This window comes from Spodoptera frugiperda, chromosome 2 (genome assembly GCF_023101765.2).
Source record: "Spodoptera frugiperda isolate SF20-4 chromosome 2, AGI-APGP_CSIRO_Sfru_2.0, whole genome shotgun sequence".
Lineage (NCBI taxonomy): Eukaryota > Metazoa > Arthropoda > Insecta > Lepidoptera > Noctuidae > Spodoptera > Spodoptera frugiperda.
Genome location: NC_064213.1, coordinates 5,889,850 through 6,034,028, shown reverse-complemented (window position 1 = coordinate 6,034,028; position 144,179 = coordinate 5,889,850). Strand labels below are relative to the sequence as shown.

At 35.0% G+C, this 144,179-nt stretch overlaps 1 protein-coding gene across 1 annotated transcript; it reads right to left on the bottom strand.

Annotated features, from left to right (window-relative positions):
• Positions 1 to 43,678: 43,678 nt before the first annotated feature.
• On the bottom strand, positions 43,679 to 118,172 carry LOC118269252 (uncharacterized). Its single transcript, XM_035584264.2, has 13 exons — positions 117,656 to 118,172; positions 79,740 to 80,121; positions 64,380 to 64,516; positions 60,057 to 60,257; positions 58,388 to 58,624; positions 57,716 to 57,822; positions 55,917 to 56,136; positions 54,596 to 54,745; positions 52,712 to 52,858; positions 50,230 to 50,391; positions 46,193 to 46,407; positions 45,194 to 46,114; positions 43,679 to 45,103 (listed from the first exon to the last, which is right to left on the bottom strand). Exons 2-13 carry the CDS (start codon positions 80,047 to 80,049, stop codon positions 44,557 to 44,559), a joined length of 3,354 nt encoding a protein of 1,117 aa, XP_035440157.1. The 5' UTR covers positions 80,050 to 80,121; positions 117,656 to 118,172; the 3' UTR covers positions 43,679 to 44,556.
• Positions 118,173 to 144,179: the final 26,007 nt, after the last annotated feature.

Here is a 144,179-nt window from a genome sequence, read left to right as displayed (position 1 = left end):
GATTTATTCTTTGGATGGTGCTCCAAAATGGTGGTAAGAAAGATACCAGAATATAACTGATGTTATATTTTTATTATAACTATCCTGACATATTAAATTAACTAAAAATCAAAGACGCGGCGTCTACGCTGCTCATGATGAAGAGTCCTTCTGAGACTCGAAACTAGTGCAGTTTTTCTCCATTAATGTGAGTGATGTGAGTAAACCATGATTTTTAGTTAATAACTGTCATTTTTTGATACATGATAGATACATAACTTATTTAAATACAATAAGTATATCCGACGTTATAGTCTTAACCTTAACCTTAAACGAACTGATAAATTCCTGTAGATAACCCTGCATAAGTAGTGACCACGTGAACATTGTGATTTTACAAATATTATAAATATGCAAATATTAATCCAATACTGATACAATAAATGAATAGTGAATAGATTTTGAGCCATGTTGCCAATTACGGCTCCTGTTACAACTATTTATATAGTTACGTATAGTAACTCCATCACATTTTGACGAATATAAAGGGATTCCTGATGAAGCTATTTAACACGCACGTCGCCGCAGGCAAGCCGCTAGTTAAAATAAAATAAATACACTTTGGCTCATACATTATACCGAAACGCTCAAAATTAATTTGTGTAAAATATTGGGACGCAACAATTTATTTGCCATGACATGTAGTGTAAACTAGCTTAATTTATAAAACCAAAATTAAAATTGTATCGTCTCTTAGACGTGATTTATTTTAAATTAAGCAGTTTTTATAATTTTTGCGTATAAAATATTCAAAACAGATATTTATTTAATTCCAAACAGTTTATAATTGATTAAATTCAATTTGGTTGTTAGACAAGGCGCTTCGGATTGTCGATGTAGTCATTCGTATGCTTGGCTCGTAGCGCCTCGTAGTACCTCGTAGCTCCTCGTAGCGGCTCGTAGCCGACACGCGTCACGGGCGCGCTCGAACGTCAGTTCTGTCGCCTCGGGCATTCGTAGTACCCCTTTGTGTAAATGTCGAATTTATTTACTTGAAAATTGTTAATCGATAAGTTGAATGTGTTTTACTGTAATTGAAAGTTGGAATAATTGAAAACGGACGTGAGGGTACTGTGTATGAACACAGTATCATTACATCACGATCTTCAAATTGATAGTCCAATATGATCTCAAAATTGGGTGATACGAGGTCATCACTTAGTTCTATATTGTCTTGAAAGGATACAAGTACACAGAATAAAGATATAAATTCTTCCAATTCTCATAAAATTTTGTGACGTACATTCATTTTAGTCAGGCACAAATCCAATAAAAAAAATTTTATTCTACAAATATCTATTATCCAGTCAGCATTATGATTATATAGCTTTGATCTAGTAGATAACCTACTGCCACAATACTACTACTGCTCCAATACATCAAATACATAAACAATACATATTTACAAGAAAACCAATTTCGAAGTTTCTGTACTCAAATCTAAAGTCTAAATTCCCCAATCAGCAATCAGCCGGGATAATCTAAATTGAGCAAACAAAATCGTCCGACCGGTTGTTTCACTAGTAATAATTCTACGTCTGATCCCAGCAAGAGTTTGGCAACGGGGCAACATTTATTTGACTGTCAGGAGTCATAACTTACTGTCTTCTTGTAATCAAATCTATTACTGTACAAATAAAAGTAGGTATTGTAATTTGTTAGGATTTTATTTTGATTTAAAGTTTACCTTTAAGATTTTGTATATTGGTTTACTATGTTGTATCTTTAAACGGTTTTATTTAACTTGACCTGTACCATTAGTACGAGTTTGCTTTACGTTGAACGAAAATCGAAACGAGAGCGCGTTCGGTACTCTGATTGGTCGGCGCGCATGAACCAACCAATCAAAACGCCGAACACGCTTTTATTTTGATCTCGTGAAACGTAAAATACATTCGTACTAAGCCCTCCGTTTGTTTAGTTGGGTCAAATTTAGTAATTGGAATTTCTCCCCCTCCTCCCGACGACAGATCAATCTGATTTACGATACAAACTCTTAATCTTGATGACCATACAATATTATAATCTATGTTTTCCACAATTACTTCCATTATTGATATCAAACAAATGAGTTTAAGACAGATTTTACTTATGTATTACTTGTACCTTTACCTTACATGCCTTATAGATATGATCTCCAAATAAGTTCCTAGCTGGATAAACATTTTATTATTGGATATTTTGATGACTGATATTCCGAATAGTAACAGAAAAAAATAATTTTGCGCCCGGTACCCTTAATACAAGATTGCTTAATGTTGAACCAAAACGAAAAGAGAGTGCGATCGGCGCTCTGATTGGTTGATTAATTTTAATGTAAAGCAAACTCGTATTAAGGGTACAGTGCATTACAATAGACTCATTTTTTCAGTATGGATAAGAAGTATAGATATGTAGAGAGTCTTTGCGTGACTGTAATTTATCCAATCAATACACATCAGTATCATGCTACTCGCAATTACAATTACAACTTTAAATCCATTTACAAAGAACCTACATTCGAACGCAATCGTTACATTGATCCCTTAAAATTAACGGGAAAAACATATCTCATGGAGTTCGGCGCAAAATCGAAATCTGAATACATTATGTTTGCAGTCCAATTAAAAATTAATGGTTGCAGCGCTCACAGATACATATGTCATGATCGTCCGATCATTTCATTTTCAATTAATACCACGTTTGAGTACGAAACGACAATCGTAAAGAGCAATTCCTGATGAACGGATACGAATAATTTTGTTGTAAAAAATTGTATAATTGGAATACACATGAAAATCAACTTTATTAGTAACGTGTTTTAGTTAATTTTCAAATGGCATGTAAATAAAATATTCTGATAATTAAAATTTAAAATGAACAATACCTTGTTAGTTGCAATCAAATTAGTTCCTATTACGAAACATACATTGAACATTATTGAATTGACAAACGAAATAGGACTTTAAAACAAGCTAGTTATGTTTTTGTTTACATTAATTTAGTACAATTTGTGCCATTAACATATTCTTCCATTTACATTAAAAGGCTTTCTAACTTTTGTTTTATTTTTAAATAATGAAATTAATTCTTAGTCTGAATATTTTATGAAAATGTTTCTTAGTATTACTCCTTTTTAACTCTTTTTGATAATAATTAGGTCACATAGCGTGTAAACAGCTTTGACTAAGTAGCTAAAGTCTTAATTTATTTTTTATAACTATTCTAAATTCAATTCCTTTTACTGTTTTATTGTTAAATACGAGGCTTAATGGCTTTTAATGTAACTTCTATCAAAACACGTGCGACACATGATTATGGGCCCCCTCGTGACTTGAAACAAGTCGAGAACCCTCGAACACTTTTGTAAATAAACCGTACCTATAACTTAATTATTCTACATGTGAGTTAAATTCCGTTACATATTTTATTTAAACGAAATATGTAGTATGTGTATGTATAAAAAAATCTACCTAATTACAGTCAAGAAATCACACAGTAACTAAAAGACCTTCAACCTTTCTACATTAAACTCGAACTTTCCATTTGCTTTGAAATTACGTTTCCTAATAAAATAATAGGACTTACCCACTAAAGATGTAAACCGATATAATTAAACGAGTCGTAATACGATTTCTCGGCATGCTCTATAGCGTGTTGGTTCCAATATTAACCAAAATTGTATTATAACAGTTAATAATGAGACACAGACACGATCCAAGTAATTTTATTTGAACTAAATAGGTAGTTACTAAATATAGTAATATTAAGTATCGTTACTGTACTTGAGCTTTAATAACGATGTACGTACAAACTATACCATGTTAATGATTTTTTTTTTATATTGTTATATGATATTATATTTTATTCTTGTATTCTATCAAAACTGTATTGAATTCATATCTTCATCATCAAAAAACTTCCAGAACTGTGGGTTACGGGCTCCAGCTCAAAAAGCAGGAGTAGTAAACGAGGTAAATTTTAGTCAGTAAGAATCTGACATTTCCTCTCAGACCTTATCTTGCCCGAGATAGAAGGCATTGGATGATTTTCCCCCTCAAAAAAATAAATAAAAGTAAATCATCAAAAATATTAGTAAGTCGTCAAAACGAATACCTTAATTCCATCCATTGGACACGGCACTAAATAATCCGAAGTTACTTTATTTAAATCATTAGATAACATTAGACGTCGAACAGATCATTACGCCAAATTGATGTTTACCCAAATGTTGGACGTTACATTTTCTAAGATCAAAAAGAAAAAAATGTTTCCTTCATTTTTCACGGTGGCAAAAATAATTTGATTTCAGTGGGGGAATGCCGACAGTTGATTTTAAATTTAACTTCTCTGAACTTGGCAAAGTGGAATGGATTTTTTATGTACCTCCTAACATTTTAGTATTTATTTTCATGAGAAATTTTCTCTCCACTTATTAAGTTGGAAAATCTTGATAGGCGGATTTTAAGTACGTTAAATACTTTTCTATACTTTTTACTCGATATTATTGTAATGGTATTATTAAAGGAAGATGGAAATCGTTTTATATCGCTAAGTCTTTTTAGGTTAAATAATATCAAAGAGACTTCTTGGAAATAATTGGCTCGAACTGTAGTTATGAAACATTTATTTTAAGTATAGGTTTGAAAAGGTATTGAAGTTTATTGTACGCTATCAATATAACTCAAAGAAATTCTGATATATTTCCTTAGCTTTGTCTTCGTCTTTCATTTACTAATTAATTTCCTTATTTATCATTATCATTTTCCTTCCACGCAGTATCAAACAAAGATCAACAAACATTCAACCTTATATTACGCTTCTGTTTTTCCTCTCAAAGAAAAACAAAAGTATAGGTACGTATCACAATTCTGTGATTAAACAAGTATGTATAATTCATTACAAAACTCATTAGTTCATTATTACTATACTTATTGTTACATCACTATTTAGTAAGTTGGATGTGCCCTATACTAAAAAATAATTTCCATCGGCACTGTCATTCTAGGTGTGTGCGAAGTGCAGACGTTCTCTCCATATTAAACAAATTAATAATTGTAAATCATTATTACAAAATATCAGTGTCAAGAAATAAAGTTGTTTTAATAATGACAACAATACACTTATAACCCGTAATCTAACACCTCAAGGTCATTTGACAAATCTGTTGTAATTGAACCAAAAAAACCAACCTAACACAATGAACCCAAATTCAAATTAGCAGATAGTCCAATCTGCTTTAATTGTCGACTAGTTAATGCATTCAAATCCAACTCGAACGTTTTAGAGGACATATTATGTCATTGGCAATCCCTGTGCTCAGTCATACGGAATATCGCCGGGTCGCGGCTTCATTCGCTGATCGGCATCATACAATACTGAGGCCCGTAATGGACGTGGTTCTGTAAAGAGATTATAGATATGTTGGTTCATATTGTTGATTGTAAGTTATTACGTATAACTAGATGGTTGGATTGGGATTGTGATATTAGTAGTAGATGCTAGTTTTCTTTTAATATATTATGTTTTGTTTTGTATAATGTGTTTCATTATTTTTGAGGAGGGAATTTCAACCAATAACTTTTCCCGTTTTCGGTAAGGCGAGAGAGAGTGTCCGACTCTTACTGACTTAAAGCCATCCTATTCCTACTCTTTCTCTGCGAGCCGGAGCCCCGGCCCGTTAGCTCTTCCGTAGCTACTTATCTAGTTGCCGAGCGTCAGCTCTACTGGCCCCATCTGTAATGATCTGATGGGTCTTTGAAGAGCGCGTGGAAGGCAGCACCCCTTTCGCTCAGGTTTTATTTGGGCGGCGAGCTAGCTGGCCGAAGATAGTATTTTAGACCTCATACTGTTTAAAAAACTTAATTCATAGGTATTTCGAAATTACTCTTGCAACCACTCTTGCAACAAAATTTGGTTTTCGTTACTAAATTCACTTAATTACTTATTATAATCATCCGTGTACAAAGAGATCTTGTTAATTAAATAAAACGTTGCGAGTCTCGACTTTGCATCAAATTTTACTTCGTCATATCAATTATGCGTGGAGAGAAACGTATGTAAGCAGCGTTTCTGGGAATTTATTAAAATAAAATTAATTTATGTTGGATCCTTATTTTACTGATACTTGATTGTGTTACAGTATTGGCTGTTATTCATTTAACTGCCATGTCATGATAATCTGTGTCTAGCATTATGAATATTGGTTTCTGGTCGTCGACCCCAAATTGGGCTGCTTTACCTAACTTTTTGGCCTAGGGTCTAGTCACTGTGTAACGGCTAAAGCCCATAATGATTCTATATCTATTTCGGGCGTGGTACGAACATTATATAGTCACCCTAAAAGACTTTTGTACTAAACAACAACAGAGTTTAGTTGATGACTGGTATAAACTTGGGATCTTTGTCCATCCTCCCTAATGTTACATCCAGATGACCTTTAAAGACACCCACGGACAGAATGTCGGTTTTTATTTACTGCAAATTACCCAAAGTACTTACGAAAACCGTTTGGTATTTCCCACACTTTAATGCGTCCACTTAAGCTGTTTGTGAAGTGTAAATAAAATAAAAATCCGGTAATGTTTCCCTGTTTATTGGTGTTTTCAAAATAAAGAGGTGTCGGTCCTGCATTGAGCGTTCGTTTTGTTATGTGAAACCTTTTATAGGTCGATTAATTGGTCTCTAGAAGATTTTGTTACAACCATTTCGTTTTATTTACGTTTCTGCGGAGTTGTGTTTTGTTTTTCGATATGGGTGGATTGTCTAGCGGTATTGGTATTTGTAAACATTGTTAGTAATGTTGTACTTTATTTTGAAGAGGGCATCTTCGTGAATTAAGTTACGTTACGTATTTTCACTCATTTTCATTACAATGAAAATAATAATCGACAGATATATTTTTTAGTATGTTAATTTATGTAACATAACTAAATGAGTAAATAATAACTCAACTAACGAAAATAAATTTTACTATAAAAAATATCACTAGAATCTGTCCTCACTTACTAAGCGAACCATAATAATCTAGTTACGAATTTATAACAACAATAATAAAATAACACTCAAGAAAGAAAAAGTTTCTTAAAAAATGGCATAGCCACGATTGGACTAGCATTCTCGAAGCGTATCGATGTCGATTGTCGAATTAGAGAAAAATGACAATCGAACACCATTCCTTCGAGGATTACGAACTCACGAACCCTCATTTCACAACGTCTCGAAGGAGTCACTCTGAAAGTGGTGAAAAAAAAGAATGGACCACTTTTTAACCCGACCGCTTAGGTAACTTACCATCCCTTGGGAACTTGAGATACAGAATGACACCGAACAAGTTTTTAGCTCGCTCAAACTTAAAAATCTCTAAGGAACATAGTGTATAAGATGTATATCATAAAGTTTGCTTGTTAAGGAGTATGTAAGATGGTGCAGTATGAGATGAAAAGGCTAAACAAAGTAACACCAAGTATCTATTTTTTTCACGTTGATACTGACTGGGAATCATGAATAATACGAAATTTTTACATAATTCTTTAATTACATACTCATCCAAAGAAAACTTACTAGTACACAAAACGTTCAGTTGTTGATTCTGAAACGTTTTCAATTACAATACATACAATAATTGGAACTAATGTCACTCCAAGCCATGTTCAGTTTACGTAGCAATGTAAAAAACGCCGTAAAAAGAACAATACCTAAATTGATTTTCTACTAAGCTGAGCCTTCGAACGTCCGAACATAATTGACATGAATCGACTCACAGAAATCTATTAACAAGGGAATTTCTGATCGCACAGTACGCCTGGGGCGCGTCATTATGCTTAGTGAAGCTTCGCCCCTAGATGGGCCCCTGTCATAGAATAAATGCAATCAACGGGATAGAACAGGCACGTCCATTGCCCACCGGTGTGCCTGTCTGCCCCACACGACGTCTATTACAAGTCATCGAGAGACGTCTACGAGAAGTCGTTGTTTGGTAATTACATAACGAGCTTTAAACAAAGTGTAACATGTCTTTTTTTGCTATGTTATATAGACCTTGAGGTAAAACAATGATTATATTTATGTCCACAATTTTATCCCCAAATATAATTCGAAAAACTGAACCCAGAAATCAACCTTCTATAACCTTCTGCAATAACAACTGCTAGTGGACTAATGTAAGAGGAAAAATTTCATTGATAAATTTCACTACGATAACGTAGTATTAGCTACGTCGTAGTAATTGTGTTTCTAACTTCCTAACTATCAAAACCTTGTAACTTTTTAGTTTACTTTTAGACTATTAATATACTCACCACATCGGTGGTAGAAAATAATGAAAATCAACCTAAGACTAAACTTACAGACATAATACCCGTACTTACATAAAACTATATGTATATTGTATCTATATACATACTCAGCTCCAACTTTCATATCTTTATACCAACACTATCGATGTAAGCATTTTGTCGTGTCGACGTTTATTTTTGTCCACAATACAATTGTTTGTCATGTTTCCGGAGGGGATATTTATGGCGTTGCACAACCATGACTACTAGGACACAGCGTGAAGCGATTCTTTTGTTAATAAAGCAAAACATCCTGATTGCTATCAGAATGAAATAATGACTGCTGAGTGCAGACTTGGTATTGATCTCTTGGTTGATAAAATAATAAATGGGTTTTCAATTTCAAAAAGTCTCGACGCTTAAATTAAGACTATTTATGTACGTATAAATAAATAACCTCTTCAAAATTACACGGTTGGTGCGGTGGTTGGGCAACTAGCTGCCGCGTAACGGGTAGCGTGTTCGATTCCCGCACGGAGTAACTTTGTGTGATCTACAAATTGTAGTTTCGGGTCTGGGTGTCATGTGTATGTGAACTTGTATGTTTGTAAACGCACCCACGACACAGGAGAAAATACTAATGTGGGACAAAGCTTTTAAAAAAAAAAAATCTCTGGTATTGCTGGTGTTTACAGCCAGAGTTCTTGACTTACTTACAAGTTCTTGACTACAAATTATAATTATTTCACCGTGACGTTTTTTACCAGCTTTACTGTGAAATGTAATATATTGTGTATTTTCTCAGAGAAAAGATGTATGACGTAGTATTTCATCGAATGAATAAATACGCAATTTTTATCAAAAACCAAACAAATCGTAGGTACACTACTACGGTACGCAGCTATTTGTTACTGGGCCCGGAATCCATCACGTTAATCTCGAAGCCTCTTTGTAGTGGAAATGGTAGCCAAAGTTTTTTCCAACCAGTAAAAATTTCACAACCAAATGGCTTTTAACGCAGGAAGTTTTTATTTTTCACAAACAAAAATAAATTAAATATTTTATGTTCTAATGTTTTTCCAATATTTATTTTTAGGATGCCCCAAGCCTAATCTAGTTTTCGATAAAAATCTTTGGATCAGAATAAAAAAAATACTAACTAAATTTCTTTAGATAAATAAAACTCGCTGCCAATGCTTAGTCAAAATTAAATAAGAAAACGAATAAAACTATTTTGTTCACACAAATTCAGTTAGAGAAAGATCTAGCAAAAGTTTCGAATCATTATGGAACAATTTAAAACTTGTTCGTCATTAATTTTATTTCGAAAGAAAATGTTAGACAATTTTCTTGGCACACAATACACTATTTTATTGTTAAGAAAAAAATGCGTTTACCAATCATTTCAGTTTTTCCAAATGCAATTTGTGCTAAAATATTGAACGATATATTTTAGCTAAATAGAAAAAAAGTCGAAGTAACCTTCAAGTAACGATTACTTAGTTAAACTGACGTCAGCATTTGTTAACTGTAACTTAAATTTTCGTTTACTTAAAGTGAAGTAATCACCATTAAACTTGTAGTTTTATTGGAAATTTTGAGTGACAATGTCTCACATTTTCTGATCGATTCTGAGTTCTAGTCAATGTACCACACACAAGAAATCTATTGGAAATGTTACCTGCATTCCTGCAAGTTTCTGTTTGTTCAAACATGATGGAGAAGACAAACGGTATTTCGGGGAAAAACAAACAGTGATTTAGTTGCAGAGTTGCAGTGCTATATCCGATAGCAATTCAGATGTTGCAGTCACAAGATACTTGTAGTGGTATACTTCACGCTACTACAAGCGTTGTGTCAGTTCACACACAAACCAATCCTGTGAAACCAGACCTTTACTGTCAGTAGAACCAATACGGGCTGCTTATAAATTTCGCCACTCCCAATGGAACGGTGAAAATCGAGTTTCAAGTGTTCCTAGTAACGTCAGCATATTGGTCGGGCCACCGCTTTTGTATTATGAAGTCCTATTTTGCAGTGACATTTTTCGTTCTACACTACCCGATTGGATTTTTGAAACGTGTAAATTTGATAAAACACAGAACGTGGGGAATGAGTGAGTTATGGTTGGTTCAGATTGGGGAACGCAGCTCCGTAGCGTCGGAAACGTAAAAGAGTTCTGTATATCATTTACGCCGTAAACTGGATTGGAAGCGTGTAGCTGTATCGCTTTATGTTTTCCTTGTTTTTTATATCCTCGTATATACCTGACTCGATTTCGATTTTAGCATTCTCTGAAATCAAAAGTGTGTGTTTACAGTGTCCATTTAGATATGTCAATCACAACAAAAGATAAAATAAATAAATAAAGGGGATGGTTTACACCTCTGCCCGATCTCTTTCAGATGTGTAGTTCTCATTCGGTAGAGGTGAATGATTACAATATGTATTTATTCTATTCTAAAATATATATTTCACTATCAAAAAACCCACATATCGCCAACAAAACCCACTACAAACGATGACAGTCCCACATTTTACACATTTAATCTTTAAAATATCGCTGTACAAGATAATCTATCAAGCTGTGTGACAACCAGTACGATATTGCAGCGAAATATAAAATTGCTGGGACGGTCCCGTAGGTAATGGCGGGACGCGTCATCAGAGGTAAATGCAACGAGGAAATTCCGCGGCGGGCACACGTGCGCTAGTCTTGAGCGGCCTTATGCTGCTGTGGATGCGATTGTACTTAATAAGCTTACAGTAAAACCGTTGAGTGTGTCACTGTCCTTAATGTTTGTTTGTTTAATTTTGGTTTATACTTTTGTGTCTATGATATTTTTGTTGGTTTTTGTGTGGGGTAATTATTTTTCAGTAGCACTATTAATCCTCTCACATTGTTTTAAGACCTGTTCCTGACATGATGACAATTTGGTCGTCGATTTTCTCTGAATAAATGATAGATATATACTTTATCTTTTATCACATGAAAGATGTTGATTTTAAGTTTTTAAAAGTGTGTGTAGATTTTGTATACCTTATTTTTTTATATAATAAAACTTTCGGTTCAAAATAAAACAAAATACAACAAAACATCGTCTCCACGGCGCTCCTATTCTCAACAATGCAACGGTCGCAGGTAATATATTTGGAATTTTCCAGTGCTATGAAAACGTTACGTGATCTCCAGTGAGGTTTTCGTCTGTAAAACGGGCCAAAACATTCCTATTACCTCGATGGCCTCCTATTCCGTCCTATGAAATTTAAGCTGTCCTCATATACAATTGTTTACTCCGCAAATTGTAACTTCACGTCTACAAAGGAAACTTGTGGTTCATAGACACGGTTGACGAGTGCCTACGTGTATACATGACATGTAAATTTCGTCAATGTGTGCGTTCTTTAATTAAAACACCTGTAGTTCGTAAAGGGCGTTCGTCTGCTCGCGTTCGTGTGTGTGCGTTTTGCATTTTTGGTTGAGTAGCACTTTGCAAAGTAGACGCTCCTTAGTACAAAGTTTTGTGAATGTGTTTTACTTGACGTAGCTGAGTATAATTATCATGTTTTGTTCTCGACGAAGCTATTATAATGTAAGGGGCTAAGTTGTCTTTTCATAAATGTTAATTAGGACGGTTTCTCCGTAAGCCGTCTGCTAAAACTAAAATTGCCTTATTGTTTTGAATCATGTCTATTGTGTATTTCGTACAATTTTATTGTGTTGTTCGAAGCAACGAAATGAACATTATTGTGTGGTCTTATTGACATGGTAGGTCGTACATAGTTGGCTTGCCAGCAAATAAAATTGTACCAATCCTAACAATGTAACCACTCGAATACAATGTCGAGTTATTTAAGCGTAAAAATTCTTCTTTTATACTTGTCCAAGAAAATAATAGTTTAAAACAATAAAATAATAAAAAAAACCAATGATATTAAACTATTGAATAAAAAACTTACATGGTCTTCTTAAACTTCGTATTCTTATTCTTAAAAAAATGCTGCATATAATAAACTAAAATATTTTATATTATTTATTGACTGCACGGTCGGCGCGGGGACTAGCTGCCGTGCAACGTGTAGCGGGTTCGAATCCCGCACGGAGCAACTGTTTGTGTGATCCACAAATTGTTGTTTCTGGTCATGTGCATATGAACTTGTATGTTTGTAAATGCACTTACGACGCAGGAGGAAATCAGGGCAATGATTAAAAAAAAAAGTAAACATCATAAAAAGTACTCCTGAAAATGTTTATAATTTTTTTCTTGTTTTATCAAATTAAAAAAAGTAGCTAGAGCTACTATATTGTTGCAATATTAAAATTATCATCATCTTCATCAAAGTGAAACAGACATGACAATAAATTAATTCAGATCTCGCACAATGAATAAGACTAAGACGAACAAAGTTTAAGTAAATAACAAAGAAGTAATAATGCAAGCGACTATTCATTTTACAAAACCGTCTCAAGAACTTATTGGTCTCAATTTTGAGTTTACTTCGAAGAGGCCAGTTAAACAGGCAACGCGCCGGAGCAGTTTTGTATATTGACATCAAAGAGGGTTTGCTTCAACCGTTTGTTATGCAAATAGGACGGTAGTTAAGGTTGAAGGGTTAGCCACTTAGTTTGAAGATATTCTTGCAAGCAATCCTCAAACGAGCGCGGATTTTCTCTTTGTATTGTAAGAAATATTATTTGGAAGTGAAATATTTGAATTTGATGTGAAACAACTGGATGTCCAAAGGAAAATTGTAATGTGATTATGTTAGGATATAATAATGGACTGCACAGTTGGCGCGGTGGCTGGGCTGGCTTGGCTGTCGTGCAACGTGTCGCGAGTACGATTCCTGCACAGAATAACTCTTTGTGTGATCCACCGATTGTTGTTCCAGGTCTGGACGTTATATGTATGTGAAATTGTATGTTTTTAATTGATCCTACGACACAGGACAAAATCCTAGAGAAGGGCGACGTTTTTTTTAAATCGAAATCTTTGGTCATAAAACTATAACGGCGCTACGTCATTACCTATGTAGACACATTTACACTCTCTCTACACAATGCTGTGAACCAAATTGTATTTGACTATTAAAATATAAAGCAACTGTTCACTGTTCCCAATTTAATAGACTATTGATTTGCTGTCTAAATCTATGCAGCCTAACTGACAAGTCTTTCAGAATAAATTTGAATTGAATTTACTAATAAATTTTGTGTATGTTATTTTTTACTACAGCATGACTGATACATTTAAAAGATTTTTAGCTGACTTAAAAATAAAAGGAGGTTCTTAGTTTTACCTGAATGTAAGTATGTTTGTGCGCGATTATCTCGCGTTTGGCTGAACAGATTTTGATGCGGTTCATCGGTCATCATCATCACACTCAACGTACTGATGTGTGATCGGTTGAGTGTGAACGTTCAAGTGTTTTCTGTGTATTTGTCTGTTTTATATATAAACCGACTCTTTCAATTAATAGAAGTCACAGCATGCACGTTATTTTTTTTAACAAAGTTAATGACATAAAATTGAAGTACTTAGTTGTGTATAGATAGAAAACAACTTACAATGGTTGATAAGACTAAAAAGGCAACAACATTACTAAACATTAAGACTAAAAAAATATCGAAATACCTCTACTTACTCACACCTTTCTAGTCTAGTATAAAGCTGGCTTATTGTCTCCATGAGTTATTTATTGTTGTGTTGTCAAACCAAGTAACGTTTTGAATTAAATAAATGTACAACTCATATCTAACGCTTACAAGCAATCCAACTTTATGAATTCACACGATATTCACAGTTAAACACCTCATATGATGTCTTTGAATATGACTTTCATCTTTTCGAAATTTGATCTGTCTAAAGTTGTAAGAGATTCACCAATCTTAAAGAGAATTTTGAAGTTGTATTCAACTAAAATGAACTCAGAGTTACTCAACTGCCTCCAGCTTAGGAAAGTTTGGCAAATTATTTTATGATTCGGTCACTAAATTAGACCTTTTGGTTATAATTGGGTGATCATAATAATTTTATAACAATTATGCTATTACTGAGATGGCTACTAACCTTTTCGGTACTAATTAAAAGTAACGTTATTATAATTTTCTACTAAACGGTACCACATACTAGAGTTTTCTTTTGTGTCGTGAGTGCGTTTACAAACATACAATTTCACCTACACATGACACCCAGATCCGAAACAGTAAAATAACTCTTTGTGTGAATCACACAAAGAGTTATTCCGTGCGGGAATCTAACCCGCTACACGACAGCCAGTTGCCTAGTCATCGCGTCATCTTTACAGTCAATTATATTATTATTTCGATTCCAATCATTTGCAATACGCATAAATATCAACAGTAATCGTAAAACTGACAAACAGTCGTTATTACTACAAAAATATCATAACAAAGAAATAAATCTTATTAAAGAATCACGCTTCCATAACTTATTTACTTAGACTACGTAATTATCTTAATAAGCTAAGAATAATTGTAGGTAAAATATAATAAGAAACAACAAAATTTTGTTTTGTTAAGGTAAAAACGTCACGTAGGTTCATAAATAAGTTCCAAATATTATAAAGAAGGTTTCGAAATAATTAGTTGTAGGAGACAGAGGGCTTTGAATGTCAGTGGATGTCAATTGAATTTAGCAAGAACCAAATTATTATTATCAGGCCAAAACCAAATTTTCAAGTCCTTTTGTGTTGTACGCACAATAAAGTATTGAAGGCGACTTCGTCGAAATAATGAATGCTTTCGCAAAATGGATGATTTGCTTTTATATTTTACGTACAAAAAGATGCTCTGAAAAGGTTGTTCAGACGTATTGTTTGTCCCGATAGTTTGTTCACATGAGTTGTTGTTATGTAAGCCATGGCGAAATATTGGACAAATGATCAAATAAATTCATTACCTTGTTGACTTTATTTTTCTTTTGATTTTTCCGCTGATATAATGTGAACAAAGCTTTTGTTTCGAGAATTGAAGATACAATAAAAAAGTACAATGTATGGAACAATAATTATGTAAAAATAAAGTAAGTACTCTTTAAAGAATATGAATATGCATGTCTTTATTCATAAAACTGAATGCAAAATTAATATAAATGTTAAAATTTTAAAGGGACATTTCTTTATGTACTCGAATTGTAAATCAATGAACGAAAAACAGTGAGTGGTAAAATTGTATTAACAAAAAATAAATGTCATTGACCTTAAATATTAATTTCATTTACCTAAATACATTGATTAACTTACGTAAAGTGGAAAAGAGCTGTATTAGTTTCGAGTCATAGAGACATTCTTCATCATGAGCAGCGTGTGCAGACGCGGCGACGTCACGCCGTCTACTGTATGTACTTATAGTGTCTATTCATCTTCAAACAAAAAAAAAATAAACAAAATATGTTTTTTTATTATGTCAACAAAAAAATTCAAAGAAAACGTCTCGAACTATATTTTCCCAAGCACAACGCTGAAAGATGTAACAAAAGAAAATTGACAAAATTAAAAATAATTGTTTATCGCCGGAGACTTTGTTGCTGTTTACTTTGTCTCGTCACGATATTCAAATATGGACACAAAACAAGAAGGACGAAAACTTTGGACAAATTCTCGTATCGACACTTCGTTATCATTCGCAAAGAAACTCTCAACTCAAACGGACACTCGAGAATTTGGATAATAGATTTATAATTTACATTCCGAAACAAAGTTCAGACATCCGAGTTTGCCTGTGTTTGAAAATTAGAGGACAGTTAGTAAATGTACAAGTTTATTTTGTTCCTGACTTTTGCCATTGATCTGTGAGATAAAAGAGAAGTTTTCGATGAAATAAGACTGGTTACTAAGACGATTAATCTTAGAAAGCTGCTAGAACTTGAAATATTCAATGTTCGTGACCTAAATCCTTCAAGTCATAAAATATTATTCGTTATATTACCCTTAAGTACTCAAATCGTAAATCAAATAAGCAAAGCCGTACAGTAAGTAACTAACAAAAAATCAATTACACTAACTGATGTCCCAACATTTTCTTTTCACGCTAGAATTTTGCGTACAGCGAGAAAACAGTATGCAGTCGAGTCGAGAGTAAAATGGTCTCCACCAACATCCATTGTAACTGAAATTTCGGCCTCATAAATCTCCAGTTGGGTGTACCAAAGTTCCCGTATGCAGTGGACACAAATCTTGTGTTGGGAGTCAACTCTACAAAAAGTACTAATAAAAATCTTGAGTAAACTTCACGTTGGACACTTTTTTGCTTTATTACTTTCCTAACCAAATACTTTTGAAGTTTGTTTTAAGGGAAGATTACATTACGGTATGTCCAGCAAATAATTTATTGCGTAAAAATTTATTGCAAAACTATTATACTAACTAAGAATTACTTCTACAACCTATTATGTCCTACATGGTCTTACGTACATAATATATCAGATGAATAATAGAAATTTGAAAACATAAAAATCATGATTAGACAATACAGACAGAACTCTTGGCGTAATTGTTCGAAACTTCAAACCAAAATCCACCTCAAAATTACGAACACCAATTCACGAGCTTGCCGTCGACCACCCACATATGTTCAACTGTTCATACCTCGTCGCTTCGTGGTTAAAAAGCAGCTTTGAAAACGTAATTTCCCGATGAAACAACTTTGCAAGTGCGGCCTTATATTTGCTGCCAATGGCTATAGAATGTCTTTCTAAACGCTACTCCACTCCGGTCTAATGAGGCCGTTCCATCCATTAAGCTATTTAGTAATTAGGTGTGAGCACGACGGCGCAGTTGCGACTGGACCACAATGAGTGAAACAACTCGTTTATTCACTTTGCATGAGGTTCCCTTGACGCGTTTTAAACGTTTATTGGGTTAAGAGCATAGTTTTTAAATCCTGCTAACTATTCGTCTTGAGGGAGATAATTTGGAAAACTTTACCGCCGGAGTTTTATAAACTTAAGGTTAACGATTCAAAGTCCAAAGTGGTGTGAATTGTGGCTACATTTTTCCAAAACTCATCTGTACGTAAAATATTTATTTAAAAAAATAATAATACATTAATATTAAAACTGAGACATAATATTTGAAATCACGTCCACAAGTCAGATCGAATCATATTTTTCATCGAACTCTTACCAACATTGAAAACGAATTATCAGACTTAAAAAAAAGAGATGCGACTGACAAATAAATATCAGAATTCTAGTCACAATGTTTAAGAAAGAAATTTAATAATACGTTGGCAAAAGCTGTTGGGAATATAAAGAAAAAAAAACATTGAAAATGTGCATGGGCAGTCGACTACAGATGACATCAAATCTCCATCACAAGGGTTTCGCTTGATCTGAATTCGATGTGCGTACGAAACCAGTCGTCTACAGTACTCGACGTATATTTTATGCGCATAATACAATTAGACGCATGTGTGTCTATAAATGCCGGTTACTGAAGAAAATGTGGTCGGTTTCTGAGTTGAAAAATGAAAGTAAACATTTTTGGAGATTATAAATTATATTATAATATTTTTTATATGAAAAATCTTATGTGCTATGCTATGCATTGGTATTTTACGTGGAGAAAAGATTTAAGATCTTTAATGATGAAGTTGGCATGTACTTAGGCAAGAAAATCTTAACGTTTTGCTAGTACACAATTTTGTCTGAGAATAAACTCGCCCTTATTATATTCCTACATTAGAACTAACAAGCGCGATAACAATCTTGTTATGAATAAATGATAGGTATATCTCATTTTTGTTATAACCAAGTATTTTTCCAGGGCAAATTAACGTTTGTAGTGAAAATTTTCCTTTACCACATTTTCGTGTTACATATCTTCACAGAGTATTCAGTAAAGTTCAACAAAAGCCTATTAATATAACACAAAATTAACAAGAAATTTTCCTCACTCACTGATACTCATTCACGTGTCAATCACACTAATATGTGGTGGATATGTCCGTCAATCACACTGAAACTACTGAACGGATTTTGATGAAATTTGGTGTACAGACAGGGTATGGGCTAACTTAGGTGATAGAATTCTTTTTCCACGGGAACGTGAGCGAAACCACTGGGAGAAGCTGGAATTAAATAATATAATATTATTTTCTGCAATCACTACCAATTTTAACTTCAAACCAACCAAAGCATTGACCTTCACGAAACAACAACAACAAAACAAAACTGTCTATACAACCTCAATACTAAATACCTAATTCAAGCCAAAGCTTCAATTTAAACAACATCACTCAAAAACAAATAATAAACTGTCAAACAAAAGAACAATCAGGATTTCAAAACCAATTTCGAATTGGGATTTGTATCAGAGCTAGAGTCACAAAAGGTATTATTTAGACTAAATGTTGCTAGTGTCCTTGCTAAGATTCCATGAATTATAGGGATCACGACGAACAGTAGATTGTTTAAAAACATTAAACACATGTTTCTTATTTCTGAGAGTTAGACGGCAAATTTCAATTTGCTTTGTTATGTATGATATGAATTCTGTTGCCTATGTATTGTAATTATCAATTTCTAATACAGTATAGGCATTTGTGTCTGGCGCTACTAAAGGTAAAAAAACAAAACTGATAAGCGTAAATGTAAAGGTTTTAATAATATGGGTATAATTCGGGTTATAATATGTAACGTTATATAATTAGTAATGACGAATTAGAAAAAAAACGCGATTAATATCTATCTGATGGAATATTTCTTTTTTATTTTTTTCAACTAACATGACTCATAGTTTTATGCCCTGTCCTCACCCCTTTTGTTTTGTAAATAGACCAAACGTTCTCTGTGAGTGAACTCAATAGCAGTTCGGAGTTTACAGACATTATTGCTTTCTAACAGTGCTTCGTTCATTATCTTCCACCGAGTTCGAAACTTAATAGAAATTTGCTACAATTATACTACATTTTGAACTGGGTAAATTTGATTGTCGTGGTAGGTATGAATAGGTAACTAGATATACACTATTACACGTGCCTTTCTGTACTAACGACCTTGAAATATGAGACTTTGATATAACAACAGACACATGTCTTAATAACCAATTATAAAATCACTAGTTTTGACATCCAGTATCAATACTTTTTTACTTAAGTATTAGGACATTATCGAAACCTTTCCTTGACACTATATGATTCCTTTTGTATCACGAATGGGCCGGCTCAACCAATGTAGTTATCAACTTAACCTAACAGAAAACCGTCGTGAAACAACGCTTGCATTGTGTTTCGTTGTGTGCATGAGATTAACGGAGGCCTAATTACCCCCTTCTCGATCTTCGCAATCCCCGATTTACCAACATCTCTTAAATTCCTAACCCCTAAAAGGCCGACAACGCACTTGTAACGCCTCTGGTGTTTTAGGTGTCCATGGGTGGCACTGATTGCTTACCATCAGGTGATCCGTCTGCTCGTATACCGGCTTATACCATAAAAAAGCTGCGTATTATCAGCGTAATTCATGTCTAAAAATTCAAGTTTACTTCATACATTAGTATGAACTAAATCTTGGATCGAATAAAGATTTTTTTCTTGCAGAAAATGATGTTGTAATAATTAAGTATCGATATAAGGCTTTCTTTTTTTGTCTAGAAGGCTAGACCAGTTTTATCTACTTGATTGTACCTGCTAATTAGTGCTCACTAATTAGAGACAAGTGGATACAACAGGAGACTCGGAAAACGTTTTAGTTGCGGCAAATTTTGATGTAGTGCTACTTGAAAAGTGGAGTGGGGAAATATTTTCATAATTCGAGCTAGATACTGCAAAATGGTAAGAGACTTTTCAATGTAAAAAATAAATAAATATAATATTGAAGTATTTTATTTCAAAATGAGCATTAACTAGACTGATTTTGAGTGCATAGTTATTTTTAGTAGCTTGCTTTTGTTTGTCGAGTGGTTTACGCACGATTGCAAACTCTACGAGCTAAGTCTCGATTTTGATACCCGACTTGAATATCTAATTATCATCTTTGATGAGATTTTCGTTAAATACTTAAGAAGATAATAATAAGATCTTACAATGACCGAAGTTTAATGAACGTTTTGATGGTAAAATAAAAATTATAGAAACGTGCTTAGCAATCTGCACGGTTAGTGTGATGGCTGGGTAACCGACTACCATGCAACGTGTAGGAGATTCGATCCCGTACGGAACAACTCTTTGTGTGATCCACAAATAGCTGTTTCTGGTATGGTTGCCATGTGTATGTGAACGCACCTACGACACAGGAGAAAGACTAGTGTGGGGCAACACTTTAAAAAAATCATGTTACAAGACAGAGACTGCATTACAAGACAACAATCCATTGCAAACAAGATTCTATAAAACCTAACAAATAAAATAAATCGTGTAGAAACAAATACTTCACAGTTGGCAACGTTACAATACTTAAATAAAGATCTGGAGTCGGACAAAAGATCGTATCACTATCTAAACGAGTCTACAGATGTAGCCATGTAGGACATTCTTCGTAAGCGGACTAACAAAAGAATCGCTCAGTAAATAAAACAACAGTATACCGATATATCGTTGAAAAGGCATCGAAACAAGAAAGTTCAGAATACCCTAGGGAACTACACTACATTTGCAAATTTCTAAAAACCGGCCAAGTACGAAACAGACTTGCATTGGAAAGGCTCTGTATTAAAATTATGTTTTATTATAACTTTCGTGAGGCCTAAATTAATTATTATGAGTATATGAGTAACAACGCGACAATCACCGCGTCGTTTGTCGCGGAATGCTGTTCATAAAACCTCTAGCATGGCTTGAAACTAGTCGAGTTCCTCGTCAAACAGTTACGTGAGTAAGCCATATAATAATTAAAATTATTTTCGTTGTTTTGTTTTTAGAATTTACTCTTACTTTTTTAAGAGCCTAGAAAAATTCATATTTCTTGCTCCCGTGGTTTCTAAGATACAGGCTAATCACATACAGATATACAGACGGACAGACCGCAAATTCTTTGTAAAATGGTCCAATTTTTACTCATTGAGAACTCTAAAAGGGAAAGAAAAATACTCGCCTAAGAAGTTGCTCTGAGCCATAACTTGTGGTCGAAGGTTTTTATAGAAACATGAACAAAATACAATAACGAGCCCAGTCCCTTTCCATTGAAAAAGAGTAAAAGTAACTCAGTATATAAAAATTCGTAGCAGTTTTTCGATAACAAACATTTGTTTAAAAATATCTTAATGTATGAGGTTCTAAAATGCTATTTGTTGTGCTACGGTACGTATTGATTTATGATAAAATATTTATTTTCTTATCTAAGCATCATGAAAGTGAATTTAATGAAAATATGAAGTCACGCCACTCATTCTTATGCATTATGGTACTAAGAAACTTACATAGAAGGCCCAGCTTTTACGAGTTTAGTGATCAGTCAAATCTTATTTGAATTGCGATTGATTACTACGAATAGACTGATAGGATGCGTCCTTCAAACAAACACGCATACATAAATGTCTTCACTGTAACGAATTACTTAATAATTATATCAGTCAACGCTTTCGAGTGCGGTTCCCCATAGGGTAAGGACCCTACTTAAAGGTATGACAGGATACCTACCCTCCTACTTGTCCCCTTAGCTGCCCACTCAATCACCATTAATTACAACATGAATAATTACGTTTATTCAGTCCCTACATCCATGCATTGCTAATATAATCCTTACTAATAATATTCATGAGCCTATAAAATTGTACAAAAGAATATTTTGATGAAGACGACATAATAATGTATATTTAATGGAGCACTTACTACCCCATAACAGTGCCATTAAATTATCTCAAAATACAGCTATTATTACATTCATATTTCAAAGACAAAATAACTTATCTCGAGTCTCATATAAATTACACCGAGGGGCGTGTTTAAAGAATCTATTATTTACATCAGTTTCGAAATAGCTCCATCTGCACTTTTGTTCTAGAGAAAAGAGTTGTAAGATTGCTTGCATAATATCACAGTAGCATTTGAAAATATTATTAAGCAAAACAATATCCATAAAGAGGATCCCGCCAGAAAAATGAGCACATTTATAACACCTAGTTGCCACGAATATGGCATTCAGTGGCAAGGAGATGAGTTGAACGCATGGAGTGCTAGCTGCAAACTTTTGCTATACAGTCACTCTCCACGGCATTATTAGACAAATGAAGTCGACTGGAACGCTTTTAATGTTTGTCTTTTTCTTTTAATTTTGCAATAATAAAATAAAGTACGAGCTCTAAAAAGTTTGAAACGAACATAAAATATTTCGCGTGCGCTCTCACTTTTATTTGCTTTTAAGTATCACAATTTCGCTCTTTCAAATTCATAACTGCTTTGGGTTATGAACTTAGAAATATATATACAGTCGGTAACAAAAATATAACACCGATTTTCCTTCACCAAGTGGCTTAGACTGTTCAAAAATATTATCATGTATAAAAAGGCAAATCGAAAAAATTTGATTACCTAGAATCTCATGTACTTATTTTAATCATAAGTGTACGCTACTTACCTACTTACGTATATCTTATTATTATTTTATATTTTATTGTAGTTTTATATATGTTATTTCATTTCTCTGCTATCAATATGCTTTGACTTGGTTGTATATCTAGGTATTTCTTCTTTTTTTTATTATTTATACTCTTTTAGGAAAGGGGTGGTTTTTAGTCATTAAGAGTCTGACACTCTCTTTAGCCTCACCATTCAATTCATTGTCTCCATTTCATTCTCAGTCCAGTTAAAGTTTGTTTTTATTTTGAATTTTTCAGTAACAGCTCGAAGTCACTTGTTTGGGTTCGTGACAACGTCACGCCTTTTATCCCCGGAGTAGTAGGCAGAGGTACACATTACGGCATGTAATGTCGCCGTACAATGTACATCATATATGTGAGTTCATGACATAACTGATGAGTATAAATTAGGCAAATATCTTAATATTTTAATTTTATTATAGAATATTTTAATACTTCCAAACCTTTCTAGTATTAGCAATTCGTAGGAAACACACGTAGTTGCATACTGAGTTCGAACTATCTGCTATCTGGCCGCTACAAATGAGTTCTTTAGCTTCCGCCTGGCAAGCGACCGTGTCGGCAGCATCCGTGCACATGCTAACGGTGGCAAATTTGTTTGGGGCCGTACAAGTTCCAACTCTGCTGATCGATTTTTGGTGCAAACTGACTTAAAATATTGGTTCTGGTACGTAGACTACGATGTAGATTTTAATATTACTTGAGATTGTTAAAGTGGGAAGTATAACTGAAAACTAGATTTAATTTCCCAATCAGTCAATATATCTAACGTTTTAATTTTCACAATAGAGCAGATGGCAATGTATAAAATTTTAAAATCTATTTACTTCTACTAGCTAATGAAAAAATATTAGAACCGTATTTTTTATTTTGTCATATAGTATAACAATACTTAGTTAACACGAATCAAAGTTCAAGAGTAGGAGCAAGTACGTTATTTATATGTATAAAATGTGCCTAGTAAAAATATGTTTTATTTTATTACGGTTGCGGCTCGTTAGTAACATTCACCACAGTACATGCATATCTACTAAACGTATTTTACCAAAACCAATGAAATTCGAATAACCATTATTTATTATCTATATATAGGTATATACTGCAACACAGATAATAGCTCGAAAATGACAAATTAACACGAAACAGATCGTCATTATCCAAACCGTGATTGTCATTATAACGGGTAGTTACCAGTTCCAAATTACACGCCGGCAATCAAAATAGTATGGGATATGGAGCGCGAGCTTTGTGGTTCATTACAGCCCTAAGCCCATATTAATAATTATGTACTGACAACGGCACAACACACTATACTTTTCCAATATAACTTGACTGTATACAACATGAAATATGACTACAATAAAAGCTCAACTTTTACTGGACATTATAGCCTTACATGCTTGTACGAAGTTCCACGTGAACGGTGTTCATAAATGAGAAACTAAATACAGTAGAAGCCAAGATTAGGGAGTCGCCAGCAAATGAGTTTATGGCGTGTCGGTACACCTCCATTGTATCATTAGGGATCAAAAACTCGTGCTTTAACGTTAAAACGTTGGGCCACGCGACGTCACGGTGCTATTGTATGCTTTATGTTTGGAAGTACGTCACGAATTCACGATGGCTTTATTATAAACATGTTGTTAGCGTTTGATATAAATTGATCGCAACGTTATAACGCACAGGAAAGGAAAAGAGTTTAGAGTAATGAGCATATAATAACAAGCATAGCGAGCTAGCTAATAATCATTTATCATTGATGATACTGAATTTCATTTTTATATCCAAATGGCATAATCAACGCTTTTATGTACATAAACAATATAAAATTAAAAAAAAACTACCGTCAGAGTACATCTCCAATTGCTAAGTTTATGATAACAGTGTTCAAATTGGACACTGTGTTAACTAGCTGTTACGTAATTTTACTGTAATAAAAAATCGCGACTGCCAACTAACACAAAGAATCAGATAATTTTTATAACCAAAAAAAAGAGTTTCCAAGTGTTATAACTTTTAAAGGAAATTGTTTAAGGGAAAAGGGAAATTAATCTTTCTCTTAATTAGTAAAGTTGGTCGGACGCTGCGACGGGGAATTCAAGGCCAATAAATCAAGGTGTTGCTCCGGTTTCCAAAGTGTGTAGCAGGGACCATTCTTTGCTTTTAACGCCTTCAATATTTTAGAACACCCTCATCGATATTTCAGCTGTACTGTCGACCAAGTTGATGGTACGACCTCAGTTTCTGTGAAGTGTTAATGATAAAACTTGGGTCTTATATACAGGGGTTTCTAGGAAATCGCCCCGCGGCGATCCTCGTGGTTTAGTAACTTCACATGGAAACAATTTCGAAAATGTTATATAACTTATGCGAAGGGATCCCGGTTTAATCGTGTTCACATTACGGCGGTTAAGTAAGACGGATTATATTGAAACTGTCCTATTATTGTGTTGAAGAATGTATATGTGTAGATATTTGTAAACACTATCGGTCTATTGTAATGAGTTTGATATTACTTGCTAATGCCGTAGTTACATTCATATCTAAATATAAGCCGTTATATAATTCGCTTATTTTATATGCATTTGTCAAAAAGTAATGGTAAAACTACTTTGAGAAGGTTCAGAATTGATTGTTTCGGAAAATAATGAATGTGGTGTTTTGTCAATTCCAAAGCTAACAATAAGATGTTAGAATGTGAAATTGTGTTTTAAGTAAGTAATGTGGATAAGAAGTCTCATGCTTGGTATCAGTACACAATGTGAAAGGTGTCTGCTTATTTGCCGCATGTAACCAAACAATAGTAGAACATATATTTTCCGCACAATCAATACATTAGGTTAATGACTCTACTGTTGGCGCGGTGGCTGTATGACGGGCTGCTACGCAACGTGTAGCGGGTTAGATTCCCGCACGGAACAACTCTTTGTGAGATCCACAAATTGTTGTTTCGGGTCTGGGTGTGATGTGCATGTGATATTGGATGTTTGTAAACGCACCAAGGACACAGGAGAAACTTCTAGTGTTGGGCAACGTTTTTAAGAAACGAAATTAGGTGATGTAAGGTTTTGGGTGAATCAATGCCTTTTTTACCTATACTAACATAATTTGAGCCATTTCGCCAACATTTGGAGAACGTACGTTGCGCTCGAGTAGACAATTATGTAATTGAAAAGTGACCCTTCGCTTTCGACGGATTACTGGTTAGAGCTGTCAAGGGGTCGAATCGACCCTCTTAGAGTATTTGAGAAGGTTCTCTAAGCGTTTGACATTTCGTTGGGGGACGTGAAACGAATTTCACGGTGTTAGAAACGTTTGTGAGCATATTAAGTATTTTAAGTGATAATGTTAGGGTTGGAACTACGTTTGCGTTCAATTTCGTGGTCGTAATGTACCCGTCGGCGTCATGAAGTGATGGACCGTTTATGTTTAGTGTCTATGACATTGAATCGAATCGCGTCCTCAAATACCTTTACCGTAAAGTAGCTTGGTTATGTGGCCGTTATGGGGATGGTTACTGTTACGGCATTATGGACTTTATTTACATGTTTTCTTTCACAAAATCTCTTCTATAGAACAACAATCGATTTTCCTAGTTTGCGTTCCACTATTGTACGTTTGATTAAGTCTTTCCAAACCAATGGCAATAAAATTAAATATTCATCAAATTCTAAATCGAGTGAAGCAGCCCACTAAACCGTGACCCCTTCCTCTTATATGATGGACGGGTACTCCGGTCCCAATCCGAACCTTTCAAACTCACCAATACCCACACAGAAATCAAAACAAGAGGGGTTTGTTCGAAAATTCTAAATTCAAACACAAAAAGGATAAAAGGATTAAAGTTGTAGGACATTAAGGCAAATGGCCAGTTGTATATAATTAGTAAAATAGAGAACAAAGATTTGAAATGAAAGGTTCGCTTCGGTAAGAACCAATCGGGGCACGAATAGATAATTATAATTCCCAACAGGGCTCGTCCCCTCCCTTTTAAGAGGAGCTAATGTTAATACGTAATTGAAATTTTGATAGCAGGTGGATTTGATCGTTAATCACCCTCTTAGTATGAATTACGGTGATTGGAAGCGTGAAATCTTTGTCTTAAAAATTTTAGCAAGATTTTTTTTTTTATAATAAGTTGCAAGCAGGTGACTGTGTGCCAACTTTTTGCAAGTTGTTTAATTAGTTGATTTTGCGTTGCAATGGGAAATACTGATTGTGAATTTCGAAGTTCATATGAATTTTATTTATTTAATCTTTAATGTACAAATGCCAATTAAATAGTGGCACATAAGGTGAACTTAATGCCGTATGACATTCTGTACCAGTCAACCTTAGGGTTCAAAGAGAAAGTTTGCGAAAATAAGGTACACAATTCAATTATAATAGTCAATCTGAGTATAACTAATAAGTTTTTAGTAGCATTAAATCCGTAATTAATGAAAAATGTATGTACTAAAAATATAAACCTAATCTAAACCATATGTACCTATATAAAACAAACATACTTATATACACAAGTTCCATCCAAATAATAATATGTGATTTTCAAACACGTAAATAACTTTCCTCGTCGCTTTTGGATGCAAAAAAAAAAACACGAAACTGGACTAGAATCTGAAGTTGTACAAGTCCTGACAAAAAGTTAGCTAGGAATGAGCTAAGGCTAAAAATAAACTGAGACTTGTAAGCTAAAGTTAGACGTTTATATACCGTCCGTTAGTAGTTACTGGAACTAGTTAATTACATGTAGTATTTATATATAGATACTAGCTTCTGCCATTGGCTTCGCTTATGTGTTATTTCAGACCATAATCTACTCCTGTTCCAAATTTCATCCCGATCCCTACAGACGTTTTAACAGTGTATTGCCCAGAATATTAAAGTATATAATTATACCAAATTTCATTGTAATCTTAATTTTTACGTTGTTCTTGAACAAACAGACAGACAAAAATGTTTTAATCACAGTTTTGGGTTCAGTATCGATCTGGTAACACAATTTATATTTGTAATATTTTCAATGTACAGAAACTACACTTCTACAGTTTTATTGTATATATTGATGAGATAAAGATATAGATTATATGTAGATAGCATGGTAGGTTATATTATTTATCTTATAACAAACAATCATAGAGTCTTATTTAGCTCTTTATTCCATGTGTCTGGTCGAACGAATCTCATCTTATATCTGTTATATTTTTTATCAATATATTAGTCAACATATTTCTAGTAATTCATCATCATCGATCATTGATATTAAAATTTACTTTGTACTAAATGTGTCAAGAAAAGCTTATGTATATTTGCTACAAAAGAAATCATAATTGCAAAACATTGTTATGAGTAAAAAAATAACATTTAAAACATTTTCTCATCTAAAATAAACACAGCTACTGAATATGGTAATTATGAGAAAGACAACATTATTATCTCAAAATGTTGTATACAAACGAGTACAAGATATGAAAAATACGTGTAAATAAGGGTAACACACAGATTTATTCATAACGGAGGCAAACAGTTCGCTGACCCTTTTCAAAGCAAAAATACGTACCAATCACGTAATAAAATCTTAAGAGATCCTAACTATAAGACTCACTCAAGAAAAGCTATAGTCATACGCATATTCCTAAGTAAAAGAATCTCACATTGATTTTCCACGAACCCAAACTTATGTTGGCGACATAAAACCGCCTACTCCCGCACTTTCGTCAAACAGCCACTGCGATAGCCTCGCACCTCATTACACACTGACCCTACTCAATCCTATCGGAAACGACGCAATCAAAAATCGTCACAAATACAAAAGGCTTAACGATGTCATTAGCTTGCATGTATAAATCAGTGAGTCCTAATTCGTCGACGCACGCAATGCTGCGAGCTTAATAAATCTTCAGCCAACTATAACGCATTCATTAAAATTTCTTCGTACGTGCGTGCGATAAACCTGGCATACCTTCCCTGCCGAAAACTTCGACTTATCTCTCTCACGTAGAAGGTCGTTACGTTAAAATTATGGTTGTGGTTAAACACATGCTACATTTACTCGAAAGTTCATGTTACGCCCGAATAACTTCTCGTTCACGGAAGGGTTCCATTTGGAACGCAAAAACACTTCTGATGGCTACGGCGTCAAGCCCAGATGGGTATTGTTACCAATCCTAATTTGTTACTTGATATTTATAAAGACAAGGGAGATGTGTGTTGGAAACTCTTCTGTGTGTGAACAAAAATGTCGACATTATCACAGTCACAAATCGTAGTTAACCAACATTTAAATACCGTACTACGAAAAAATAAGAGATACTAAATATTAAAGTGACTTTTTGCTTACTCAGTTACTGCAATCACAAACAAATGATAAAATTCTAAACGTTACCTTACTAAATGAGTAAAAGAAAAATAATAATGTGTGAATAACAAAACGTCAGTTATTCAGTGTTAATATCCTGCTATTAACACTGAGATCGTGAGAGAAAATTCCAACCCCATCATTTTACAGGCAATTATGAACCCCCTGTTAATTATACATGGGGCTACAAATAAGGTGGTGCATATTCTTTCAAAGTTTATAGAACTAATTACGTATGGTACGGTGAATACATGATTTATAGAGATAAAGCTATTGTTTATATGGAATTTGTTTACCTATAATTTGTCTTTGACTGCCAATAGAAAACTGTTGAAAGCAAATCCTCCGCTAACGTCGGCCACCGGTGACCCCCGTGGCGTTTAAAGTGTTAAAATAATAAAATTGCCTATATCAATCGGAATTAATTTAATTACGTTCTCAGTAAAAAAAACTGTTATGTTATTGGTTGCCCCTCTATTACATGGGACTTATAACACAAAATGGTGAAAAGTAGGGGTTCATTGTTTAGCGGCATTAAGTGCCGTAATGTGCATCTCTGCCTACCCTTTCGGGGATAAAAGGCGTGACGTTATTGATCGATATTAAAATTGTGCATAATAATAATAACTATTAAATCAAGCCTTGCTAATTGTAATATGATGATAACCTAGCTCCTTATTACGTAACCCGGAGGTGCGGACTATCTAGCGGGTTTACCGGGGCTCCGGCTCGACAGGCAGGAGTAGGAACGGGGTGATTTTTAGTCAGTTCTTACTGATCACCGTCTGACACTCCCTCTCGCCTCGGCCTTGACTAGAGAAGTCATTGGATGATTCTCCCACCTCAAAAAAAAAGCTGCTTATTACATAAATAATTCTAAATATCTAAATTATCTTGATTCACATTGATTCTCTAATCTTCCAACAAACACATTAAACCTATAAATAATAAAGCCACACATTTTCTAATCACACAATCGACACGTAGGTAATCACCCACACTCAATACTCAGTACTTACAAACACTGCGACAAAACTCATTTCGCATAACGTACAAAGCACAAACGCGGCAACAATGACACGTGAACAGCAATATACTAGCTGTACACACACACACACACATACACATACTATGTCACAACACAATATGACTAGAGCGGAAATTAACAGACCGCATTGCATTCCATAATGCTTGCAATTAACGAAATAATACGTACCATCTCTGAATATTCATTTAACAGTAACATCAAAGAGAAATATTGTTCATTCGATTGAATGATACGTTTAATTATGCTCTTTTAATGCACGTAAATGTATGTATGCGGAGGAATAATCTTTTGGTTTTTGGCTTGTAGTTTATCGTTTGCTTAATGTAACGTGATATACAGAATGATATGATCGTGGAATACAGAAGTTAACTGTTAAATTTTCGAAAAAAAAAAATTATTCGGTAGACAGCTCTAACAAATTAGAAACACGCAAAATTTGCTCAACGTGTAATAAAAAAAAAGGTAAAGTAGAAAAGCTCTACTAGTTTCGAGTCACAGAGGGACTCTTCATCATGAGCAGCGTGCGTAAAGTCTCTCTGTAACTCGAAACTAGTAGAGCTTTTCTCCATTAATTTACTTGAGTAAACCGTGATTTTTAGTTAATTTAGTGTGTCTCACAATAGTTATTATAAAAATATTGAAAAGTAAAGCATTTTATTTATGTTTTCAGTGCGATTCGATTGAATAATACGTTTAATTATGCTCTTTTAATGCACGTAAATGTATGTATGCGGAGGAATAATCTTTTGGTTTTTGGCTTGCAGTGTATCGTTTACTTAATGTAACGTGGTTTGGTGATTGAGTAATACCGAAGTTTACTGTTAAATTCTCAATAATGTTGTAATGGTTTAATTGTAACAAATGTCGTATTGAATTGCCACACTTTTTATCTCTAAAGGGGTAGGCAGAAGTCTACATTATGCCACGTAATGCCGCTGTACAATGTACACTCACTGTTCACCGTTTGTATTATAACTCCCATGTAATAGAAGGTGAGCATATTGTCATATAGTGTAAAGAGTTGCCCTTGCCCAGCAGTCGCACTTGCGACCACTCGGCCAAAAAAACAGTAGTTACAAATGTGGCTGTTGAATATGCTGTTCTAGGTTTAACCCATAGATATTTTAGTAAGCAATACTTAGAATTATTGTTTGTATGTTCGATCAATAGGCTCGAACACTGTTACTTTGGAACTAATAACATAAGCAATGTAAAGAAGTATTTACCTCTGCGAAAAGAGCTGATCTGTAAATATGTATTATCGATATATAGGTACTAAGGTTAATAAATAAAATTGGAGTGTATGTTAGTATTATTGTAATAATCATACAGTACAATAAATACTATTGTATTGTATGGATATTTATACATATACATACAATAAATACACCAAAATATTACTTTTTACGTTTACCAATAATTTTAGTCTGTCTGTTTGTTTGTTTCTGCTCATCTCTAAAATGGCTGGACCGATTTCGACGGGACTTTTATTGGCAGGTAGCTGAAGGACTAAGAAGTAATATAGAGCACTTTTATTAGTCACAAAGTCCGTAGCCCAGCGGAGTAATCAAGCATCAGATAGTTAAAAAATATAAAAGCACCCCTCAAAATCCTATTAAATGCAACAATAAATAAAAAAAACTTCACTGACAGATGAACCAGGAAACCATAACACTCGTATTCCGAGCAGCCGTGTAAGAAATAAAAATCCGAGCTAAGTAAAAACGTTATACCAATGAATAACTAACGGCAGATGGCTATTCCATTGCCAAAAAACATCATAGCCAACCGTTTTCCTCGTTCAAACTCTTGAAACTGGCCGGAGACAATAAAGTTTTATGTATTTTGTCCCGACCGCCATAAAGATATTATATCAATTGTTACTATAAATGTATGCTGTAAATTCTCTTTTGAGATGATGTATTTTACTTTCGGGACGAGTTTTCTTGAATTTTTGTACGTGTGCTTCATTTTTGTGTAGTTTTAAATATTTTGTACTTGGTGTGTCAATTTTGTAAGTTGAGTTATCAAAATTGTATTTTAATATAATTTACGCCATCAATACATCATTATAATATTTTGTATATATCGTATCTCACGATACTAAGTTAACTGAAAATCACAGTTTTCTCACGTTCAATAATGGAGAAAAGTTCTACTAGTTTCTAGTCACAGAGGGACTCTTACTCACTTTCTCCATTAAGGTACGTGAGTAAACCGTAATTTTTCGTTAAAAAACAAAGAGTTTTAACTGAAATATTGGGTGAAAGTCAACTAACCTCAGCTTACAAATCACAAATTAAATCACAGAGCATTAAAAAAAATTACGACACCTTTTGTTTTCTATCAGTGTCACATAAAGTCGGGTAAAGTATCAAAACAAAACTCATTCCCGTTTCCAACGACAGCCAAAAGTCAGGTCCAATATTTTGCGATATTTATTAGAGTTGAAAAGTTGCTTGAAATTTCCAATTTGTTTGAGAAAATAATGCTTTCATTTCAACCGGTCATCGTTTTTCCCTTTGATCGGGTTTTATCAATCCATAAATAATGTAATGACAAAAACCACTCAGTTGATTACTATTCCATTCTGTTTCTGAAGTAACAATCAACTTATGATATTGTAAAAACATACTGCTCTATCAAGCGCTTATCGAACAAGTCAACAATGGTAATTTTCTGCAAAGTTCTCATCCAATTTTGTCCGTAACTCGATTTTCTAAGCCTAATTTAGTTTTTATCAGTGTTTCGACCTTTCATGAATAATTAAGCACCTTTATTCTATTATCTAATTAAGTCTAAGCACATAAACGGATTATTGTAATAAAAAGTTTTTATTAATGGCTACTTCTCGTGAAAATTATTATGAATTGTGCTGATTTAGTACGATACCTGTTTTATAATGATAGGCGAAGTATAATCGTTATTAAAGACTCATTAAAACGTTCCATTAAAATAAAATTTAAATTAATCACCTACTCTATTCATCTCATTGTTATAACTAAACAAAAAATTGAACTTTGCAAATAGTCGCGCACCAAAGTTGTTCAATTAGACGAAATTTATCACAATCAATCTGTCAACATAACAACGACAAATGGACTCCATTTGGGACATCAGTATGCAATAAACAGGCATCTCATTACTTTAAATGCGCATAAAACATCCACTATTATTTCAACCATTATACGCTCTCGTTAAAAGCAAAAATTCACGTGCGAACACATTGCCGCGCCGGTGGAATATTTTTTAGTAACGAGGCTCGCTGCGGTGTCATACACACTGTCGGAATTTCCATATCTAAATGGAAAACGGCCCTATACAATCAATTTTGTTCCCACATTCCATTTGAAAAGTGCACCTGTGCTGAGAATATGGATTGTTTATTTTTGTTTGAATGGGAATTTTGAATTGGAATGCGTGGCCGGCAAAGCATGTTCACACTTCTGTCACGTAACTTGTATCGTAGCCATTACGGGTAAGTGGTTTTGTTCCTCGGAGCGATACGCGCTCACCTTGTGTTATTTTTCTTGGGGATAGTGAACTTTGTAAGATAGTGGTTTGTAGAACACGGATTTTGCGTCTCTTCTAGAGCAGGGTATTACATTATTTACAGAGGTATTTAGTATGGAGTAAATAGTGAACAAAAGTTCTTGTATTTCGCGTGGTGGTGGTGACGCGGTGGCTGCGACGGCGCGGTGGCGGCGTGATTGCGGCATCATGTGCAGGAACGCCAAGGGATAATCCTTTGGCATTCCGGCACAGAGATGAGATAAGCGTACCTACTACACAATTTATGTACAACAATGAATCGACATTCTAATTTTATTACCAACCCTTGACCTAGTTGAAAGGGGTCTGTAGCAACTCAATTTATTTTTATTTTACAATTATTATAACTTACACAATCAGTATTTCCGACTTTTCATTACGTACTGGTTTTATAACTTAAAATTTAACTCTATCGTGCCAATCCAAGGATGTTAAGTAAGTATATATTTTATTTATTTTAAAAACGTTTACGAAACACGCGAACTTTCTTTACGTGTAATGTATTTATTTTACTTTTTAATTTGATCGTGCCTTTTAATTAAGACTTATAAGGCGAACGTCCGCGCCACGGCCGTTTGAATATTCGCGCCGCGACCGTTTGAATTTCGCGCCACTAAAACAATACTCGCGCCAACAGCGCGCTCGTGGTTTTCCGCTGTGCTTCGTACTCGGTCGGCGCCGCCGCGCCGCCGCGCTGCCTCGCCGCCCGCGCCCCGCGCACAGGCCAGTAGTGTACGATCTCGCGCCGCTTACGCGTCGTTAGCGAACATATCTATGTCCCACGCCTCTTCTTCCCAAAAACTATTGTAACTACAAATGTCTGTATCTAATTATTGTGTAAGATTGTGATAAATGGTGAATAAAGACCTTACAAACATTATAGTGGCTGCCCAACTCGTGGCTTCGAATTCACGAGAACTTTGTCGCGGATGCCGCGATAGATGCCTACCTATTTCAAATCGTGAAAAGTTAAGTTAAGTTACGTGAAGAACTGTTGCCATGGAACTAAGAAACGCGAAAGTTATATCTCGCGAAGATATTATGAGTGACGACGCGAGTGAGCCCGAATACTACGACCAGGCGGAGCAGAGCGCTGCAAGCGCCCCCGCCCCCGTCCCCGCCGGGGCGCATGGTCGCACCGGCGGCGCTTCGACGAGCGCGACCACCGAGACCGTCTTAGCCGGTTTCATGGAGTCCTTCGTGAGAATGCAGGCGGAGACCAACAGAACCCTAGTCGAAACCCTGAGGGCTTTCAACGGCTCCGGGAAACTACCGACTTCGACGCCAACGCCCGACTCCCGTCCGCCCAGCGTCTACCCGTCCGCGGTCACAGGCAACTTCGCCAAGTGCACTGCACGTTTCGACGGGAAGTCGCGCGACGCGGAGGTACTGGAGGCGTTCATCGATGCGGTGCAGGTGTACAAGGAGTGCGCGGGCGTCAGCGATGAGCACGCGCTGCGCGGCCTGCCGATTCTGCTGGAGGGCGACGCGGCCGTGTGGTGGCGCGGCGCGCGCTAACGTGCACGCCTGGCCGGACGCCGTGGCGCGCTTGCGTGCCATGTACGGGATGCAGCTGCCGCCATACAAAGTCCTACGAGAGATCGTCGACACGGACCAGAAAGACTCTGAACGTGCAGAAGTGTTTGTGTGCAAAGTGCGATCGTTGTTTACAAAACTACCGTACGCGGTGCCTATGTGTATACAATTAGATATTATTTACGGCCTTTTGCACCGACGTGTGAGGAAACGTTTACCTAGAAACGATGTCGACGATATTGATATTATGTTAGAAAAGGTGAGGGCCATAGAAGACTCTATTGTCGAATTAAATCTTCGCACGTACGCCGCGAACCCGATCGTTTCTACGTCGAAATCGACAAGTCAAAACTTGTCGAGATCGCAAGACGCACCGCGCGACCGAGCTCGCGAACCCGAGTCGAGCGAGCGCGAACGCAGCGTTACCACGAGTTCGAACGGTACTAGTGTCGCGAAACTCACTCCAAACTCGAACGAGAATTTGAAACGTGATAAACGCGTTCGATGTTCGTTTTGCAAATTTTATGGTCACGTTTTAACAGATTGTCGCAATTTCCAAAATAAAAATAATAAACCACAACCAACTAGTGCGCTTTCTAGTAGTGGGTCTAATAATTTGCGTTGTTACGGATGTGGCCAACCCGGTGTTGTAAAGTCTAAATGTGAAAATTGTAGCGGAAAACAGTTACCCGCGACGCGATGCGATTTTAATATGGTGAACGGCGAGAACGACTTACGCGAAGCTCACGCGGCGACGCCGTCACACGCTATGGTATCGGTCACTATCGCGAATAGGGTAGGTGCCGCAATACTCGACACGGGGGCTACGTGCTGCGTTGCCGGTTCCTTGTTGTACTCTATCTTAACATCGGTCGGGGTACAATTTCACGAGGCGGAGCGAACCATAGGACTCGCGATTGGTTCCCGCCAAACGAAAACAGTCCTCACGGCGACAGTACCCGTAATTTTAGAGGGAAGGCAAATCGATACTGAGTTCATAGTATTTCCAGGTGAGAGTACTCGAACATTGTTAGGTCGCGATTTTATTACTAAGGCTGGGGTTACATTAGACTTGTCACAGGAGTCATGGTTCTTTGCTGATAACCCTGAGCGGATTTTTCCTCTCGTGCAATCTTTTAGTCTAAATAGCACAGAACTGATGCAGGCAGATATCTCCTACGTCGCCTTGCGCGACGCCGAGGGAACGAACTTACCACCAGAGCACAGGAATGCGCTCAACGCATTTCTGCGTAGCAGAGCGAACCAGTTTGCTGCGGATGGACCTCCCACGGATTTTGCCTGTCATAAAATTAAGGTAAGAGAGAATCAGGAACCCCTTGCCTCCCCACCATACAGGTTGTCGCCGTCCAAGAAAGAAGCCTTAGAAAAGGAGCTGCAAAAGCTACTCAGCGCCGACGTTATCGAGGAGTGCGAGTCACCATGGGCCTCCAACGTCGTCCTGGTGAAGAAGAAGGATGGGAGCTACAGGCTTTGCGTGGACTACCGCAAGCTCAACGCGGTCACGGAGCCTGACCGATACCCACTTCCCAGGATCGAAGATGTGCTCCATGCGGCGAAAACCTCCAAGTACATGTCTACACTGGACCTGCGTTCCGGATATTTTCAGGTGAGCGTTGACCCTGATCATAGGGACTTTACTTCGTTCACGACACCGCTGGGCACCTTCAGGTTCAAGCGCATGCCCATGGGCCTCCGGAATTCAGGGGCAACCTTCCAGAGATTGATCGACCGGTTCAAATCCAACTTACCAGGTATAACCTTGCTCGCATATCTGGACGATCTGTTGGTGCTGTCTGAAGACTCGTTCGAAAGACACCTCGCCGACCTGGAAACCGTGTTCGACCGCCTTGCTATGTTTAACCTGCGGGTGAACCGAGAGAAGAGCCACTTCGCCCGAGATGCCGTGAAGTTTCTAGGTCATGTCATCGTACCAGGTGGTATTCACATGGACCCAGAAAAGACGTCTGCTATAACTGGCATGCCGCCCCCTCAGAACGTGAGGCACCTGAAGTGTTTCCTGCAAACCTCGAGCTGGTTCAGGCGCTTCATACCGGGTTATGCCGAGGTGAGTAGGCCTTTGACTTCTCTGCTGATCGTCGAGGCGTTGGAATCCGACGATCCCTTTAGGGGGAGGTCCTGGGCAGATAAAGGGTATGTAGTAGTCGACGGCGTGTTGTACCGTTATGGTCCCGACAACGAAGAAGATGATGACGCCAGCTTGGTGGTACCGGAACATGAGCGCAAGGACGTGCTAGCCGAGTACCACGACGCTCCCACAGCCGGCCATTTCGGGGTGGAGCGAACTTTGCATCGTCTCGCAGGTAAGTATTACTGGCCCGGGATGCGGGCTTACGTTACTCAGTACGTCAAAAACTGTGCAGCGTGTCAACGATACAAAGTGGACACGCGAAAACCCGCCGGCCTGCTGCAAGTTCCAGCTATGTCACGCCGCTTCGAAGTGTTCGCTGTAGATCTGTTCGGGCCATTACCGGAGACACCCTCCGGCAACAAATGGATCCTCATAGTGGAGGACACCTGTACAAGGTGGGTTGAGTTATTTGCCCTTTCATCCGCCACTAGCGAAGAGTGCGCCAAAACACTGGTGAACGAGGTGTACCTGCGTTATGGGACGCCCAGAAGACTCATCAGCGACAACGGCGTGCAGTTTGTGAGCGAAGTGATGCAGCAGACGTGTCACGTCATGGGCATCAAGCAGGCCCTGACGTCGTTTTACCACCCGGAGTCCAACCCTGTCGAACGAAAGAACCGCGACCTTAAGCCACAGCTTGCTATACTGGTTGGTAAGGATCATGATTCCTGGGATAGTCATCTTCCCGCTATTCGGTTCGCCATGAACTCTGCGTTCACTGCGAGCACGGGGCATTCCCCCGCTTTTCTCAACTTCGGGCGTGAGATACGCGCTCCCGCCGACGTGTTGTCTGAGATGCGCGCCATCGTCGAGAACGATAATGTGGTCTTGACTATTACCCCGTTCCTTAGGAAGCTTTCAGCCGTGCTACTCGATGCGCGGGATGTGCACGAGAAAGCCCAGGAAGCTCAGAAGAAGTACGCTGATGAGAGTCGTCGCCCAGCGCCAGACTATAAGGTAGGGGATCTCGTACTGCTTAAGACTCAGGGCTCTAACGATACGATCAAGGGGCAGACTCCGAAGTTCATTCCCCGCCGGGATGGACCGTATCGCATTCAGGAGGTGATAGGTAGCACGACATACGCTTTGGAGCGTATAAGTGACGGCGTCTCGCTAGGGAGGTATCACGTTTCTTTGTTAACACCGTTCGTTGGTCCCATCCAAGATCCCATTCAGGAGAAGCGTAAGAGGGGAGACCTCGTAAGGCTAACCCGGCTTCGGGGACGCAACGCCTGGGTTAGAGGGGGAGGATATAAGGCGAACGTCCGCGCCACGGCCGTTTGAATATTCGCGCCGCGACCGTTTGAATTTCGCGCCACTAAAACAATACTCGCGCCAACAGCGCGCTCGTGGTTTTCCGCTGTGCTTCGTACTCGGTCGGCGCCGCCGCGCCGCCGCGCTGCCTCGCCGCCCGCGCCCCGCGCACAGGCCAGTAGTGTACGATCTCGCGCCGCTTACGCGTCGTTAGCGAACATATCTATGCCCCACGCCTCTTCTTCCCAAAAACTATTGTAACTACGAATGTCTGTATCTAATTATTGTGTAAGATTGTGATTGATGGTGAATAAAGACCTTACAACCATTACAGACTTTTATTTGCTTCCTTGAGGTTTTATTTTCATCAGATAAGTGCAAAACAACTTTAGTAAGTACTTAAATGGGAATGAAAGAACAAAATAACGTGTTTATATGAAATAACTTATTTGAACTGTACTTATAGGTAGTTGAAGCAGTGTTTAGGCAATTGGCTACATATAATGTTGTAACTTTTTAATTGCCTTATTTCTTAAATATACATAAACAGTAACTGGCAGTGGTTAGATATGAAGAACTGAAGATTGAACTCGTGAATGATGAAGTACCTAAGCACTTACCTAAGGATTATTAAATCGACTGGCTGTAAATAATTATGTATGAATTATATATAGGTAGCTATGTACGTATATAGAACAAGGTGATACAATTAAGTTTATTATGCTAATCTTGTCACACACAATAACCAATTAATGCATTACCGTATAATGTCCTAGTACCTACAATGGTAATATATCTTTACTATGTATGTATGTATGATATATTGCCAGTACATCCTGCTCAATTACCTTCTTATTGAAGATGTTCATTGAACCAGTACCTCCTTTGTCTATTAGCGTCATGTGCAAAATTATAGCACCGATAATTTCGGTAGTAATATGTTACCTAGTCGTATTATTAATATTGTATGTGAAAATGTATTTGTTCGGCGTTCTTATACGTTCGCTATGGAACGTTTTAAGGTACATTAATTGTGTATTGAGACAGTTACGAAACTGGGAAGTGACCTTTGACGTTCAAAAGTGCCTTTCTGGACTAATTGAAATAAATAATATTGACTTTGACTTTGACCGAATTGTGCTTATTTCGTGCATCTACTATTGGTTTGTCTTTGCATTACCCGAAGTGTGGCTGTTAGAAAAGGCCATGGCATTCAGCCCACCTTATATATACGTACAGGCATGAAGTATAGAAATAAATAAATAATAATATCAATACAAAAAGCTTAATTACTTTCATGAAATTTTCTCAATTTTACCAACTAATACTAAGTTTGACTGACGACCCATAAACATGACACCAAAAACCAGGGATCCGTACATTCATTACGATGTAGTTGCACAATGTGCCCTCCCTGTGGTTACCCCTTTGGTCATGAATTTCCAAAACATCGTGTTTACCAAGCGCCTACAACGTAAATTCGAAACATTCCTTAAATTTCAAATTCCAAGGATAACTGGTTTAGCTGGATAACTGGACAGCGAAACCCGTCCAGAAACTTACGCCAAGTATTTTCATTTATCTTCGTTTACTAAGTTAGTGTCTACGCAAAAACATGGTATCAAATACAAAAATATAACAAGATGTGAAACATAACATCAGACGTTTTGTTCCTCAAAGAAATAAATAGATTGGAATTTTAAATGCAATTCTCATTTCTTTATTACAACTTTCGTGAGACTAGTAAATTAATTATTACATTATTGACTTACACACTGTTACACGTAACTATTTGACGAGGAACTCGACTAGTTTCAAGACATGCTAGAGACTCACATTCTTGAGCAGCATTCAGTGACACACGACGCGGCGATTGACTCCTAGTAAGCTAAAGACTCATGTTCATGAGCCTCTAGCAAGTTAGAAACTAGTCGAGTTCCTCGTCAAACAGTTACGTGAGAAAGCCGATAACATAATAAGTAATTCCCATTGTAGCTTGTTTTATTATAAACCCTATGTAAAAGAGGCCAATGAACCTAATATCCTAACTGGGCTCAGTAAAATTCTAGATCAATTACTTTACAAAGTTAGTTTTAGTATCCAAAGTATCTTTGAGTCATAACTCAGAATAGACAGCTTGCTTGATTCAGAAATTGATATCTAAAACTTAGTAGTCGATGACCAAAATAGTTACATAGTTAACATCAACAATGACTTCAGTAATTTCAATGAAATTCCTAAAACGATGTTCAATAAGTTCACAAACACAATTGACCTCATTGATGTCACTTAAAGTAATATTTCTATGGACTTTTCCAAGAAAGTTATTACCTACTTGAATCGACATAATTATATGTACTTACGTTATAAGCAGCAAATTACATGGCACATTTACCTAGAAATATACGTGTACTCTACAGCCTACTTATTCATGGGAGCTATTTACGAAGCTGATATACATTTACATACATAATTATGGTGACATGAGCTATTTTCAAACTAGCTGATGCCCACGGCTTCGCTCGTATGGATTACGGACTTTTTTTACTAATAAAAGCAGCCCAAGTTACTTATTATTACTAAGCTACCTGTCAATAAAGGTCCTTCAAAATCGTTCCAACCAAATCAGAGGTTAGACAGAATAAACAGACGGACAAAAATTGTAAAAAGTATTATTTTGATGTATGTATCGTATGTATTTTCATATGCATGTAGTACATAGCGGTTATATTAGTAAATTACAGACAGACACTCCATTTTTATTTATTAGTCTAGATTTTGAATATAATGTAAAACAAACAAGTACAACGAGTATTCTCAATTGACAGGCTAAAAATGGAATAACACCTGAATACTAGAAATAAATTATTATTTATTATTATGCTGTAGCTGTACTTCTTTTTGTTTCATTTGTTAACTGACGTTATTACTCTCTATAATCCAAACTAATATAGCCATTCATGAAATTGTGACTTATTAATAATTTCTATTAATTCATCTAAATAATTCATATACAAAATTAGCTGACCCGGCAAGATTCGTACCGCCTAAAACACGAGGGAAAGATTTAACATGTGAGAAGAAATCTCACATGTTAAATCTTTCCTGGACTTCCACAATTAATTTAATTAATTCAACACTATTTGCCTAACCGGTCCAGCCGTTCGCAAGCTTAAGCGAGACTAACAAACAGCAATTGATGTTTATATAATAAAGAAGATAATACTTACATTACACAGAAGAAAATCACCACACCGGTCCAAAATCAGCGTCAATCACCAGTCAATCACAGATCCACACACAGTCCAACAAACGATCAACAATACGAAATCCAAAGCAAATGTTCCCAAACCCTCCATTGTACATTTCCCAGGGATTTCACTTGTTGTTACAGAACTACAGTTACCATCCAAGCTTTAATTAGTTCATCAGATAATTTAGTTTGCCTCGCTCTCGTTACGCCGGCGAAGTGGACAGGGTAATGCAACTTGAGCCAATAATCTAATTATTTGACGAGACAAATACAAATTAGTGATGCTGCGTAGACTAGGTGCCTAGGTAGGAATTTATGTTACATAATCTCTTGATAAATAAAGTCGTTTTGAAATATGAATGTGGTAATTGGAATGACTTTTCTCTTTTGTTTCTTTCAAGTATATTTTGATTTAGTGATTTTCTGATATTCTTTTGTAACACTGCCTCGTTAGCTAACGTAGTGGTCGTAAGTGTTACTGCCTGCCAAAGGGTCTCGGGTTCGATTCCCGGGTCAGGCAATGTGTTGCTGGGACATTTTCGGTTTTTCGATTTTTTTTCAGTAGTAGTACTGAGTCTGGAAAAGTGCTCAGTGTATGGCAATAGGCTCACCCCCTATTACAAAAGTGGGTGTTCATAGTACAGTGCCATAATGGGCACTTCTGCCTACCCCTTTGGGGATAAAAGGCGTGACGATGTCTTTTGTAAAAGGCAAGAATCATTATTATGAGTCAAAATGTGTAATTGTACTTTTAATATAGCCAATCACTCTAGATAGGATAATTTATAATTAGATCTTTCAGCCACTACCACAACTAATATGGTTACTAACACAAGCCTACACGACGTGTCCTATATTTGAATACAGCATTCCGTTTAAGAATTCAGCCAGTGAAACACTTATACCTAGAAAATTACAAAACCCATTTTCTATTAAAAAGCTCAAATACTTACTATACAATACAATTTTCATTACGCGTTTAATATTAATTCATCCCTAAACATCGAATGTAATATGAAATATATCGATAGAAAAAAAAAATATATCAACAAAAACTCGGGCTTTTAACGTTCAAAGGAACTTGTGACATAATGTCCGCATTATACCGTGACGGGGCGACGCATAAAGTAATTTAATACAATGCTATAATTTACAAAAGAATTATAACGAGACAGAAATATAAGAACGTAGGGAGTTCTTACATCACGACCCCAATGAAGCGAAATGTCTCTCATTTTTTGTGTACTAAATAAAAATATTTCATTGTCATAAAAACTGTCTTTGAAGGTGTATCTACACTGTTTCTTTGTTATAAGACTGGTGTACTATTCATTAACTTGGTATACTTTTTAAGCTCGGCTCGAATATTTTCCAGGTAGACAAGAAGGGAGTTGTTTTTACTGTAAGGTCGATACATCATCTCGTCCTTTGTTTTCTTGCAATTTTTACCCCGCCTCGGGTGCGTATTTTGTGTTTTTATTTTGTTTATATTCCTTGTTTTCTGAGTTAAAAGGGGAAATAATTTGAATAGAAATTATTTGCTGCTTTTTCAAAATGTTAATGAAATGTTTATCTTTGCGAGTTTGATAATAAAATATCGATTGTTTTTACGATGATAATGGATACGGTGAAAACAATGAAAAACAAAAAGAAATAGATTTTTAGAAATGACTTTAATCTTCCTTTTACCTGGAAATAATTACAGACTTTAAAAATCTTAATCTATAATTTATTTACAATCGATAACTATAGTTTAGTTACAACCTTAATTAATATTTATACACAAAGGAAAATGACTAGTAAGTTATACATTCTGTGAACGCTTAGAAACCTACATTTTTACAATCTATATCACATTTTCATTTTTTTATGTCTAGTGTCATTACAATGTAAAGTCTGGATGAAATTCAATTATGAGACACAAAAATTATACTTTTTATTCCAAAGTAATCTTCTTATTTCGCTCGTATTTTTTAAGATTAGTGTATATTTCACATTATATTCAAGTAGAATTGTTACAGGAAAATATTCCTATTAAATTAAGTCATTAACATGATTCAGTTTACACTTAAATCCGACAATTCATTTGTTAGAATCAGTCACTAACCACTCATACTACTAACATTTTAAAATGATTTTATTTATTTTGTATCTTAAAATCGTATTGTCAAGCGTTTTATGTACATTTAGATATGTTATTTGATGAGAATATAAAAGTACTGTGAGATTTTTGATGCAAAGAATATTAACTGTCTGACGCCTGCTATTCAAACTTATATATAAAGTTAATTTATTTACACAATATTGTACAAAGTCAAAGTCATAGTCTTTGTCTCGGTATAAAACAAATTACTTAACAATAGAAGCCGATGTCTGCATTACAATTTCGAATCTGAATATCTATTGATCAAATGTTAGGGGAGGCACTTTCGCCAAATTCAGTCTTCAATCTAATGTTTACACAAAAGGAAATCTGTAAATATTTAAATGTCCTAAACGCTATACTGTTGTTTCTATGAGATCCGGTGTGGGTCAACAAAAACCGTCTTTCAAGTCCGGGTAACCCAAATCAGGCATCGCTCTTCTTGACCCGTTGCCTCTTGAGTTCTCGACTCGCATGCCTCTTCCAGCCCGACCTAAACTAGCGTACCTTGTATCCGCGAGCTTATCCCTTTGTGCTACCTCGTCGTAGTAACGAGCGTCGTTCAACCCTGCACTGTATTTCTGACTTAAGCTGTACTTATCTATCGTCGCATACTTTTGCACGGTAGCGTATTGGCGAGCTGCTTCAGGAACGCCGTTCGTTTTAGCTCGATCAAACGGTCTTTCTTCAGGGGGTAATGCACCATCTAGTCTTGCTTTGAATTCTTTGTCTTTTCTTCGACGTCTTTTGCAAGCACAAAGGGCTACAGTTATTGCACATAATAGAAGACCAATACCAGCGGCCGCGGCTACGTACGGAGGAGGCAGGGATATTCTGAAGGAGCAATTAGAATCGTCTTCGTCGTAACCTGAAGGACAGTGAGCGCTGCCATCACACCATAGTGCGATAGGAATACAGGCGTTCAACTCCGGGCAGCTAGACAAAAGAACAAAAACATTTTAATATACACTTCTACGTATTTAGAGAATTATTGTAATATGCTAAACAAAAATTTTGAAAACTCACCTGTATCGGCATTCTAATGACACTGGTGGTGGAATGGTGTTGGAATCCGAATCGTGGTCAAAAGACGGTTTCTTCATAAGTTCAATCCATTTGATTGAATAGTCCGCTTGTTCGTGTTGTAGAAAATCTATCACATAGCTCCGGGCATGAGGTTTCAAAGACGTTTCCAAAGTTGTCTGAGAAGATTTCCAGCCTGGTGAGTACAGGTCTATGGTACTTGTACCATCTGGGCATACTTCTCTTAATTTTGATGTGTCATGGGCTTCGTATATGTATAGACGGTTGGGCGTGGTACAGAAAGGTGAAGATGGCGTAATTTCATAGCCAGGAACTTTGACGTACAAATATCTTCCTTGCACAGGAGTAACTTCATCACCTCCAGGTTCTATCAGCCAAGGTCTATGAACACAAGCTACTTCGGCTCGTACACTTTCTGATATGACATGTCTATCTCCGACTATTTCTGGTGCAACAGGTATTTGTCTTTTATCGTACAGTCGGATTTCTCCACTGCTGCCTCTAAGCCGTCTTTTACCCCATCCCGTCGAACACACAGTCTCGTCTCCCGGCCCAGTAGGAACAAATTTGTATTCGCCTTCAAACGCGAAATCGTCGTAATCTTCAGTAATATTCATCATAGTAACAGTGAAGTTGATCTCTACGACTGGGGCGGTTAATGTATGAACATTTAATGGCTCAGATCTATTAGTACAAATGCAGTCTCTTTGTATCGGTACTCCTTCCCAAGGATATTCTGTTATAATAATTTGGGCGAGACCTTCGCCCCCAATGGTTCTTTTCGCAGGCCTATCACATTTCCAACGACTCGTTCGTGAGTCTTTGTGCGTATTACAATATTTATTTCCGAAGTAAGTGCTTGTGAAGGTTAACTGTATTCTTTCTCCTTGTTTCGCTTCGAATCTGCAAACATTATGATAATTTCAACGACACGTTTAATGGAGTCTCAAGGTTTTAGGAAGTACTTAGAAATAGTTTTACCTTAAAATGCAAGTGAGGTTTTGTGCGCCACCTCTTCCATAATAAAATATTGCTCGAGGAGCTTGAAATCTCCCGGAGTAAGTTTGAGCAGATTTGAAGACGCGGTCGCAAGCTGATTGTGAGTCTACCAATGGTTGACCTTGCTCACTTACGTCGACAAATTCGTAGCGAAGGACAAACGAGACTGGGTAGAGTGCTGAACCTTGGCGGAGTTCCTGTAAAGAAATACAAGGTAAAAATTGGATCTAACTTAATATAATTTACCATAGTCAGTTTTAATAGACTCTTAAAGATACTGTAGTCTTAATTTGTGTTTCTATATTCATATTTTAAAATTACTATCAACTATTACACAAAAGCTATTTTGTCAAGGTACATAAAACATCAAATTCCATCTTTTGTATCATAAATATCGCCGTAGACATTATGTCTTGGAACCATTAGTAAAATACTCGAGCTATTAGTAAAAGCCTAACAAGTATAGACATTAATCATAGTTAATGATCTATCTTCATACATTTTCACTCTTCTGTAAACGTTGAAAGTTGTTTCTAGTTTATAAGCAGTATCACCAAGGTCGGTGCCACGGTACTGAGACCGCGTGGTGTAGTAAAACTTCAAATATTTAGTTAGAAACTTGCTTCAGTCCTTCCTCTGTTGAATTTAATATTGAATAATAAAGCAGTTCCCAACTAGTGACTTTAACGACTTGCTTAAGACCAGGTTTCCTATATTAACTAGGGCGTATTCTGGTTTCTGAAGAACTGCGTCGAATACAAATGACAGTGTTGAAGTTTATTATAATTATTTTACGCGCTGACTACTTTTCTTTTTCAGATCGTGACCGTAGGAGATTGGAGATGAATTAATGGGTGAAATCCTTTTAATCTTTCTATGATTTACTTACTGCCGTACTCAGAGACATTTAATAATTACTTAAACTTTTAGCAACGAAAACAATTGCTAAGGACTGGGTCAAGTAATAAGAGTACGGCCGTCAAACTTTTACTTCAATATGTTCAAATAAAATTCAATTATATATTACAAATGCACTATACAAACGCACACAGTAAAATTTAATTTATAATTTGACATTGTCATTAAATCATTTTTGCTGTGTTTATTTCTATCAAGAAAACTTAGGTGAATAGCTATCTAGATGAACCAATTGTATGTACCACGCAGCTTTACTTAAACAAGCGAAACCCGAACTACTATTCGAAAGCAAAATGAGAGGAAAGTTTATTCGCAAATTGGAAACTGAAATCAACTCAGCCAAATCACGAATTTTAGTCTCGTGTAGGAGCAACGGAATTCGGTGGAAAATTGCAAATCGTGATATCCTATGAAAATCACACCTATCGCTGTTCACGCTAAATTATCAGTAAACCAATTAGTTTAGCAAACCAGTTCTACCTAATGATGTTTGTACTATAGATACCTACTTAGGTAGGGACTCATATTTCATGTCATTAGATCGTATATCATTTGGTTAATTAACTTCCGTGTGTACTATATTGGCTTTATATGAAGGGAAACTAAGAAAGTGTAAGAAATCCATTGATGCTGGAAAACAATTATAGATATGTTTTGGTTTTGCTTTTGAGTAATAAATTGCATCGTCGCTAGTTATTACTGACAAGCTTTTTTAATCAACCGAAATATTAGTACTATGTGGCTATACTGCGTTGTAAGCTAAGCTGTGAAACTATATGACTGTTTCCTCTGATACTAAGCTATGACTGAGACTGAGAGGTGCCGCCAGTGGAAAAGTACCCACCCTAAGACAATTAATTCATCTCCAAAAGACAGCGACATCTTCATCAGATGTATTATCTACTACAAGTAGTAACCAAAGATAGACAGACAACATCCAATCTAAAACTTGATGCAAACCACCGCAAAGAAAATAAAACGACCATAACGAGTGATGAGTCGCAATAAATCCAAAGTTTTACAAACACTTCAGTACGTGTCTCATCGCATGATACTCCTAACACTTAAAATAACGTGACAACACTAAAACATTCTATCACAGTGAGAGGAACGAAGCACGTGCCCCTTGCATTATTCACTATGGCAAATGCAACGGGAGCAACGCGTGACTTATCTACCCTGGCTGCTATGAATGTTTCACACGCCTCAGAAGTTACATCAGGCAGCAATACAGCTGAAAGGCCAGTGGTGAACTTATAAAAGGAAACAATACCGTAATCCAGCGGGGATTGCTGCTTTGAATGTCAGAGTATAGGATCGATACGAGAATAATATAACCTCCTTATATATGCGGGTTGATATAATGGAGAAATCATGTTTATGGGATTTATATTATTATCCTCTGATTTGTTGAGAGGGTCGTTTATGAAAAAGGAATATCGTAATTTTCCTATATAGGTAGGTACGTATCTGTAGCTACTTTGATTTTCTTTTCCCCTTGATATTTTATGAGGTACTACAAAGACGAATTGTAGCTAGTCGTAAGTCGTAACTGAACTAGAATGCTGATTAAGATAAAGTGGAATATAAAAATGAGTCTTGTTTTGCCATGAGAATATTTATGTGTAATTATAATAAATTTACTATTTATGTTAAACCTAAATATTTCCATAGTACCTCGTTGGAAGACATTTACAGGACTTTGACTTTTAATCGCTTGGATCATTAGTATCGTGGCCCCAAAAAAATACTGTTTTATGTTTAGATAATTATTTGTAGACATTTTTTTTTTGTTTCTATTATATTCTCGAGCGAGTTATTACTGGGCTCTTTTCGGATTTCCGAAAATTTCTCAGTAGTAGCACGAAGTCTGAAAATGTGGTATATGGCAATAGGCTCACATGGGACTTACAACATATATTGTAAAAAGTAGGTATACATTGTACAGGGGCATTACGTGCTATAGTGTGCACTTCTGCCTATCCCTTCGGGGGTAAAAGGTATGACAATATAAAAAAAGACGATCTTTTGATAAATTCACCCTAGTTCAAGTCTTATCCAAGGAGATTCTTGAATTTATACATATATTTTGTCCATTCATCATAATTATTATAAAAAGTAAGAAATATTAGAATAAAAGACCGTATATTCCACACGACTGAAATATTCCAACATGAATTATCAAAGAACAAGTACGCCACACGCCGCAGAATGGAAGTGCCATAACTTTCACATGATACATAATCCAGAAGCCATATTCTTAGTAATTCCACGAGAAATATGCGAGAGAGACATAAAAATTTCGCAAGATCCACTGGAACTATTAGCTCGCGAATGCAAGTGACGTGTTTTATCCAAGTAGGTACACACATGAAACTGTACAAAACCAGTATAAACTGGGCGTCGAATAAACGGAAAGGTTATACAGAGTGAGATCATAGTAAACTGGTTTTGTATACATCGATGTGAAGCCCTGTGTACTTCTAAATTCATGACCGTTCCGAGCCACTTCTATGCAATATGCTCCTGTTATATTTTGCCCAAAAATTTCTCGCTACCTGTCACAATGTGCTCTTTGCATACGTGAGTACATTCCGAAATAGGTAGATAAATATTTGCAGCAGTAATTATGTGAGCTTTGGCAGTTAGTTTGTTTGTAGTCTGTAGACTGTTTGTTGCTTTAATTTACGTTGTAATTTTTATTTGGATGTTTTGTTTTTTATCGTAGTGCCAGTGCCGTGTCGTTGAGTCTGTTTTTAGGTGTACAAAAATTTTTGTGCAAGCATTTTTTTGTTACAGATTTATTTTCGTGCTAAAATTTTAACAGTAGAATCTACTCAAATATTGCATGTAGGCTTTAAAATGTTTTGTTTCTATGATAGTTTATTCATTTATTTGGTTAAAAAAATCTAAAATAACTTTTGGAGCAAACGCATAGAAGCTAATTAACGTAAGAAAAAACCAAATAAAGGTCTCTTGATCATACATCATTACTGACTACCCAAGTTAGCTACGTCGTTGTGCAAACACCTACAAACCTAGATCAAAGGAAAATGTGCGCTAATGTGTACTAAGTAGCTTAAACCTAATTATTTACTTACTTGCAGTATAGTGAGCGCATTCCCAGTGGTGATGTAGCTCTCGGAGGGGGCGCACGGTCGTGTTGCCCTGGTTGCATTCGAGAGTAGAGCGTGATCACACAGTCGAGGCGACTCTTCGCGACAAAACAACCCCAGACGAGACTTTTTGTCGCTCATATCCAACTGTTGAAAAAAAAATTGGTTAGAAAAATAAGCCAACAGAATATGTAATCAGAAAGGACCTCAGTCGGCTTTATACAAGCTCTAATATTCACGTTAAAAAAGGCTCCAAAAAGTATTGAATATTTATAGCATATCAGAACTTAAGTAAATAAGTTAAAGTGACATCTCGACTCTTAAAAAAAATCCCTCGTAAATTCATGCAAATTGAAAGAAAACTAAAAAGGCCCTGAATAAATTATTTACTTATTCAACTGAGCAACACTATTTACATAGTGTATCTGCGGACGAACGGAAAAACTTTTCTGATTAAAGTGCCAACAAAAAATAAGTTGAACTAGAACCGCTTATCCATTCTTAATGCAAACTGAAGAATCTCGAATGAATGAAACGAAACACCGCACTGCAGTCGGTGGAACTCGGTAAAAGTGCTCAGACACATTAAAGAAAATTAATGTTTGGCTGCCGACGTCAAGTGGGGGGTTGAGGTAGTTGGCAAAGTGAAATGGCACGAATAAATGCTGTGAGAATGCCGCCCAATTCTATATCGCTTCGTGCTTGTATCATCGCGTAAGTCTTGCGCACTGCGAAAGTTTCACTCAGTACATGTTAAACTTAATCCACATTTCATTACGATACACGCCGCCTCCGGACTTTTTACCATTGAAATTCATGTACTATAAAATTTTATACGAACGACCCGGTATTGTGATTCGGTATGCGATAACAATTTAAATATTTTATTTTTATTGCGCGAACGCCAAGAATTGTTTCCGATAAGTACGGAAGTTAGACAATAACAATTTTAAGAGGAGATTTACAGTGTTATTCGGGACATTAGACGACACATGTCGGAGTACTTCGCTGTAGTACCTACGATTTGAATTCAGAATGATTCTTTTTTTGTTTGAAAGTTTGTTCGCTTTACTTTCTTAAAAAGATAAGAAAATGAGGAGTAATGTATTATGAGTTGTATTGAGTAGACATCTTTCATTATTTAAATTTCCTCCTCCATAGATAGTTCGTTATCTTTATTTAAGAACCAACTTTTCAGCAAGCATAAATTCAAATGTAGTGACATAAAAACGTCAGAGAAAACACTAATTGTCATAGAAAATTATACCCTATAAACGACAAAACAAAATAAAATCATATCTTATTTCCTTGTACCGATTTTAGAGATATGACATAACAAATTAAGGTCATTTTGTAACAACACGGTGTTACTTGCAATTATCATTCGCAACGTTATATTTCAAGCTTGTCTCGACTATAAATCTAAACCCTCCCCGGCCATTTCCAAGATAAATATTAAACTCATTAAGGAGAACTAAATATCTAATTAAAATATCCTGTAATTTTACCTAAACTGCTTCGAAATATTCCCTAATTAGTAATAAAATATTTCTTGTTTATTCTAAGCGATACGTTTTGCTTTAAATTACGATTAGGTATTTTGCTTACTTTGGGAAGAGTTTTGGGGTTTGACTTTATTTAACTCTAAGTCAAAGTCAAAATTATTTATTTCAATTAGACCTGGGAGGCAGTATTTGAAAGTCAAATAAAATTACATTAAAAAAATGTCTTGCGGTGAGTACTCTAGTGAAGCTATTTGCTAGTTCTAAAGTGTAGATTCGTTTGGCGAAAAACGAGCAAGAAACTCCATAGGTTACTCTTTTTCAGTCAGATACACAATTCTTGGTTACTTTGTGTCGATTGCTTCAAATAAGTAAGTAAGTATAAGTACAACACGCTTTGCTGTTATTGACTACCGGTCTAATTCTCAGTCACGTCTGAAAAGGATAATCACTATAGATTTAATAATTTTAAGTTGGAGTTTGTTATTGTGTATAGAGAATAATTACTCGTCCTCTTTTAAAATAACCCTAAATCCACAAGCAAAAATACAATATTTTTCCTTCTATGATTCCATACGACGGCCCGGTACATAAAACGGTATTCTTTATGCTATGAATAACCGAACGAGATTCAGCCGGTTCGCGTTGTAACTTGTTAAAAATATAGCCTTGTTTAAAATTCGACTGCATACAAATGCTCTTGTTTGCTTATTGTTAACGAATTAAGAGTCAAATGTGTTGCAAAAGTTAATGTCTTTTGGCATTGTGTACGATAACGCACTTAGTAAGACTTTGTGAGAATAACTTGTCAATATAGTTTAGAGAGTACAGATCTACGCGAGACACAGTGTGTTTTCTATTGTGTCTTATATACAAGAGGTTAATAACCTTTATAATACACAGTTACCAAAATCACCTCTTCTAATAATATAATCTACCTGGAAGTACAAACACAATAAACTCACCTTCCGATCCAAATCGGCATCAGGGGCGGCTCCATCCCATATAGTCAGTTGTGAGGAGCAGTCCTTCTGTTGATCAAAGCCAGCGGGTTCCGTTCCAGCAGAGTGGTACTTCACAAACGACACCCAAACTATCTCGTTGGCTCGACCCTAGAAAGCGTAAATCGTTTTAACTACCAGTAACAACCCTAGCTGTTTTGTTTCAAAGCTAGTGGACATACAAAATGGTTGCCTCGGTGCCCGTTTTTAGTAGATATCGAAAACCTTGTTTAGTCCTTGTCGCATCCGAGTCCGGAATTACTTTGAGTCGGTTTTACAAGAGATCGGATTACGACTCTTGTGTTTTGTGATTTAGGGTTTGGGAGTACAGCGAGTAAATGCTGGTGGACTTTATTTTATTCTATAAAGTTTTCTCAATAAATAAATGTACCGTACCTAAAAAGGACTCGTATCACATAAATCATTTGTAATTTAATTACACACATGTTTAATAAATAACACATTTGTTTATTATCAAAACATAACCTTATTACTGTTGAAATAAATACTACACCTACGCTAAATTATTGTTGCGTATATCAATAATATATTCTATTTGTATCTCCTATACGGCCTACCTTTAAATGTCAGCCATGAATATTGTATTACAAAGTTCATTTTGTTCAATTACAATGTGAATTTTACATGATTGCTCTCCGCATCTTCATCGAATAAATTAATGTGAAAAATAAACTCAAAAGTGATCTTGTACCAATAATAATACGACAAAGCACGTGTATCATCTGGTCGTTGCTTGCGTGCTTCTCAATCCAATGATATAATATATTTTTGTAAAGAAATAAGTCCTCAAAAAAACCTACTTAGAAAAGGCTGGAGAAGAAACAAAAAAAACGGGTGGATATCTAGTTTTAAATTAAAGAAAGACTATACTTGACAGAATTTTACAATAGTTTCCACTTTGAGTTTGACGTATTCTTGTCAGGAGTTGATAATACAACTAATTTCCTACAAAATTAGCGGTCCTTGGTCCAAAAGTTGCTAGTTTCTGAGATATTCAACATTTTTGGTTTTGGTCAAAAAATCCCGAACTGACTACAAAAACATCAATAAATAAAAAAATACTGGTTTGATTTAAGTACTATTGTAAACTCAAAATTCGACAAAAATATTGTAAAACAATTTTACCGTTTTCCGAATAGGTAAAAAGTCCATTTAGTTTAGTTCCGCTACAAATATTTTATGAGATGTAGGTAAATAATTTAATGGACTTCGTTTTCCGGTATGTTAGCAGTTACACGAATAAAACTAACCACGTTTTGTTACAATAAAAACGTAGGAAAAATAAACCTGCAACAGATTGGTTAGATGATTATAACATGTGTACCTACTAATGTTTCTATCTTTTCGATTTATTATTTCATGATAAAGTCTAGATTTAGTGCATTTTCACCAGACTTATGCTATGTAGCTATGCTACGAAGATTTAATAACTAAGCTGTGATTCAATTTATAGTTTCCACTGGTACTAAGCCATGTAGCTGTGCGAAAATATGCACAGCTCGAGTATACAATGTTATCGATAGTATTTGGTAACACGCATCTTTCCATATAAAAACATAGCTTAGCTGAGTCCGTTTCAACCAGTGCTATGGTATGTGTAAATAATTAGTGGAAGCCAACCGCATCCACAGTAACATAGCATAAGACATCTCTGGTAGAAAAGCAACCTTCATCTAAATTAGTACGTATACACGGGCAACCAATATAACACTTCATTTTAAGCCATTTAAGCTAAAAGTAATCGTAACACCAACAACATAAAGCTTAAAATTCTGTAACCACTTCAATTCCTTTATATAGAAACACAGTATTAGAACAAACATTTACCTGGAAATAGTAGACGCAAGATGTGTTCGGTGGCAGTGAATGCCTCGGGTTCCTTAGTACTCCACTGGTTTTATCCGAAGATCGGAGCACAAAACGGCAACGGCCATCTGAACGCACGTATGAATGGGAGTCTTTCTCCACATAGAGCACCTGTGTGAGATAAGATGGTTAATTGTATATGTGCCTATGTACCTATGTATGTGTATTAATTTGTGTTATGGAAATATTGTATTTATCAGAATCATTTTATTATCACACTCATTGCCGCAGTCAGAAACATTTAATGGTTACTTAAACTATTCCTTAGTAACAATTTTGTATGGAAAACAATTGCTAAGGACTGGATTAAGTAACCATTAAATGACTCTGAGTGTGGCAAATAATAATTTTGCTCAGTACCCTTAGTACGAGTTTGCTTTACGTCTGAAGTAATCGAAACGAAAGCGCGCCCAGCGCTCTGATTAGCCGGCTCGAATAAACTAACCAATCAGACCGCCGAACGCACTTAAAGCAAGCTCATACTAAGGATACTGAACAAAAGTGATTTTACCGGCAACAAGCAAAATAATTTTATATTAAAATAAAGACTGACTCTGTACACAGATCCGTTGACATTATTATAGCAAATTGCATCATTTTAACTGTAATTACTGCCTTTGTAACAATTAATCTTTATCTTTGTATCTGCATATCTTTATAAGCTAGCTTTATTCACTTTCTATTATTCTATCATATTAATAAACTTGTTATTCAAATATAAGCTTTATACTACTAGATAAAAGAGGTATTGAATGAAATACTTCAAGTATAAGCTTTGTGTTGAATGCAATACAATCAACTTTCCTTTGCACAGAGAGTATGGCTTTAACTTAGCAATCGTTCAGTCTCAATTGGAAAGTAACGATTTTTAGTAGCTCGTTCTATCATTGTAAGTGGAATGTTGCTTGCTTTAGAAGTTTATTTTCCTAAAGCTAGAAGTTAGAGTAATTGATTTTATTTTCTGAATAGAGTTTGTTCTAAGAACCATACTATAATATCGGTCTGTAATTTATAAGCCTTGACATGATCATTATTCTTCGTTATTCAAAATAATTCACAAGAACATAGTCATTTCATTAGCTAATAGTAGCTACAATCGTTAATATGAAACACAAATTCAACTGAGCAACTTCACTATAAACACACAAAGGCAAATTCACAATAACATCCCCCACCAAACAAGGCATTTCGCAACAAATCTTCTATATTTCACCAAAGCTGGAAATAAATTCAGAGCTGTCTCACCCAATCCACACACATAATACACTATAGGAAAACTCACCTGTACTTCAAGCTCGAATCCCGGTAGATAGCTCAATGGAACTGGGTGAAACGGATTATCGTAGGGCGATGTATGAAACTCCAGTAACATATTCGGTCCTCTACTGACAATATCTGGTACCGCATCTCCTCCACAAAGACGTACTAGTACCGGTGAATCGCGAGTGGGTCCGTCCCAAACTGTGAGGTAATCTTGCACGACATTGCATTGGTCCCAAATCCTGCAAGAGATTGATGGATTAGTGAAGTTTGACAAGTGTTGGGGTTTTAATGGGAACAGATTGGTATCTTGAGGGTTTAGGTGGAGTGTTGTGGAATGATATACGCGGGCTTAGGACCTTATTTAAATTGGAGTGACGTGTTCATCAGTGTGTGGAAAATGCTTAAAAAGGGTGATGTTTGTAAAAGTATTAAAGTACGGTACTTTATCCGTAATATTTGCTACTTAAACTGAATATTATCGTTATTTTCTACAATCATAACAATAATATCTCTGGGCAAACGGATAATAGAGTGGATATCTAATGTGTACTTAATAAACACGTACTTTTTAATTTTCTTACGAAAACAAATACTTTCGAAATTATTTCTATTTGGAATATCGTGTTACGTCACTTCTAGATACAATTTTATTCGTAGAAATGACGTATTTTCTCTCACTCCTAAACTTTGATTCGTTTTATTTAAGTATCTGATATGACAAAATAAAAAAATACCTGTCTAATATTTTGTGATTACCTAACTGACGGACTAATTAGATTTAATTTTCTTACCCCGTCATCATCCCTCTTAGCAACAAAAAATCAAGATCTCTATCCAAACAACGTGACGACTAAATTCTCAAACCAAAAGCTAACATAATATTATTAAGTCTCATTTTAACAATTCTCCCAAGAATAAAAGGCTAATCTCCTCGTTTTAACACCGACGCCTTTCAAGCTCCTTAAATCGGGTGTAAATAATTTTGGCAAAATTGTGAACGGATAGAATTTGTCAACATTATTCATGTAACAAATGGAAGTTTCGTTTCACGATTAAGACTCTTGTTGTTAACTAATAACGGAGATGGACGGTGTTTCTTCATTAATCTATATTAGTGCTGCAATTACGATTATCATCTGACATGAGTTATGGTTATGTAAGAACTGCTATTGTACCTTTTGTTATGGTAAGTGGTGAAGGAAATTGTGAATGTTGTAGGTGTATTTTAAATGTAATTCAGTTCGGTCACTTAATTGTGTTAACTTTGGTTTAATGTTTATTAATCTGTGTCGTATATTAAAATGTATTTTTGTTTTGTAATGCAATCTTAAAAACTGGCTCGTTGTTCGAGACAAGGGGTCCGGATTCGATTCCCGAGTCAGGAAATGTATTATTGCTTTTTTTTGGGTTTTCGAAAATTTCTCAGTAGTAGCCCGTAGTAGTAGACTAATAGGCTTACACCCTATTACATGGGACTTATAACACAAATGGTGAAAAGTGGGTGAACGCTGTACAGTGGCATTACGTACCGTAATGTGCACCTCTGCCTACCCCTTCCGTGACCTTACTAATCTTAAAGAAGTGTGTATAAACAAAAGTGCAGCTAAACTTGACTTTAAACAAAAATGACTCAAATTACACACTACAGTTAGTACTACCACTACTATTAACTGGAGTACATACTACCAGTTAGATCATAACGCTTATTTTTATATCTCCACAATATGACAGAAGTTTGCAATAAACAAACAGTCTCCTTAAGTAACGACTTTACTCTCGAAGTAACAAGAAACGAACACAAGTTATATGTGTACTCACTTTAAGACACGCTGACTCCTATCGTACTTTACTATTTGGTCTTTGATATGTATTTTGTGACTATTCGTCTGTCTTACTGCTAGTAAAACATGTTTATCTGCTGGTATCTGCAAAGAAAAACACACAATATAAACTCAACTCTATCCACCAACACACAGAGCAGATTTTGGTTCAACAAAAAAACTTCCAACCCTTACGCATCCGACATTTATTATGTACATTCCAGGTGTAACAGTTACGCAGTTTGGTGTGAATTTTATATTAAATATTAACACAAAGAGCCACAAAAAGCCCACATTACACTTCTCCTGCTTACGATTTATTTTCTAAACAAAAACCAGAAACAAGCCCCTTTTTAATTGCTTTGTTCTCTTGTTTTAACTTTGGCGTCACACCTTTTATTCTGTTTTTCATATTTAATTACAGGGTGATGCAGGAACACGTTTATTTTTGACTCCTAGGAGAAATGTTTTCACTTCCTGACGAACGTATTTTAATTTAGAAGAAGATTTTATGACGGTATGCACCTCTTTGTTCTTACGTTTGCTTTGATGATGCTAATTATACTCCAAGACATCATAAACGAAAATAGGAGTCTATCCCAAATAAGTATTTTAATTAAAAACAACATTATGTACGTATAAATAAAGTAGAAAGTTCATTTGTACTCACCTTAGTATGTTCAATGCGGTATGTACAAGTTGCGTTCCGGGGATAAACGCCGGGGAAGTTGGGGGATTGTATGCGACAAGCTCTAAGGTCGCAGTCACTCAGTATTCTGTCGCAGTAGGTCCCAGGTACCCTTTCGCCTCTCCACGCGCCAACAGTAGCATTACCGTATCGTAATCTCGCTTCACTACGCCTCAAAAACTTGTAAGCCAACTTGAAGTCGAAATTGTAGCCCACTCCCTGTTGAAATAGGGTTGTCAATATTCTCACAACGAATTTGCACGTGCCAACAATGTTAGGGAATTTAATACTGATTCGCAAGCAATTTCAGAAGATTTTATTGGTTAACATACAATGAAGAAAAACAAACGTTAGGAGTTCAAAGTTTTATTTATAAAACGTTGTTTAAGATTAAATTAATTACTCAAGTAACATAAACGTAACTTTCAGGAGAGCCACTCAAAAATATAACCGAAAAGTAATCAAAAATTTTCAACTTCAGTTTCTATTGAGAAACAGTCATTAATCAATTAGGAAAGCGAAATTATATTCCGAAAGATTCCCTTTAAAAGTAGAATACTAGTAAAAGATAAAAGGCGATGCGCATTAACAAAATTTAGGGAGCCATCCGAAATGTATTAAATGGTTCCGAAACGAAATTCCCGTTATTAAATTAAGGAATTAAGGCGGTACCCAATAACATTATTGTAATAGCGAGGTATCCTTATCCTGCGGTCCCGGGAGGGTGTCCGTAATCGTCGCCTAATTAATTGATCGAAAGTTCAACCCTTAGTGCACATAATACGGCTGCTAACAAGAGATAAAGGGAAGGCAGCGAACCGTTAAAAGCGGGGCGATGTGAAATATTAGTCAAGTCACAGGCGAAAACGTGTAGTTAGTTACATCACGTCAGTACAACACAAAGGGATGCTTAGTAAGTGACTCTTAATGAAGATAAATACTGTTGTTCATTTATACGGATTAACTTTGCTGAGAGCAAAAACTCTAATTAAACGTGTCAGTTTGTTGTGTTAACAAATTGTATGTTAAATCTTATCCCTACGTGCCTCCCTTCTAAATGTACCTTCGTGTATGAAATGTTACATGTCTGTTTTAAAATTCTTCCCACGAAAAAGGCTCTTCTTTTTAATCAACCTCTATGTTTGTGACAGAGATAAAATGTTAAAGTTTAATTGAAAACCTGAAAACATGGTACGCGCTTTATTTTTTACTGAATTAACCCTACGCATTATACATGAGATAGTCTTTTAGAAAAATGGAAGCGTAACGTGAAAAAGTTCCCGTATATAGCCATAATTGCTATGTACCATAAATAAAGTTACATTGAAAACGAGACTAAGATTCTTTAAGAACTGAACTTAAAATTTTATAAGAACAATTTTGTATGTTACTTTAATAGGCTCACCCCCTATTACATGGGACTTATAACATAAATGGTGAAATGTCGGTGTACATTGTATATCGGCATTACCTGCCTTAATGTGCACCTCTGCCTACTCCTTCGGGGATAACAGGCTTCACGTTGCATTTAGTTTAATAGGTTAGGTTCTACTTTAATATCACGGGAAAATCCTATCAATTTGTGATGGAAATTAGAAACTAATCGGTTCCAAATAAATACACAAAGTAAGCCCAAAATTTTCTCACTCACCTGCTGACTTAACCGATCCAGTCTCAAGGTCATATTAATAGAATCTGACTCAGAGAAATAGACGGTGTAACCCCATGCAGATCCACACCATTGCCCCGTTGGGGGGGAGGGAGCTCGCTCCACTATCGTCATGTGCCCATCAGGACATCCATCCGACGTGAATGACACAAACTTCCCTACCGTGAACGTGTCAAATGTTAGCTGAAACAAATGCTTTTGGTTAGATTTGATATTGAATTATGAGTCTTATGGTAGTGGTTTTAAAGGTGTTTAGTGGTTGGAAAATGTTTAGGTAGATAATTTATGAGACACTCCATACTATAATGTGTTGACATGTTGATGAGTAATCAAATTGTATGTTGTGTTTAAATGTGTAAAATATGTTACAGAAGTTAGTTTGTGAGATGTGTTTTGAATTAATAATGTTCTGCAAAATATTTCGCATATTTTAATATGGTAGATGACTAATTTTTTTTTAATGTCCGTCATGTAGATTATTTTAAAACATTAGATACGTATTTTTTATTTCTTACGCAAACAAATACATTCGAAGATATATCGATTTGAAATATCGCGTGACGTCACTTCTACGTAGAAATGACGTATTTGCTCCCACTCCTAAATTTTGATTCGTTTTATCTCAGTATTTTTATCTTATATGGGAAAATGAAAAAAATAAATGTTATATTTTTTCATTACCTAACTGACGGATTAAGTAGATTTTTAATTTTCATACCCCGTCATCATCCCTATTACTTCTAATCAGTCGCATACATAAAACAATATCTTTTTAAAATTATATTTTTTAATTCACCTTGATTCAACAACAACAAACGCTAACTAACTAAGAATCTCGCTATCACACACCAAGTACTCAGTGCAGAGCTTAGTTAAAACTTAGTTACTTAGAGTTTCTTCAGTGGAGTATCTTACAATGCGTACTGAGTCTGTCTGGGTTATTGTTAGACTCGCGCATGCGTACTACGGGTATGTGTTCTTTGTACTCTATTTTGGATGTCTACAAAGCCGTTTGAGCCGGTTACATTACGTTTTCTCCTAAAAATGTTTTAGGAAAAATTGCAATTTAAAGACGTTGGGATTTCGTTGAGGCGGAAAAATATATTTTCCTCGTGATTAGTTTGGTATAGCTGTATTTAGCTAGAATAGGTTATCTGAAGTACGAAATAATAAAAATAATAGGTACAGTTGTTTTAATAAAATAAAACATAATGAATCTATCTATCTATCTTATTTTCTAATTTTAATATATTTTTTTATGAATCTATCTTATTTTCTTTTATTTATCGTATCCGGTAAATGAGCAGACGGAACATCTCATGGTAAGCAATCATCGCCACCCATGGACACCCGAAACACCAGTGGCATTTCAAGTGCGTTAACAGCCTTTTGGGGGTTGGCAATTTAAGGGGTGTCGAGGAATCAGGGAATGGGAAGGGGGTAATGGGGCCTCCGGTAACTTCAGTTACATAACGAAACATAACACAAGCGTTGTTTCACGTCGGTTTTCTGTATGGCCATGGTTTCACTCCGGTCGAGCCGGCCCATTCGTGCCGAAACATGATTCTCTCACACACAACGCTATAGCTCTAGAAACATCATCATTACATTTATTTATAAAACAAAACAATATACCTTAAACAAATAGGTATCAGAGAAAACACAATATCATATTATTATAAACAAGGAAAAACAAACTAAAAAAAATAAACTAATGATGAACAGGAAACAGATGAAGAAGAATTTAAACCGTTCAAGAATAAGACAGTCGGCTCAACGAAGCGTTGCTTTTTAATGAACGCGCTTGTCAATACCTTTTCAATTCCAGCCCTTAGTATATACAGCGCGTGCGATAAATAATATGATATATTACGTTGAGAATGTAAAAGTATTGATGTTACAAATCGAATAATAAAGTAATGAGTTTATGTTATGTCTAACTGTTCCGGTAATGAGTTACATAATTATGTTTAACGGTTTTATAATTATTTAGCTTTAAAGGTTAGAGTGTAAACTTCCCGCTGATGGCACATATTTCTACACATATACTAATCCTGTGGGTGTAGGTTAGGCTTAGTCCAATATCCCGATATATAATTATAATGTAAAATATGTTTCATTAAATAAGCATGTCCGTATTGTCCGTGAAGGTCGTTGTATATATGGGGATCCTATACTAGGTTGTCTTTAAAATATTTTATGGATGTTTTTTTTTTCAAGTTGAAGTCCATAAAGTTATACACACGCTATAGATGATGCGTGTTCCATTCATACTGAGGGTAATGGAATGGAGTATCTTATTACAGAAACGTTAGCACAATTTGTGTTTTACTTCTTAGCATACAATATGTAGGGAAATTATGAGCCGTTTATTGTGCAAACGACCTGTAGGCGGCAGGGAGGTATAACTTAAATATTGTGTTCTGTTTGTAAAATTATGTTTGATTTATAATATATTTATTACATTTTGGATATTCGTAAACTATTACGAATAAAAACAAAAATTATAATAAGTTTCCATAAAAATGCATTCCAAAAATTTTTTTTCCGATATAGGTAAACAATAGTATAGCACAAACTATATGGGTGGTAACGATTGCTTACCATTAGGTGATCTGTCTGCACGTTTATCGGCGTATACCATAAAAAAACTACTACTAATAACAACCACTTTTTAACTAAATACTTTCGAACCGGTAATGTATTGTAAGGTTAAACTCTACTCACAAAAGTGACAAAATAGACAAGACATCATTAAAATTTTATTGAAAAGAAAGTATTTCGGTACAAGATCAGCCCTACGAAATACTGTCACTGAATTTGGAACTTTAAAACCAGACTTTAAAGTCAATTTTCATTTCGCACAAAAATCTGATAGAACTAATGCCAAAGTAGCCAGTTTTAGGGAGCTCTACTATCAAAAATGTGTTATGTAGCTATGTTACGAAAATTTAATAGCTAAGCTAAACAATAAATAAAGCTTACTGTTTCTACTGATAATAAGCTATGTAAGCTTATTATCAGTAGAAACAGTCAGCTGTGAGGAAGATACGATGTATCAATATTAGCGAGGACATCCATAGCATGCATCCGTAACACGAATCTTTCCATAAAAAATAGCTTAGCTGAGTCCATTTCTACCAGGACTAAGCTATGTATACCAGTAAATATGATTGGTAAAAGCCAAACGCATCCACAGCAACGTAGCATAGCACATCTCTAGTGGAAAAGCACCCTCAACCACCAAATAATCCGAACATTGGTACTTCATTTATATAAGAATGCGGTCGGGGAGTCTAATGCTTAGTTATAAGTCTGAAATGAATTTCCAAGAATTCCGAATACAATTCTGTTAATATGAAAGCCATTTTAATCATGTTAAACGCGGTTTCGAAGTAATGTCGACTGCCTTTTAGGATTATTTGTAATCTTTTGCTCTTATATAAATGGTTTTCTCGAAATTGAGTATTTAGTGAGGTCTAATGTTTATACTGGTTGTATTGTTTTAATATAAAGGTAGGATTGTTGGTTTATTACGCTTGGCCGCTTAAATGAGTTGTGGTATAGAGATAGATGACAATGACTGACGGCTTAGAAATTACAGAAAACCGACGTGAAACAACGCTTGCGTTGTATATCGTTGTGTGATAGAGATAACAGGAGGCCCATTACATTCCCAATCTTCCTAATCCCCGATTTCTCACTAACCCTTAAATTCCTAACTCCCAAAATGCCGGCAACGCCATTGTGACGCCTCTGTTGTTTCGGGTATACATGGACGGCGGCGATTGCTTACCATCAGGTGATCCGTCTGCTCATTTATCGGCTTATACCACAAACAAGAGAGAATTTAGTCAAACGGCCTTTATGGCTATACATTATCGAAAAAATATCTGCGTAAATAATGTAATCGGAAAAAAGAAGGCACACAGAGTATTAGCAAAGGTCTGTAATATGCTCTTTGTGTATTATTATGTCATGTACGATGTTATCTCCGCTCCAGAATAATCAAACAAATAGACAAAAAATAAAAATAAACGAATCAAAGAAAACAATCAAATAATGTAACCCAAAATCCCGATTGAATCTTAAACAACCTACTTAATAACCAATTCAACGAATGTAACCGGTCTCAATAACTCGAACACTTACGTCAATAAGATTTTCATCCGATCAAAATTCAACCCTACTCGTCCGCTAAAATACAATCTTCCTATTTCAGATTACAATCACATACTAGTTCGGAACGATTCGTTTGACACGGGTCCTACTTAGGATTCCGATCACGTAGCTATTTCTAAATACCTGTATAATGTCGCCATAGTTCCCGCCCATAGCGGTGAAGTTGAGGTGGCAGACGAAAGGGAGGTGATCCTCTCGAGGCCTCCGGACCTCTAATTCGTATGTGCGTCCCACGTCTCCCATGTACGTCCTGTTGCATGCTGTAACAAAAATAGAAATATTTAATGTTTATTTATTGGTAAGCTTTGATTTTACTAGAGTGCTGTTCTATTTTTTCAGTTTTTCTGAAACAATCTTAGTTCAACAAGAGCTATCCGATTAGGTGCAGTCTTTCAGAAGTTATGCATGTAAAATGTTGTAAGTGTGGGAGAGTCATGCTTCGGCACATATGGGCCGGCTCGAACGGATTGATACCACACAGAAAACCAGTGTGAAACAACGTCGCGTTGTGTTTCATTCTGTGAATGGGGTTACCGGAGACCCAATTACCCTACTTTCCAATCTTTCTAATTCCATATTCGCAACCTTTAAATTCTTAACATGTAAAATTTTATTATGATACGTATTCGAAATTTTTTGCCACTCTTACATTATTATCAAATCCGTCTCATAAGACCAATATAATTATTTTTTAATACATAAAACGTAGACACATGTTTAACATAACCAAAAATGTACGAGTCAAAAACTATAATACTTAACAATAAAAATCATGCTTAAGCTGTTTTATTCTTGGCACGAGACAAACAAAAGCAGTTTCTTCCAAGACATAATAATTGTTTAGCACACCGTGAAGTTAAATAACGTAGACTTTATGCACACTGTTCCAAATTATGATCAAAACAGGTACACGTAGAACTACACTGAACAGTATTAAGTTTATTTATGTTTACAATGGGATTAAGATGGCTAACTGTTACGATGAAAATATTAAATTTGTAGAGACTACTTCATGAGTCGAGTGGTCTTAATACTGTTTGTAATTAATGTTACTACAATGTATCTATCAAACAGATTGATTCGCAGGTCAAGCATAGTATTATTGACTGTTTTGCGATTTAGGTACTTCTGCTAAGTAACAGAAATGATACACCTCCATAAATGAGGCCTAAAGGTTATCATCACACACTTCCCCAACCCAGCTATTAACTTGTCATTTAAATTTTAGGACAAAATCTTATGTCGTATGACATATTTCATAACTTCAATACAAAAAGGCTGTAAGCAGGTGACCCGCGCACTTGCAGCCCGCCGTTGGCTTTTCCAAAGCCAAATACACTGTATCGCAGTCGTGCCGTGGCCGTACAGTTACCTATTATTTCCAAAAGGTTCATTTAAATCTATACAAAACTAACGCTAGCAAGAAATATTCCTCTTAAAATTGGATTATTAGGTCACCGTCAAAAGGTTTGATTAACTCGAATCCATGTCAAATTAAAAGAGGACGCCATTGAAATTGAAAATATTGGCGCCGAAATTGTATCCAATTTTATTATTACTTTACTGACGCACTGAATAAGGTGTTAAATCTCAATCAAGGTATTTATGACTGAAAATAATTCACGAAATGATATAAAAGCACTTTATTACTGCTAGTTGTGTTATTCAAGCAAAATGTTAATTGAAAACTCGGGTAACTCAACAGACATTTCTTAGATTTAGATTTCAGCCATGATCGTCCCACAGCAGGGCAAAGGCCTCCCTGCCCTCCTTCCACTCCTCTCTGTTTAAAGCTTTTTGCGGTCAATCCTTGTCATAGATGTCGAGTTCGTCCCACCATCTTCTTTTGGGCCTGCCGCGAAATTTCTAACAAAGCAAAATAAAAAATCTGCCACTTTCTAATCTCATTACATGTCCATACAAAGTAATGCGATTTTCTTTTAACTCTGAAGGTGCCTAATTCTAGACATTTTCATTTAGGCTGCAATGTAACTGATTAGCCGGGAACAAACAGAGCTATTTTCTCATTTACCTCTAAAATACTCGACATACTAATAATATGCTTTGAGCTATTGCCACACATACTACAGGTAACTGTTTGACTCACTCAACATATTAATCGCAGTGCTATGTCTATTTCGCAGATATAATTGATGTTTGTTCGTGTCATAGTGCATACAATGGAATTGCCGAAACATACATGACATGTATTACAATTATGCAAGTCAATATTTAACAGGTTATTGGATTGGATTAGCAGCACGATTTGTTATTGCTTGCTGGCTTTATTACTAACTAGGTAAGCCTAGAACTAAGTATAAGACTCTTCCACAAGTAGGTATAGGAGTGACATACTTCGGCATGGATGAGCCGGCTCACTCGGAGTAATACCATAGAAAACTAAATTGAAACTACACTAGCGTTATGTTTCATCATGAGTGAAGTAATCGGAGACCCAATTACCCAAATCTCTCCAATCCCCGAATCCCCAACCTACTATATTCAAATTCCTAACCTGCAAAAGGCCGGCAACGCACTTGTAACGCCTCTGGGGTTTCGAATGTCCGTAGGTGGCGGCAATTGCTTACCATCAGCAAATTTGTCAGCTCGTTCACCAGGTTACGATTTAAAAAACCAGTGATAATTCAGTAAGCAATCGCCGCCGCCCATGGACACTAAACACCAAAGGCGTTACAAGTGCGGTGCCGGCCTTTTGGGAGTTAGGAATTTATGTTCGGGAATCGGGGATGGGGAAGATTGGGAATGGGGGAATTGGGCAAATCACACAACGAAACACAACGCAAGCGTTGTTTCACGTCGGTTTTCTGTGAGGCCGTACCGTCGAGCCGGCCCATTCGTGCCGAAGCATGGCTCTCCCACACTATTAGTATAGTAGTTTGTTAATAGTCTAGCTCAAATCATATAAAATGACACAGAATTATTATATTATTCAGAAACCTTGAGCTTTATACTTTATAGGAGTGTCCTCACGAATGCTTATTATGTAAATACACATTTTTCCAATTAGAATAAACGTTTTTTGTATCTGAATTTGTCACAATTCAATTTATGCCTAGTATATGAGGTTGTAAATATATTAGTTCATACAGAAATGTGGTTCTAAATGTCACAGCGTTAATATACTTTCATCCAGACCTTATGCCTAAATAAAGAGCAGATATTATTTCATTACGTAACACAATTCACGGTCACTTCATTCCAAACAACAGAAATACGTATGTCCTAATTTATGCAAGTCATTATAAAATACACCGCCGCCGTACCTGTACTATTGTTAATCCTTTCACAATAAAAATAGGGAAATGAGAAGGAAAAAGGTCGTGAATAAAGAGTTTCATACAATAGGCGGTGGTGGCCATATTTTACGATCTTTTTTTCGGAAAAAAACCTCGCCTTTTGTCTACACTGACATCGCGTTACAGAACATAAGACAAGTGTACACTTCAACCCAGAATCATTGTTCACATTAATGTCTCGCTTTTGTTTTCGGTTGGGCAAACGCGAAATATGAAAACAACTTCGCCACTTAATTACGTAAAATGATAGCATCCAATTTGTTACTCTCTGTCCTTGGAATATAACGGGGGAATTGCACAACTTGATTCCCCCTAGTCCTTTTCATCATCGAACCACAAGACAATCGGCGAGGCGTCACCGCTTCATGGTAGATACCCCACCAACTCGCACGAAGCGCTTCGCTTCAAGCTTCCTTGTGCGAACTGCTAGGGAGTGGAACTCCTTGCCGGAGTCTGTGTTTCCTGATGGGTATAACCTGGGTGTCTTCAAGGCCCGAGTGAATAGGTTGCTAATGGGCAGACGTGCTCCACCGTAGGCCGCATCATCACTTACCATCAGGTGAGATAGCGGTCAAACGTCGACCCATTAAATGTAAAAAAAAAAAAAAAAAATAACTTAGATTAAAAACTTTTGATTGTTATGTAAGTTTTAAGTGAAAGGCGAACCGAACTTAAAGTTAGTTTAGTAGGGCTACTAGCTACATAATGGTTTTAAGTTTAATTTCTACTTTGCCTAAATTATTTATTCATGTCTTAGAGGCACATTCATTACGCGGTAAAGGACTATTCAATGTTTCAGTCATCGGAGTCCACAGATTTTGGACGCAACAAGTCATAAGTACAGGTGATTATGAAGAATGAATGTGGACTTAGGAACCATCCTAAGTCCACAAGTGACTTATACCAATAAGTCAGATAAGGTTTGATAAAACACAATTGACAGATCTAATCAATCGATAAACATATGCCTTAACTGAACCAAACCAAAGAAAAACCACGTGCTAATCCAAGTTTACACAGTAACTTATTAACTCTCAAATTACACAGCGCTTTAAAAAATATAAATCACAGTTAATAAAAAAAGGAATAAGTTATAGCCAGTCCGCGATATAAATTAAATTGAATTATAGAGCAAAATTTGAGTAAGAGGAAGATTATGTAAGCTATTTGAATTACGGAGTCAACTCAGCTCAGTTATTTAAGGATGTGGTAATAACCAGGGATTAATGGGAGATAAACTCGGTTTATTTTAGTCATCAATTTATTGGAGACTCGTTCTCAATGTTAGTTAGTATTAATTATTTTTGTGAGCTGTTCTGTTTTTAGCTGATAAGCCATGCGTGATTCCCTATAGTTTGCCCTTTAGAAATCTTGACAATATATAGGTATTTTCGTGGGAGGAAATGTCATTAATTTATTGGAGGAAGTCTAAAAATAGAACCAATCAGAGACAGTGGAAAGGTTATCGGATAAAAGTCACGAGTCATGACATTAGGTGCGTGATCGATTAAGATTTTGTTATTGTCAATATAGGTAGTTATTTTTGTATAAATGTTTTGTTGAAAAGAATATAACGTGTAAACAACAAGCAATAATCAAACCGTATAAATGTTTGATGAATATTTTAATATTTATCATTCATTCGCACCATAATAAAATCTTAAAATAACTAGTATCTTCTATAAATGTACCAGGAGCGAATGACATGAAAGGAAGTGTTTGCTTAGCGAACATAATTGAGACATTTTAGTGAGAACGCAGTTAGTAGTCGCTAAAGTTTTCGCAGAATGGGAACGAAATTGTTCTTCCAAAAGTTAGTCGGAGACGGTTTGCGAATAGACACGCCAGCAAGCGCTTGCGATTGCCGAATGATAGTAGGTATAGAAGGGAATGCGAAGTAAATGTTTGCCTACTAAGTGAGACTTCTTTTTAGATGCTATCAAAGAAATCGAAAGCTTTGGAAAACGATTTTTGTTGTTGGTACTTAGTATGGATCACTAAAGAGCGAGAACCATTTTATGTCGTAACTTTTAGAGATACGATTGCTTTACTGATCAATAGCATCGTATCAAGTACATCTATAAAAAAGATAGACGAATAAAAAATAACGACTCTGAAGAAAAAACTATTTGTGAATTATCAAAAAATATGTCTACACGTAGATTAATGAAATAGCTTCATACTAAAAATGTTGGTGAAGAACAACCTTGTATTAGCAAAATAGAAATAAAACACTCATCAGACATTACATACTGTTTATCAATCCATCAACTCCAAGGCTCATTACCTACTATAATAACATAGGTCTTGTTCAAATACATGCAACAATAAATGCCTTATTTACGTAATAATAACAGTAATATACAATACACAAAGCCCAAAGATATTTACTGTTTAATGATGCAGTCGTGAGTTTCGACGTTATTCACAATCATGCTTCAGTACGAGTATTACCGTCTAGTGCTGTGAAATAAGCGCGCGAGTAAATCCGTATGTACGGCACTAATTATGTGCAAACCTGTTCATGTAACAGGAGCATGTAGAGTAAATATTTATTATGATAAAGGCTTACTAGATGTGTGTCTTTTATATTTGATTTTCTTTAGCTTTCTGCTCCTAGGTCTTTAAAGATTAGTACTGGGTGACAACAAATAGGTTTTTAGCTATTTTGTTTAACCTCAGTGTTTTGTTATCATGTTATTCAGCAGTTAAAACGTTACAGCAGCTTGAGTAAGAGATGTGTCAACAGTAGGGAAACCATCCATAACACACGTATCTAAGTCTAAGTCTGTTTCCACAAGTGTCAAGCTCTTTATACCAATGAATATTATAATTAGTGGAAGCTAAACGCATCCACAGCAAATTAACATAGCACATCTCTGGTGATCACACTAATTCAAAGGCTTTGTTTCTGAATGATTTTAAAGGACCAGATTGTCAATGCTTTAGGTTCAATAGGTTTTTGTGTAATTATAGCGATCATAAATACACAATAAAGGATACCTTAATCATCCTACCTGAAGCACACGATATAATCAACAAAATTAATCATTAGCAACTATCCTATTCCGCTAAAACTAAACAAAGATTGACACAACAATGCAGGCAAACAGAATGTTGTATAGACTTGCATGAAACCTGGGTCCGGCACTAATTATGTATGTACACACGACTACACAACAAGTTATACAGAACCAGTTTATCCTGGTCCCGCTTTGGATGATCTTCCCACGCTTTCATCGGTCAGTTTATACTGGTTTGTATACCTTGATGTGTGCGAGTTTGAGCCCACGTGTAACGCGAACGTTTGCATAGAGGATAATTAATATTTCGCCTGTGTACTGGTATTAACCCGAAGATATAATGAAATACTCGTAGTATATCTATGGGTAATTTTGAAGGAGGATTTAAGGGTAGAACAATGAAGTAATGCATTTTTTTACAGTAAATATGTAGTTGCAATGTATTAAGTCGATTTCTTGGTTGACAAAGAAATAACGATTTCGATTTTTTGATGATTTTGATGTTTATACGCTTGTCTCATAGATTTACATAAAAATTAAAAATCAAAAATGTTATTTACTTTTATAATAACTATCGTGAAACATGCAAAATTAACTAAAAATCACATTTCTTCTCTTCTTTATGAGCAGCGCGCGCAGTAGCGGTGATGTCGCGCAGCCTACTGCTACTATTTACTTTATAAAAGTTTTATTAAAATAATTAGAGTTTACCTTTTTCTAGGAACAAAATCCATAAAAAAAAATACAAAATTTTATATTGCAGACATTAACATCTACACAATTGCAATAACTAAAAAGCGTCTTAAGGGAGTCAATAACATTATAAGAAGTGCAACCACAGCACAGTAGCTAATAAAAATAATACCATTCTAGTTCATTGGTATAATTCAGGTTGATTATCAAAATGAACAGTGCAAATGGCATAATCACTATGCATAGTAAATGAACCCAAATTCAGTGGGTTAATTAATGTTATCAGTAGCAACAGTTCGGGTATTTTAGACCTATTTACCTAAAGCTGGTCGTTTGACCTAGTATGGGATATTACTAGGTTTAATGTATAGTTCTATATAGAGTAATTATTGAGAAATCAAATATCATCATCATTATCAAACTATAAGTGGCCATTGCTAACGAAAAACCTCTTCTCGCACGGAGAAGGTTTGAGTATTTATCATCACGCTTGCTCAATGCGGAATTATAAAGAAGGTGATTTTATGAACACTTTCTTCCGGTTGAACAAAGAATCAGTAAAAGATCTGGAGAGAAAATCTGAAATCCTAAGCAATACTATATTAATATATGATTTTATACATATTATGTCAGAAGCAAATAATTAGTGAAATCTATTCATTACATAGTCTATCTCTACACGGATATTTCAAAGAGAATTTTCTGTTACTGCACTTCAGTAGAGATAAATACCAAAGTTGGTTCAAGTAAGTCTACAGCTCTGAATGAGCGCACGTTTTACATTAATTAGCTAAGTATGTGGAAACTTGTCTAGTACTAGTAATGTGTTGAATGTAGACATTTCAATGCATGTTAATTCATTACGGGAATATTTTAGGTTTTGCGAAAATTCGGTTTATAGCAAAAGTCTCTTTTTATCATTTAAATACCTATATATTAATTGATTTTATATTGGGACGTTATCTTTATATAGTACCTACCATAAAATCTTAAAACTTTAAAAAAGACGCTACGCGTTGCTACGGTATGGCTACGCATCTACTACGACAGCTACACGGCGTAGCATTTATAGGTATATTTGAAGGATTTCGTTTTAATCGTACGTAGTTCTATTATAGCTACAGATTATTCATATAACACATTTAACAACAAACCATGAAAAGTAAAAAATAACATTTAAATATCATTTGTATAGCTAAATTATTAATATGTGGTCAGTCGTGATTTCGCGGGTTCGAATCTTAACAACAGCAAGAGTTATACATAATTTCTTAGATTATTTAAATACCAGTGACAAACACCGAAAAAAGCCCAGTCTTATAATTTCTAATTCTAAGTTTGAAATCGCCGACCCTCATTGAGCAAGCGTGGCGATTAATGCTCAAACCTTCTCAATGCGAGAAGAGGCCTTTGGTCAGCAGTGGCCACTTATAGTCTCTCGATGAATATAGCTAAAATTAGTTACTGTGAGAGGACTTCAATTTGAGCTACCAAACGTGTGCAGATGTTGGTGTAATTTATGTGCAAACACGTATCTGTGTCACGTTTACATTTGCGGTGTAGTTAATTATTCTTTCACCACCGTACCGGTGTGACGATGTTTCCAATGATAATTTAATTGTTTCCCGATGTTAAATAATTATTCAAAGCTATTTTTGTGTTATTTTAAGTTCATTTACCTCTTGCGGTTAGGTTAAAATAAATTATTTGTTACCGTTAGTGTCGTTTATTTCATAATCATGGATTTCTTTTAATATGCAAAACAAGATTCGGCATGATGAAGTATGTAAGATTCGTAGCAATTGGCGTTCCATTGTCTTTGCCTACCTCCATGGGAGACAGGCGTGAGGCTATGTATGTATGCAAATCAAAAATCGAATTGAATTCGTTTGATTTTAATGATTTTTGTTGTAAGTACTATAAAATTTCTTCGGTTTAAATATATTATATAACCATATCTCTTTAAAAATAGCAACTTATAAGTAGGGCCTTTGTTATTTATTGAATGACACGATAGTCTCAAAGTTTCCTATTTGGTTGTGGAATATTTTCAATTTCTCTCACAACCAGACTAAACACATAACTAGTAAAATACATTAAACTAAAAGGTTCACTTATGTCAGATAGGTCTTATGTCTTATGTCAGAAAATAAAAGCCAGGATATTATTACATTTAAAGGAACAAAGCTAACTCAACGTAAATATTTATAAATAAAATAAAACTTCAAACAGTTTCTTGGAAGCTGTTAGAAAAGTGGCACACACAACACTCACATGGTAGCACACATATAGTACACAAAGCTTCAAATTGAGCTATACAAAACCAGTTTATCATGGTCTTGTATTGTATGAACTTTTCACACATACGACGGTCAGCTTATACTGGTTTTGTATACCTTGATGTGTACAGGAACACACTACTATGGCATAGGTACTTTTACACTCACACGAACGCCATTTTACACGGTCGCCTAGTATTTTCACAGAAATGTTTAGTTTTCTGGTCCAAGTCTCGACTTGCGTCACTGATCCGGATTCTTGAGTAGTATCCGATGTGATCGGATGTTTTCACAATTTGTCCCCGTTTACCGGCCACCTATCTCAATGCAATCGGTGAAATGTTCGAAGCAAGGATTGGCAATTTGAGAGATTTCGGATTTAGAACTAGAGTCTTTTTTTTCTTTTTTTTATCACAGTTTGCAGGTAGGTGTTGTCAGCCATGATCGGATCAATAGTGTTTTAACGTCATGCTTAAACGATACTTTCAAAAGCACTTAGAATGACCTTGAAGCATCTATTAAGGTAAATGCCATCACTTAAAATGAAAAATATTAAAGTGATCCGCTCCATATAAAAAGTCCAAATCTAAATAATTATTTTAAAGAACGAGCAGCTCTCTATATTTCCTTATTTTTCCTCGTTTTGATGAAAACATTAATAAGAATAATTATAATTTAAGCTTTCGGCAGACGTATTTTACCGGTATCATCCTCCTTGGCTCAATGTGGCGTATTTTATAAAATATACTTTTTTAAATCGCGGCTTTCGGTTTTTGTTGCACCTGACCTAATTTCGGTTTATGTAAATATATTTTGCACCCTTGGTTTTTCGTTTAAAAAGCGAATTGATTTTGCTTTAAAAACTCCGTAGTGTGGCCTGTTTACATATTTATTTCGTGAATAAAAATAACGATATGTTTTTTTTTTTTTACTTTGAGAGAGTGGATTTTAAATATTTTGGTGGTTTTTGGCTGGAGAAAATTCTGTTTTTTGATGTTCGGTGAATAAATTATTATTTATGGTATTTTGTATGAAATGGAATACATACATTTGTTTAATTTATACACAATTTTAGCGAAAAGATGAGATACTACATTTCATATATTAAGTGTTTTTTATAGTATAAGCTGGTAAACGAGCAGATGGATAACCTGATGGTAATCAATCGCCGCTGCCCATGGACACCCGAAACACCAGAGGCGTGACAAGTGCGTTGCCAGTCTTTTAGGGGTAGGGTTTGAATGCTTATTGGGATAAGTTGTCACAGTCACAACAAAAATGTATTTCGTTAAATAAAGAATATTAAACTCCATTCTTTTGTAAAGTAGGTAACATTCAGTTACGTAACAATTGGTTTTCCCAAACTTATCTCAAAAATCTTCACTTTAGTTTCCAGTCGCAGCTAATGCGACTATTAGGGACATTCTTACCGAGCACCTAGTAAGAGTGCAGTGGATTGCAATAAACTGCTCGGAAACTTTAGAATGCTGACACACTAAGGTAAAATATTTTGGGAATAACGCTAGATACCGGTCATAGTTCGCGATGTAAAATCAAGATAAAATTCAAGATTCTGGAATCTTGGTCAAGACCAAATTCTTGTACTAAAATGCTATATGCGGTTTCATTCTTTTCCTTTTCTAGTACGAACTATAGGTCTTGTATAGGTTATATAAAAGTGCTTAGTAGGATTATAATACATAGTACATACTTTCATACCAGTTGTTCTTGTAATGGAAATTCACGGAATATCAGTTTTAATTCCTATTTATATTAGAAAATGCTAAAAGAAAGATCTTTAAAGAAGATATATGTTATGCAAGCATCGTGTAAATTTCAATAGCAACCACTCAAAGTCTGAGGCGTACAATAAACCTTCTTTAATTATAGCGACCGGCTGAAAACGAGCTTTCCCTTTTATCGTGCCCACGTAGGTGGTCATTAAGCCAAAATATAGCCACAATTAACAAAAAAACCTGCGTTTAATAAGGTGTTAAGTTTACCGTAGCGGTGTTTACAAAATGGAGTGTCATTAGTCACGGAGCTCGGATCGAGATAGTACCGTGTGTGTTTAACCTGCTAGAATATTCATAGGAACAATCATTGTACTCCCTATTGTATGGTTTTGTTTAGTGTTAATGTTTTTTTTTTTTTTCGTAAATCATAGTCACAAAGTATATGTTTATGTAGAACAGTTTGAACACTGATTAGGCATAGTTAAACTTTGCGTGGGTGTTGACTAGCGTGTAGAAATATTTTATCGATATCGGGTATCGGTATATCGATTACTTTGGCAAGCCTAGTATTTATATTACAATGTAAATTTTGTTAAGTAAAATTAGTTAAACGTCGTACAGTTTTCTTTAAGACAGGGATATCTACGTGTAGATATCACGAGCAAAACGACTGCAGTATTCCAAACATTCTCGTAATATTTGGAATTCACCGCACAGAAATCGCAACTCTATTGTTTCTGTGAAATTCCTATACCGTTTGCTCAATAAAAATGTAATTCCTAACTTCGTTCTGCGGTCTGCATCAGACTGATGCAGCGCCTCCCTAGAGAGAAAGAACTGAGCAAACTCATTGTAATCTACTTCTTTCAATTCCCTTTGTGAGTACATCTTCACTTCTTTTGTGTAAGACAATTATCGTTGCAGACATTCTTTGAACAAAAACGTATTTTACGAGCGCGGAATGAGAACCATTTTGGTGAAACTGTGCGAAGCAGATTAAGGTTTGCCGTGCTAGAGAATTTATTTGTGTTCAGGATCAGTGGTAATACAGAGAGACTTGTGGCCGACTCGCAGTCGCACGGTCCAACCGAGTTTAGTGTAAGCTATTTTTGGCGCAGTTCATCTTTGAACGTTCATTGCTAACATTTTGGAACTCCTGAACATTTCAGGTAATAGTTGTCTTTCCAGTTTTTTTTTTCTATGCACATAACGACACCCGCTAAGTATAAGTATGTATCTTCCAGTACACGAAATGGTTTTTATTGCATTTTTAGCTTCAACGTACCTGTATCTATCCAATAAAAAAATATCAAAAAAATTGTAACAGCCGAACATGGTTTTTTTTCAGACGCATAAGTATTTATCTGAATTAGCTAAAATAAATACAACGTACAAATATGGAAGTTCCAGTTAAATAGTAGTACGCGGGGGGATCGAGACGCGGGGATGCGGGCATGTGCCAATCGCTCAGTTCTTCGCGGTAACAGCGAGCGGCACGCGCGAGCGGTGCGTTATATTTTATTAATATAGTGAACGCTATAAATTCTTAGTATCGTTAAAGCAAAATGCAATTAAAAGGCGACAGAATCTCATGTCACCACCAAATAAGATTTATTCGTCACCTAGACAAGGTAAGTCCTAATGATAATAATTATTATGGAATTTTAGCCATTCCCGGTGCATAAGTGTGTATCTACGTAGTTACACATTTATACACTGGATTCAATTTTAATTGTAAAATGTATCTAGGCACTTAACTACTTATTCCATGGATATCGCGTAAAATATTCGATAAATATTCCATTGAAAAAGTGTTTGGCAGTTAGAGTATTTTGATACATTCTAAGACCGGAGTAAAATTATCTATGTGTTATAAAACAAAACCATAAACCTTTACAAACAAAATTTCAAACCATAAATCCTTAAAATGACAAAGATATGACAATTTATAATTTTTGCAATCTTAAATTCGCTCTCCTGTAAAATTTAACTTTTTCAGTTACTTACTTATACTTAGGACGTGTCGATAATACTAATTTTGGAGTTTGAATACAGAAAAGTTTTGGAAAATATGTTAGAAAACTCGATATGGCAACGATGTCTTCTATGAGCTACTAAATACTCACTTTAGTTTAGAAGCTCAAATATTGTAGACAGTCACAACTTGTCTAGTTTAGATCCTTCTTTATTTTCTTTTCTCTGAAGCGATGCATACAGCTTTTTTTTATCAATTTCTTAAAAAAAAACATTTGCAGAACTTGGATAGAAAACAATGTTAATGAACCCTAATAATTATAAGAGTACAATGATGCGTATAGTCAAATAAAGTTCGCAAATATTATACTTTCGTTCTTATGTTCAAGACCTAAGATTACAATACCTTTTACTAAAGTAAGTAGGTACTACACAAAAGTATACAGTATTATAATATTCATACTATCATTACTATTACACGCTACAATATAATATTTTTTGCAAAATACATTATATAGAGATGTCAAGGTACTCACACTACAAGGACGTGTGGCGACCTATTAGTGATGTCCTTCAAAAAGGGTCAGGTGCGTCATAACTCGTGACCGCTGACGCTTCATATTATAGGTTAGAGAAATAAAAGGGAAAGCGGTATTACGGACTGTGACCCGTTCCCTCAACTTGACGTAAATATTATATGAAACCCGTAAAGTAGTATTTCGATTGTGTTTACTATGATAGATATTGCGTTTGGTGTGTTGTTGTGTCAGTAAAAGTGTATTGCACTTCGTCAGTTTTATTAGTTTTTCGCAGTAGGGAACGATTTTATTTCCGTAAATACACCGAATTTCCAAGATTACTATTATTATTAGTCGTTGTTGTGGAACTGAAAATTCATCAATACTTCATTCCTTTTAGATTAAAACTGCATAATTCTCAGACTTCAAGGAAACTAGGTAAAGCAACGCCACGCACGTAATGCAACGAACCTATTGCCTATATACTAGGCACAATTCCTACTTCGCTACTACTAAGACATTTTCGACAAGCCGAAATAAGCCCAGTACCTAATACTTGTGCGGCAATTACACTTGCAACCACTCAACCAGCGAGGCAGTTAGATAAGAAAACTATAGGTATCTTAGACAAATCGAAGCATAAAATAATACCGAACCGTTTCGTCTATACCCACTCAAAAACTATTTAGTTAAACGACAACATAAACATTGAATATCCACTCCATAACGGTTGTCACATAAACAAGACTCCACGTACTTCGCCATAAAGTTCAAAATAACAGTAACAAAATAATGCAGAAGCGATACGCACTAACCGAACTACTGAACTGCCGAACTGAACGATTACGTAAATCCATAAACATGTTGTATAATATGTTTTGGCGGAGTCCCCGCATAACTCGCCGGGATGAATATTACATAAAAGGCAAAAGGGAGCCAAGTCTGTCCATCGCTGACACAGCCACTCCACTGCCATGCGACGAAGCATTCGAAGCTAGGAAATGAGCGATTTGAAAGATCACAAAGGCGTTTCATATCGTAGATAAATTTTCTTATTCTTTAGATCTTAGGCATGAAATATTTATTGGAATGTTGACTTTAACAGTCTTAATTCATTACTTTTCTATAGTTACGTCTTTATTACAAACAAAAAGGCAGAAAATTGTTAAATGTAAAATTAAGTTTTAGTTGGCAATGATTTTTAATGTGATTTGAGAAATGGTTGAGCTTCTATTTGCAAGAGAAATAACCACCTTAATTAAATGTATAAGCATCATTGAAAGAAACATCTAGAAATCAACTAGAGTTTCTTCTAAATGAAACGAAATGTATTTGTATTTTTTCACTGCATTGCAAACATTCATACAAAAGAATCTCCATCGTTCCGTTATTGCAGAATACGCTCGTTTCAGAGCCCGCAATCCTTAGCCTTCCTTTACTACCTTTTCTTTTGTGACAGATGTCAGCAAACCGAGAAGGGGAGACATATTAAAAATGCGTTTGAATGACCTAAAATGAGTTTCAAAAGATTTATTCGCACGCTTTTTTGTTATGAAGAGTTCGACTTTTTCACTCCACATAATATTACTTTTATAAGTCACATACTTGATAAGTCAATGTCTTTTACGTTTGAAGACTTGATAATTTCGAAAAGACGGAAAATATTCTCCGAGTGCCGTCAGGGGTGTGTTCGGAAGCAATATCATAACTGTCGACTTTTGTATCATTTTATGGAGAGGTTGACTACTCGTCGAATTCAAACAAAGATAAAAACAAAATTAAATGTTGAGTCGGAGTCTAAACAATTTGTCTTTCTTACTTAAGTAAGATTACCAAATTACTAGGATCTTTGGATTTTGAACAACAAAATTGGTGAATAGCTATGACCTTGAAGTGAAATACTAAAGTTAGGTACTAAAATTATTATATAGGTAAGTACTTACGTGTACAGGCTTTGGGCTCGTCACTTTTATCACCGCAGTCGTCTTCTCCATTACAATACTTGTCCAGCGAGATACACTGGCCAGTATCGCACAGCAGCTCGCTCATACGACACGGCGTCACTTCACCAACATTCCTAGCAAACTTCACCTTTTTCACTGGCACTATACTAATATCAGAAGTCTCTATACTATCCTCGTTAACAAACTCCTCGTTCAAGTCCTGAGGACTGCACAGTTTTAGAGACAGTAACACTATTATGAACAGAAATGTTCTACTAGTCACATCTAGGGAATTCTTCGGGTGACACATTTTTAAGTCACCGTTCGATCCGCACGTTTGTCACAACATTTTGTTCGTGATTTCACTGCACTGCGTTAGAATCTGTAACAAGAAAATGTGCTTTGAATATTTTTGGAAATGGAAAGAGTTTTGGTGTGCTTCTGACTCGTTGATCTAGTGTGTAAATAGAGTGAGGTTTTGGTTATATTGGGATGTATTTGGGTGCAATGTTCTCATCTAATTGGACGTAGTTGGTACAAACGAAATGATTGTTAGCTAACAGTAGCTGATCAGTTGAGTTTGGTAACTCTAACTACGTTAGTTTTAATTTCCCGAATTAAACAACGCCGTCTAGAATATCGGATATATCCGAAATGCCTACGAAAGTATCAAAATGACAAAGCAAATATACCTACAGAGAATAAGATTGTTATTACAATATACCTTTCAATTAAATCTGATACAAGAATAATAGTAGAATTGTAGACGACATTCTAAAATAGCTTTAAAAACAACCACATTCATGATTTATATTCCTCTGCAGTTTTTTGCAGTTGACCTAAATACCTACAACAAAGCATCTACTTATTTAGCGTTCCAAGTTATTTCAAACGTTAAGGTAAACGTTTCGCTTGCGGGAACTCATTAAAATAATAGTAAGAAAATTTTATGCTAATCAATACGACGGTTAGTAGCAAACTTTTACGTAACCCGTTACCTGTAGAGACTTAGACGGTTTGCGTTTGCGTAATCATAATTTCAACGCTTCTCAAAGTTATTGTTGTAGCGTGTACAGGGGGTCCTTTTGTTTCGTTCTATAAATAAACGTAAAGTTGCGAGATTTATTCATTAGGTAAAGTAGTGAAGAAAAGGCGATTGTTTGAGTGCAATTAAAATTTAATTTAATGTCTGCTTTGTATGTGAAAATCGGCGACAGGTGCTTCAAAAAAATGTTTTAAGGAGAATGGTTGTCTCTTTGATGCCAAAAATCTATTTGGATACCAAAAATTACTTTATTGGTCATGTACTATTGATCAAATTGTTTTATTGATTAATTGTTAAATTAAACCAAAATTTAAAAATTAACATAAACATGTCGCAAACAGAAACAGCATAATTAAGTACCATTAAATAAAATTACCGCATCATTAAAACATCATAGAACCACAAAAAATATTTTACGCGGAAATTAATTAATAATGTTAAAATTGAAATTATTGATTTACACGAACCATATTGACTTACCCGGAACTTAATTATAAGCCTCTATACTTGGTTATTAAAAAGTAATTAATCGACTGCTAATAACATAGAAAATCTGGACGAACAAAATGACTTCTAGGAAATTTTTATTTTCTTAATTAATTTTTAATAAGATTTTATAGACGAGTCCATTTTATCTTGCAAGTTTTTCCGTGACCCATTAAATATTAACAATATTTTTTTTTTACATTAACGCAACACTAAATAATTATATCGAAATAAAAAATTAAGGACTTTAATTTTCCCCAGCAAATTGAACTCTTTTCTCACCTACTACCTAAAACATACAAAAATCCCACATATCTAAACTTAGCGGAATAAAATACAACACACATTTAAAATAAAAATACACGGAATTCCACCATATATATCACTTTTATTACTGAATAAATATTCAGACACATTTCAACCGTCTCTCCCAAGGTCCCACATTAACAAAATGTCTAATATCAATATTCCCGCGACGTCCTTGAAAACATATTTTGTCTGCAAACTTTTTCCCAACTTTTTCTCCACATTCACAACGTTTCGGATACTCGATAATCCAAAACATTAACCACCTGTATATATATTTGTCAAGCTATACGGAGCGTACAAAATGTGCCTAGTAATACACAGTTTTATTGCCAAACAACTGTGTATTATAATACAAGTGTACTAAGGTTCACAGCTCAGTGACTTGAATATAATTTCTACGTTAATTCGGCCCTTGATGTCACTGGGTATATGATAGGTTTTGGTACAATTCACGCACATTATTACGCTTCTCTATAACGCGGTTTATAGTTGCGAGTAATCTGGTTTATGTGTGATATTTTGATCGGTATTTGATTATAAGTTACACATTAATTTTGGGTCTACCCAGCTAATATTACAGGCGGCCTTGTGCTGTGATGAGCTCTTGTCAATAACTTGTATGTGTGTGTTGGACTTCTGAGAATGATATATGGAGAGAGGGTGACTGAGAAAGTGCTCATTATTTCACAAGGTTAGGTACCAAACATTATGTAGGTATTTACACATTCGTTATGTATTTAGACGCGAGTTTATACTAGTAGTTACAAATAGGTAACTCATTAATAATAAACTTGCCATAAAATCTTTAATTTTTAGTAAACTAGGTTTAAAAAATTGACGAAATATACGAAAATCTGCTCCTAAATGTAACAAACCCTTTTCTGAAAACCGCATCAAAATCGTTCGACCATATGTGAGCCAATTGCGCACAAACATACATAGACACGTACATATAGGTCAAACAGAGAACCTTCCTTTTTTTGAAGTCAGTTAAAACAATTTAATAACTCAACCAATCAACAATAAAATAAAATCCCAATAGGCACCAATAGAAAAAAAATGAATAGAAATCAATAACATGACAAAGCAGAACCCTCCTTAAAATATGCAAGGGTCCATGGGACATTAGATAATCCCATTTATCCGTACAAAAACAAACAATAAGCACTACCCTTGTATTATCATAATCCCACAATAAAACACTTGGAACCAATCCGATTACAAACACACATTTTTGTTTAATCCTATTAAATGAAATGTACCTTACAACCGTAAATTTTGAACGTAATCCTGAAGTGCATTCTATTATAAATCATATATTGTACGCCTTAATGTATGGTTTTGTTTGACTCGTATGTATTTTCCTTTTCATATGAACAGTATGCTGTTTTATTATGGTATTGTATTATCATTGATGTGGAAATTTATATTGTTGCTTTTTTATATTATTCCGGATCGATAGATATGAGTCCATGGATTGTTTAAGATTTCCAATTTTATTTTATCCCACAATTACAGATCTGAATGAAGGATTTTTTGACTACTGCAGACTACTACAGTAGGCTGCGCGACGTCGCCGCGTCTGCGTACACTGCTCATGATGAAGAGTCCCTCTGTTACTCGAAACTAGTAGAGCTTTTGTCCATTAATTTACGTGAGTAAACCGTGATTTTTAGTTAAGAAAGAAACAAAGATAGATTATAGTCTGTCATAACGCATAGGCTACTTATCCTGAAACGCAGATGAAGCCTCTAACAGAAGATAATGACAATAATAGTCTGTACTCGTTAGTTTCACTTTTAAACAATCAACATAACCATCAAGATTTAATATCCCCAAAAGACTCTTTCAGTCAAACCTTCACTCAAGATAACACCAAATCACCTAAAAAATAAAACTCAAAGTCAAACTCCACTACGAACAAACTCATAAATCCGAAACGTAATCCCAAAGTGCATATAACAAAATCATAAATCAGCTCTATATACATTTCTTTATCTAGGCATGATCTAGCACTTACAGGTGCGCGTTGTAATTTATGTTCTCGGCACATGTCGGAAAGGGTGGCTATGTATTGCCCTACTTACGAAAGGTCGATTCTGGTTCACACTTGCCGAGTTCATATACGTTTGTATTATACAATTTGTCCTTTGTTTCTACTTCGTTGGACAGGAATATTGAATTGTTGTGTTTTGTGTGTTGATTCTGATATTGTTGTTGTGATAGATTGTAGGAAATGGTTAGGAAATATGACATGCAGTTCAAAGTTTAATAATTTTGCTTACGATTTTATAAATTTTAAGAATAGATCAAGATAGTTATTAAATCTGCTGTCACGATTTTTATTATACTAAGTTTTTAGTACTCAAGGTTCAAGAGAATACTAAGAAAACAATACTAAGAGAAATGACGGAAGAAATCATGTGACTAAACAATTTTTTTTTCAATTTGAAACCAATTCAGTTTAGTGCATAGATAGTGTACAGTGTGATCTATAATAATTTTCAAACGCTGCTAACAGGTGATGGTAACAAATGATTTTATAAAAATACAAGAAATTCGATGTTTATTTTATGTAATCAACAGCTTAAAACTGATGTTGCAAAAAAAATGTAGCGTTTCTCGAGAATATTCCGTTTCCACCCTGTACATTGACTATGAAACTATGAGCCTTATAACCGTTCCAGGCACTACTGGTTCTAAGAAACGAGGCACCGAATAAGAACCTTCAACGAACAGTCTCTAAGGTAAAGTATTAAGCTACGGCACGGCACTCTAATAAATTTGACGCAACTAATATTTATGTACACACAATTACATATCGAGCTAAACAAAACCAGTATAAACTGACCGTCGAATGTAAGGGAAAGTAATATAAAGCGAGTTCATGATAAACTGGTCTTAGTATAGCTTGATGTGCTACTGTGTACGCATTTCCCTATAAATTAGTTCACACGGCAAGCACGGTTTTGGAAAATAATGTGCCCGCCATTAGGAAGAGGAGACATATTACTCATATTAATATCGTTGTTTATGGAAAATTGGTCTATTATTTATATTTCATAAGCAATCCATAAATGTAGGTATCTAAAGTAGTACTGAACTATTTTGACTGTGTACTGTATTCAAGGGCAAAGACATAAAGCTTTCTATGGTTTTTTTTTTTAAACGTTGCCACATTAGGATTTTCTCCTGTGTCGTGGGTGCGTTTACAAACATACAAGTTCACATGTACATGACACCCAGACCCGAAACAACAATTTGTGGATCACACAAAGAGTTGCTCCGTGCGGGAATCGAACCCGCTACCCGATGCACGGCAGCCAGTTGCCCAGCCACCGCGCCAACCACAGTGTCCTCACTGTACCAAAAATAGGTTTGTTTTTGATACAAAATGTACCTAACAAGCGCTTACATAAACATCAAATTAACAATTGTTCAAAGTTCTTTATTCTAAAAGAAAATAAGTTTCAAAGTACTAATCAACCCCATCAAAGCCGATAAGAAAAGCATAAAAACCCTTATCTCAATATTACGAAGGATCAATATTCTTTACAACTCGTTCATTTTCTTATTCAAGGTTTTTCTTTTTACTGCAGAACACTTAAATATCTTCCTCTCTTTCTAAAGAAAGTCCTCTTTCTATTTATGTAGGTATTCTCAATGATACAATTTATCTCGAAGTGCGATACCGGCTGGCCATTCGATGCTCGCTGACGTCATAACGTGAATACAAATTTTCATAAGCGTCTGTAATCCGTCGCACCCTTCGGCGTTCAAATGTAAATTTTCCCAAAATTTCTTCATTTCAATCCTTTAACAAAATCAAGTATTCAAATCTCGGTTTTAATCTCGAAAGTATTGAAAAAAAAAGGTTTTTCGTTCATAACTTTTATTATGTTTTACTTAATGAGACAATTAAGACTGTATTATGATTCAAATTAGTTTAACAACTTTAATTTTACGAATAAACTGAACTTGTTAATGTATTTTGAAGCCGTATTAGACTTCAAATCAAAAGGATAATCAAGGTTTCATTAACTAGAACTATTGTGTCTAATTTACACAATATATAGTCACACAATACAACTCCATTTTCGTGAGAATTTCATACAAATGGTTTCAATATGAATTCTAATTATAGGCTATGATAAACGATAATACAAGTACATAATATACCTTTAAATATGTACGAAGCTAAACCCGTTTAATTAAACGTCGACTGTAATTATAATAGAGGTTGCGTTTAATAAATGAGACATAAAAACAATACTACGTAGGCGTAATAAAACGGGATTCTGTATTTAGAAGGTTTATACTAAAATCTTCCTGGTTTATGTACGTAGTTACTGTATTTAAGCTCAAGTTACAGCGTATACATACAATAAAGATTCAAGTTTAATATTATTTTACACTAAAATTAAATCATTTGTGATATTACAGACCATTATGTCTACTCAAGTCAGCCTAATAGAAACGGTTTCACCATAAAGGACGAGAAAGACCGCGCGAAGTGGAGAGAAAAAAGCAGGAAAGAGGACCCTGGGCTCCAAAAGGAAGTAATCGGGCTAAGGTAGAATGATGATAAATGTGGGAGAGCCATAATTCGGCATGAATGGGCCGGCTCGACCAGACAGAAAACTGACGTACAACAATGCTTGCGTTGTGTTTCGTTGTGTGAGTGATGTTATCGGAGGGCCAATTACCGCCCTTCCCATCTTTTTAAATTTCTAACCCCCAAAAGGTCAGAAACGGACTTTTAACGCCTTTGATGTTTTGGGTGTCCATGGGCGGCGGCGATTACTTACCATCAGGTGACCGTCTGCTCGTTTACCCGCTTATACCATAAAAAATATGGTGAATAATTTTGAAATATGTCACTGACTTCATGTAGACTCAGCTTCCCGCACAAAATTATTGATTCTCACAGATGTAAGCGACGCTCTTCAACAATGTTTGCATTAATAACATTGCAATGTGCAGGACTAGGCATTTCGGAGGCCGCAACTGTGACGTTGCAATGCAAATGAACGTAAAAGCGAATTTGTGTTCCCCGGCAGAGCGCTTATAAAGGGTTTAAATTTGCAATTCTATTATAAAAGCGATGCAGATAATACGTTGAAATGTAAAACCGATTGGATGGCCCGTCGGGTGAGTATGTGCATAGGTAGATAACGTTTGAACTGCGCGCTTGGACATGACGTCGCATTTACTCCACTAAAACCCCTTGATAACTGAATATTGCTGTGGAAATGTCTGATTCTGCAATGATTTGTGCCATTAAATTCACACAAATTAATCCCCTTTCATGTGTTTCACTGTCAGGGGCTTGTGTGTAGAAATGACGATGATTATGAGAGCCCTGTGTGGTTGGAATAAGGTTGATTTTTGTAAAACATTGTTTTGATTACGAAAGTTGATTGCGTGCCTTCCAAATGAAACAGACAGACAGTAAATATTTTTCCAGGTAGTATTTGCTTAATAAGTCAACACGGGAAACCCCTAACAGGCTTTCCTTTCATACACGAATGGAATATAATAAATAACTTTGATGAACTACCAAAATAGAAAACTCAAGATATATAAAATCAACAAAATAAATAAAAACCAAAACATTGAAATGTTCTTGATCGCATTATTGGTGCCCCTTAGACGAGGCAATTTGCTCGACAGTGACAAATTAATGAGTAAATAAACGACTGATAATGATCCAACGACAAAAAACTGTTGGTAAGAAACCCCTGCTTAAGGACACCCATGACTAATGAAGGCTGAGGAAAAAATAATAGCCCCTATTTAAATGCCACCTCGATGCAAAGCTGGACAAATGAGAGCGATTGCGCTTGAAACCGCTAGGGGCGCTGGTGTAGTTTTATGTCTCGAGATTAAGAACTTGACCAATTAGATGGACTGTCAAGCTAAATATGTCTGTTAAATAATATTAGATTATACACGTTTGTAATAAAGTGAAAAATCTATTATCGAATTTGTATACTCGTAGTTTAGAGTACAGTGACGGCGTTAGTACCTATTAAAACTTTCGCCAAAATTTCCGTCAAACTGATATAAAATTTCTAGAATACTATTTTCAAGTTTTGTCTTACAAATGTCGATTTTTGCACGTACGTATATTTACACCATATGCTGAAACCTACAGCATAATTCAGAAGGATATGTACCTGCATATAACTACAATCGATAACATTTTAATGCAGATATCACAGAACACAGCTCGATACAGCTTGATGTCATATTTATAGGTCTGATGAACAACTCTATGTATTTCTAATCAATAAAAGTTACATGGTATCTAAGTTGATCATCGCCTTTAATTCGAAGTTTAGATTGTTTTATACAAAGAATCCCGAAGAGTACAAAATATCCGATCTTTTTTAAAGGAATGCATTGGTATACTTCTATTATAATTTCTAATTGTTAATTCTAATATAATTTACTTATATATAGCTGATTGTTATCCATGAGTGAATTACATGTTTTGAAATCTATGAACCTAATAACGCATTGCAATAATGATCAATATATATTTAACCAACCAATTACATAGCATACAACTTCATAACATAACCCAACGTAATAAAATAAAAACAATGTGAAACAATTCCCATTAATACGTTTCCATAATCGTGTTTTATAACATGACCACGCTACTGCAGTTTTTTAAGTGGTTTCCACACGTGAGCTTAGCGAAGTGTTCGTTTCTGTGACTAATTATATTACTCTACATTATGTGGGCTATTTGACCTACTCATAAGTGGCATTAACGGTCACCAGCACGTTACACTTTAGCTGCTTGTAAAAATGTACTTTTCTGCTGCTAATAATATTGGTAGCATTGATGAATTTATACAAGATTTTTATTACAAAATCACGAAATTATGTCCAGCAACAATTAGGTAGATTTTTAATACGAATGGTCTGACATTTGGTTAAGATTTAGGGTGTTTTCCTCCAGAAATGTGCTATGCAGCTATGCGAGTAGGATGTGTTATGTAGATGCGCCGCCGCAACTTTGTGCGAGGAAAGACGCTCAACTCGAGTATGTGATGTATCGATAGTAGGGAAGCCATCCGTAGCACGCATCTTTCCATATAAAAACATAGCTTAACTGATTTCATTTCCACCAGTGCTTAGTTATGTGTACCAATTAATGTGATTGGTAGAAACCAAACTCATCTGCAGCAAGGCAGCATAGCACATCTCTGGTTATGTCAGTTATGGTCTGAGTATGAAAAGTAAAAGGAAAAAAGAAGCTTACGTTTGCAATATTTCCAAAAAGTACTGAGAATTTTCGAATGCCTCCAAAACTCCAATAAAATTAACACAAATTCAGATCACCATAATCGGAAACTAATAAAGCAACGTCAAATTTTCTAAATGCAAACTACATTCCCCTTTGTCATAGAATCTCAGCCGGCCACTTCAATTAGGTCGGCTAGCCCCCGGCTACAGCGCCGAACTATTTTATTAATTTGCATAAATTCAAATATTCAGTAACAGATTGGCTATGTAATAAGAACTTGACTCTGTAGTACGATAAAATTGGGTTTTGTAACTATAAATAGGAATTTGGAGTGATGGATCGTAGTTATAAGTAAGTGGTGTTTCTTAAGTAACGTTTTGGAGGCAGTTTTGTTTTTGTAGTGTTGCATTATTATTTATTACCAGCCCGCGGCTTTAATCGCGTGGATTACGTGACTAATAATAGTGAGTCAATAAAAGTACATTAGGTACTATCAAAATCGTTCCAGCCATTTCAAAGATTAGCCAGAACAAACAGACAGACACTAAAATTGTAAAAAAGATATATTTTTGATCCTTTTTCCCTATAAGGTTCTTTACAAAATATTCTAAGCTAAATCACTGCAAAATTTCGCAGTCATTAAAGTCCATTTTCGCTACTACAACTTACACTTAAAAAGGCGACAAAACATAAAATGGATGTGGTATACTGACAGACAGCGGTCACAGGTACCTTTGACTTTTAGCTAAGTCCACCAGCAAGTCAACCTAGTCATTTCTATAAAATTTCTGTATTCGATTTTCTACTTTATATTTTTGATATAAGTTCGAAAATTCAATGAAGGAAATTCGCAGTAGGTTAAACTAAATGCACCTGTCACAATTACGCATACGGTTATCAGATCCATTTTCGCTTACAATTGCTGCTCTGTAAAAAGGCGACAAGACGTTAAGTCGTAACTATACACAGTGTCACTACTTACCGTTTGATAAAAGGTATAGACGGGAGATAGTTGACGTCATTATGTGTTACAGTGTTCTATTTTCTAAAATATTATCGTGAGGCATAAGTTCGAAAATTCAATGAAGGAAATTCGCAGTAGGTTGATATGCACCTGAAAAGCCTCGCTACTATCGCTTGGTTATCGAGATCCAGTTGAATTAGGCTCTGTGGCATTCAAGACGTTAACTATGATACACGCAGACGCGCGACGTCAAGCGTCCTAGAAACTCATAGAGCTTTTCTCCATTAATTTGCGCGAGTAAACCGTGATTTTTAGTTAATTGTTACAGGGTTGATTACCACACAATTTAAATCATTAGTTTTTTGCTCTATTTCACAAAACTGTACATATAGACTAAGTGTACCTAAGTTTTTACACGATTCAAAGTAATATGGTTGATATTTACTATTTGTACATAGTACTTGTGTTAATTATGACGATATTTGTCGAACCGAGGCTATCATAACAATCCCTTCGGGCTAAAACACGTGTGCTGTTGTGTCACGCGTGTGTAATTACGTATTATTATTTAATGTTATTTCAATACAATAATCACACAATAACAGATAATGTGATAATCGTATTTGTTGTTATTAGAGTTAGCAGATAATATACATTTTATATATTTATAGAAGAAAAGAAAGAAAAAGCATATATGTATTTATTCGATAAAAGACACGCACACAAATACAAAGATTATATTAAAAAAGCACACAAATACTAAAATAATAAAAAAATAATTATAATAAACTTATTTATTTTACTCAAATAGGACGAGTAGTTCTAGTGATTAGCGCATTCAAAGAAACAAACAAACTCTTCAGCTTTATATATTAAGTATAAACATAGATATAACACCAGAGATATTACAAATGTGTTGCGGATCACGTAAGGAGGTACCGAACTGATTGATTATTTACACCGTTGGTATTTCAAAGAAAGTTCATTATAAAACTGAAAACAGACTATTCTCAGAAAATCTCTTTCAATACACGTGCAAGTAATAGGTACGCGTATATTACCTACATATTGCGTATATTCGAGCAACAAATTACACCAGGTTTCCATTAAATCGTAATAAATCCAACAATACTTCTGAGAAGTAAGATCGATTCTATCTGAAGCCACACCTATATACATAAACCATAAACTGCACTCTACGAACTATTTTATCAATTTTCATAAATCCAGCGTCCCAGTAACAGATTGGGAAACTATGAATTACCGCGGTACCGCCCGTTCGTGGTCGACGAAAAACTACCCAAGTTTTTTGGCACCAAGTCAACGGCTGGGTTAAAAAATGGCCGCACCGCATATCGTATATTTGCAATTAGTCGCCGTTATTATTCTTCTTAATTATTTCGTGCTTTCGGCTTTCGGTCGTAATAACACAACAGAATGCTTTTTGTCATGGAAGGGTTGGAAATGATAGTGGATTATTAACTTTATTACAAAACTGTAAAGTTCAAAATCTGTTAAAGACATACAAATTAGGATGCTTAAACATAAAAGTGTGTGTACAAATAAACACATTTAAAAATACCAATATAGGTACGTAATTAATTTTGAATGTTTTTAATTGGGAAAAGCAGGAAAAGAGTAGTTAACAAAAGTTTATGTATGTGTCAGGTAATGTCACAAAGTAATTGTAACAAAAATATAGACAAGAAAGTCAATTCTAGACACTAAGCACACCACAATACAATCGCTTGACCTAAAACTTATTCTATTTTTGTGGATAAAAATAAACACCACAGTGAAATAGAGCACTCTCATTAATCACCAGAATTTATGGCCTTAATGGCGATTATTTATGGTAATCAAATGGATGGAGCTGTCTTCCATCCCTTTCGACGCATTAAGTAAATAGATGGACATTGTAATTACAATTAAGTAAACTCTATTGATTAAATTTCATATTTGGATGACTGCTTCGGTAATTATTTTGATCAAATGCGTGACTTCTGAACAAGGAGTCTTGTGTTGGAGTGACTCCATAAAAAATAGACAAGCCAGAAGACTCATCACCAGTTATTTGTGGGTAGGCAGAGGTGCACATTACGGCAAGTAATGCCGCTATACAATGTCAGCAAACTATTGTTAGTCATTTTACATTTTTGAAATTATACAGCAGCATAAGGATTGCTGTCGATGACGGTAAACGCAAAAACTTCGCTCTCTATTACTTAACATTCAAACACAATTAAAACACATACCGTATTGGCTTTATTGAAATCAGTCAATCCTAACGATTACAATTTTACAATTAATAATACCTTTTTAATCAATAAAAAGGTTGAGATAATATTGTATATAAACATCATAATTAGGTAAACTCAACAGATTATGTACTCAATAATATACTTGAGCACTAAACTAAAGCACTTGTGTACTGAAGCGTGTTATAACAGGTTACACGTAATTATCCGGAGGCAATGATGAGAAATTGGTATATAATGAGGTATAACGACAGAAGCTGCGCCTATCATGGATATTTATACTGCCTATAAATCTTTATTAAAACGTTTAACACCGAAAAATGGTATGGCGATAGCCGTATCAGTTTCGATAAATATGATGTAACAGGAACATGTAACATGTTGGTAGAATCGGTAGATTTGTGCAAGATTATTATTCAGTTAATTAAGTAATTAACCGGTAAGCTTATAATACCTAATTTTACAAAAAAAATGTTCAATTTCTAAGGGACTACGGTAGAATACTATAGGTATACTTAAAATTCTCTATTATTGCGAAGCAGTTGTGTTCACACATCATTTTAATTTGTACTGATAAAAAGTTTTATTAAAAGTAATTGTAGTTATAATCCAAACCTAAGCTTTAGATAGCTGTGGTTCTCATGACATCGACAAACATTTTCAAACTATGAGCATAAAATATGAACCGCTTCTAAACTCACAGGAACATTTGAATGCAACCAAACTCCTGTTTAATGAATAACACGCAGGTGCATAAACAACAAAATACCAACAAAGTTCCTAATTAGCGTGCTAACTAAACCTAGCATAGTAAAATCATCCAATTTGCCATCTGATTCCAAGAAAATAAAGCATAAACAAACCTTCATCTGTTTCCCACTTCCTAATCAAGCGTAGCAACTGTACGTACTAATTTGCATGACAGTCGTCGAGCAAAGCAACGGTAATGAGCATATGTGCACACAAACATGTCACAGTCGGGACATAATTCATCCCGTAACGTATGGTGCCCATAAACAGTGAGATGATGTAGGTACACCTTCCAAGTCAGAATCCAACTCAATCCTAAGTGATAGTTTCTGTCCTACTCCAGTCGGTAATTAATTATATCCTCTTATACGATCTTACTTCAACTTTGTGGAGCAAACCATTCCTGTTTATTAATGCGAACCATTATTCAACGGCAGCCGCAGATGAGGCAAAGCGAAGGAACATTCTAGAAATATATTCATCTTGTCTCGTTAAAAGTAAGTTGAGTTGGAAACTTGACTTTATGATAGTTGTCGTTTGTTTTTAATTGTACAATCTGTTTTGTAACTGTGTCCTTGGTTTGGTGTTTTAGTTTCTTTGAAGATATTTTGTTTTGTGTCGTTAGTAGGTATTATTACGTACTTTAGTTAGGTAGCTGGCGATAAACGAGAATTAGGTAAAGCCTATTTTCTTTTGCGAGGTATTTTTCTATGAAAACTTATTAAAACTTAACCGATTTTCTCACACACACATAATACTAACCTACAGGTAAATAGTTAATTATTTTCTTCTAACAAATTTCAATACAAACTGCCTTTTATAAAAACAAAATTGACCCGATTCCACCCGCAGGTATGGATAAATAAAAAAGTATAATGCATGTATAAATTATTCGCTAATAATTTTGAATGCATGCCAATTAAATTTACATATCGCCAATTTATTGAAAACCTGTTAAAAATTTTACGCGAACATGTACAATCACATGTTTTAATTAATTACTCTGATGACTCTCAGGTTAATGACATGTAAATTACAAATATTAATATAATTAATTTGAAATCTTCCCTGGTTTGTCGACACCGTTATAATTATTGTTGCAATTTAAACTTTATATTAATGGAATAAAGGTCATGAATTTATACAGACGTGTTTCGTGATGACTTTTCCTGACACTCATTAAGTTAATTACATGTATTGATTTTTAATTCGGTGTCTGCTCGTAGTCATTTGTTGTTTTATATTGATGGTGACAGATATTAAGCTTATACGCTGATTCACGAGATTTCGGGCTTAACATTGTTATCAATTGGAATAACCCGAGATTTCCGAAATATCGTTTCGTGCTTTCTTCTTTTTACATACTTATCGATCACTCCTACTGATCCCTTTAAGATAACAGTAAACTAATTTTAATAGCACACACATAAATAATAAAAAATCCAAATATCTTACGGAACCCTATTTTTTTCCAAAATGAAATATAGCCTATGTTACTCGTGGATAATGTAGCTTTCGAATGGTGAAAGAATTTTTAAAATCATACACACAAGTTATTTGAAACCATTAAAGTAACTTTGATCAATACATAAATACATGTCTACCATTCCGTTACACCAGTATAAACTGATCGTCGAAACCATGTGTGGGCTGATCATACAAAGAGGGGATCATGAAAAACTGGTATTGTATAGCTTGATAATTATGTAGCTATGTTCACTATACTACCCTTTGTACGTATATCGAACCAGTGTCCATATAATTTTATTACTTATAAGTGGATAGTACAATAAAACCCGTTGTTCCAAGCGAGCAGCCGAGCTAGAAGCAATGCTTCCTGAATACTAAACAGTATGAAATGCGATTTCCAATAGCATTTTGTTATTTCATTTTTATTTTCGACGATGATTTATAATTTCTCTGTGTGATTTTTGGTAATTGTGAGTTTATGTTAAACGTAATACATAATTACGTATAACATTACATTTTTTGCCAATAGATGCCAAAAAATGAGAAAAAAAATGGATAAAATTAAGAGTAATTGTGTTTTATTATGAAAATTTATAAAATATTTTTTTGTTGTAATATACCAAATTCTGTCTGGAAATCCGAAGTGTGAAATTTTACCTTTTAATATAGACCATAATCTACCCCTGTTCCAAATTTCATTTTGACCCCTTCAGCCGTTTTAACGTGATTGTGTAACAAACAATTACACATGCATTCGCATTTATAATAACAGAAAACCATACGCAAAAAATTATATGACCTATAAAACTCTCTACCTGCATTTCTTTAATAATAAATTAAAAAAGGTATCATATTTACTTTCCTGAATAACATATTTCCAAGAAAGTAATATTATAAAAATGTTGTGAATCAATTTTCTTGGTAGTAAGTCACCAACCACTGTCTGTCTTAAAACATTATCAATACACGATACCGCAGGTGCATTGTCTCGGAGAAAATTGCTACAACTGTGTTCCTTACAAAATTCACGGGGTGACTTTGATCGAAACTTTCATTTTATATTAAATGACGAATTGCGTAAAACGAAACACGTATGGTAGTTTTTTTTATCTAGGTTAGCAAAACTGAAGAACTGTCAAATCTTTATGAATTCGTTTTAAGGTTCAATTCATATTAATAATGTAAAACATCGATGGTGTTTGACAACTGTTATCCTTTTGGAATATTTCTGTTTTAAAATGTTGTGAAATTGAATAATAAAGTTACTTTACACTTGTTATGCATTGAGTTTATACTTGTTATGGATTATTGACTTAGTCATAATCGTCTTTATCATACAAAAAATATGGCTGAAAATCGTCTGTACTTTTAGACCAAAAAATATATGATCACATATTTACTACCACAAACATAATGTCAATCGAGATACACAAGTAAACTCTACATACAATCTTGACTCTTCACACACCAAAGATAAAAATCTCTTAACATTGAACTCTAAGCACTTCTAATTAAAATTGAAAATGACAAAATCAATTTTCCTTTTATATAAAAGGTTCAGCTCACATTACACAATTAGGCTACTATTAACAATCATACTATACAGAGTGTCCAAAAGTTTCCATATCAGATTCGCTTGTTATAACTATCGTATGCAAATTTTCCAAATACCTGTATATACTTTCTACCGTAGAAATTCAGCTTGCATTCAGTAAAATCCCTAATGTAGGTCAATCTCTGCATGAATAACTTATGTGTACATTGTGAATTGAAACAGTACTATTTATTGTGTAGATTTACAATTTGTGTTGATAAAAATGGCGTTGAACTAAATGTAAATGTTAATGTTAAGACTTTTATTTTGGAAATATCTTCTATGAACATAAGAATAATATTGAGGTGATTTGTTTTGAATCTTGTAATCATTTGCCTTAAAAATACATCACTTCTACACGAAACATTTAAAAATAAAATCACGATTAGAATGCTTACTCTTCGGAAGTAGTATAGACTATTTTTTACTCCGATTTCTCTCCCTACTATCGATACATCGCTCACTCGAGCTGCGCATCTTCCTCGCCCAGCTACATAGCTTACTACCGATTTCAGAGTCATTTAATGGTTACTTAACCCAGTCCTTAGCAAACGTTTTCGGAATAAACTCGTTACTAAGGAATAGGTTTAGTAATCATTAAAAGTATCTGAGTACGAGGTATTCCATCTTCGTAGCATAGCTACATAGCACATATCTGGTGGAAAAGCACCCATATAAAATAAACAAACACATCCGATCCCAGCAATAATAGTTTAATAGTTTCGTAGCAAAGAGTTGAACAAATAATTTGTTTTGTAATTGAAAAGTTGAGATTGAAAGGGGGAGAAAAGGATTGTTTAGATTACATCTAATTGGAAGTTGCTGAGTGGGAACAAGGGTTTATTCCGTTGGTTCAGCTCGTTATAATTGTGCGAGAAATTAATCTTAGTTCTAATGTCTAAGGGCTCTTAATTCCTTCGAGGGCCAATTTGTTTTTATTAAACTAAAATATTTTACGATAGTAATTTTGTAGTGTACTTTATATTTTATTAAAATAGAGAAAATGAAAACTATTATGAGTAGAGATTTTAAATCTGGAATGAATAAATTAGCTTTTGACCTTAATACCCAATTATATTATCAATTTAACAATTTCATTTTTATTAAAAATACAGCAAATTTAAAATGTATACTGAATTTTTATATTGACGTGTAAAAGTGTTATTTTATAACCTATTTGCAAAATAAATATCATTTATCATTTATATAATAACTATCATGAGACATCCAAATTAAGTAAGAATCACGATTTACTCACGTATTGTGTACTCAAATATCTGTGACTCGAAACTAGTAGAGCTTTTATCCATTAATAGTAATATGTGAGTAATCCGTAATTTTTAGTTAATTTATATTAAACAAAACAAATTACACCCTCTATTTAATAATGATATCGCATGGTTTATATTTAGCTAGATATTAAAGCAAACATTAATTATTACCTAGATAATGCAATCAATTTAGCCCTTATTGTCCAGTTAATAAGAGCTTTACCAGGTAGTGGACATCGAGAGGTCATTAACCTGTAAGCTGATAATATCAAGTAATTCAACATTGTGTCAACATAATATCAATATTCTATGGCTTAGATAGAATATTACTAGAGTAATATGATGCTTATTTGATCTAGTGACTAAGCTGCCCTGTATAACATGTAGAGCCAGAATATCTTGAACAACCTATTAAACCTCTTTGTAAAATATTAAGAAGTCACTCACTAAACTTAAATAAATAATAATAGATTATCTTCTATTTTTTCGTCTTTTTAAATTAAACGTTGCCCTACACTAGGATTTTCTCCTGTGTCGTGGGTAAGTTTACAAACATACAAGTTTACATATACATGACACTCAGACCCGAAACCACATGATTTGTGGATCAAACAAAGAGTATTCCGTGCGGAAATCGAACTAGCTACACGTTGCGTGACAGACAGTCATCCAGCCACCGCGTCAACCGTGCAGTCAATAAAATCTAATGTATTGATTGTGCGGAAAACATATTTCTTTCACGCCAACTATTCTAACATGTTTTTAATGCAAATACATAGTTTGCCCATATATGTATTCATTTGTATTGCAAGTAAATTAAAAACAATGAACAGTAGATACTATATGAAGTAATTACTGCGCAATAATATAGTGATATTACAGTTTAATTAACAACGAAAGCAATTACTCATATAGCGTTCAATTTGCAATAAACTAATATTACAGTACAACCTGTAACTATACATTTGTTTACAAGACGCTCTCACCGAAACACGGCAATTCCATTTACGAACGCACCAATGACAATATTTTGTGAATTGTGACGTCATAAACATGGCCGAACACAGACAACCCGACATTAATCAACGAAATCTTCTTAACAGTAAAAATTTAAATGAATGCAGATTTTTTTCCCTTTACAAATTTCATTTCGGGACCTTGTCACCAAGATCGTTTCGTCTCACATTTTCTCCCTAACGAAGTGTCCTTTTAAGTTGTTATTTCCAATTCTCTACGGTGTCTTAGGCAAAGTAGGAGAGGAAGGTACCTTTTCAAATATTTTTTTCTGCCCCGTGTTTATCCCACTGCATTGTAGGTATATTTAAATTCATTGTCTATAAGTGACCCATGTAAAACGACCTCTTTAAACCTTTTGTCTCACAGACCGTACGTAATTTGTCTCGTTTTTAAAAAAACTTTGGTAAATATTATAAAAAAGTACTTGGATAAATATTACACGAATGCGTTCATGATACTCAAAATGGTAAAGTATAAAGGACTTTATTTTAATATACCGAAGGTAGCGTCTTAAATGCAAGACAGTTGCAAAGGGCGAAAACATTTCCAAGAAAATTGGATTAAAACTGAACGTACAAAACATTCAAAGTATTTTCGATCAAGCTCCCTATAATATGGTATAAAATTAATGACCCTTCAGACTGTCCTAACTTTATTATAATCTCTTCGGTGCGCAATCGTGCAACCAACCACATGATCCAAATTACGCGGACGACGGAGAAAAATAGATCGACATTTTTCATCACGAAACTTTGGTTAGCAAGTTCTCGAGGCTCCGATGTCTTCTTTATTAAGTCCGATAGAAGATATATTACACATGTAACATCTAAGGGTTCCGATGTACCGCCTACCTACGAAACCCTAAGGAAGTGCGATAGCAGAATAACAGGCGTAGGTACCGTCTATAAAGATAACGTCGTTCCGTTTCGGTTACTTCGCTGACCGACGCAGCGTTGACATTATTCTTTACTCCGAAAGATAAAACGAAGAAGAAAATATTTCACTAGTAATCCCACAGGACTGTATTTTCCTTATTTCGAATATAATTTACGTCAACTCAATTCGACAGCATGCAAAAATGCTGTAAAAAGATCCTTCCCTGAAAGTTATACGAATTAATGTTGTGGGAATAAGTTACATGAGAATAATTTTCTCAGAAATTATGGATTGCCGAAGAGCGCTTTATCAATGCCTGTGTAATATATCGCTTCTCGTCTTATATTTTCCAAAAGGAAAACAACTTCGTCATGAATTTAGTATCACGAGTTTTTCTCGGTGGTTACTTGTAATTTATGATACGTTATAACTTTGACTGGCTTGTCGGTCGAGTGATCGGGAGCACGTCCGATAAGCTTTCAGGTTTTATCATGAATCTAGGAAGCTAATTGGAATCTCTGATTGCGCAGTATGGAGTTAATTACAAACAAATGAACACAAGTTATTTTTCACACGCTACTTATGCGAGAAAGATAGCTGTGTTAATATTCAATAACATTTTAATATAAATATCAAGTTATTATCGTACTTAAATACGCTTTAATCCTTAAAATATAGCTACATAAAGCTTTTCCTCGATAATAAATAATAAGAAAAGCAAACTACGTAATTTCTCAACACGATTATCAATTGATTGCACCAAAGCAAACATTAAGCCCGACGAATGGACTACTCGGACGATTCATCGCGGAAAACTTTACATAAAAACATCCACATATCATTCTCTTAACGTTTATTATCCTCGTATTTGTGACTGAAAACACGTTCCGTCTCCGGCCACGATAAACAAATAAAGTGCCGGTACACTCCACACTTTCCGGTCAGTTAAAATATTTGAAAACAAACACCGGTTATAAGGACGATCGGGACGATTACCGAACAAACAACTTTCAAAGAAATATGCGCAACATGAGAAAAACATGAACCGCACGATTTTCACAACAAACAGAATATGTCGGGCACGCTTCACTTGTTCTCAGCAGTATTGTGTTTTGTCGACCATCATTGTGTTTTCGAGCATTTGTTTCCTTACGAAACGGCAGTTAAGAATATTTATTGGATGAACTTGTGGCGTGATGTCGCTTTTTAGCCAATTGTAGCCATTTTTGTATATCTACCAATAGGGTAGATGTATGTGAGGGAGATAATAAAAGTTTCGATGGCAATTCCGATTCGGTTGTACAATCACTTCGCTATTTTTATATCTTGTTCCCACTTGAAATGGCTGTTCAAAAATTTATGTATGAGAACGTATTTTATTGGGACCAAGTACGATGTGCCATTACGGGCTATAGTTTCAACATTTTAAATGGTTAATATTGGCGAATGTTTTTGATTTATGAGCAGCACCAATATTGTTTTTAAAGCCTCAATGACATTTTATTTGCTCTTTACAAAATGGCAGATTTTATCGCGAAGGGCTGTGCAGCAATATGCAAATGAAATGTGTTTAAGTGTGGTATGCAGAAATATGATACTATAGCCCGCCTACTTTACACAATGTAAATTTTGAGTCCCATGAGAACAGCTGGCAGTAGGGCGTGAGCTTATTGTTAGCGGCCGTACAAACGAGAGCTGAGAATTTTGGTATCAAAATACCAAATAATGTTAATTCTAGCTGTAATATAATTTTGAACTAATCGCAGTGATTTCATTAAAAAAACAATACGAAAATTATGACTACGAGTACAGTAACTCCTCACAAAAAAAATCAAACAAAAAGCAGACACATTTTTTTACCAAAACACTTAACCACAATGCCAATCATTATAATCCCTTATAATCCAATTAAATCTGTGAGAGTGGCCATCAAAAAGTCTTATTAAAGTTTTACAACCCATCTTATGACGGACAGGACTTATGCAAATGAGTGAAGGGTGGACGAACGGCTGTGCGTCCTGGATTAAAGGGGACGGCTTGCCTCGCCTCGCCTCGCCTCGGTCTGTTTTTACAGTACCACATGGTGTCGAGGGCTTTTAAACAAAACAAGTAAGCGAAGGGGCGTAGATAAGTACCCGTACGGTCAAATCTACATTTTTGGCCTACGTATGTACACATATCAAACCAGTTTATCATGGCCTCACTTTGTATGATCTTTCTGCATATTCCAAGGTCAGTTTACTCTGGTTTTGTATAGCTTGATGTGTAGTTGTACGTTAAAACAGTCGCTCCTAGCTCTAAGGGATTAACTAGAAGCTTATTGATGCGATTCCAGGTGCGTTGCGGTTGTCAATGTTTAAGTGGTTGATTAATTATTGTGTAGGTGTTATTGTATATGTGTGTGTGTGTGTGGTTAATTACACGTGGAGGTTATTGCAAGTTAAAGGTTAATCGGTTTTTCTAAGAAGTGTGGGTCGTGTTCACAGGACAGAGAAGAAGGTCGTGGTGGTGGGTGTGTATCCAGTTACATATTATTAATTACATTTACTTATTAGTTGCGATCGATGAGGTTCTTGCATGACAAAAATAGACGTTTCACCTAGTTCCGAACGTTTTATTAATCGCTGACACATCATTGAAACTGGAGTGTTAAAACAATAATTTAACTAAGTATCGTGAGACATACTAAATTAACTAAAATCACAGTTTCTTTACGTAAATTATTGAAAAAGCTCGAGTCACACAGGGACGCTTCAGCAAACGCATGTGACATCGCGCAGCCTTACTGGTGCCTACTAGAGAACTTTTCTCCATTAATGTAACGAGAGTAAACGTTTACACATCATTGGTTAATAATTAAGACAATAATCTCTCATTGATCATTTAAAATAAAGATAAAACCGAATTAGTCTCCGAGATATTTCCTAGATAAGACAAAGGAACTCTGCCATTCTAATATTAAATAGGAAACAAAACCTTTATAAAAACAGCAATATATTTTCCTTCATCCTTTCTATCTGACCCAGACGGTTATCTAAGTTCTCGCGGCGTCCGTTAAGATATTTTCTAGTGAGCACCACGCCTTTGGTACGAGTATATCGTTTCTAATCTTCCCTTGCTTTCACGGCTTTGTTTTAGAAAAACCTCCCTTGGGCCACCGCACCGTTGCCTCCACCGTCTCGCTGGCTTCGGAGTACATTATCTATGTCAATACAGTAAAATGGGCGAACCATTTTACGAAAACATTTTGCTATATCGCGTGTATCCTTAAAATAAGGAGCCGTGTGGGAACCATTACGTAGAGATTTCTGTCCCACAAACAGCCCATAATATGGGTATCGTTACGTAACCCACTCACAATGTATTTTTTCCGAAACACGATTTATCGGATATGGCAGTAAGGCCTATTTTTCAACAGAACAAAAGGTGACGTCCGTGTTATATGGGATTATCTATTGTGACGCATTAGTTTTTGGTGAGTATCAAAAGGTCGGTTAGAATAACTTGTTTTATTTGTCGCACGAATATACTCGATTTGTTGGGTAAGTATTATTTAATAGTGTGGCTTCAATTGTTTAGCTATCATCGATATTATGTTATCATAGCGTTGTGTATGTGTACAGCTGTAATAAATATAAACGGCTTGGGACAAGCGGCTCCAGTTTCCTTGAAATAATATCGTCTTTAACTGCACTGTTTACTCGTAGCAATGTGCTCCAGCAGTGGTTCGGTAATAACAGTACATTTTAATTCCCATCAAGCTCATGTATACGAATACTTAATTCAACTACATTTCACTACCCGGCAATTCGAATAAAATTAGTGCAAACAATTTAGTCGGAGTCGTCATTGGGTACAGGCAAACGATTGTTTCGTCTAACAGTGTTATTTCCGACTGAATACCAGCACAGACGGCTACTTACAGTTAGCGTAATCCTGTTTAATCCTGTACAAAGTAAGTGCTCCTAATACGAACACTATTTCACGTAGATAATTGCTTGGCGAACGAAGCGGGTCGCCAGATTAAGGCCGGGTGCGACAACACTGCGCGAACACTCCTTTTAATACGTGGATTTACTTTCATAATGTTATTTGTTCAACGTTTTTTAATAATAATGTAGGATGAACTGAAAATGTTGGTTTTAGTAAAATTACTAAAAAGATTCCAGTGCAGTTTTACCTCAGTTATTCAGTTTCATTATCATTAGTATACAAAAGAATACTATACCTTTGTGTAATAAACTGAGATTTGCGGATCGTATTTATTAGAACAAAACATTAGATATAACAATAAACTTTCAAGGTAATGTAATATCAAAACCTCTATTAGAATATTAATCTCACAATAATTACGAAGCTGAACAAACAACTATTCGAACAATAGCTCATCATAAACCCATCTCAATCATGCCAACCAATCGTAACAGTTGGTGTAATAAACTCCGTTCTGAATTTAAATTTAAAAAGAGGGTTGCCATTGATGGTTATGCAAAACACATCTTTATTAATCCGTTCTATTAATTCCCTATTATTTAGAAAAAGTCGATATGGAATATTTATTTGGGGCAACACTAGACGTTTGATTATTTTAAAATAGGAATAAAGTTTTGAATTGCTCGTTCCGATTCATACCGTTTGATTACTGTTTTGATTACAAAGGGCGTCCATTTGGATCCCTAGGGGTTCGTGCACGGTCAGTTGATCGATAACCATCGCCCTGGGGTTCCTTTCCACGGTTTTTCGTGTATTTATGATCAAAGCTGATTTAAGTGGTATGAAAATTTATTGTGTTCATGCTTACTCGCATCTTTGCTTGAAGATATTCCGGTCTCGTTCGGGTTCATTTTATTTATGTGTTTTTTATCTGCGTGCTTCTAAATATATACGTAATGATGAGGGTTTGAGGTAAGATGACATGGTTATGATTAGGGGGAGTTCAAGTGGTTGATGTAGGTACTACGAAGTTTATTGAAGTAGGTATGTTTCTTACTAGCTTCCGTCAGCAGCTTTGCCTGCGCTCGTGGGAGATAAAAAGGATATTCCTATGTTTACCTAGACCGTAACCTTCCTGTTCCAAATTATCCCGATTCTTTAGCCATTTTAACGTAATTGAGCAACATACACACAAAATATATTAATAAGATATGAAGAGAATATATTAATAAGATTTTTGGAGTACTATAAAGAAACTTATTTTACATTCGTATTAATGTACCCAAAAACAAAGTACACAACTTATTATGAAACTGATTCATTTAAGAGCCAAGCAAAAAGTTTTATGTCATCGAAATATTGTGCAATTTATTTATTATTAAAATATATTCATAGGCTCAAAACTGCACACCATCGCGGTCGAAAAGGCCAGTACCCCCATAAAATGAAGTTTAATTTTCTGCTGGCAACTTCGTTATCTTTTTTTAAGTCTTGCATTATTCATAACGAGCAACATTTACGTAAATAATAAGAATAAAGAAAAAAAATGTTAAATATATTTTTAAAACGAACTTTCTGAATGTAATAGAACATTCTAGAGCTGGCCGTAAAGACCACCCAGTGCTTTAATTACTCAGTAAATAGCGGGGTTACTTTTATTTTTCGAAAATGGCGGCCAGTGTACAACGGTCTTTTAAAAGGACACGGCTGTTTAAGAGCTGTTATAATGCTTGATTTTGTATTATCTGCGGGCTTAATGAAACGTATTTAGTCAGCCTATTGACGTTTGTTTATTTCGAAATATGGAGATAGTTTTTATGGTTTGAATAAAAACCTTTTTTTTTTTTTTCCGGGTGGAAAATCATCCAATGACTTCTCCCGCCTTGGGCGAGGCGAGAGGGAGTGTCAGACTCTTACTGACTAAAAACCACCCCGTTCCTACTCCTGCCCGTCGAGCCGGAGCCCCGGTAAACCCGCTAGGTAGTCCGCAGCTCCGGATTAGGCATCAGCCCTACTGGGCCCCATCTGTGGTGGTCTGATGGCTCTTTGAGGCGCGCGCAGAACGCGACGCGCCGCACGCACGGGTCTGGTTCTGGTCGGGCGGCGAGCTACCCTTGCTCGCCGTCCGCAGACCCGCACTTACGGTGGCCGGAGATCGTCGCGCGTTGAATAAAAACCTACCGCTTAGATACGTTTTTATGAAAGACAATTTGAAGTGTTTATGGGATATTTTGTGAATTTATAGTTTTCGAATCTTTTATTTTCGAATACGATAAATGCCTTGCATACCTACCTTTACTGTTATCACTAAATAATACGATATTCGTTTTCCATATTTTCTGCAACGTAAACATTATTCAAAAAAACATACATCACAGAAAAAACGCAACATCATTCCAGAAAAAAATATCCAATATGGCTCATAACATCAACCAACCAGTAGGTACCTACTACGAACTAAACTCAATCAGATTATCGCTGTATGAAATTCCCAAGACTTTTTACGCCAGATAAGCAATAAAAATACAGTAATTTATCATACATTTCTCCGCCCACGCTGATCTAAGAAGTCGGGAGAAATATAGGTCTCGAAAAACCAGCGGTATAGGCAGTAATATAGGCAGTCGAAACTTATGGCATGTCCCTTTTTCAATATTTATAATGGCATGCGTTCAATAAAATACGTAAGCTGGAAAGGTCTAATGGACCAGTTGTAGGCGTAAAAGGGGTTCCTACCTGCTATTATTGCCTTTAATAAGATATTTTGTAAGAGGATTAGAAGATCAGAAACTTGATAAATATGAAACATAGTATGTTTGAGTAGTTGGCTTGTTTGATGGTCTCTGAAAGTTAACGTCCTAATAATTAATTTGTGTTTGAACTTACGTTATATGTAATGGTTTACTGTTGACAAAAGTATTTTTAAATTCTATCTCTATTACTCTCATGATACTGAAATCTTAGCTATATAGGTTGGTTGTCACGTGAAAGATAGAAAAACAAAGAGAGTTAAGTAAATACATAAGCTTTTTTTTTAATGAGGCGTACTTATAAGACCAGAATTATTTCCTTATGTTTACCTAAACATTACTCATTCACCATAGGCAATTAGTTATAAATATTAAATTTATTTCATTTGAAGAAGCACTTGAATTATCGAACCATGCTATAATCGAAATCCAAACAAAACAAAGCCGTGCAATAATGAAAATGCTGAACAAAAATTGTTTCATGGAAAACTATTTACTGAATTGTGCAACGATAATTTGTACTGTAATACCTGGAAATACGGTGTATGGCCGGCTCGTCCGATACAATTCTATAAACGAGTACACATTGAAACGTAATCTCCTATAGTGATATCGATTTATTAATAGCGTTTAATCGATTTATGAATAATACAGTTTGTTTATAGTACTTTGTGGTATTAAGACGACGGTAGCGACATCTAGGTTTCTTTTTGTTTACTTTTGACGTATTTTTGGTATGATATGTGTTTAATTCTGGTTGATTGTTTAGAATCACACGTATTAGAAAGTAAAAAGAAAATACTAGTGTGGATCAACGTCTTTAATATAGCTACATTTTTAACATTAGTGAGTATTTCCTTGGCTACCCAAAAAAAGACAGTCATCTTAACCGGACTAAAAAAAGTCACCAATCGTATGAAACACCAAAAGACCTTTTAGAGGGTACAAACACAAATCTTATTGTTGGACAAGGACATCTTGTCCTTCGCAGTATTCAAGTGCGTACTTACAAGTGGCGCGTGAGTCCGGATGTATGAAAATGGACGAAGCAAGGCGGTAAGTTGGCGAGACCTTGTTATTTGTGTACTCGAACTAAAAAGGCCGTGAACTGGTAAACTTTGTGTCTTTTTTTTAAATAACAGGTTGCGCCACACTAGGATTTGGTGCGTTTATAAACATACAAGTTCTTAAACACATGATACTCACACCCAAACAATAATTTGTGTAGTGTGTCTTATATTATGGTATTTAAGATTATTATTGGTTGCTTTGTCTTTTTTATTCATTTAGTTTGTCAGTAATTTGTAAGTGAATTATTAAAAAAATAACTTAAAAACATAACGAGTAGCAATCTCATTTTCTTGCTAACAAAGTGACAACGTGTATTATTAGGAATAAAGTGAGCAAAGCCATTATTCATTGAAAAAAAGGAAATTAAATTACTTATCAAAAAATGTTTCTTTATCTATTACCAGATCTTAGAAATATGTAAAACGCATAACAATTCTTAGGACATATTCCTCTCAGGTCACCTTCAATACAATTGCTTGTCCAAATTCCACAGCTATCTAAATTGGCCCAATAGATTCCAACGGAGACATTATTGAAATCTGATCGAAATGTTTGTCTGAAAACCGTTACTAGTCATGTTGACCTAGTAACTGACTTCGGGATCGATGTCTCTTGTTGTTCTATGTAATATTAAGCCCGTGTGTTGATAAGTCTAGTAGTGGATTGTGATGGACTGTCGATGATGTGACATTAATTCATTGATGGTGGTGATCACGCCGGTTGTGCTAAGTTTGTGCTGATGTGTGCCATCAGACTACCACAGATAGGGCCCAGTAGGGCTGATGCCGGCCCGGACTGCCTAGCGGGTTACCGGGGTTCCAGCTCGAAAAACTGGAGTAGGAACGGGGTGGTTTTTAAGAGTCTGACACTCCCTCTCGCCTTACCCAAGGCAGGAGAAGTCAATGGATGACTTTTCCACCTCAAAAAAAGCGTCCTTTTCTATAGAAATTAATTTTCCCTTTGTAAAAAATATACTGATCACAAAGGCAAGATTTAGGCTAAGACCGATTATAAAAGTACCAGTAACACGTGACACATGTCTGCTTCAAGAGTTTGAAATAAAAAACTGGGAGCAAAAATCTCAAGACCATTTTTATGTCGGAAACCACGCATCAATAAGACTTTCTTAAGCACTTAAAGTCTAGACACTGAATGTGTTGCGGTTGGAGACGAAACCACAATAGGCACGTATTTTTAGTTGTCACCACACCCACGAATTTCTTTCAACACATTTCTTGGAAGCAAAAGAAATATTAAATTGTGTTCATAAATTCTTTTGAAACAATTTTGAAAATACCAAACTTATTGAGAGACACAATGGTTCACGGTGACTCATACGTAAAAAAAAAAACTAAGCTACTTAAATAATAAGTAATAAATGATATTTACAAATCCATCTTTAACTGTAACTTCAAACCAGTCTCTTTTGTGGCGTAGTTGATTTATTAGAACTTTTCATTTACGTAATTGTGTTGTAGAGTGCATAAGCGAGTCAATGTTAATTGTGGCTTACTTTTATTACTCTAAGGCTTAATATCGCATGAAGTCCTACCAAGCTACTAACAGGAAAATGTATTAGGTCGTCAATATGTCGCTAACATTCTATTCTAGTGGTTCATCACAGAGTCTCGACGAAGCGACCAACTTTAATAAATGGGTGGATGTCTGGCATCGCGCACATTGACCTGTTTAGCGGACATCCGATGGCCGCCATCTTAGAATGAAGTAATAAAGATATAGATTCGAGGACACAGTTACACACTTGACTTAATTTACTTGTAGTTGTCATGTGTTCTGTTTCTGATAATGATGTTTATTTTTTTTATATAATTAATGATAAGTCCATTGATCTAATAAATAAAAATGCCGACTTATTTATTTTAAGGGGGGAAAATCATCCAATGACTTTTCTCGCCTTAAGTGAAGCAAGAGAGAGTGTCAGACTCTGACTAAAAACCACCCCGTTCCTACTCCTGCTTTTCAAGCCGGTAAACCTGCTAGGTAATCCGCAGCTCCGGATCAGGCATCAGCCCTACTGGGCCCCATCTGTGGTGGTCTGATGGCACTTTGAGCAGCGCGTGGAACGCGACGCTAAAATGTCAACTTGGAGACAAATGATTGAATTTTAAAAATAAATTACTCCCCATACACAAAAATGAACGATAGATGGCATAATGGGATTTTGTCGAAGGTTTCAAAAGGAACCAAAGGTCTGGAAAACGATGTTGTGAAAATCTGAAATTGAAATATTTTCACTACATACTACGTTTACTTATTCCAAAATTTGCTCATAAAATTCATCATACGTTTTCCGAGTCGCAATATTCATTTTATACCTACGCACATATAATATTTTTTGCACACATTAAATTCGCAACATAAACCCATTTTGGCTATAATCACATATCTGTATGCAAATCTCAATGGACAGGGAAACATTTGGCGTGTTTAATTGCGTAACTGATGGTGTTTCGCACCCATAACCGGGTAGAAATTATATCTTTATTAATAACTCGAAACCTGCTTTCCCATGGACGTAATTTTATTAGAGATTGAAGAAACTTTGTTTATTTATAACGAAAAATTACTTTAGTACTGCAGTTGTATTGAATTATTTGTAGAGTCATGTTTTTTTATTAACTTATGGAGCACTAGCTTCTGTGCGCGACTTGACCCGCGTTACAGTGGAATAAAAAAAAACATACCCTATATGTCATTCCAAACCATAATTTACCACTCTTCCAAATTTCATCTCAATCCCTTTAACCGCTTTGTCCTGATTGAGTAACAAACTTACTCATAAACACACAAACTTTCACATTTATAATATTAGTGACATTTTTTTGTTTTTTAATGTCTGTTGATTATATTCTACTATTAAATTATATTATATTTATAACAATGAATGACTTAGTTTCGTAACAGTGGGTGTTTTATTCTTGATATCAATAAGTCTCAAACATCTACAACTCTATATTCAGTCCAAAATAATGAAGAGCTATTTTCTTAAAATATCTCAAAGAACATGTCATAAGAGACATTGAATAAAATTGTGAAAGTGTCACGTTTATATATCTTTGATTTATATTTGGACATTTCATATTATTCGTCGCAGAAACATGTGAGTATATTAAATACAGGTTTATCTTATTTCTATAAAATAAAATAAATTAATAACATCGTTGTGTAATAACAATGTCATAGTGGTTTAAGACGTTTGCTTCTTATACATGTGAGTGACGATTCGAAGTCTGCCAACGGCAAGTACCAATGTGACTTTTTTCGAGTTATATGTACTTTCTAAGACTATTTAGACACCACTGACAAACGGTGAAGGAAAACATCGTGAGGAAACCTGGGCTTATAAGTTTGAAATTGCCAACCCGCATTGAACAAGCGTGGTGATTAATGCTTAAACCTTCTCTGTGTGAGAAGAGACCTTTGGTCAGCAGTGGGCACTTATAGACTGATGATGTGTGAGTAACATTAATAAAAACTAGACAAATGTAGTTATGCATAGTATAAAACAAAACTCTATAACAATCTAAAATCTCCCAAAACCCGTTTTACCAAACACTTTCCAACACCTCCTGTACAAGTATCTCGTATACGGTACGTTATAAAATAAATTTCCAAAAGAGGTACTGCAAACTCGATTCAATTTTCTCGATTCAAGGAGCATCGAGTTAGAGGTGACGCTGGAGAACTACAATGATCGCATTCTTCGGACCGTGGCACATAAAGGACTACTACACCTGACCACGACATTGGCTTCGAAGCTTCAACAATTTTCGCTATAAAATCTCTTATCATATTTCCGCAATTCCTGTGGAGTTTGGTGTGATTTTTAGTTGCTGTTACAAAATATATCAGATATTTTGGAAATGTAATATTTATTCTTAAAAGGTGTGTGATAAGTGATATCTTTACGGATACTTTTTTATTTGTTTATATAGGGTCCGGGTCTATGGTATACAACATCTCAGAAAGTTCTTAAAAAAAATTAGAAAATAATAACTTCATAACAACATAATTAGGTACTAGTAATTTCCCTCGGCTTTGCCGTCGTTGTGTCAGGAAAATAGTATCATATCACTCTCCAGCAACCTATCTTAGAACACAGTGGTACAACACAATAATCATACCTCAAAATTACTCCGTGTTGTGACGCGAAAGAAAGACAAGCAACTAAACTCAAACACATCATTGTTAGAATAAATAACTCCATATTACCTACAAGCAAATTGCAATAAAATCTCATTAAAAAGTTAAAACTTTAAAGTTTTAACGATACAGAAAATAAACTCGTATTAACAAACCTTTATACCCAATCTAGAAGTTTTTCTTTAATCGTACGATTTGTGGTTTTTGTACCCGTTTGATACACTTACACACGCGTGATCAAGGCAAAACTTTTTGCGAGACCCGTATGCGGTTTCAAAATACTTGTTTCAATTGATTTTGTGTGTAAAAACGTTATTATCGAACTCAAATCTGAATTAAATTGTGTTACAAGGCTTTGAAAACTCTTTGTATGTATTTTTAGGTTCAAATTTTAGTTTTTTCTGCTCTAAATCTGTTTTATTATAACTTTCGTGAGACATATTGAATTAATTGTTATGGTATCGGTTTACTCAAGTAACCATTTGAAGAAGAACTCGACTTGTAAATTTGTTGTAATATCTGGCATTACAATCATCCATGTTAGAAGAATAATAAATGTATATATCTCCATCCTTTTCTGACTCAAATATCCGAGCTATTTATGAAAACCCATTTCTTTTTCAAATTCTCCGTAATCTCATGAATGCAATCATTTATCTATCTTGCCTTTCATTCACCCTTCTGTCGAAAATTAAATACTCCACTCAATGTATAAAAGAAAAACCAAAACATTACTCCTCAAAAAAAAATCTGTAACTCGAATTTCAACTACCAAAAAAAAAGAAATGCTTCGTAAAAATGGTATTAAATCTGAACCAGGGCACTGAGATAAAAAAGCAACTGTCATTTAAAAACGAGCCATTTTTATTTAAAATCTCATTTGAAGCCTCTATTGACTCAACGGCAAGTAAGCGTCCGGTGAACAGAATATTATAGAATAGCCCGCTTCGCAAACAGGCTTCGTTCGAACAAATTTACTGAAACTAAAATAGTTGCTCAATTTTTTTTTTATTTTACTTCACTGCGCTTTTTGACTTTGGAATTTTAATTTATTTTATTACTTTCCAAGTTTAATTTCTTAAGTAAAAGTTGGTTGGGATTGTTTATTCAAGGGGAGATATTATTTATGTTAATTGCATTAGCACATGCAACTGAGTTATAATGACTTTTGATCACACATTGTTACTTTCTAAAATATGGAATATAATGGTTTCTTTTAGCTACAGTATTTAAATTTTCTATTACTTACTCTGGACAAAAGTGCTCTACAAAGTAACACATGAGTATTTACTTCTTGGTACAAAGACGTGTGTTTATTATTATTTTATCTATTATAAAATTTGTCACCAAATTAAAAACAAATAATAAGTTAAACTAAGAAGTAAAAATAAGACTTATTTCTTATTTGAATTATTACTCTGTAACCATAAATCACCCGGGTTTAATTTTTGTTTTCGTTCACCCCTAACTGTTTCATTCCCAAAATACATAAGATTTATAAAATATGTGCGTAGGTGTAGTTACTGGAAATACCCCATACAATAAATAAATTCAGTTCTCATATGCGGTATTAACAATAAACCTCGTTTACGTTGACCTTTTAATCACACTTCGGCTGATTTATTAGAAAAGCCAGTAGAACCTACTTCGTAAGAGAAAACAATTATCTTTATATTTTTTGTACCACGTTCTGGTTTGGACCGTTATTGTGTGCGAGACTAATAAAAAAATATGACTGGAGGCTACACAACTTGTCAGCTTTATTGACGACACAATCGAACAATTCTGGAAACTGTATCGTAGTAATAAACGTAGTATTGGCAGAAAATAATACAACAATAACAATAAGTCCTATACAAATTACTTCGAGCTTCATATCGATAAAATTCATTGATAAAAGTCACATTTTACGCATGAATGTCGGGTGTATTGTTTCAAAAAATAATAAAGTTTATCTACGAAAATATACAGCCAGTTAAACGAAATTTTTCCGTGGATTATTTACGTCACAACTTTTTCCATAGTTCGGAACATTTTGCGGTCCATCCATACTCCCAGAGGTACCTCTGTGACATGACAATCCGTTGAACTAGTTTCATTTTTCAAAACATTAATTACGAAAAATATTTACTCGTCCCACAGTTCGGTTTAGTACATTTTGCTCTTGTTTTCAACGAAAAAAAAGTGTCACGGACTAATATTGTAAAACCGGGTCGACATCGACTGACGGCGCGAAATTGTGTAAAATTTCCACAGACATATCAAAGTTGACATAAAACTGCGTAAAATACAATACATCGAACGCAACATAGGACGGGTACACATCGGAGTGGGCTATGACATTTTCCGTCCACAATAGAGTTACGCCCGCCGCGTCAAACAATGAACCCAGTCAATCGCGGTATCGCTAGTACTGCAAACAACACCGCTGGGCGTAACAACGGGGAATTGTTGCAAGTGTATACAGGACTTAAAGGTGGGTTTTGGTTGCGTCTATTGTGTTCCACGATGAAGTTTGGTATCGATCTCGTCAATCTTCAGTCGCAAATGATGACACCCAGAAACAATATTCGGGGATCGGTATTGTTTAATTGGATACTCGTTCTATAGGTGTAGATTCAAACACATCATTGTCTTATGGAATTAATTAAAATTTTGTCGAAAAGTTTGATAATTATGCCGGTATAGGTATTAGTTTTCTTTTTATACCACTGAAGTTGCAAACATGCTTACGGAATCCATTTTCGCTAGAGCTAAGCTATGTGTACCAATGAATATGATTGGTGAAAGCCGAACTCATCCACAGCAACGAAGCATAGCACATCTTTGTAAGTAAAGCACCCTTACACTTATAAAACGTACAATTTTAACATAACCACAGTAAACCGACATAAATCCAAAGAGAGTTCAGCTTCGTGAAGAACAAAGGTGAAGCTGTAAAAGTAAGCATTTCTCCATTTTATAAACTTGGTTGAACTTAAACATTCTTGGCCTTTGGTATTTCAAAAGTATTTCTCTACGTTCGTTATAGACAAAGTGTGGGTGTACTGAACAACTGCACAACTGAACACTGAACATTGGACGCTGAACACTGAACAGCTATCGATTGTACGAAGGATTAACTTGTAACAGCCTGCAATGTATTACGTCAAATTGGTTTGTTTTTTTTTTGGAATTTGTTTTCATTTTTCTAGTGGTTGTTTGCAATCAGTGTTGTCCTTTCTTTTGGGTCTTTTGTTAACTATAAGTTTGTGACTGTGTGACCTCACCCTTGCGTTAAATAAGGATATTTGATCACACCAGCCCTGAAAACCTACGTACTACAGCTTAAGCATGTGCGTCCAATTTCTTCTACCGAGTATATCTACCGTTTTATTAGAAGGAGACTGATAATGTAGAATTAGTTCAGTTCTGTTTCCGTCCCGTATTAGTGGGATACCAGCTTATCGCAAAATATCGTTCTCAAATCTTTTTTTTTTTTATTTTACAAAATTCTGACTCTAAGTTTTCTTAGCGCGACCTTTATATACGAGTAAGTGCCCAATAAACTTATGAAAGTAATCTGAGACAAAACGCTAAAGCGCAAAATTATTTGATGCAAGGCTATCCAGGCAATGTGAAACAAGTTTTTACAGTTACGTCAATATTTATTTTTTATTTCAAACTTTTCATACCCAAAAAAAATCTCAACCTCAGTTAAAAAAGAATCAGCTCAATACGCAACAAAAACACATGATTACACACAAAGAAGTGATCACGTACTCATTAAATTGGCCAGAATCAGTACCTCAGCATAATTAGATTCTGCGGGAGATTGGGAGCTGCGAAAATGTAGCAAGCCACTGATTTTATATAAACATTCAAGTCGACGTAAGTAAAATGTACGTCAGGTACTGAGAGGCTCGGATTTGCATAGCAATCAAAGATACCTGATGTTTGAGTGTAAATAAGTATTTTGAGTGTTGTACGAAATGTGTGTTAAGATTTTTCATTTATTTATTACAATTGTCTAAGTCAAAGTATTTATTTCAATTATTAGTCCTTAAATTAGGCACATTAGAAACGTCAAATTGAATTGTACGTTTCTCTGTCTGCTTTTTGAAGTTTTTGTTTTTTAAGATATGTGATATTAACTTTTACTTAAAAGGACGACTACACTACTGTTGTAGAACAGTTTAATTCTTTAAAAATAATAATAAACCCAAAATCAAACTACCTAATGAGACCAAAATGAAGTTCTTAACGAGATAAACTCTTTAACCCGTAAATTATGAAAATATTAAATTCTTTAAAACATAATTGTATAATTGTCTAACTTTTACTAAATGTGTTAACGACATTTAACTCGCCTAACTAAACAGTATTTAATTACTTTAGTTTAAAGAAAAAACTAAATGCTAAATATTATTACACACACATGTACAACATACAATACAGACTGCATAGTAACAAAGGTTGAAATTAAAAGCTCTTTATATACACTAATCGTACCTAGGACTTTGTTCATGTAAAACTTTTGAACCCAATTTGACCTCTATGAACCTACTGTTCAAACAAAGTGCCTGTATAATGTTGGCAATTTCATAAAATTTTATTTACATTCAAAACTGATTCATGAAACTGTCATTGATTTTATTGAGTCTAGTTTGTATCCGGTATGTGAATTTAGACTCGTATTGTAACACAACATTCGTAACATCACACCATGCCTCCAAGGGTTTGGTTAAAGTACATATTTCAAATGTAACACCCACCTGTCACCTAAGTCTCAGGTTACAGGGAGTAAGCTTGTATTGCCATATATCGAGTACAATCGAAACTAATTGAACTTATTATCGTAGTATACGAGAATTTTCAAAAAATTGGAAAAACCCAATTGTATTTTGCCCAATACAGGAATAGAAACCGAGACCATTTACACGCCAGTCGTAATTTTCTACTAATGGGGCAACCAAGTCCCGAAAACTAATCATGTGTCACACTTAACATTATAAGTGTGAAAACTTATTTGTTTGGATATTTGTCCGTCCATCACACTGAAAATACTGAACGAATTTTCATGAAATTTTGTATACAGACAGGGTATGAGCTGACTTGAGCGAAGATAGCTATAGATTTTTATCCCTGGGGAAGGCTGTGAAGCCGCTGACAGAAGTTAGTTGAAAATAACAGTAAATAATATAAACATGAAAAGTGGGTGTTTGGAATTATCATAAATAGAAAAATGTATGGACAAATATGTTAACCAGTAGTTATTAATTAGTAAACCACTTAATCTTTTTAGGATTTTATAAATGCATCAATATGTTATGTAATCCACCATGCATGCACCACATGGTCCATACGTTACTAAGCTGAACAGTAGCCCCACCTACAGCTTTTTAGTGAGAATCTAATTTCATCTAGATACTACAAAGAGTTTTATAAACTGCGGTGCAGTCGTTTAAGAAGAGTTAAGTACCATGAAGAGCTATTAAAATATTTTTACATGTTTATAGTTCCTATAAACATGTAAAAATATACATAGTATACTCTACCTATGAAAGTATACATACTATATATTATACTTATAGAGTATTATTAAGTATACTTAAATAAGTATACTCTATACTCGTAAAGATTTCGCGAAAAGTTCCAGTTTTAGTCCGTAATATAAATAATTATATTATTGAGGTTTCTTATTTCATGTTTCTGTACATAGTGGATGTAGAATTAAAGGCTAGGTATAAGACTAGACTATAGCTAGGTACTACCTAAATTAATTCGTACTTGTCTTATTGTGACTATGCATCCATGAAGCATTTCGACAACCTCAACCCTTGCATACAGCGGTTTTGAATGCAAGGGATTTTCAAGTTATTAATTAAAACATTATTTCGTAAACGATAAACGTAGTATTTGCTTAAAAGTCAATGAACAACTGAGCTTACTTTTTTTTATACTAATCATATATGCTATATTTACAAATACTTGTAATAATCATTATCAAAATTGGCTATTTATTTAAATAAACAAAAAAAACCAACAATTCGTAGCCCTAGAATTTGTGAAGATAGAAGAGAGCTTAGAAATATTTAGCTATGTATTTTACTTATGTATAACAGAGAGCGATTAAGGTAAATGACAGATAACAGCTCAGAGTCGGAAGATAAGAAATATTTGTCTGAAAACTCGGAGCTACTAAGCAACAATGAACTAAACAAAATATAAAAGAAGTATATTAGAGCCTAAAAAACATGTATCGTTCATAATCAGTTGATTAAGAATACTGAAAATAATATGTTAGTCGATGTACTTCAATACGACATAAAACAAAATAAAAATTTCATGAAGCTTATTGCTATTTAATTTTTAATTAATCGTTTTAATTATGCAAGTTTAATTACGGTCACATCATTTATAAATAATGTTTAATTATCGCTCGACGTTTAATTAACACCAGATTAAATTGTAGGAGATTTTTCGTTGTGAAAGATAAAAAGACCGCGCTTATATTTTGGTTTAAAAAATATTCTAGAGTAATCCGATTGGTTTGAAAGTTTTTTTAATTAATCTAAGTAGGTATGTGAGTTATTTTAGCAAGTAACTTTGTGGTAAATAAATATTACAACAAAGAAAAAAGTAGGATAGAGTGAACATAAAAATGTTTGCAAGGAAAAATGAGAAGTGTTTCAAAGTATTGTGATATTGTAGATACCTTATATTTGTATTTGTGGAAGCAGAAATACAAACTCCATTCCAGCAAGCAGCGAACAATTGTCTGATATTAATTACGTTACACCAACACTAGCGTCACATGGATTACAATATTACGCCAAATTGGCTTCCTCGCGCTTATTTATTAATACACAACATTGAATCCCGTTGCGGCTGCCTTACATCCCACTCAATCTACCGCAACACGACTAAACTGTCCCAATTTGTAAGCTATCATTTCAACAAATTAATGTTCAAAAATTACATAGTGCTGCCTTAATAACCGTCTCTTTTGAGGACAAAGGGTGTCCCTTCAGCATACTGTCTCCGCTTTTTACGAGTGAATATCACAAAGAGTCGCTTTTATTCACATCTAACAAAAAAATAACAAAACGCCACGAATCGTCGCCGGTTCTATTGTCCGATGATGTGGGTAGGGGGGACAGATGCGAGCGCGTCTGCTACGGCGTAGGCGCGTCGTAGTGCCGCTACGGCCGGCTCGCCACTGGCGGGGGCTACGCGAGCCCGGACCGTTCACCTACACATCTACATTGAGCTCGCGAACCTATCAGAATAGGGCGGCTCACGCACACACCTGCACCCCTTACACGCGGGCCGCGAGAGGAAGCGGGAAAGTAACATTTTTGGGCTTGTAAATGATGTACACACTAATGGTGATTTACTCACACACGCGGCCGCCGACGCACAACTTCTCTCATGCCCATACACATAGAAGCGATTTAAACTTGTAATCCCCAACGATAATTTGTATTCAACGGATTTGGTTTATACTAAAACAGAAACGAGTAAGTTTGATTTTAATAAATATGTCTGTCGATCGAATAATAATTATAAGTTGCGTGTACTTTTCAGACCGTAAACAAATTTTCGTATGTATAAAATATTGATCAACAAAGTCATGATGTAAATTTATCGCAACGACGATTCGATGTAATTTAAGTTCACTTGCAATGCAGAGTTCGGTATCGAATCGATAGCTGACTCGATTTGCAAAAAGACTGACAGGTAATTTAAAGCAATATATCCTGCAGTTAACCCTTCTATGAGTGACAGCCCTGGGTACCTTCAGGGAATATTACAATTGTGTGTCTTTGAAGGAAACTCGCAGGTATTTTCCTTCAGTCGTCGTTGTTTCACATAAATCAAGTAAGAGCATTCTTCAACTACAATCTTACAGAAACACGTACAAGGAATGTATTTGACATTTATTTTCTTCCAATCATTATCTGTTTTACGATTACTGTTAATGTGTACTTACTAGTAGTGCAAATGATTGGAATCGTGACATAATTAACTGCATAGTTGACGGTGGCTGGGCAACTAGCTGCCATGCAACGTGTAGCGGGTTCGGTTCCCGCACGAAGCAACTATTTGTGTGAACCACAAATTGTTGTTTCGGGTCTAGGTTTCATGTGCATGTGAACTTGTATATTTGTAAACGCACCCAGGACATAGGAGAAAAACCTAGTGTGAGACAAAGTATATTAAAAAAATATCTAACATCATTATCTGAGTCGCCTATCGAGCAATAATCATCATCAGTTATACATTTCTTTCATAGACATCCTCATTCATTATGTTAGTAATCACAGTCTCACATTAGCCCTTATCAGCGTCGAACCACAATGAACATAGCTACATTACAACCGCGTACAGAAACTGAATGAACAGTTCTCAATTTATGACACAAGGAAATAACATATCTCTCAGTCTTTATTGACTTTGTATAATTAAACTCAGCACAAAACGCGATGAGAACTTTCTTAATAATGTTTTGGCAATCCACTTGAAGGTTTGAACGGGTGATTGAAGAGAAAATTTGTTTAAGATTTACTTGAACGTAACAGCTACTCAGTCACCCCCTAGAGTTACACCGTAGATACTTTGTATTGTCGAAGTTTCGTCGAAGGAAAATTTAGGTAGGTATTAAAGTTGAGTGAAAAGTTTTCAATGAAGATGTCGCAATTAATTTTCGATAAAATTAAACTCGTTAACGTCGGAAAATTACAGTCTTTGAACGGATACTAATTGAAATGTAGGAAAGTTTTTTCATTAAAACCTTCTGCGTATTTGTGACGTCATTGTTTTTAGAAATGTGTCGTGAAAACCCTGAAATGAACCCAGTTCGGGGTGATATTTCTACTGGTCCTTGTAAACTGTCCTTGCATATGGGCTTCCCCGATAACCGCTACAATTAAAAGGGTATCGCTGACAACCCTTCTTAATTGTTTCCACACCGACTGACCACCGCATATGGTTTATCACTATATTATGTTAAATGGGAAGACGGATTTTCATGAGAACGTACTTAGCTAGATTTTAATACAACATTTTAAAAATATATATTATAAAGTATTCAACTCGTTGGTCGAGTCTAGAATAAATCAAAAGAAGATTCCATTCCAATGCTGCACTGTTGGTGCGGTGGCTTCGGATTTTCGAAAATGGCTGCCGTAGTAGCACGGAGTCGGGTGTGCCCGGTATATAGCAATAGGTGCACCACCTATTACATGGGACTTACAACAAAAATTGTTGAAAAGTCGGTGTACATTGGTCAGTGGCATTACGTGCCATAATGTGAACCTTGTATGTTTCGGGGATTAAACGTACCCACGACACGTGGTGAAAATCCTAATGTGGGGCAACGTTTTTAAAAAAAAAAGATCCATTCGCCTTTTCTCATTTAATTTTAATTACCACTACTCGATTTTAAGAAGTGATATGTTTAAGCTTGGTAACTTATTTTCAAACAAGGAAGCCAAAACACAAACAATGGAAACACAGTCACATAACAATAGCCCATTGATGGCAAACAATAATAAATAGTATAAATATAGTATTAGAATTGATTTTTCCGCACTAGCCGGCTTCGTCAAAAAAGGGTCACTGCATTGCGTACGGGGCTACGGGTTACAATTTGTTGCTACTTACTACTTACAATATATTATTATATTGTTACTAAAAGAAAATGAAACGTTACATATAATGGAGGGTATTTTAATATGAACCGTTTCGTGGAAAATTCAGTGAGTTTCATATTTACTTATTTGTTTTATTTTTATATCACATGTGTATAAAATATTTTTATATGTTATTTTTATTGTGTGCTAAAAATATGTATTTTAAAATTTCATACTATAACATTTTAAAAATATGTTTGTTAAAACTTAATACTATACAATTTTATTTTATTTAGATTGTTTTATTTTTTTATTTCGTTGGTAAAGTCATAAATTCAATCGTTTTGATTTTTAGTTCGTTGGCATTAAACAGGGCTAGTAGTAACATTAAGCTTTTTATAAAGGAAAATACATTCATATCAAGTACTATAGCAAAATACAATTAATCACCGTGCGCAAGAAAAGCGATTTTCATCACTCCCACGTTGTATTTAAGTTTATTTTGAAACGTAGGATATTTTAGCGGAACTCCTTGAATTTGTGACATTTCAGTGAAAGTTGCCATGTGGGTGTCTTGAAGGTCGGACGTAAACTGATTACTTTTATTGTATCTATTAGTAACCTGAACTGACTTTCATGTTCATGTGACTTCAGTAAGTAATCGTACTTACTTACGTACGTAGGTTCTTTGACAAAAAAAACATAAGCATCACAACATCACATTCATTTTAGTGAATATCGTGTTTGGTGGTAGGTAGTCACCCGCACCGTTCTTATTATTAGAACTTAAAAAAATCGTCGTAATCGTAGAAGCGTAGTCTATTTGTAACCACAAGAGTAAAAGCTGCATTTAAAGACAATAAAGAGTTTTTAAACAATAATATCAAAAATTTATTTCACCAATTAATTCGTAAACCCACACACTAAGAAATCGTTTAACAGGCATGTAAACAACAACACACAACACTCAAAAATAAAACCAAGTAACCACGAAATAGAAGTCAATTTACTCTAAAAATAGTTTCGGCCGACTGGTCAATTCTCTTAAAAGGTTGCAATAAAAATGCACGGCCGGCTATTCACCATTTTGAAGTAGTATTAGCGGACGATCATTCTTCCGTCGTCGCCCTCACACTGTTCTGGTAACAAAGACTTAGGAACAAATGTATGTGACTCAGATCGTAGATAGTAAAGCCGAGAGATAAAATAGTTGGTAGTACGTAACTTTAGTTAGTTTAGAACAGTGGTTCCCAAACTGTGGTCCACAAAATAAAAAGATATACAAGACAACATGACTGGCCCATTAATATCGCACGTCGTATAAAGCTCAAATTTAACTTTTTTTTATAAAACGTTGCCCCTCTATCGGATTTGCTGCTCTCTCGTGGGTGCGTTTACAAACATACAAGTTCACACATGACACCCAGAATCGAAACAAAAATTTGTGAATCACACAGAGAGTTGCTCCGTGCCCGAACGCGCCACACGTTATGCGGCAGCCGGTTGCCCAGTCACTGCTCATCCGTGCAATACAAGTGTACTGCAAATTGGTCCTGTAACATACTTACTGGTACTCCTTACTCCTTTGATATTAGTATATCAAAGGAGGCAACTGATTTAAATAATAGAATAGTCACTACTTTTATAAGAACGACTAAATTGACTCTGGAGTTTCTGGATCTTAGTATGGTAAAAAATAGTAGTCCCTCAATTAACACACATGATATAAAATTAAGCCTCGACCAGAAATGGTTGGGAACCCCTGGTATAGAATGTTTCTAGAACTTTATTGTCAGTAATCCACGGTGTTCAAGTTAAGGTTTTGTAAGTACAAGGAGTTATAAAGGTCTTTTGGATTTCCTGAAACTAGTAAATAAAATACATCAGTATTTTTTATGATATAAGCCGGTAAACACCTGATGGTAAGCAAAAGCCGCCGCCCCTGGACAGCCAAAACACCAAATGCATTACAAGTGCGCTGCCGGCTTTTAGGAGGTAAGGAATTTAAGGGTTGTTGGGGAATTGGGGATTGGAAAAATTGAGAAGGGAAGTAATTGGGTCTCCGGTAGCCTCACTCGCGCAACGGAAGCGTTGTTCCACGTCGGTTTTATGTGAGGCCGTGGCATTATTCCGGCCCATTCATGCCGAAGCATGGCTCTTCCACACTTATCTCACGTTACGAGTACTAAAATAAATATTCCCTCTCATTCCCATAGACCCTGGTCTATGACTGGTCTATTTTGCCTGCAAAATCTTAGCCACAGTAGATCAAGAAACATACTCTCACCTAACTTGGTAATAATTCAGTATAGTACGTGGATAAGCCCAATTATAACAGCGTACAGTTCTAGGAGGAGATTACGTTGATCACGTGCTTGGTACTTAAATTAATAGTCATAGTGTAATCTGTAACTTCATCGTACAAATTAAGTGCTTGTGTGCTACTCATACAGTCTTCTTTTATAGTATGTTTATTTTGTTTACTGACATGACTGCACGGTAGGTGCATTAATTTAACGACTGATTAAGTGTGCTTTTCCACGAGAGATGTTCTATGTACTGTGTTTTTTTTTATTTAATTTTAATTATTTGAGGTGAGAAAATCATCGTATGGCTTTTCCCGCCTTGTGTAAGGCGAGAGGGAGTGTCAGATTCTTACTGACTAAAACCACCCCGTTCCTTCTCCTGCTTTGAGCCGGAGCCCCAGTAACCTTTAACGTTGTCCGCAACTCCGGACTTCATAGCTATGCTACGAAGATGTAATAGTTAAGCTGTGAAACTACATGACCGTTTCCACCGATATTAAGCTATGAAGATGCGCCGCCGCAAAGTAGCTGTGCGATTAAGATGCGCAGCTCGAGTATGCGATGTATCGACAGTAGGGAAGCCATCCATAGTACACATCTTTACCTACTCAATTTCAGAATAGACACGTCATATTATACGCAGAGGTCTGATTACTAATAGGTTTCATGTTCAATGGCTTGTAATATGGTATCTGGGGGCACGGCAGTGCCCCTAGCCAAGTCGAGCAAAAAAAGCGGCACGGCCGTACAATCCTTTTCTCGAAGCAATTCGGGCCTTTTTCGACCCCCTATAATTCGGTTGTGGATAAAGCAAGAAACCTGAATCTTCAGTAACTAATCCGGCATTGTATAAACACGGAATATTTAAAATTTCAGTCAATTTGAACCAGTAGTTTAAGAATGACAACTTGTTAAAGTTTCTAAATTTTGTCACTCACTGACTCACCGATCATCAAAAGTCCAAGGCACTTCTAGCAGACTTAGAAGCTTCATATTTGGAATACATATAGAGTTTAGTGTCTTAATCATGGGAAAACTTAAATATTTTGTAATTTCGGTCCAGTTTTCCAAATACACCAACTGCATCAATCAATAACTTTGTAATCCCATATAAATATATGGGATTACAAAGTTATTTATGCAGTTGGTGGTTGGTGGTGGTAGACTACATATAAAAATAAGAAAATATCATAAGACCTTTAACAAAATTCGTTAGAAGTAGATGGTATCAAAAAGAAAGGCTCTACAAAAAGAAGTGAGATCCCATCAAAAACATCCTGTAAAAAACCCAAGTCTCGCAGCTCAGTCTTTCTACCGTCAAAAGTTGTGAGATCCATGTAATACCAAGTCGGTTAATCTATTTAGTGTCTACTTGAAGGACCTTCTGTCTTAAGTTATTACATAAGTTATTATCATGCCAATATTAAAAATATTTAACGTTTTAAACAAATAGATCGACTTGGACATCGCTTGATTTGATTATTAGTATGTATCACACTACACAGCACGACGGGCCAGCGACCAACAGGAACGAGAGTTTCAATCGCGTGAGGCGCGAGAGACTAAAGAATCTAATATAATATTGTAATATTCATTTTGTTTTCATGCGATGTCCAAGTCGATCTATTTGTTTAAAACGTTAAATATTTTTAATATTGGCATGATAATAACTTATGTAATAACTTAAGACAGAAGGTCCTTCAAGTAGACACTAAATAGATTAACCGACTTGGTATTACATGGATCTCACAACTTTTGACGGTAGAAAGACTGAGCTGCGAGACTTGGGTTTTTTACAGGATGTTTTTGATGGGATTAGCATTTATTGTATCTGATTTAGCTCTATACATTGTGGTTTTGACGTTTGAGACGCCTAATTATCTTGCTCGATGAATATTATGAAGTATGGCAGTTCAGCATTGTGGTCCTGTACGAGAACGCGTTCGGCGCTATGATTGGTTAGATTATTTGCGACGGCCAATCAGAATGCCGAACGCGCTCTCGTTTAGATTACTATAAATGTCAAGCAAACTCATACTAGGGGTTTATTTTCACGTGCAAGATTTTTTTTATCGTACTCAAACATAATACTGAATTCAATTAAGCAAAATAAATATTATATTTTACAACCATTTGCTTAAGTTAATAACTACTACTATACGAATAGAGACAGTAACGTTAGTCACTGTATATACATAGTATTATTCTAATTACGTCAATCTACCTTACCAATTATAATTGTTACTAACTGGTGCCCGCGGCTTCGCTCGCGTGGATGACAATATGTCAGTAAAAATATATCCAAAATAAAATAATGCCATTTTTTGCTCAACTTCATCAGCACAGAATGTGAATAAAATTCACATGGACATGACAAAAATTTTTTGTTCCAATTTTCTAAATTAAAAGTAGCCTTAGTTACTTCTTATTAAATCAGCTACATGCCAATAAAAATCCCGTTACAATTAGTCCAGCTATTTCAGAGATTAGCCGGAACAGACAGACCGACAAAAATTGTGAGAAAGATTGTTTTGGTGCATGTGTCGTACGTATATACATATGCACGTATAGACACTCCAATTTTGTTTAGTAGTTTAAATCTAGACTATATAATAATGTACGTAAAGTTGAATTTACTATACAAACATATTTGAACAAAGACGCTTACATTTCAATCGTACAAATAGTCAACAGAAAAGAGGATTACCTATTTAACAAGGTAACAGTAATTACAACAGTATATAACGGTAATTAAAGCCAATTAAAATCATATCTTCTATACATATAATAAAATCGTAGAAAAGTGCTGTCTGTACATTGAAAATAAAAATAAAAAAAATAGCAGGGGTTATTGTTATGTCGATGTCGAACCCAAAAATGTAATTAACTTTTTTTTGTCTGTTTGTCTGTTTGTCTGTTTGTCTGTTTGTCTGTTCGTCTGTGCGCGCTAATCTCAGAAACGGCTGATCCGAGTTGGATGCGGTTTTCACGAATATATTGTGGGATGCTTAAATTTACATTTAGTGTTTGTTTCATGTCAATCGGTTCATAAATAAAAAAGTTATGTCAAATTAAAGAATCACGTCGAACATTCTATACTTATACCATTAATCTCCGCAACTATTTGACGGATTTGGTTGAAATTTGGTACAGATATAGTTTAGAACCTTAGAAAGGACATAGATATATTTTTATTTCAAAAATCAAAAAATAAAAATAAGAAATAAATTATTTATAAATAATTCTATGTCGATCGTTACACGACTTCGGTTCATGTTATTGTTTTAATTTATCGAAAAAAAGTAAATAAATAGTAAAAAGGTATGAAAAAAATAATATCAATATAATAAAACATTTAGTACAAAGAAAATGCTCTAACGGAGTATAGATAATTCTATGTCGATCGTTACACGACTTCGGTTCATGTTATTGTTTTAATTCATCGAAAAAAAGTAAATATAATTAAACTTTTAGTACAAAGAAAATGCCCGAACGGAGTATAAATAAATAATCCAAGTTGTCTTTATCCTCGATAGATGGCGTTGGGATCGAAATAGATCGCGCTATGGTTTCGTTACATTCATTTGGTTGGGTATCGGCCGAGCGCTTCGGTACTATCGTAGAAAAAGTGTATTATCAGTCGTATGATTATTTGTCTGTAGTGGTCCTGCTGTTTCGTATATTCTAAATTGGTTTCGTTGTATTTGTCAATTAATAAGTTTATTTGTTGGGTTTTCCTGGTTTTTTGGTTAAACTATTTAACGTAGGTTTAGTTTGATATCGATTATTAGTAGTTACTGTAGTTAGTTTTTTTAATAAAATTGTAAGTCTAATTTTTTTTTAATTAGATTAGATTTAAGTCGTTTCTTTTAAATTATTTAGTTTAAGCTTGGTTATTATAGCATAGAGGATAGGTTGTAATATAGTTTCTTTTTTAATTGTTATAAATTCGTAATTCGTAGCTTTCTTTAGTTTTAAGTTAGTTTAAGTCCGTTTTTAAACTATTTTTTCAATGCCCTAAGTGAGTATACATCTATTAAATTCAAACGCAGAGCTCATTATGTTGATTTTTGAAGAGTTCCCTGGAATATCTTCCACATCTCATTTTTGAAGAGATCCCGCGAGATCGGGAACTATGTGGTTAAAACCAAAAATTTGCCGGAAGTCACTATTCCACGCGAACGAAGTCGCGGGCAAAAGCTATAGGAAAATAAAATCTTATATTTTCCGTTTCATTCAAAACGAAAAAGTAAATGTATGTAAGATTCGTAGCAATTGGCGTTCTATTGTCTCTGCCTACCTCCATGGGAGACCGGCGAGAGGTTATGTATGTATGTAAACTGTGTTTCTACGATAATGTAACAAAGCCCGAAGGCCGGAAAAAGTTACAAAAATTAGTACCAAGGCAAATTCACCCAACCCCAATACCAATACCGACACAAAACAAGAAAAAAAACCCTCTAATAAACAAAGAACGAAATAGATAACCGTAACCCAAACACCAAACGCATTCCGCAACCCTTCATTCATTTCATGACAGCTTCGCGTGTGAAGTGCCTACGTACAAAATTACTCTGTTTTTCCCAACAAAAAACAAGCGATTCCCTCTCGTGTAAACGCGCCCTAAGGCTAAAATACTACACGAAAAGGCTCGCTGTAGAAAAGCCAAGAGCTCGATAGCCAGACCTTTGGTGAACCGTCTTAAGATATTGCAGCTATCGAAAAGCCCTTTGAGAATTCCTACTAGCGGAAATTTAATTTAATCGCATTTTCTTCTTTGCTAAACGACCTCCTTTATACCATAGCATACGGGTTTTAGAATATTTCGCTAAAAATTAGACGGATTATCCGATCGTAGTTGGCCTTTGTTAACATGATTTTTTAGAAACGATTCGAGTTCGTGGAACGTGAAATGGCTAATGCATAAATGCGGGTGCTTTCAGAAGCAAATTGCCATTCATACGTGCAGGTTTTAGTGGTTTTCTAATGACTTATTTTAACTATGATGCTTAACCTATATTTTTACAGTTTGATTTATTCCGTTTTTATATGATACGGGAATATTTTTATCGTTTAATAAAGCGTAAAGAAATATTTTCTGAAATAAACTGCAGCGGTATAAACTCGGGGTGTTAACGCGAACAGTTTCGATATTTTACATTTTGCACTATTAAATAAATAAGAATAGTTTTTACCAATATTTATTTATTACCTACCTTTTACGATCAGGTATTAGAAGTTTATTTTTAATGAATGTAGAGAATTTAATTCTTCTTTATCAAATAATGTAGCTTTACGCATAAATAGCTCAGAATAACGTCAGCCCGGAGCTGCGGTCTGCCTCCCGAAGCTGCGGATTTCCTAGCGGATTACAGGTTCTCCGGCTCAAAAAGCAGAAGTAGGAACGGGGTGGTTTTTAGTCAGTAAGAGACTGATACTCCTCTCACCTCGCATAAGGTGGAAGAAGACATTGAATGATTTACCGCCTCAAATAAAAATGAACAAAGTCAGTAACTGAGTTACCTTGTTTAGTAACCCTAATTGTTGCAAGTGCAGACGGCAGACTGCTATTATAGACAACCAACCAATTTCCTAGGAAATCACACTAACCATAAAAACAATGGAAATCCTTGAATGAAACTTTTAATGCAGAAAAGCACTTTCGAAACCAAACAAAGCCAGTTCTGCCTCAGGAACCTAGAAATACTCAATAATCAATATTTAAAGTTTTAAACCACAAAATAGTTGTACTAACGCAAATCTCAGCACTTGAGCCATGGAGCTACGAAAGGGCCGTAAACAATTATCGTAAAAGGGGACTCTTTGGAAAATGCCCACTCTATTATTGCGCCTATTGTGTCCTTTCATAGGTCAATTGCTTCGTCGGAGTGGATTAAGGTTGAATTGAACTTATCTCCGCCGTAAGAGTATGTTATTATACCTTTACGTATACCTACTTCTAATTGATTAGTGAGCTCAAGTGTTTTGTGTAGACTGGAGATAGTCTCTTGATAATACGATTGTAATGGATTTGATTACTGTGCTTTTTTTGTTACCTATAATTAAAAATATATCATTTTAACTTTAGCTCTGTATCGACATTGTCGCATGAATAGCTATGACGACATCATGATAGCTATATTATATCTAGAAGAACTCGATTGAAACTCAGTGTTTAAGTCAGCAAATATTTCTATGATTTGTTTATTTGGATATTTAGACGTTTGTCCGTCAATCACGAAAATACTAGCACTAAAAGCACTGAATGGTTTTCTTTTTAACGGATTATATTGAAATTTGGTATGCAGCTAACAAGGTGATATGATTATTTTTGTCCTACGGGAAGGCGGGTGCGGCCTTTAAAATGTGGTTGAATTTACACATAGTGAAATCTTAGAAAAATATCAAAATCGGTTCAACGAATCGATTACAAATACTTCTGAGATAGGAATACGCTACCATAATAGCCTGAAGAATATGAACTGCTTTCTTTTACACCCGTACTATGTACTAAGTATGATGTATGAGTCTAGACTCTGTCGGTGTCCTAATTTATTATTTAAGGCTACAAAATTCCTTTTTTTTTAGATAAGACTAATATTTGCTGCAGTTTCTTTTAGCTTAAGTTTAAGAGTTGCTAGAACTATATGATGGTCTTGATAACACAGTAATTTATTAAGATATCGTTATAAAGGATAAACTCGATAACATATATTTTTTTCCTCTTGCTCCAGCTCGAAAAGTAGCAGTAGAAGTGGGGTGGTTTTTAGTCAGTAAGATTCTGACAGTTCCTCTCGCCTCACCCAAGGCGGGAGAAGTTATTGGATGATTTTCAACTCTAGAAAAAAGGGCTACATTTTTTAGTGTAGTATACAGTACGAGGCAGTTCCATAATTCCAAGAGATTACTAATTCTAATTAAAGAGACAATCCTTCGACTCGGTTGGATGATCATGAGTAGAGAGCTACTACTACGAAACTTACATGTTCATTAGTATAGCCATATAAAAATAAATTTCATCAATTAATTGTACTCCATAAAGAACCACAATACCAACCACTAATAGCAACATAATTGTACAATCTATTTCATTTAAATGACCTCTTAAAGCAATATAACATTAAATATTAATCCAATACATTTCACGTGCATTAGCTAATTTGATTGCACTTTTGGCTATTAATAGTTATTCGTAATTTACGGATTATTACGAGCACATATTTAATTTACACATTCTGTATTCAACAGTAGCTATTACACTAATTTTAGGCTAATGAATACAACACGTTCATTTAATAGTGTGGCTTAATTAGCCCATAGTAATTACCCTATCAATCATAGTAAAAGCCCAGCCCATTGGGATTACAATATTAGCATAAATATTGACCAATTTGAAGCTATTCATAATATATTTTTGTATGGCACAGACATTATAATAGTCCTACAATGAAAGCAAATATTGTCGAAAGTATTTTTAAAATCGTAGCAGCACCGTCGATTTTAGTGCGTTTATTTATAGGTATAAATAAAACAGACAGTATCTGTTCCGTCACAATCAATAATAAATTTAAAGATAGCAATAACAATCAGAAGCAGTGAGCAAAATATAAATCAGAAGTCAAAGAATTTATTTTTAAGTTCATCCATATCAAGTAATTTTAGAATACCTAAAATAGTTTCTTACGGTTCATTTATAAACAAAACAGAGAAACAAACGTGCAGCCTACTTACGCAGACGCCTCTGCACATGCTGCTCACGATGAAGGGTCCCACTATGACTCGAAACTAGTAGAGCTTTTCACCATTGATGTGCCTGAGTGTACCGCGATTTTTAGTTGAAATAAAACATGTGAAATATGCTACATTTTGACGGATATTTATTTCTTTTTCTCCATTGAATATTGCCTCGTTACTACAGAAATATACCTACAACCAAAACTACGGACAAAAATAACTTAAGAAATAATTCACTCTCCTCTCACAAAAACAGTTTACGTAGAATAGATTAAAGTATCTTAAACATCCAGCCATTCAAAGTTATCGGTTAGCCAACTGCAGTAAGTTGGTTCACAGTGTTTCTTGCGAAACATAATAAATCTTTCTTACTGTCATTGATATTTAGCCCGCGCCGCAATGGAAGGAGCCTTCAATAAATCATTTAGAAGTATTCTGTTTGCTTACACAAGTACCTTATATTATACTCCCGATTGCTGTAGACAGGTTTAATCAGTGTAATGTGAACGTTTTTGCTTTTATTTCAGCTAATTTGTTAATTATGATGTTTTGTTAGTTTAGTGATTTTCACGTTAATTACACATTCATTCAGTTTTTCATTCTAAGATCTTAAACATACTAGTATTGTAACTTTTCTGCTACAGCTATGTTGTCGTAGAATTTAATTGAGAACTTTTTAAGATAATCTACATCTTCGTGTAACTTCATCAGTTTAAATGGTAAACGACAAATGTAAAAAACACACATTATATTTTTTCTAAGTGTGGCAAAGCCAAGCTTCGGCACGAATGGGCCGACTCAACAGGAGTGATACGGCTTCACAGAAAACCGAAGTGAGGTTATCGGAAAACTAATTTCCGCCCCCGATTCTCAAACAACCCTGAAATTTCTAACCCCCAAAAGGCCGGCAACGCACTTATACCGCCTCGGGTGTCCATGGGCGATTGCTTACCATCAAATGATCTGCTTGCTCGTTTACCGACTCATCTATACTTATAATAAATCTGTTGAGAGGTCAATTCTGTACATGAAATATATTTCCAAAATAACTATCAGCGGGTGATTAGTGATCGATACTGACGCCAAAAATGCAATCAGATTTGTCTGTCTGTCTGTCTGTATGTTCGTTATAGAAACAAAAACCACTCGACAGATTTCAACGAAACTTGGTACAATTGTTCTTCATACTCCTGGGCAGGTTATAGTATACTTTTCATCACGCTACAATTAATAGGAGCAGAGCAGTGAAGGGAAATGTTGGGAAAACAGGAGAACTTACTCCATTTTTTAAGCTTCCGTCGCGTGTGCAGCCTTAATGGTTAAAGCTACACAGAAATCATGTATGACGGAAATGTTCTCCTTAAAATTGTTTAAAAAATAGTCCGCGACAGCAAATAGGTATCTTTTATGGTTGACTCACAATAACACGTATAACTCCTGATAGCTTAGCAGTTTGGAGCTTTCTGATTATATTTGTCTACTCTTACGTTTATAATGCTCTCATTCATCCCTAATTAAAAAATGTTAACATTATTACCTATTCAATAAAAAAGAATCATAGAAATCGATACAAAAACACCAAAGATGAATTACGCTTTACTCTTCCATTACTAAGTGACTGACAGACAGCACATCCGAAGCTTCTGACAGTAGAGAACTGAAATTTGACATGTGTGTTTTTTGGGAGGAGTAGGCTACCATTAAGAGAGGATTTTTGGAAATTCCCTCCTAACGGGAAAAAATGGGGGATAAATTGTTTTTTTCCAGATGTCATTATTCCACGTGGACGAAGTCGCGGGCAAAAGCTAGTATCATATAAATAAAAACATTCAAAACAAATAAATAAATCATGCAATTTCTACTAGATAACATCACTAATATATCACTATTTTCTTACGACCGTATCTTGTCAAAAACTTGTAAATAACTAAGTCATTAAATTATTTATTACAAAACAAACTAATCTTTAAGGTGAATTCGAGGTGAATAACAATTTTAGATATCTTAGAAAACAGGGGTCACCTTGTCTAAGCCAAAGTTTACGTAATGTAACGACCAATAATGTAACTGCCATAATCAAGACTGATTACTTCAACTATTCCTTAGTAACTATTTTGTTCCGAAAACAATTGCTAAGGATTGGGTTAAGTAACCATTAAGTGACTATGAGTACGGCAGTAAGGATGCTTTTCCACCAGAGATGTGCTATGCTACGTTGCTGTGGATGCGTTTGTCTTCCACCAATCATATTCATTAGTACACATGGCATAGCACTGGTGGAAACGGACTCAGCTAAGTTATGTTTCTTATATGGAAAGATGTGTGCTATGGATGGCTTCCCTACTATCGATACATCGCATACTCGAACTACACATCTTCCTCGCACAGCTACATAGCTTAGTATTGGTGGAAACGGTCACATAGTTTCACAGTTTAACTATTACATCTTCGTAGCACAGCTACATAGCATATCTCTGGTGGAAAAATACCCTCTGAGGCTGAAGAAAGGTTCTCGTTACATTTACATACACACAATAAGTAGATTGAATTTCCAATAATTTACTTTAATTAATTCAAGCATGTTCTAATAACTATATTAATTGAAATACCTTGACTATGAACTTCGAACGAACGATTTAATTAAGAACGCAATCTGCTAATTCATTCTGGAATAGATTACAATGTTTGCATTCCTAAACTTTAATGGAAGTGTCTTTTTCGAAACTGATTTCTTTGAGGAATTTCGTAATGTTTTATCCATGTATTAAAGTAAGTATTTATTTATTAAAAAAAAGGTACATGTTAAATACTAATAAACTAGTGTACAAAACATTGCCATTATGTTGTGGTGACCCGAGGTATAAGACGCCCGCTTCTGATGCATGAGAGTGCGTTCAAAACCTATCAACGGCAAGTACCAATGTCACATTTTCCGAGTTATATGTGCTTACTTTCTAAGATTATTAAGACACCACTGACAAACGATGGAGGAAAACATTGTGAGGAAACCTAGGCATATAATTTATATTTACAAGTTTGAAATCGCCAACCCGCAGTGAGCAAGCGTGGTGATTAATGCTCAGACCTTCGCGAGAGGCTTTCGGTCAGCAGTCGTCACTTATAGGCTGTTGATGAAAAAGTAAGTTGAGTACTTATGAATAACTCAAAAACTCCTAAACACTAGGACATATTTATTTTTTTCATACTAACGCATTAGCGTTTTCTTAGGTAATTTAATTTAGGCTCCGACCAGAAAATTCTTCAGACATTAGCAAAATGAAATGAAAAATGAAGAATAGGATAACACAACATTTATTTGTTCTGATATGGACAGCTATAGCAAAACCTCCAAGGATATAAAACCAATAGCCTCAGAGAAAAAATGAGATCAGTAACCTCATTCTACATTTAAATCTTTGTCAAGACAGTAATCGATTCGAAATCGAAAAAGACCCCGCAATTATCCGAACATAATTCTATCCTTTGGACTTATCGTTTATTTTTCCTTATTATTAATCTCGATCAACCGCGAGATTATTCTTAAAAAAATTGAGCACACAAATCCGAGAGGCACAATAAAGGCCGAAAGAAGGGAGAATAAGAAAAATCAACGTAAAGAAAAAATATATCTTCAAACTTTTTTATAACATCGGCCTTAGTCATTGGTAGAAAATGAAAAGGACACCCCGTTACGATTTCCATTAACAGCGAATAGGAATGCGTCGAAAGGCCTCGGGCTCCAATAAATCAATCTAGAAGAAGACAGACCTCCTTGAAATCGGCCTCGGTAAACAGTATTAAATTGTGCTACATGAATGTTTTCCTAAACTTGAAACGTGAATGAACTATTGTTGTACAGTTGGCGTAGTGGCTAGATGACCGGCTACTGTGCAATTTATCACGTGATTGATCCACATACAACAATTTTGTAATGCTTGGCTCGGCTTGTGGCTTTTTTTTTTTTTGAAGGGGGAAAATCATCCAATGACTTCCTTGGGCGAGGCGATAGTTAGACTTCTTCTGACTAAAAACCACCCCGTTCCTACTCCTGCTTTTCGAACCGGAGCCCCGGTAACCCGCTAGGTAGTTCGGCTTGTGGCTTAGCAAGTCTCAGTTAAAGAAAGAACTCAAGTCTAAAAACAAATCAATCAATCTTCAAGAATAGAAACCTCTCAACAACCGATCTCGGTGTACATACAGTATTAAATTTTGCAGCTACATGAATACTCTCCTAAGCTTGAAATGTGAACGGGACACGGTTGCGTGGAGTTCGGACAATAGTGTACCAGAAGTGTGTTAGACACACAATCCGAGCTAGCAAGCTGTTTGCGATATTTGTTGGCTGGCATAGCAACCGGTACAAGTGATGCAAGCGATGTTGGTATCTCTGTTTGATGAATGTTCTAGCGTAACAAAGAATAATATCGTCTGTGAGAATTTGTGCTTGTAAAGTATACTAAACATTTTAATTAATGATAGTATCGTTGATATATTAATTGTTATTTTACACACTTACTCACGTAGCTTTTGTTTTGTTTGATGAGGAACCCGACTAGTTTCAAGCCATGCTAGAAGCTCATATTCATGAGCAGTATTTCACGACAATCGACGCATCGTGTGTAGCGTAATAATTAAATTAGTATGTCCTACGAATATTATAATAAAATTATCGTTAGTATAATTGAAAATCTGAATAAGCCAATAAGCATTGAAAAAATTCAACCCCAAATATATTACACTAAGCAACCAAATATTATAATCAATCAACCAAATATTATCTTATACTTTACTCGACCTAGGCATTAAAATCAGTATTAAAAGTTCAGTAGCAAAATGTGCATTAACAAGATCAACAATACAACATAAAATATGTAGATACAAATAACTCCATTCATTCAAAACATTTCTTCAGTACCGCCCAAACTTGTTTCAAAAACATTATAAGGCACAATGTTGCTACAAAGGAAACAACAAAATTTAAACAAGGCCCATTCTTATTCACAAAGACTAGAGCTATAAAAGTGACTCCCCAAGTAATTCTACACTGTATCAATCACGTTGCTGTAGTAAAATTCGACGTAAAACTTACTTCAGATACAACTGTGAAATGTACTATCGGCAAAATTGTTGGTGACCAGGTACCTCGTAAATGACCTTGAAACGTGACATAATAAAAATATGTGTAAACTTCAGGTTGAATTGTACGGTCATAAAAATCCAGATCACCAATGTCATTAGCAACAAAAGTATTTTTTTCCAAGTGTACACAAATCACTTTGGCCAACTGTACCTCGTTCGTAGATTTTGCTTTCGAATCACGTAGGTAGACACTTGCAGCCCTGTTCGACCAATCACCGACATGCTTGAGACGAGAATACGTTAAGGAATCCTTGATATTAAACTTTTAAGTGCAGGATTTTATTTGTAGGTCATGTAAATCGATGGGAAGGTATTGAATTCGAAGTAAGAGTTGAGTAAGAAAAATATATATTACGTAAAATGAGTTACTATTGGTTAAAAATATGGGTACTTAAAAGTATATTTAAAAGTAAAAAGTACATTATCTGTACAATTAAAATAAATAAGAGTATACCTATGTTTGTAATATTGAAATAACCGCTTTCTATTACTACATGCATACGTATCTACTTACGATACATACACCAAAATATATATATTTTTAATATTTGTCTATCTGTCTGTCTATTTATCCTAGCTAATACCTGTATTTCCTCTCTTTTTTCGTTAAAAGAGATTGGTTTATTTATATTTATTTACTAATCTTATTTTCAAAATTCTCTATTAGCATCCAGTTATTTAATTCAAGCATCAACAAGTGTAATATAAACTCTTACTACAATATTTATTTTACTAATGAAAACATATCAAAACATTCACAAATTAAAATACACTTAAGTGACTACACAACTGTACCATCCACATCAACTTAAAACACAACATAAACAAAACCATAATTATGCGAATATAATTCATATGTACCACAGAATAAAGCATAAACAATCTGATTTACTACCTTAGAACAAACATCGTTCAGAACAAAAGGGACTGCTGAAATAATATTTAGGCTGGCTCCCATTCATAGTTTTATGTCGTACCTAAAACCCAGTTTTACGCACACTTTGACCATAGAATACTAAACAATATGGCTGCGGGTGAACATCCTACATATTCGGTTTACTTATTCATTACCGTACTGTAAAGGTAGGGCCACACTATATTTAAATTTACAATTTCTCATACAGTTAATCAAAAACTTATAATAATATAAATGAATTCGTTAGTTGCATTTGTGTTAACAATTATTATTATTTTATTTATTTTTTTGTTATTTTATGTCATTACGAACTTATACATAATATCTAGCTTCTACCAGTGACTTCTCCCACGTTTCTGTGAGATAAAAAGTATCCTATCACCCAAGACAGCTCATGCCTTCTCTGTTAACCAAATTTCATCAAAATCCGTTCAGTAGTTTCAGCATAATTGACAGACAACCAAACAAACTTTTCTATTTATAACATTAGTATGATAATATACACAGATACTACACAAACAAAAACTGACTTAGATTGCACATTACCAGTAGCAGTCTAGCGTATTTTCTTTTCCTTCCAGTAGCAAATCTCATAATTAACTTCAAAGTCTATACAAAAACTGATTATTCTACGCAACACTTATAAAACACACAAAAAATATAACGACGTAAATATTGTACTACGCTATTTATACAACAAAAAAAGCAAGACTGACATAATTATGTCAAAAGTAATAACAACGTCAGGAGAGCCGAGTTGCCGCTTCGCCCGTCAAACAGCGAGAGTGTGTCTAAAGGATTAAACTCTTGGCAGAGCCTCTGACATTAAAATCACACCTTTAGTTAGCTCTGTTTTATTGTTTATTGTTACGATTGTGTTTATTTTAATGTCTAGGGATATTGTTCTTTGTTCTGATACGGTTTAGAGGCTATTTTCTCTTGAATTATTTTATTTTGTCTGGTCTGCTGAACTTGATTTCGTATTTAGACTTTCATGGATTAGAATAAACTGTTTTAGTTTTGAAGATTTGGTCATTTTGTGCTTAGAATCAAATTAATGGATTCTATGTGTTTAATTTTGTGTATTGTTGTGGCAATTTCTTTTAAGAACTTGCATTGATATTAAGATTTAGGAATACAATTCAAGTCGAAAAAACATAATTATTCTTATACTAGCTGTTGCCCGCGACTTCGTCCGCGTACAATAATGACTTCTGACAGAATTTGGCATTTTTATATAAAATAAAAATAGCCTTGTTTACATCATCTACCTGCTAAAAAAGGTCCCATAAAAATCGGTCTAGCCATTTCAGAGATTAGCTGGAAGAATCAAATAGACAGACAAAAATTGTAAAAAATATGTATCGTATGTACATGCATACAGTAAAAACATGCGGTTATTTCAGTATTACAATCAGACAATCCACTTTTATTTACTAGTTTAGAAATCTAGACTAGATACCATAGATATATAAATTAAACAAAAATATATTTACTTATAAAATCAATTACGTTATGAAACTTCAGCACTAATAGCTATTTCTCCACCCACTATTATGTCAAGGCAAGCTCTAAGAGGTGACACTGGCTACCTAAGTGAATTTATTGATTGAAGGTCCATTTCCAACACACCCACTGCATTTTAAAACCATTTTTCTTGAAGTTAATAGAATAATGTAGGTTGTTAAAAGTTGTAGTTTCTGTATTGCTTTGTTGTGACTACTTATTCACAAATGGCTGACATTTTTTACTTTCAAATAAATACACTTACTTTTACTTTTCTTGATATACTTAAGTATTTTATGAATTGGTTATGTATGTCATATGGAAAGCTACTCAGTTCCCTTTAAAAAAATAGTTTTTTTAAGTTATAGAGGGTTCTGTCAATTGTAAAAAAAGACGCTAGTGGTTCCGTTTTTTTTCTACTCCCAAGTGTTCCGCAAAACATTAGACCACCACACATGAGGTCCAGTGATGCTCACGCCTGATGCGGAGCTGCGGAATACCAAGCGAGATTACCGGGGCTGCAGCTCGAAAAGCAGGAGTAGGAACGGAGTAGTTTTTAGTCAGTAAGAGTCTGACACTCTCTCTCGCTTCGCCCAAGGCAAAAAAAGTCATTGGATGATATTACCCAAACAAAAAAAAAAACTCAAAAGTGTTGAGCACAATGAACGTGTTGGTAGTCCTAAGTAAACTACTTCAAAAGATTGCTCAGCGATCATTTTATACAAATAAGCACAATGACAAGCCCGACTACTGCAGGACTATGGATCTTCTCTACCAATGAGGGTTTGCCATAATCCGTCTTGGTAAAAAAGTCACAATAATAAAGGTTCAGCTTTGTTTTGCATCAGTGTTTAGCCTTTCAGTTAGCTCTCACGTCTCCTGTGGGAATAGTACAAACAAAGTTTATCTAAACCTGTAAATAAAATTAAAATATAACAATTTCCTTGCAATCTGTTTGAAATTTGTTAAAAACTGTTACAAGTGAAGCGATTCTCGCATTTCATGCTTGCCAGTTCTAGAACAAAATCTATTAAACTTTGGCAACACCAGTCCGCTGTTGCTACCAGCTATTGTATTATGAAGTAACGTGATTGCTTGTCAAGCAGTCGATTTTCGCACTTATTACAATGTAGTTATCGCACAATGTCGCGTCAATGTGTCAAAAACATGTTGAATGAATCTCATACCGATTTTTGCAGCAATTTTATTCTGCGATTGTGTCAAAATGACATGACAGACGTATAAAATTGAATTTCATAAGATTGCAATTTAATAACTTATTTAAATGCTTGGGATGGGTTTGAGTTCTTTGAAATAAACATCATATAACGTTTCCTAGATAAACCACTAACTTAAGAACTTCTTAATAATTCATTCAAAGTCCTGTAACTTCAGCTAAAAATAACATTTCAATTCAACAATAAGACCCAACTTTGTGACCGAGGGAACAGAAACGAGTTTCTGACTATATACAAAAATATAACAATTGTAGTCTCAATGTATCAGACCAAGATGAAACAGAACAAAGTAGTAGCCTGAAGTATTTTTGGAAAAACAATTCTCCATACAATACAAAAACGTCTTAGTAAGTATGAACCGTCACAAAAATCAAAAGACAGAAAACCAAAGCGGCCAAACAGATGTGGAACAAAGATGAAAAAAGTTTCTGAAATTGGGAATGGAAGATGATTACAGTACATTGAATGGAGTTGCGTGTTATTATCAGGTCGCCTTTGTACTTACAGAGGGCTTAGAGCCAGTTTTATTATAACGTCAACGTTACCGCATTCAGTCCTATGATTGGTTGGTTACCTTGAATCTAGCCAATCAGAACGCCGAACGTCATAAACGTGTCGATCGCATTAAAGAAACTCGCACTAGGCTTTCCCATTCCAAATGTTTCCCTTATCCTTCCCTAAGTTTATGGCTCAGATTGTATCGAGAAAAAAAAGTTTAATTCACGAATCTTATAATTCTTTATTGTTCTTACTTTGTTATTCAAACGACTATAATTCTGTTTTACTGTAGTTTATTGCGAGTGGACCAATGAGTTCGTTTTTATATGTGTTTTATTTTACTGTCTTGTTGTAATCGGTTTATACAAGGTCTTGAGAGCATCAGTTTCTATTTATGCCTTATCAAACTATAAATAAAGATGGAGTAAAATCTAAATAATTTTTACTGTGTTGACCTACAAATCGCCTTTTTTGAAGGGGAAATCATCCAATGACTTTTCCCGCTTTCGACGAGGCGAAAGGGAGTATCAGACTCTTAAAGAGTGTTAGACTAAAAACTACCCCGCTCCTACTTTTGCTTTTCGAGCCGGAGCCCCGGTCCCCGCCAGGTAGTCTACAGCTCTGGATAGCCCGCAGTTCCAACTTAGAAATCATTTGCGTGATTATTTAGCATAACAGAATTTATAGCTCAATAACGCTTCATGAGCAAAGTATCGCAACAACCAAGTAACATCGTTACAAGATCCTCTCTTAGTACTCTCATTCGCGTTCTCCAACCTCCAAAGAACATATAAGCTAGTTTTGGCTTCCTAGGTCTAACAGTTTCGGCTGTGCGTTGTCTGTCTGTCTTCTATTATAAGTTTAAAAACACCAACCCACATTGAGCAGGCGTGGTGATTTATGCTTGTACCTTCTCCATGAGAGAAGAAGCCTTTAGTCAGCAGTGGTGACTTTTAGTCTGTTGATGTGTGATGTTGTCTGTCACTAAGTCAGTGACTCAGTAACAGAAAATTCGTTTTTGATAACATTATTGCTATACCTTTTACGATCCAAAAATTCAATAGAGAACTGTAATATCCAAAAAATGCTGCTACTTATCAAATAGATTCTCTACATTATACTTATTAAACAACCATTCTGACTACTACATATATTCATTCATCCAAAAATGATGCTCATATAAAAATTTGATTACAGTTGCCTTGGCATACATTTGCTTACAATATTCTTGTTTTATTTACAACAAGACATTATCATAATACAGAATATCATGAAGATGGCACTTCTAACTGAGTCGACATCTTTCATTTCCTTGTTTATTTCGCCACACGCTACGTTTCAAATAAGTTTCGTTGCCAACCTCATTCTTTGATGACGTATATATCTATATAGATGGTGAAAAAATAGGAAATTTTACGGTCCAAGAACTTGCTTGCCTAAAGGAAAGTGAACTTTGTATTGTGAGAATAAGTTACATTATATGTTTACCTTTAACATTATATTCTCACATAGCTTTTGCCCGCGACTTCGTTCGCGTGGAATAGTGACTTCCGGCAAATTTTTGGTTTTAACCACATAGTTCCCGATCTCGCGGGATCTCTTCAAAAATGAGATGTGGAAGATATTCCAGGGTCTTCAAAAATCAACATAATGAGCTCTGCGTTTGAATTTAATAGATGTATACTCACTTAGGGCATTGAAAAAATAGTTTAAAAACGGACTTAAACTAACTTAAAACTAAAGAAAGCTACGAATTACGAATTTATAACAATTAAAAAAGAAACTATATTACAACCTATCCTCTATGCTATAATAACCAAGCTTTAACTAAATAATTTAAAAGAAACGACTTAAATCTAATCTAATTAATTTATAAATTAGACTTACAATTTTATTAAAAAAACTAACTACAGTAACTACTAATAATCGATATCAAACTAAACCTACGTTAAATAGTTTAACCAAAAAACCAGGAAAACCCAACAAATAAACTTATTAATTGACAAATACAACGAAACCAATTTAGAATATACGAAACAGCAGGACCACTACAGACAAATAATCATACGACTGATAATACACTTTTTCTACGATAGTACCGAAGCGCTCGGCCGATACCCAACCAAATGAATGTAACGAAACCATAGCGCGATCTATTTCGATCCCAACGCCATCTATCGAGGATAAAGACAACTTGGATTATTTATTTATACTCCGTTCGGGCATTTTCTTTGTACTAAAAGTTTAATTATATTGATATTATTTTTTTCATACCTTTTTACTATTTATTTACTTTTTTTCGATGAATTAAAACAATAACATGAACCGAAGTCGTGTAACGATCGACATAGAATTATCTATACTCCGTTAGAGCATTTTCTTTGTACTAAATGTTTTATTATATTGATATTATTTTTTTCATACCTTTTTACTATTTATTTACTTTTTTTCGATAAATTAAAACAATAACATGAACCGAAGTCGTGTAACGATCGACATAGAATTATTTATAAATAATTTATTTCTTATTTTTATTTTTTGATTTTTGAAATAAAAATATATCTATGTCCTTTCTAAGGTTCTAAACTATATCTGTACCAAATTTCAACCAAATCCGTCAAATAGTTGCGGAGATTAATGGTATAAGCATAGAATGTTCGACGTGATTCTTTAATTTGACATAACTTTTTTATTTATGAACCGATTGACATGAAATTGACACTAAATGTAAATTTAAGCATCCCACAATATATTCGTGAAAACCGCATCCAACTCGGATCAGCCGTTTCTGAGATTAGCGCGCACAGACGAACAGACAAACAGACAAACAGACAAACAGACAAAAAAAAATTTAATTACATTTTTGGGTTCGACATCGACATAACAATAACCCCTGCTATTTTTTTTATTTTTATTTTCAATGTACAGACAGCACTTTTCTACGATTTTATTATATGTATAGATTAAGATTGTGTTTTTAAAATTAGTGTGTTTGAAACCTGTTCGTTTATTTGGGCTTAATTTAGACATTAAAATTTATCCTATACCAAAGAAATTGACTTGTTTTATTAATATTTAATTTAGCAATATTCTTTCGGTTTGTCTGTAGAAATCTACAAGATACTAAACATTATAATAATATTATGACTACAAAAAAAAAAAAAAAATAACAGCTCCAGTTCTTAATTAAGAAACTTTTTAAAATCACATCAAGTTTAATGTCAGTATGGTAAGGTTAGAGAAAGTTAGAATATATGTAATAATGAGATCAAATAAAAAGATATGACCATGGTCATTATATAAATGTGAAACAAACGAATTTATTGTTTATTTCTGAAAAGATAAAGTTCAATGTTTATCTTCATGTATAAAGTACATTTATAATCAAACATTTTATCAGCAATTTTAACAATCACATACCAAACAGCATTTTTTTACAATCCATGTCTGTGTGTCTTTTTGTTCCGGAAAATCTCTGAAATGGTTGGACCGATTTTGGACGGGACTTTTATTGGCAGGTAGCTGATGTACTAAGGAGTAAATTAGGCTACTTTTATTTTAGAAAATAAAGTCACAAAGTCCGTAATTCACGCAAGCGAAGCTACAGGCACCAGCTAGTTTATAATTCCATTACGACCATAACAGCAACATTTTTTTATAACTTCAATATAAAAAACATCTACAATAACAAACGTCGCCCAAATTGACCTAGTTAGATGATATTATTAACATTCATACTGTACATACCTTAAAATTACCAGTACCGAATTAAATAAAGGAGACTCGAATTAATCAATTTACCTCAACATGATTACTTGGTTTGAATATTCATAAAATCCTGATAACATTCTTCGGGAGCGTTCTCCATTTAAACGAATTAGGACGACGTAGAAGCATTGAAATTAACTTACAAAATTACATTACTTGCGTACTTTTCAAAGTGGAAGAACTTTTTATACAAGATTTTGTTACTAAGACTTGTATTAAATTAAAATTAGTGCAGGATAGTTGGTTTAATTCAATATTAGACTTCGTGGAATGCTTTGCATGAGCTTGTAGTTACGATATTCATTTAATGTTACAGTTTGTTCTGTTATTTTATTGTAACTTTCGTGAGACATACTAAATTAATTATTATGTTATCGGCTTACTCACGTACTGTTTTGACGAGGAACTCGACTAGTTTCAAGCCATGCTAGAGGCTCATATTCATGAGCAGCATTCCGCGACACACGACGCGGCGATTGTCGCGCTGCTACTGGCGATT

Coding starts and splice junctions, on each gene's coding strand:
- LOC118269252 (XM_035584264.2), bottom strand. CDS start 80,049: ATGTGTCACCCGAAGAATTCCCTAGATGTGACTAGTAGAACATTTCTG. Junction 54,746..55,916: donor GATTCGAGCTTGAAGTACAG/GTGAGTTTTCCT, acceptor TATCTCACACAG/GTGCTCTATGTGGAGAAAGA. Junction 45,104..45,193: donor TCATTAGAATGCCGATACAG/GTGAGTTTTCAA, acceptor TCTTTTGTCTAG/CTGCCCGGAGTTGAACGCCT.